At 41.8% G+C, this 122,463-nt stretch overlaps 12 protein-coding genes and 2 long non-coding RNA genes across 24 annotated transcripts; 7 read left to right on the forward strand and 7 right to left on the reverse strand.

Moving 5' to 3' along the window:
- Positions 1–1,127: 1,127 nt before the first annotated feature.
- On the reverse strand, positions 1,128–35,293 carry rasa3 (RAS p21 protein activator 3). 2 transcript variants are annotated; one of them, XM_035628272.2, is made up of 24 exons: positions 35,028–35,293; positions 24,187–24,304; positions 22,251–22,354; positions 21,065–21,159; positions 17,904–17,980; positions 14,026–14,106; positions 13,854–13,926; positions 12,399–12,472; positions 12,176–12,280; positions 11,757–11,919; positions 11,508–11,656; positions 10,946–11,060; positions 10,696–10,770; positions 10,494–10,617; positions 9,714–9,820; positions 8,878–8,955; positions 8,668–8,745; positions 8,316–8,389; positions 6,491–6,597; positions 5,940–6,022; positions 5,620–5,828; positions 5,431–5,534; positions 5,144–5,327; positions 1,128–4,735 (listed from the first exon to the last, which is right to left on the reverse strand). In XM_035628272.2, the coding sequence occupies exons 1-24, from the start codon at positions 35,080–35,082 to the stop codon at positions 4,564–4,566; spliced, it is 2,604 nt and encodes an 867-aa protein (XP_035484165.1). In that variant the 5' UTR covers positions 35,083–35,293; the 3' UTR covers positions 1,128–4,563. The 2 variants fall into 2 exon arrangements, with proteins under 2 accessions (XP_035484165.1, XP_035484166.1); XM_035628273.2 differs by having other exon boundaries at positions 1,128–4,715; positions 35,028–35,292.
- A 6,313-nt stretch (positions 35,294–41,606) lies between these two features.
- Positions 41,607–56,829, forward strand: tpp2 (tripeptidyl peptidase 2). Of its 2 annotated transcripts, XM_035628100.2 has the most exons (29): positions 41,607–41,924; positions 42,798–42,926; positions 43,077–43,172; positions 43,310–43,414; positions 43,536–43,660; positions 43,755–43,918; positions 44,036–44,190; positions 44,299–44,375; positions 44,477–44,604; positions 44,822–45,070; positions 45,196–45,311; positions 45,440–45,611; positions 45,748–45,905; positions 46,010–46,086; positions 46,188–46,294; positions 46,954–47,108; positions 47,280–47,396; positions 47,491–47,591; positions 47,685–47,781; positions 47,863–48,000; positions 48,495–48,739; positions 49,093–49,171; positions 50,832–50,870; positions 51,238–51,389; positions 51,507–51,603; positions 51,717–51,847; positions 52,155–52,452; positions 52,843–52,962; positions 53,057–56,829. In XM_035628100.2, the coding sequence occupies exons 1-29, from the start codon at positions 41,760–41,762 to the stop codon at positions 53,144–53,146; spliced, it is 3,882 nt and encodes a 1,293-aa protein (XP_035483993.2). In that variant the 5' UTR covers positions 41,607–41,759; the 3' UTR covers positions 53,147–56,829. The 2 variants fall into 2 exon arrangements, with proteins under 2 accessions (XP_035483993.2, XP_035483994.2); XM_035628101.2 differs by lacking the exon at positions 50,832–50,870 and having other exon boundaries at positions 41,614–41,924.
- A 372-nt stretch (positions 56,830–57,201) lies between these two features.
- LOC118302821 lies at positions 57,202–61,966 on the reverse strand. Of its 2 annotated transcripts, none has more exons than XM_035629284.2 (8): positions 61,833–61,966; positions 61,498–61,609; positions 61,256–61,407; positions 60,288–60,405; positions 59,209–59,793; positions 58,514–58,674; positions 58,298–58,415; positions 57,202–58,045 (listed from the first exon to the last, which is right to left on the reverse strand). In XM_035629284.2, the coding sequence occupies exons 2-8, from the start codon at positions 61,592–61,594 to the stop codon at positions 57,618–57,620; spliced, it is 1,659 nt and encodes a 552-aa protein (XP_035485177.2). In that variant the 5' UTR covers positions 61,595–61,609; positions 61,833–61,966; the 3' UTR covers positions 57,202–57,617. The 2 variants fall into 2 exon arrangements, with proteins under 2 accessions (XP_035485177.2, XP_035485176.2); XM_035629283.2 differs by having other exon boundaries at positions 61,486–61,609.
- A 1,579-nt stretch (positions 61,967–63,545) lies between these two features.
- mettl21e (methyltransferase like 21e) lies at positions 63,546–67,449 on the reverse strand. Of its 2 annotated transcripts, none has more exons than XM_035629302.2 (5): positions 66,974–67,449; positions 64,935–65,074; positions 64,716–64,833; positions 64,505–64,602; positions 63,546–64,274 (listed from the first exon to the last, which is right to left on the reverse strand). In XM_035629302.2, exons 1-5 carry the CDS (start codon positions 67,023–67,025, stop codon positions 63,948–63,950), a joined length of 735 nt encoding a protein of 244 aa, XP_035485195.1. In that variant the 5' UTR covers positions 67,026–67,449; the 3' UTR covers positions 63,546–63,947. The 2 variants fall into 2 exon arrangements, with proteins under 2 accessions (XP_035485195.1, XP_035485194.1); XM_035629301.2 differs by having other exon boundaries at positions 64,935–65,077.
- Positions 67,450–67,592: 143 nt separating this feature from the next.
- ercc5 (excision repair cross-complementation group 5) lies at positions 67,593–75,716 on the reverse strand. The gene is made up of 15 exons (XM_035629282.2): positions 75,381–75,716; positions 74,746–74,921; positions 74,529–74,644; positions 74,289–74,411; positions 74,095–74,152; positions 73,633–73,776; positions 73,349–73,553; positions 72,089–73,042; positions 71,730–72,004; positions 71,297–71,416; positions 70,423–70,636; positions 69,683–69,827; positions 69,293–69,493; positions 69,129–69,213; positions 67,593–68,429 (listed from the first exon to the last, which is right to left on the reverse strand). Exons 1-15 carry the CDS (start codon positions 75,466–75,468, stop codon positions 67,899–67,901), a joined length of 3,435 nt encoding a protein of 1,144 aa, XP_035485175.1. The 5' UTR covers positions 75,469–75,716; the 3' UTR covers positions 67,593–67,898.
- A 206-nt stretch (positions 75,717–75,922) lies between these two features.
- Positions 75,923–80,753, forward strand: blzf1 (basic leucine zipper nuclear factor 1). The gene is made up of 7 exons (XM_035629289.2): positions 75,923–76,075; positions 76,351–76,442; positions 77,548–77,999; positions 78,280–78,479; positions 78,583–78,711; positions 79,143–79,395; positions 79,497–80,753. The coding sequence occupies exons 2-7, from the start codon at positions 76,424–76,426 to the stop codon at positions 79,680–79,682; spliced, it is 1,239 nt and encodes a 412-aa protein (XP_035485182.2). The 5' UTR covers positions 75,923–76,075; positions 76,351–76,423; the 3' UTR covers positions 79,683–80,753.
- Positions 80,754–80,831: 78 nt separating this feature from the next.
- Positions 80,832–82,687, reverse strand: trmt10c (tRNA methyltransferase 10C, mitochondrial RNase P subunit). Its single transcript, XM_035629286.2, has one exon. It carries the CDS (start codon positions 82,431–82,433, stop codon positions 80,916–80,918), a length of 1,518 nt encoding a protein of 505 aa, XP_035485179.1. The 5' UTR covers positions 82,434–82,687; the 3' UTR covers positions 80,832–80,915.
- A 204-nt stretch (positions 82,688–82,891) lies between these two features.
- Positions 82,892–84,287, forward strand: txnl4b (thioredoxin-like 4B). The gene is made up of 3 exons (XM_035629303.1): positions 82,892–83,089; positions 83,187–83,338; positions 83,964–84,287. Exons 1-3 carry the CDS (start codon positions 82,958–82,960, stop codon positions 84,127–84,129), a joined length of 450 nt encoding a protein of 149 aa, XP_035485196.1. The 5' UTR covers positions 82,892–82,957; the 3' UTR covers positions 84,130–84,287.
- Positions 84,288–85,092: 805 nt separating this feature from the next.
- On the forward strand, positions 85,093–88,015 carry mrpl16 (mitochondrial ribosomal protein L16). Its single transcript, XM_035629300.2, has 5 exons — positions 85,093–85,336; positions 86,184–86,255; positions 86,558–86,706; positions 87,134–87,427; positions 87,608–88,015. Exons 1-5 carry the CDS (start codon positions 85,267–85,269, stop codon positions 87,797–87,799), a joined length of 777 nt encoding a protein of 258 aa, XP_035485193.1. The 5' UTR covers positions 85,093–85,266; the 3' UTR covers positions 87,800–88,015.
- Positions 88,016–88,761: 746 nt separating this feature from the next.
- On the forward strand, positions 88,762–95,053 carry LOC118302826 (centromere protein Q). 2 transcript variants are annotated; one of them, XM_035629298.2, is made up of 8 exons: positions 88,762–89,042; positions 90,100–90,148; positions 90,344–90,452; positions 91,172–91,240; positions 92,249–92,378; positions 92,961–93,080; positions 93,708–93,788; positions 94,099–95,053. In XM_035629298.2, exons 1-8 carry the CDS (start codon positions 88,938–88,940, stop codon positions 94,279–94,281), a joined length of 846 nt encoding a protein of 281 aa, XP_035485191.1. In that variant the 5' UTR covers positions 88,762–88,937; the 3' UTR covers positions 94,282–95,053. The 2 variants fall into 2 exon arrangements, with proteins under 2 accessions (XP_035485191.1, XP_035485192.1); XM_035629299.2 differs by having other exon boundaries at positions 88,763–89,042; positions 93,708–93,782.
- Positions 94,931–98,784, reverse strand: LOC118302823 (prostaglandin D2 receptor 2). Of its 2 annotated transcripts, none has more exons than XM_035629287.2 (3): positions 98,429–98,784; positions 97,518–97,681; positions 94,931–96,935 (listed from the first exon to the last, which is right to left on the reverse strand). In XM_035629287.2, the coding sequence occupies exons 1-3, from the start codon at positions 98,586–98,588 to the stop codon at positions 95,985–95,987; spliced, it is 1,275 nt and encodes a 424-aa protein (XP_035485180.2). In that variant the 5' UTR covers positions 98,589–98,784; the 3' UTR covers positions 94,931–95,984. The 2 variants fall into 2 exon arrangements, with proteins under 2 accessions (XP_035485180.2, XP_035485181.2); XM_035629288.2 differs by having other exon boundaries at positions 97,518–97,698; positions 98,429–98,782.
- Positions 96,490–104,560, forward strand: LOC118302832. Of its 2 annotated transcripts, XR_004790640.2 has the most exons (4): positions 96,490–96,925; positions 98,438–98,498; positions 99,770–99,840; positions 103,025–104,560. It is a non-coding gene; the product is annotated as an uncharacterized LOC118302832 (long non-coding RNA). The 2 variants fall into 2 exon arrangements; XR_004790638.2 differs by lacking the exon at positions 103,025–104,560 and having other exon boundaries at positions 99,770–100,258.
- LOC118302831 lies at positions 103,142–109,301 on the reverse strand. Its single transcript, XR_004790637.2, has 3 exons — positions 109,073–109,301; positions 105,599–105,705; positions 103,142–103,275 (listed from the first exon to the last, which is right to left on the reverse strand). It is a non-coding gene; the product is annotated as an uncharacterized LOC118302831 (long non-coding RNA).
- LOC118302825 (ephrin-B2a-like) lies at positions 108,662–116,425 on the forward strand. Of its 4 annotated transcripts, XM_035629296.2 has the most exons (6): positions 108,663–108,818; positions 109,104–109,186; positions 109,552–109,835; positions 111,467–111,559; positions 113,704–113,820; positions 114,982–116,425. In XM_035629296.2, the coding sequence occupies exons 3-6, from the start codon at positions 109,601–109,603 to the stop codon at positions 115,371–115,373; spliced, it is 837 nt and encodes a 278-aa protein (XP_035485189.1). In that variant the 5' UTR covers positions 108,663–108,818; positions 109,104–109,186; positions 109,552–109,600; the 3' UTR covers positions 115,374–116,425. The 4 variants fall into 4 exon arrangements, with proteins under 4 accessions (XP_035485183.1, XP_035485184.1, XP_035485189.1 ...); XM_035629290.2 differs by lacking the exon at positions 109,104–109,186 and having other exon boundaries at positions 108,662–108,818; XM_047331670.1 differs by lacking the exons at positions 108,663–108,818; positions 109,104–109,186 and adding an exon at positions 109,314–109,453.
- The last annotated feature ends 6,038 nt before the right edge of the window (positions 116,426–122,463 follow it).

Consider the following 122,463-nt stretch of genomic DNA (forward strand, 5'->3'; position numbering starts at 1 on the left):
ACACATCACATCAAATGGTTTTGTTCTACTTAATAGTAACTCGATTTAAAGTTGGAGCTGTAACAACAACTTCCTGCATCTGGTAAATCACTCCACATTAAAAAACCAGAGGTGACAGCGGAGTAAGGAAAATACGGAAGAGGATTAGGGCCAGGCATAAGAAAAGAAAAAAAAATATTAATGAGGGGGGAGGGGGGGGGGGTATTTTTTATTTATTTGGACAATAAAGATTCGAGTCAGGACACAAGTTGACACAAGTAAAAAAATAATAATAATAATCTTCCCCCTCATTTTTTTCTTCTTATGACTGGCCCTGATACTCTTCCTTAGGAAAATGGGTCTCTGGGCAGAGAAAGGTAAAATAACGCACCGAGACTTAAGAAGACATGACGAAATGTCATGACTAAAGATATGTATTAATATTTTTTTTTTAAGTGCAGGTGAGGTCACAATGGCTGAAGTTCAGGGCTCATGACATATAAAGCCATCTGTGATACTGTCAGGATAATGACGTTGCTTTTGCGTTTCCCAGTAGTATCTTAACTCAAAATTGGAGCTATATCAACTCCCTGCTTCTGGGATGAAGGCACCAGTGCCGTCCGCCCATGGACAGAGTAAGGAAAATGGGCCTTTAGCCACAGACAGGCAAAAGCCCCCCTGACCACCCCAGACTTTGTCTTTGGTCAGTATTTGTCGTTAAGTCATTTTGCACCGGTTCTGTTGCCGTTTTGCGTCTCTGTAGTCATTTGGTTTCTCTTTGTGGTTGTTTTGCGTCTCTGTGCCTTCGGCAGCTGTTCATACTTGGCACCAACGTGTGTCCTGTGTGATCAGATCACAAGCCGACAGCTTGAAGTCTTTCAGCTTTATGAATTTCAAACATGGATTACACAGAACATTAGATGTCCAAAGAAACCACATCATGAATGTGCACATTAATTAATGTCATGTGTGATGTTCCTGCTGTTATATTAAAATGTATGATGTGGAAAAACATCTGGATTCGTTGATTCATATAAGATACCTAAAAAACGTCATTATCCAATAATTTACACAACCTTCAGGAAATGCAGCAGTTGCCGATCATCTGACAGATTTTTTTTTTTTAACAAATGACAGACACAACAACATTTGCATTAATATTGGTTTCATTTAGTTACTCAGGAAAAACACATCACATTTTCACCATTCATTCAGCTTTTTTATGTACACAAATAACAGGCTTATTTTAATACTTTTAAAATATTTGTACAAAATACACTGTTCTCCCTTTATAATGTGTTTATCCGAAGAGACATTTCACTGCGAAAGGTCAGCAGATGTGCGCTGTTAATTTGTGATAATTTGATGAGGGGTTGTTAATATTATTGCATGCTGAAAGACAATTATTGCATAAGTCATTCCTGTGTAGGCTCCGGGGGGCTGGAGGAGTTCCTATTACTGTAACTGCCATTACACCCACCAACTCAGCTGATGTTTCTGGGAAGGTTTTGCTAAAAACGAAAATAAATATGATCATCGAGTTAGGTGATGAGAGACAGAGCCGTTTGGTGGTTAGCGAGTGGTGGAAATACACACTGACCATAGTTCAGAGGTTAAAGCAACGCTGCTCTCTTAATGTTTCATCAATGTTATTACTGTGTTACATGTATAAAATGTCCTGGGAGAATAAATTGGCAAATATTTCTTGAAACGGATCAGTGGTTCTATACAAGAGGAGAAACTTTAGGCCAAAGTAGAATGACAGGTTCCACAGTGCTACTAGAGTCTCTAGTAAAATTACAAGACCTGTAACACTGGGTTAATTCAATTGGCAATACAACCCTTCATATCAGTCACTCGTGTTCACGCACACACACATGCATATACCACACGCACGCACGCACACACACTTCAGTTATTAAATTCAGACACGCAGCAAGATTTTTGTATGACAAGACAAAGATAGAAAACAGAGTCAAATAGTTGCAAACTTTCCTTACAGTTCGTAGATCGACATAATCGACAAAGAAAAAGATGTCATCTGAATAATTGCTGTCCATTTTTAAAACAGTTATAGGTTTGGAGATATAAAAAAAAAAAACAATGATATATTTTTTTTGTTTGTTTTTCAAAAATAATTATTTTAGAAAAGTGATGACTGGCACTGTTTGGGCACCTGTGACCACCGCAACACCCATGGGGCTACATAACCAGGTAATTCGTTTTGGAAAATACAAAAAATTTGTCTGTGGTCTGTAGCCACCTGGTCGCACAGAAATGTCTGTGGAGGCCACCGACCCAGTGGCTGCAGCTGAACTTCTCATGCACAGGTTTGGCGAGAGTGAGTGCTCATGGATATGGACGCCAATGAGAGCGGTTGCCTTTGGGAAGCGTGAAACAACACAACACAACTGGTTAACAACAATAAATCCTGTACCGTCAACAGATCCTGGGCCGCTGACCAGTAAGATTCACAGCAGGCAGTTTCTCAGAGGAATGCATATAAATAGGTTTTGAACTACGGGGGGCAGCTTTTTCCAAAGTAAGACGGAGCTAACGCACTAAACAGAACTACATCATTAGGCAGCCAACTGGGCAACACAATCAGTAACACACTATCCATATCACCATCATAACTTGAGACAAGACTGGTTAAAAATCTTGGTATATGAATTAATTAGAAGTGAAGCTAAAAACCCACCAGTGTTAATAAGCTGGGCTATCACAGTTAGTTGTGATAGTTGAAGGGATCGTTTGGCTTTTTCTACTTACACAGAGGGAAACAAACACACGCCTTGATCACGTCTGCGTGCAGTTTTCAGGACGTGTTGAATATTATTATCTGAGCCTATTCACTGGATGTCAGGAAGCAAGTATCAGCACCTCTTAAAAGCAGCAAAATATAAAATCTTCTCCGTACATATGTACCTGTAATAGTTGCTTATATTACAGGTTGTGGAAAACGGGAAACTGCCCAAAGGCCTCAGACCTACAGGGGTCAAGAGACTCCTGGTTCAGCATGTGGCAGTTGGGCAATATTCAGGTGTTTCTTATATTCTACCTTGCTCATATTTGTAAATAAAAAGGACAAAAACGTTAGAAGCAACTCTCAATATAATGCAGTCCAGTACAACACCGTTAACTATATCCTCAACAATAAACATATCATTAAACTTATGGATTCCAGACGATGTCAAGAAAAACAGAACATTGTAACATTCGTAAAGGCAGAATTTGCTGCAGAACTGTCGTACTGAATTGCATTATACACTGAGTGTTTACTATAAACACATTATTATTTGGGTTTAAATTGTGGTTACATGGTTTAAGCACAAATTCACAAATTGTGGAAGTTAACGGGCCCACAACACATTTTTACCTGGTGGGGTAATATTCTCTGATATTAACAGAAACTGGTTTTAAACTTGGACATGATTACATTTTTTTTGTTCGTAGATGGAGTTCAGCTGATCAGTGTATTTTTCCGTACTTTAAAGTGAAGCTGCAACTTGACATCCATAAACCTATTACCTTCCTTTCAATCAGCACACAGTGATACAAAAAAAGGCAACCTTGGGTTTGCCATACTCAGTGTAAGCAGAAACAAACATCTCCAAAACAAAGCTATTCCATGAACCCGGGTACTGGTCAAACAGGGAACGATTTACAGTATAACCACAAAAAGAACGAGGCTTCAAATGAAACGTGATGTTTTCAACCTATACATCTGTTCGCACGTTGATGATGAGGATTAAAAATGAGGGATAAAATTGCCCGTGGAGTGATTTGTGATAGCCTAACATCAAGTCTTTTTCGGGCCGTGCTTGGTCCAGATAATCCCTTCTTGTGTTCTCTTGACCTTCACAGCCTTCCTGAGGAGCTTGGGGACAAAGTTAAAAGAAAATTCTAAAATAAAAAAAACAATAACAACAACAACAACAACAACAACAACAACAACAACAACAACCCCCAAAGGGATTTAAATCACAGTCCTTTCCTTCTAGAGTTTGGTCTGTCAGATGTGAAATACAATGGAACATTTCAACAACCTTTAAAATAACCAAAAACAAACCAAACAGATAAAATAAGCTTTTTGAAAGTGTGCTGCGAGGCTTGTTCATCCACACATTTGGAGACGATTAAAGTGCGTGTTGGTCACTGTCAAAACTGTCCAGTGAAAACGTTTGTTCGTTCTCTCGTCACATCACAGAGAGGAGACTCGAATAGCCGCACGGTGTGATTATCTTCCTCCGCCGTATACCTCCTTCCCTCCACAACTGTTCCACTCTTGCTGATCTGAGGTCTGGTTCTCCGAATTTGGAGTGATGCACCATGAGACGCTGCAAAAAAGTCCATCCACACAGCTGGTTCAGTCTGGCAGTGGGTCCTAAAACTCTCATTTTCTTGCACTCGAACAAATCAGGTGATACTTGTTTCCCAACCAGCTCATCATCTGCTTCTGGAAACATGATGACAATAAAAATATCGTTTCAAGCATGGATACTCTGCTTTGATGACTTTTTTTTATACCTTGTTTTAAGGAGAAATAAAAACTTTAAAATCAATGTCTGATCCGGAGCATTGTTACGGTGGATTTTCTTTGCAGTAATGAAAAATATGCTGGTTCTGGGCATCGTAGAAACAGTATACAGGGCCCTGGCTAGATCGAGTAGGTGGAGCTCTCAGACTGCTGGCGGATGTAGCACTGAAAACTTTTGTCTCCAATTGGGTGCTCCCTGTGGAAGCAAAGAGAAACCTGGCGTTTATTAGTTGGCAGAATAATCGTACGAGACAAAAAATCGAGCACAGGAGGAAAAAATATCCACACAGGTTCAAACCAATAGCTAATGTGTTTACCTGGAACATCCAGGAAACAGCTCACAGCAGTGGTTAAAGTTATAATTATGTTGTTATTTGAAATGTTAGCTGAGCTGAATTTAACATTCAAATTCACAACATACTCTACATGTGTTAAATTAATCAAAGGCCATTTCGGACTGTACCACTGCACCACCTGCTGGTTGCTCGGTGTTGAAATAGATCGTACAGTTAGACACCTACTGTAAAGCAGTGCTCAGCCCCGGTTGCATTATATATGTGGTATCAGTAGTTTATAACAAAGATAATCAGAGCAACAAGCAGAAATAAACAGCAAAGCACATACTGGCTGCCTATCTTTGTCTTCTTGAACTTGTCCCGTTTGTACTTGGTGTGCTGCTGCTCCAAAGTCTGCACAGCTGAAACGATCAGCTTCAGGGTTTTGTAGGTCTCCTGGGGGTCGTCGATGACGAAGCTGGAGTACTCCTCCTGTTCTGGCCCGTCGTACACAGACTTACTGCCACAGGCCTCTGCAGGGGAAAACAGGCAGTGGAGTCAGAGGCCGAACACAAAAGGGACACTGAGAGAACACGATCGCGCTCATGGAACATTTGTGATCAGCCACATGCACACCTTGCATCTTGATCAGTTTGGTCATGTACGTGCTGAACAGGGAATAAATCCTCTCAGTCTCTCTGTCTCCATCTACGTCCAGCTGGATGTTTGCCGGGAGGCCCCTGAAAATGCAGGGGGTACAGTTAAAAAATGAGAGCAAGAGAGCGGAAACAAAGGAAAAGAACCGATGTGAAGAAGCGCACGTACCCAGTGCATGGCGTACACCCAGGGGCTGCGTCTGCTGACAGCTTGCAGCAGAGCCAGTGGCCATTGAGGTAGGCTGAAGGATGGTAGGTGCTCAGGCGCTTGCGGTTGCACTGGCTGACTTTTGTCAGGATGTCGATCCAGTCGCGCGCCTCAACACAGTTGTTGGCCTGGATGTAGAGTGCCCGCTCTGGCTGAATAACCTGGAACATCTGGAGGAGGGAAATTGGAAAGTAGGTGAGGGAGGAATCTAAATACTTGTAGGAGAGATGGCCAAATATTCAACCCTACAAAAACTTGGACTTGGTGTGTGGGGTCCTTACATTTTTCATCTTGAAAGACTCCTCCTCCAGGCGCTCCACAGCCAGGATGTTTTCAATGGGAATGCTGCACAGAGCTCCCTCACCTGGAGTCAAAAAGGAAATACATCAGACATGGCAAATGTCAACTAAAGATGTTTTCAGGCAGAAAATTGGGTCCGGACATTTTGCGGAGTTGGTCTTTCACATATGAAGATGTCCCAGTCGGATGAGTTCACAACCGCAGGAACATTTCCAGAGCATTCCGGTGAGGGACGGCGCCTGAGTGTAGCACCCACACGCTCTCCTTGAATCTTTTCAAATTTTCCTGCTGTATTCTCACGGGGAAAAATTTGTGGATATTTTATTTCTCACATACACTGCAAAAATTCAGGAAAATGTCCGAACTTCAAGTGCATGTCTGGAAGCAGCTTAAATAACGGATGGAAGAATAATGCAGATGGTCTAAATGTACATTCAGCAGATTCTTCTTCCTGATTCTCATCTAAACACTTACATTGATATATACAGATGTGGAAACATTGAGGAGATCCTGGAGAAACTTTAAAACATACCTTTCGTTTTGTGGTAGGTAAACTCATGGTTGGTGAGGCGAAACCATCTCTTTTTGAAGTTCTTCATTCCAAACCGGTTTCTCCCCTGTGCCCTCTTGATCATAAATCTGAACAACAAGGGGTGAGAGAAATACCACTGAAAACTTTGACAGATGAGCTAATTTTTCATAAAATATTTGACAAAATATCTTAATAATTGCAGAAACTTGACACAGCCAATTAATAACACTAAACAACTTATGTCATGTGTATTTTTACATCAAGGTTATATTATCGTGTCATGTGGTTATGGTCCTGACCCTTTGAGTCCATGCAATTATTTTTGATGCAAGAGACAAGAGCTTAAAATAATCAGCCGTGTGTGTCACTATTTTCAAGCAAAATAATCAACAGATTATGGATGTTATGGACGCTATTGGTTTGCATAAATACATACAAACATAAATTAATACATGTGAAAGTCCACTATAAAGGTTTTGCTGTGTCAAGGAAGTTTCAGATGTCCGTTAGTTAATTTTATTTCAATATTTGGTACTAAAACATGTAAAACCACCAACATAGTCCTTCAAAGAAGAGTAAACACCAGGATGTCTTTGTTTTAGAGTTTGAGGGCCACCGTAAGTTCCAGGGATATAAAGACCAAAGTTACTACTCTCCCACAGATAAACTCTTACTCTTCACACACGACTGAGCCAAACAACGTGCTGGTTTCACAATCTGCCATAACGTCTGACTGCCGCTGTGCTGGAAACTCTCTTGTGTAGGGTAGTGATATGGTCACAGTCTGGACAGAGGGTATTGAGGGTCACGATGCGGGCACATATGAAATCCTAAAAATGTTTGTACAGTAACCAACCCCTGCTATCACTGTCACACCAAGCATGTCTGGCATTGCGAAGAGCAAGAAGGGCTACGAGCACTACTGACGCCCCCTACAGTAAGCAGGCTTAAAAGTTTACACTTTACTTTATACCATTCTAGTCACTGCATGCATCAGTCCACTGCCACAGTGTCACAGTGTAATAAAGTTGCTTATGTATGTATATAGGCCAGATATAAAGTGAAGTGCAGCAACATCTACAGTAGCGCATGATGTTGGTGGGGGAGAAAATGTCCGGTTTGGTTTGGAGGGGGGTTACAGTGCACACACAGGGGGTCACGAGGGCAAAGCCTTTATATAGAGAAGCTCTTACCTGCCCTTTGTGCCTTTTGACCCTTTCCCATCAACCCTCTTTATTGTGAGTTTTACACTCCTACGCCCGGTAGCAGAAACAAAAGAGGGTGGGGATGTACTGTCAACTGAAAGTTCTCCTCCACTTTACAGCCTCAGTAGAAATATAGCCAAAACAAGAGCCCATGGAAGAGCTCAGTATACATCCTCAGATGTATCTATGGAAATTGCCTGGACCATGAAGGGTCACGGATGCGAAGTTAAAGTCCAGCTTCACTTTCGTGACAACTTAAAGGACATGGGAATTTAGTAATTTCCTGAAGTCTCCACAGAATTGGAAGAACAGGAAAAACACTCTTCCTGTTCAGGTTATACCGTACAAACGTGTGCGGTATCAATCTTCTCATCTAACTCTGTTAGATATTAAACTATTCTGGACAGTTTTACAGAAAGCTTTAATAATCAACTCAGGTCTCTTGTCTAAAGCTAGAAACAAAAGCCAACCAGACAAAAACTATGTCATTAAGTGACTGACAGTACTCCACACTGTTTTATTATGATTACAAAATCTCAAATTAGTGTTCTAATTCTCTATTTGGGTTTGGCGGTATTTCCTCAATTTTGTTTCCACTATTTTAACATTTGGTTTCTTACCCTTCTTTGAGCATGATTGGTGTTTCAATACTCTTCTGATCCCATTTGCCAGAGGTGGAGATCAGGTCCAGAAACTGCAGAGGGAAGTGAAGAATTTCATTTATAAACATATTTCTTCTGGGAGCAAATTTGGTTTACACTTTGAGTACGGAGCTTTAACATCCCTCCACCCACAGAACTTCTTCGGTTCTTATCAAATGCCTGCAATCGTGTTCAAAAAACACATTTCATTACCCTTTTATCTGAGTTCATCTATATGCATTTGATACACAAGACAAAAAATATCTGATGGTGTGTCCACAAACTGCCCGAGATTTATTGAATGCAACAAGGTAAGAAGCCAAACACTCACATTCTTCACAGCGTCCGCATATTTCTGCTCGTTGAAGTAGTCATAAAACGCAGCCATGTAAGACTCTTTGAAATTGGCCTGAAAGGTATGGAAAGAAAGTGAAAGAGAAAGAAGAATCAATTTAACTGTTTGGATTGAAATACAAATGAAGCCTGGTTTTAATCACAAAAATGAAAATTCGAAAAATCCACTGTGAGCAGAGAAACTCACAGATTTAGACTTTGCGAGGCTTCCCAGGGTCTGGATCGTCTTGGAGATGAGGGTTAGGGTTCGTGAGGTGGCAGGATCCTGACGACACAAAGACATGAAGCAAATCAGAATAAATGTAATCTTGCGATGGAGATGTCAACTAACCCACCTGACCCATCAAAAAAGCTGGTTATTAGTTTGATGAAATAAGGTAAAGGATAAAGGGCATATGTGTATATTCAAGTCTGAAGTCCACAAACAATCGAACATATTGAAACAACGCAAAATTACAAGCATTAGAAAGCATCAAACTGTGGCCTGTTCATAGGTGGCAAAAAACAATTCAACACCACAAAGGCAAATATTATGTTAAAAAAGAGCACAAGTCAAAAGTGCAGGTACAGTTATGAGTCTATACACAAGGTAAACAGAACCGTTTCTTGTACCCCTGTTGTTAACTAAGTGTAAAGGCCTCTTGAATGAAAACAAACCTTCTGTTTGTTTTAGGTATAGGCAGTCTAAAACACATCCCTGATAGCATTAACTCAAAGTCTTATTATTACCTGGAGTTATAAATAATCTTATACACCTTTTTGTCCAATATTGAGGTTTTCTAGGGATTGTTTTTCTAATCATTTTAAACTTAGGGAAAAGAAATGAATAAAAAAGTAAAAATACTTTTGATAAAGGCAAAATAAAACATTGGCAACATCCTCTGATCTACTTTTCTTTTACGTTTGCATCTCTACTTTCTCGGTTCCCATTAACTTGCAGATCTGGACAATTTCAACACTCACGACATGAATGACATATTTGGTGGCACGTGTGTTTGTTTTAGTTTTAACAATGGGACTCACTGGATGGTGCGGCCGTAGATGGAACAAGTTGGGGGAGAGGATGGCTGGAGCAAAGAAACGCAGAAAGATGAAACTGCTCACTGCTGTGTACCGGACGTCCTGGTCAACTGGAGAGCAGAAACACACAAACGGGGATAGGTGCTTAAATTACACTTGACGTATTATGACATAGAGTCATTCTAGAACAATGTGCTGTCCGTTTGATACAGAAAATTAGTTACAATTAGTTTTCTATTGTCCTTTTTTTTTTTTTTACCAGAGATTGCCTAATGTTTAGCTTAGTCAGATAAAAATGAACAATTTTGTGAACATGGCTGATACACAGTGACTGAGTTGGCCGTTCACATACAAAACATTAAAATCAGTTACTTGATCAAATCCTGGGAGAGAAAAAATACCTTATCAGGACAAACTGTGGACTTGGAGCAGTTGCTTCAGATGTATACATGAGTGTTATTTGAAACCATACTTCTAATGCCGTAACCGCAGTAACTCCAGTGCCCTGGAATGGCCAACAGGAGGCAGTACAGTATACGACACTGTGTACACGTGATACTACACACATAACCATAATAAGTGTGCAGGAGGCTTAAGTGGTTTCAGGTTTGACACAAATAGCAGAGCACAAAAAAAAAAACCATGCTGCGATCCTGAGCGAACAGAAAAACGTGTCCTTGGACATCTTGCACATCCTGTTCTTTATTGTCTGTTTCCTTCTCCTTTTTGGCAGCTCGCCTTCCTTCTTCCACATCTTGTACTTTTGTTCAGGAGGTGAGTTACCTTGGAAGCGGGTGGCAGCAGACTCTCGCAGGGAGAAGAAGATATCGCACATGACGGTGGGACAGCGAACGCCGGAGGTGGTGATGACGTTGAAGATGCGGTCTACGTACTGACGAAGGTTTTCCTGGGAAGGGAAAGCAGGGCCGAGGTGTCAGACAGCACGGGGAGGAACCTCACACCAAACACACGGTCATCTTCTTACCCTGTTTGTGTCCAGGTTCTCCGACTCCTTGAGTTTGACTGGGTCGATTTCGCAGGGTTTGTGTTCCGTGCAGATCTGGGAAGATTTAGACAGGTGTTAAAAAAATCCATTGGCAGCGGATTTTCCAAAATATCCTAAGACGTGCCACATGTGGGATGAGTTAAAGCAAAAGATTTTTTTAAAAGAGTCTGAGATAGGGGAGAAAAATACTGTAAGTAAAGGAAAAGGCACTGGAGTTGCGGTGTCATACCTCATCTATGATGGGTTTAAGTGTGACTTGCAGGTAGTGCATGCCTGCCAGCTTCATGGTCTCATCAATGCACTTAGAAGTGAGTGAGTTTCCCCGGAAAATTGTGTTTGGATCCCTGCAACAAGGAGGCAGAGTATGTTTTCAAGTAGAAACTAAAACTACAGATTGTGTCTCAAAATGAGACGCTGAAGCCAAAATATGGAGAAAAAAAAATGTGACTTCAGACTGTGATTTAATCTCCAAAGTAAAAGGGAAAAATATAAAAAAAAATGTCCGATCAAAATAGCTGATGTTGGCATTCAACCTGATGACCTCATTTCTACAGTCACTTTAAGTAATAAAAAAATAATCATAGCCATAGATCTGCAACTGATTTACTAGCAAAATAAATTCTAAAATCCCAAATACACAGCGCTCACTTTGCTTATGATGAAGCAATCTGCTCATGTTATTGCTGACAAAGATAAAGCTGCACTCTGAAGTCAGACTGAATCACGGCAAGTATCAGCTGTGGCTTGTTTCAGGTGTTTTTCAAAGGGAAAGGATGCTACGAGACACTCACTGTGTGCGGTTGACTTCAGCGTGAGCGATGGCGCTGATGAAAGGCACGATCTTGCCGTAGTGAAGAAAGAGACGCACGAGGGGAATGGCGGCTTCTTGCTTCTCTCGACACACCTCGCCCAGGATATGAGCAGTGGACGCAGACACGGGCTGGACAGGGAGGACAGAGAGGTCGAGGAGTAAACAAGAAGCGTTCAAAACGGTGGCGTGTAAATGTCTGAGCAGATCTGAGACATCAGTTTGCACCTACATGAACCTCTACATTAGCAGAGTGCAGCAGTAGATCTCTGAGGGGGGTGTAATGTTCGGACGGGAAGACGTGGTCCTCCGTGTAAACGATGTTCAGACGTAGAGAGCCGAGCTCCTCTACCTTCACCGACTTCCCTCCGTTCTCCCTCGGCTGGAGAAAGTACCTGAAGAAGAAAAAGGGACGCAATAGTGTCACTACATTTTTTAAATTGTTGATTACGATTTTTGACATAGTGCGAGATCAGCTGTCAAGTAAAAGTGGACCTCATATTTCAGAAATATAGATAATCAAAAACTTAAAATACTTGAGCACATGTACCTAAAATTTGTACTCAAGTAGAGTTATAAATAAAATGTACTCAGTATATTTCCCACCCCTGGAAAGGAGATTACTGTATGTGTCAGAGATATTCCTCTCACCATGCGTCGTGAACCCCGACCTGACCCAGGACTCGCAGAGGAACCCGCACACCACCCAGGAACTCATCCCCGAACTTCAGGTTGCTGGCGTTCCACAGATCCACCCTGAACACAAACCACAGGGAAATACTTCAAACATTCGGGAGAAGCTTGAAACGACACAAAGGAGCAGCGCTGATCCTGACACCGTCTTCAAAGCCCCTCAAGACGGCTCCCGGCTCACCTGAGAGCCAGTTTGTCAACATCCTCCTCTTCCACATCAAACTGACGCTTTGTGTAGCTCAATGGCCGCGTCACCTAGAAATGGAGGCAGAGTAAACATTCAGGAGATGCAACAGAGGAGTCGGTATTTTCATCCTGGTACGCAGGGTCAAAAACAGTACAACCTGAAAATTGTCAATGAGGGACAAATGTATTATTTTGGTCTTTGCTTCTCTTGGCCATTTAAAACAAATAATCTGTGTATGCCCCCTAGGCTCTGAGAAACTATAATGGGCATTTTCACAATTTTGCATATTTAATATATACTGTATATTTAAAAAAATCTATAGAAAATTACAAGATTATTATATAATAAAAAAATAGTAGTTTTGTACATTGTAGTGTAGTTTTACTCTCTACTGACTGTAGTTATAGTATATACTGTGATATTGGGATACATAAATAAAATTGTCTTGGCTTGACAAAACCTGCTTTTCTTAAACCTATAATCCTTTTGAGGAAATGATCAACTGTTTTGTTTTTAATGTGAAATGTTCCGGATAAGAATGTTACATGGTCCAAATAGTTTTGTAGCAGCAAAAAAAAAAACAGGATGAACACATGACAGGAGCATGATAAACAGCCTGTGTTTGCATGTGGACGAGGAGCCGTGTGTGTGTCTTTGTGTGTGTGTGTGTGTGTGTGTGCGCGCGTGTGCGTGTGACACATCGGGGGAGCTGCAGGGCAGAAAGCTCCACATTGGGAAATAATGAGACGATCTTGTCGGGCAGAAATCAATGGGTCAGATTGTTTGGTGGTTTGTTGGAATCAATCATACTCTTGTCCTGCTGAGTTCTGGAGGCCAGAGGGAGGAGCCAAAACAAAAATGTCCGAGCAGAGCTGCCTGTGAGTGAGGGTTAACTGGGGCAGAGTGAAAGGGAAGTTGTGTGAATGAAAAATTTATAAAATATGAATAATTTAACAGTAACAGATTTTTAAAACATTACATTTATTCATCTGGTAGATGCTTTTATCCCAAGAGGCTGCAAACTTTTATGTTTCCACTTTGTGCAAAATTTTCTTTAATAACACCAAAGACAACTTTAATTTCTACCATTAGTTTGTGCTTTTATACCAGACCGCTGTCTTGTTTTGGATTTGTTATACTTTATGTCTACAGTGTATTTAGGGTGCCGCTTATTTTGATTGATAAAAGACAATTTTACTGCGCATAAACACTATGAAAATGTTGAATCTTCATATCTTGAAACAGTTCAGGCAGAAAAACTTTACAATCCCACACTCACAAAAGTGGAGGTACATGCGATTGATCCAGAAGAAATCAAACTGTGTGCGACTTTTTCATGTTGTAAAAAAACGACTGCTCTTTGTACAGCTCAGCTAGCAACTATTTTATGCAGTGTAATTTTAAACCTTCACTATCTACCTAAACACATAAAATACAGGAAACATTTACCTCAAAATAGAAAACCTCGTCAAACTGTGGATTGTTGGTTTTCCTCTTCACCTTGGTCTTTTTGGCATCTGACCTGTGGAGGCAGCAGGCAAAGGGAGGTTAATTCGCACGTTTAGCCAAAGTTAAACACGACGAAACAAAGTTTTTGGATGGTGACTGGTGAAATCCTGACCTCGAAGGGCCGAGTAGGGAAACAGCAGCGTAGGGATCACATTGGCCGTTGACGATTGGAAGACCTTGGCACTCTAACACTCTGCAGAAACACACATAAAGCAGACATTAATGAATAAGCATACTACTGTAAGTGCACACGTGCATGCACTCACACACATGCCCCTGTAACACATTAACGTGGTGCTCATTTTAATGCACCGTTACCACATCCATTGTTCTCCTCTCATTGCCTCAACCAGATGTCAGGGATCATAAAAGTAAAAGTTGAGTAGTGGAAAAAATAACAATTTTAATCAATACAGACAATTAAAATGATAAGATTGGGTTTTTAATTTGTATTTATATTTATACTTTCTCTCACAGTACTCATATTTCCTCAGTATTTATATCTTCATAACTGTTTGTCCTGTGTGTATTTTCTTTGTTGTTTCTTGCAGATCTTTCGCGTTTTCTTGTGCTGAACATAAACTAATTGTTTTAGCCTCATCAGCTCACACGGGCAGCGAGAATGTCACTCATCAGTGTTCCTGTTTAATATAAAACAATAGGAAGCAATTTCCAAGAGAACAAGAAGATACGCTGAGTCCGTGCAACCTGCTCAACATTAAGACAGCAGACACATTTGAGCTTCTAGCTTTTGTGTGGCTACAAGAAACTGATTGCTTCTATCCAGTAAATATTAGTTTAGGACGCAGGTGTAACTAAGGGCAGTGACAAAGGGCCTATTTAGCTTTTGCATTTGGCACCCAAATATCCACATAGCTGGTGGAAATTAAATGTTTTTTGATGTGTGAAACAGTGAAAAAAAATTATTTTTTAAAGCAAGTAACATGTGAACATACACCATATTATGTTTAACAGAAAGAGGCATATGAATATTATTTTTTTGCCAATGACCATAAAACGTCAGCATGGTATCAAGTAATTCAGTCAGCTTTCCCCCTTCCACAGACATAAAACATTCGGTCCCTTCATACAGTACTGCACTCCTGCACCGAGGAGCCCCTGCTCGTAAGTCAGGAGCTCTCAGAGAGTTTCCTCATTAAAAATGGCCTCTTGTGTAAAAAGTTGGGCGTGTATGTACAATATGTAAGTAAGGCATGCTAACAGGAACAGATAATAAGAAGTAGAGGGAAGTTATTCAATTTGAGCTGTTGGCAAAAAACCCGTCAGTTTTAAAAATGCTGAATGATCCATTAACTTTGGGCGGCTGTGGCCCAGGAGGTTGGCGGTTCGATCCCAGCTTCCGCCAGTCCACATGCCAACGTGTCCTTGGGCAAGACACTTAATCCTAAATTGCCTCTGGCGGCTCTTCCGACAGTGTATGAATGTGTATGAATGTGATAGAAAAAAGAGCGGTGAATAGCAGCGCTGTGTGAATTGGGGACTTTCCTGTGGAGCGCTTTGAGTGGTCCATATGACTAGAAAAGCTCTATAGAAATACAGTCCATTTACTATTTAACTACAGACTCTGCACAAAGTTCAGAGAAGAAAATATATATGTTGAGGAAAATGGACAAAATCACAACTCTACAGTAGAGAGATCAGATGGAGTGTTGGGATATATAGAAAACAAAAAATGGGTGAGATTTGACTTTAAACTTAGGTTAAAAAAGAGGACTGGCACTTCTCATCATCAAAGAAAGATATAATTTAACAGTAGTCTGAAAAATTGTGTATGTGGAAGAAAGTATGTCAACAGAAAACATAACTTCAACTATAATGTTGTCTTATTAGGCACTAAATACTTTTTACCTTGACATCATTTTTGAGTTGTATGCAGGTGACGCTTGTCATAGAGACAGTGAGTGTATGTGTGTGTGTTTGTGTGTATTCCACCATCCATTCATCCATCCATCCATAACCCAGCTCCCTGATGACATCATGTCTTAAGGGGATTAGCACCCAAACAGGACAGTACACCCAGCAGGACGAATCACTTCCTGTTTGTCACGGTGATGCACCACTAGTCACTGAACACAATGTATTACACAGCAAATCACAGTGCACACACGCACACACACACGCACACACACACACACACACACACACACACACACACACACACACACACACACACACACACACACACACACACACACACACACACACACACACACACACACACACACACACACACACACACACACACACACACACACACACACACACACACACACACACACACACACCGGTTCCTAATAAGGAATAAGGAGTGGGCTGGGTTAAGCATCACTAATGCCAGAGTACTTCCTGTCCAATAAGCTTGTTTATATAACCCCTGCTTGGCCTACTATTCAGCCCCCACTGTCCCTCTCCCTCATTGCCGCTGTAAGCTCCGGCATGACAGACAGTGGTGGTGAGAAGCAGACTTGTTATTTGTTTTAGTTGACATTACTCATACGACGAGGTTAATGGGCTTCTTCTCAGCACCCACGTATCCTGTCAAAAACTATTTCACTCAAACAGGAGGGAAGTGAAGCAAATCACATTCACACCCACATCCAATCAGTGGATGTGACTATGATTCACCTTCACTGACTGGTACACTATTCCAAATAAGAACAGGGACTTGAGTATTTTCCAAAAGTGAACTATTTCTTTTGTCATAGGATGGCTGTGTAATATTAAAAAAGTAATACTTGTTGTTTACACATCAAACTCTGTTCATGAGTTATGGGAAGACTTGGTATAGAGCCTTTTGTGGCTCTAGAGGGTAGCTGCATGACATCAGAAATTCAGTTTGCCTCAAGTGATGACACTTGAGTCAGCATCACTGGGGTCTGAAAAGAACAAGTTTGAAAATGGCCCAAAATCTCGAGGTGTGGCGTTTGAATTTTTTTTGTCTCTGACAGAACTGTCGGTGGTCGAGTTGCATTGTGGGTGATGAATGTGTTCTTTCAGTCTGTTTCAATCTGTGGAGCTGAATGGACACAGTTAGTCCCTCACACTCAGACCTTCCTAAAGAAATCTGACTTGATGACCTCCTGTTCGACGCTCGTAAGCTCCTTACCCACAACGTGCTCTGTGAGCAGAGCCACGCTGGCTCCTCGTCAGACTTTAGTGGGCAAGTTACGGAAGAAGAGCTGGAGTGCAAACAGGAAAAAACTTATATGCACAAAATATTCCATCCATAATCCAGCCACACACACGTAGATGCAGATTTATGAATTCATGACTTCCACATCCATAACAGCTTAATATACAAACGGATCTACAGTTGGCAGGAGTAGGGTGTCAACAATGGTAAGGGAGAAGGAGAAGACTGCAAGCAAGAAAACATGGAGGCATACTGTGCAGATTTAAAAAGAAATTCCCAACGTTGCTTTGCCAATATTTGGTGAGGAGGAAATATGTTAAACACATCAAGGATGCAGTGTACAACTCATGTTTTGGTTCTAACTTACATTTTTCAAACTTGGTCAGTTCATACCTTTTTTTTTACACAACCAAAACATTCCAACACTGCTGACTGAATAAGTGTGAGGGATCTGCAGTTCTTACGGTTATAATTAATCTTGAGCTAATTAAACTAGCCTCCCTTTACTGCAGACTTAATCACTCAGTCAAAATAGTCAGGTGACGCGTGCAGTTGAAAGACAATAAAACATAAAAATATACAGCTTGTTCTAATATTAAATACAACAACCCTTTTGTGATCTAGATGTTTTAAAGTGTTATTTATTAAATGAAAAATTTGTTCTGTGAAGTTCCTATTTAAATTCATATTTAGTTTTCTCTTAAAATCAATGTATTTTTGCTTTTGTAAAATAAAAACATAAAGCTTAGCATTATTATCTTTGAACAATGTTATTATCAGAAATATAGCTATAGAGTCCTGTGTGTGTGTGTGTGTGTGTGTGTGTGAAGCCTCACCGTGTGGCAAGTTTATGGCTGATGACGCCGCTGTCTGTGATGACTTCACTCAAACGCAGCTCCAGGTGCACTTTTCCCTGCACAGCACACACGGACACAAACAAACAGATCCTTTTTTATGCATCACATATTTTTCCATTGAGATTACAGAAAGGTCAAAGTTCTGGTTGTTTACGGTTACTTATGAACATTTCAGCACAGGTTTCCAGCACACAGTGACCAGCAGAAGGATGGTCCAGTGATAACCATGAATTTCCATTTGTTCAATGTGGACGTGAAATGAGAGTTGAATCTGACAACAATGTGCAACGTATTCCTAAACTAAAATGTCAGTTTTTCAGACTAACTCTCGGCTTGATGACAACGTCTCACCATGAATAATCAAATGGGCTCTCAACTGAAAAACTAGAAGTACCACCTCGCCGTTGTACGCCTCTGCCAATTAGTCTTCAAGCTTCAGTTTACATCCATGTCTGTCCAGACTCATATTATGTTAGTGAAAGAATGTATTGAGTGCATGTTGTCATAATTTCAGTTAAGTTAATTTGATCACCAAAATATAATCAGTTCATCTTTAGGTTTAAGTGACGACCCGAGATATCGTGTTCACGAGCCCCAAAATGTGTAGTGTGAGTTCATAGTGACCTAATTCTAATCAGTTCATTCTTGAGTCCAAGTGAACGTTAATGTCAAGTATGACATAAAAATAGTCCTGCAACTAACGATTTGTTTCATAATTAATTAATCTGTTGCTAATTTTCTTGATTAATCGATTAGTTGTTTGGTCCATAAGATGTCATAAAATGGTGAAAACGTCAATTGTGTTTCCCAAAACTCCAACATACCAAAGATATTCAGTTTACTGTCACAGAGGAGCAAAGAAACCAGACAATATTCACATTAAAGAATCTGAAATCAGGGAATTGTTTTTTTTCCGATTATCAAAATAGTTGCTAATTCATTTAGTAATCGATGACTAATCAATTAATCAATCAACTGTTGCAGCTCTACATAAAAAAGCGTAAACCTTCCGGCAGGCAGGTACGCAGGTAGGTAGGTAGGTCGATCTAATGTAGTGTATAAAACAGTTTTTCAAAGGCTGATCCACGGATGGGTTTCATAAGCCAAAACACATAAGCTTTGGTTATGAAAAATAAACAAAGAGGAAAGAAAAAAGTGTCATCCCTGTACCAACAGAGGCCGTAAGCAAATAGCTGTGAGCCTGAGCGTCATGCTGAAGTTATTTTCTCTCCGAAGTGATTGGATTAATGACATAATGACAGTGTGGTGGTGCAGCTGTCTAGAAAAGCTCCATTAATTAGCAGCATCAGTATGCAAACTCACAGGCGCAGCTCTTTCTGGCCGATCCGAGCCGAGGTAACAAACACACGCACTTATGCATGTGCACACAGGTCAAACAATGCGTCCTCTATTGAAAAGAGAAGAGAGACACTCTATCTTCCTACTTCATTTGATCCTTCTCCCCTCGCTTCTCTCTCTTCTCTGTCATTCTCTCACACATCCTTCCTCTCCCCGGCTCCTCGGATGAATGTGTCTCTGTTTCAGATCCCTGCTCCAGGGCTACACACACCCATCTGTCTGCAGATGTTACTGTGCACTGTTTACTGTGTCCCTCACTCTGTGCGTGTGCATGTGTGCGTGTGCGTGTGTGTGTGTGTGTGGTACCATGTGCTGGGTGTGTGCGTTCCTATCTGTGCCTGCATGTGTGTGGGTGAGTGAGACTGCTGAATAGTGAATAGTATAAAATATTTAATGTATTGAATAAGCATGTGGGACAAGTGCAAAGAAATGCTCTCCAAACTGATTACTGAAGACAAATGAATCTCTGAAAGCATTCATAATGTAAACACTAATACGGTTCTTTCTAATATTGTCTTTGGGGTATTTTACATAACTTGGGTCAAATGTTCAGCTGAAGTCTGAAAACGTTGGTATTCATTTTCCCAGCATTTGTGACGTCAATGTTAAGGACGCCGACGTATCGCGTGGCATCTTCTTTCAGTAACAACAACAAAGTAAAACGGTGTGCATCTCTGACCACAGGTGTGTGCAGCCAAGAAAAACAGCCACACAAAAGTATAATATGGAACTCTATTAGAGTGAGTGCATGCTGCAGGTGCAATTAGGGCGTGTCCTCATCTACTTTTACTGGTTTAACAGTTGGAAAAGAAAAGATTTCTGCACCAGGCACATGGTTATACTAGTCTCTTAACAAGTCATGGGTGTTATTTTGGCATCAATCTCCAACTCCCCTTAAATGAAAGGTACGCTTGCATCTTTCTAGAGAGATCGCTTCTCTGCCTTCTCTGCCATTGACTTTATCCATCACACAATCACTTTCCCCTGCCTCGAGATAACAATTCACCAACAATGCGCCTGCACCTTATCATGTTAAGACTCACACTGCCATGTGCACAGCTGCATCAGTCTGAAACTAAAAAAAGACACCTTGTCGGGCATGGTGCCGCTTTTCACCGGGTATAACGTCGGGCCCTGAGACTGAACAATCAGCATTTGAGATTAAAAGTTAACATTTCAGTCAGGACTGTCACCCAGTAATCCAGACACAATAGGGAATGATTTGCCTCGGCCTGCGTTTCCCTCCATGAAGATATTTCTGTAAATCGCAGTGATAAATATTCCTCACAGTAAATTCGAAACCACCTGCGACCAGCTGTAATTCATTCATGACAAATGAAAATGTAGAAATGATGGTGATTTTGACAAAAGCTGTGTGCTGTTGACAAACTGAGCTGCGACGGAGGTGAACACATGGTTTTTACCGGATATACAGAAGTCCCAGCCAGGTGACTTTGACCCTGCAGGCTCAGGTGTTTTGGGTGCACACATGCAGTGTTTGTTTGGGTTTTGACACGCTTCAAACATTACCATGAAAATGAACACTATAACAATTATGCATCTGTGCATGAACTGAATGCAACGGCAGGGTGTGGTCTCAAATGTTTTTGATAACCTTCCATTTAAAATACCTCAAATGTCAGTACCAATACTTAAAACAACCTTTTTTGGATCAAGAGAGAATGCATGTGCGTGTGTGTGTGTGTTCGTGTGCGTGTGTGTGTGTGTGTGTGTATTTGTGTGTGTGTGTGTGTGTGTGTGTATTTTCTGTCTGTACTGACCTGCACCTCTGAGTCAGCGCTGACAGGTTGTAGCTGGAACCAGGTGTCTTTGCCGTGATATTTCTGCAGGTCCTCTTTCTTCACTGCAACCTTGCCTACGCACACATTAGCACACAAAAGAGACGCACGATGAAAACATGATTTGCTCTACGTTTCCCTAAAAAGCAGACAAGTTCAGATGCCAGCTACAACAAACACTCGACAAACACCCACACATGCTCGCATGCCTGCTCACGTACTGTTATTCCATACGCCACTCTCTGTATGCACCTGGTGCAGAAACACTGACAGAGTGTGGCATCAGTGACCTGGAAATGACCGCGTCTTGTCTACCCTGACACTAGCGAGTTACACCCACAAGCCCCTGCACGCACACGCACCCACACACACACACACACACATATAAATACAAAACCATCAATATGAAACTACCTCACCCTATAATACCGATAAAAACATCCGTCCAAAGACAGAGACACATAATAATGTATCTATCTTCAACAATTTGAGACATATTTGCTTATGCCTGTCTTTTGTATATGAAGCTACAGCAAGCACCCACTTTACTTAGTATAATATATATAAGAAAGAATGTATAAGAAAACAGATTTGGCATATTTTCCAAAAATCTTAAACAATCCCTTTAATGATGTCCAGCAGGCAGCAACAAAAATTGACAAATGACAATTACTTTGGATATCAATATATCTTTAGATTTGTTTTTTATTACGGATAATAGATTTAGTTTAAAAATGGTCAGAAAACAGTGACAATTTCCAAGGTGACAAGAGTCCAAAACCTAAACAAATTCAATATTTGTCCTTGACAGTGATATTTAACAGTAAAACAGCCAAATCTCACATTTCAGGAAGTGGAGCCACCAATTAATTAATTACTTTAAATTGTTGCCAAGTTTCATCATTACAAATTATAGTTTGATATTAGTATAAAAGGATATTTTAAATCAAAATACATTTCAATGCCCCTTAAGTGTTCCAGAAGCTGTTTAGTAAAAGTAATAAGTCACCTGAAGTCCTTCAGCTGCTGTAAAATCACAGTGAAGCCTGTCGAGGCTCATGTCTCCTTCCAAGCACTTAATTAAGAAGTCTCTGTTCGTCTTCTGAGCTGGGTTGGGGCTCAGTGTAAAAACATATGTTTACAACAGACGGAGCAGATGTTTACTCACCGATGCTGGAGTCCCTCCTGAACACGTCCCTGTCGAAGATGTAGAAGGAGAGGTGTCTGAAGCTGCGGGGGATCTCACAGTAGAAGTCCTCCCCATAGAACGGACTGAAGGCGAGAGAAGACACGAGGTGAACTGTGATTAGATATTCCTCTTGTCCGATTTACCACGAAAGCAAATGTAGTTTCGCATTTTTTAGCTGTTACGACTTTAGAAGAGGAAACACCCGCAGAGCCACGTGGACTCCGCCTACACACCTGTCACATTCAGGTGTGTTTGATGAAGAGCCGCGTATTCGTAGTTTAGTTGATGACAGAATTCAAGTAAACATCTTCAAGCGATAAAAGGGGGAGGGACAAAATCCCCTAAAGAAATTAAGTCGCAAATTATGTGAAAAAATGAATGTCTAAAATAAAAACCGAAACTCTTTGAAGTCACATGTCTGATTACAGAAGTATGCAGATTGATATTACATTTCATTTGCATGTCCTTAAATCAAAAACATATGGAACCACATCACATTCACTAAAGACATAAAACCCGAGAACTTATTTTTAAAAAAATGACATATTGGTATGTAAAAATTATGACTCACTGCCTTAGTTTTTATGGTAACAAGAAAAATATTATAAATTGTTTTCTCGTAATCATAAGGTGCTCGTCTCAAAATTATGCAACTATTTTCAAATCCAGGAATCATAATTACAACAAAAGTTTTTTTTTCTAAAGTGAATAGAATGTGGTTCCATCTGAACATTCTTTAGTAAAAACATTATGGTTGTTCTGCATCACCTGCCATTCTTAAAGGGCAAAGGGCTATGGAGTCATTTATTATTCTTAAAATATTTGAATCAATACTTGTGTCTTTGTTTCAAAGTCGTTCTTATTTTTGTCCACATGTAATATGATGTGACATATTATAAACAAGTCCACATATTAGCCTGTCTATTGACACAGTTGTGTGGAGCAGTACACGGTGTGATAATTACATGTGAGTCATAATCAGTTAGGTAATTGTCCTCTTTTCTTCGTTCTCTCACTGATTGATCGGTTAATCTGTAAACATGTCCTGCCTCTGTCCAAGTGCTGTCTGAATCAGTGAATTTGGGTTATTCAAATATTCAGGGTGTGAGTTTACTTTCACTTCATGCAAACATCACAGACGGAAATCTTCCACTGTGTCAGACGTAAAATAGAGGCCTCATGTATCCACATCTTGCCATGAATCATGTGGACCCTACAGGCCGTTTGCCTACAACAATAGGCCCGTTTGTGTCCGATGGCGGGAGGGTCCATCCACTGCCCCGCTCTGCCTTTACCTAAACGACGACCATAGAAATCACAGCAATGAGAATCTCGTGAGCTGAGCCCTCGGGGCCGGCCGCTCACAATTACTGATTTCTTCTGTTGCTCAGCGGACATGAGGACAGACAGAGGCACGGATGCATTTGTGAACGATATCACAAATACAAGACCCTTAAGAAAATGTCGTTCATCAACCCGGCCAGAAAAAAATGAAAGCTATCACTTAAAGCCGACAGGGAACAGTGTACTATTCTGATTCAAATTGAGACTGTGAAAAAAAATTCTATGATTTCAGCCTCTTAAATGGATATTTAATTGAACATTTTTGGTTTTCTTTGCTCCTCTACGACAGTTACTAATTATCTTTGGTGTGTGGACCAAAAAAACCCATCATATCAGGGTTTGGAAAACACGATCGACATTTTTCAACGTTTTATGACATTTTAAGGACCGAACAACTTATCGATTAATCGAGAAAATAATGGACAGATTAATCGATAATGAAACTAATCGTTAGTTGCAGAACCTAGACTTATCCCTAAAGAAATGTTTACATGTTTATGCCATATCAGCCTTGAGTCCTGCTACATAAAAAAAGAGGCAGATAGGGATAGCGGACAGGCCCTCGGCGTACCAAAGTGACTTCTCGACAATCTTGGTCCTGAAGACCTCCTCTTGGTCCAGGTTGACGGTGCAGTAACAGTCCCTCATCCTGTTCGGCCCTGGGTATGGAGGGATGTTTTTTGCTTCACCTGTGAGAAAAAGAAAAGCCAGAGAGAACGAGCAGTTATTATTTAGGGACGCTGGTGTAAGCAATAGCAATGTGTTTATTCAGGTACACTGCTATAAATAATGAATTATTCAAGAACACTGAAAGCAGGCATATTTAAAAAGGGGAGAAAAAAGTGTTATGCAAGATCACACCTGTTATGTCTTTTAATATATCGTAGTAGGGGGGTGGCATCACTACCCTTTTTCCGCTGGACACATAAATATCAAGTCTCCTGCTCACTAAAATAACAAAAAGTGCCAAAGTGTGAAAACTGTTGTGTGAGTGTGTGTGTGTATCTCAATGTGTTTGTGTTGTCAGATCTATGAATGAAAGAATCTGCGTGGGACATTTCCTGAATCCTGCTGAAGCTCAATCTGTTCATCACACGTGTGACAGATAGCACTCCCTTTCACAAGAATGTCGTCCAACCACCCACCGAGACACACACACACACACACACACACACACACACACACACACACACACACACACACACACACACACACACACACACACACACACACACACACACACACACACACACACACACACACACACACACACACACACACACACACACACCACGCAGGTGGTGCTCAAGTCCCGCAGGAGCAATATATATATTATCCTTTGTGAAGCAGTGGATTCATGTTCAGTCAGTGCTCTGTCCCTTATTGTATTTTGCTTCACCCCAGGGACCCATTGGACTTTGTGGTTTAAAGTTACACGTGTGTTAACCCATTATTGTCATGTTTTTGTTCCAATAACGCTGCATTATCTGCACGGGAATGCGATGCTGCCTTTCAGCCAACACGCTGAGCTATTGCACACCATGCACTGTTATATTTGGCTTGAAATTAGTAACTTCTTCACAATGAAAGTACGAGACAGTGGGTGGGTGCTGCTGCTTGCCAAGAGACTCTTTCTCTTGAGTCTCTACAACACTGGCTCCCCCACATTTTTTTACTTTTGACTATTCCTTCATGAATTGTTTCAGTTTCAGGATTTTACGGGGCCCTGAGGTGGTAAAATGTCTTATATTTTACGAGAAGCAAGAACAAATCTGAGAAGTCTGGAGAGAGAATAAAAAGATGATGAAAATAACTTTTTCTTTTTCTTTTAATTGCTTTGTGACCCCTTATATTTTAACTGCTGTGTAGAACATTTGAAGAATTAAACTGGTTCTTCGATAAGATATAGTTCTTGGAAAACAAAATGTGTCGGAACAGGATTTATATATGAGATAGGCAGGTAGGTGGGTAGGTAAATCCCAAACTTTCCGGAATTTCCGCGGTTTTGGAAAGGGGACAGCTGAGTCGCGCCGCTGTGACGCAATCGGTCTTCAAACGCTCTTGAATTGGGACACAGCTATGACTGCTTTCCTGGAAGCTGATACATACACTCTGCGGATCATTACACAAAAAATCACAATATTCATTCATAATTTCAAAAGTCACCTGAGATGAAATACATGGCGCACTCACCACAGCTGCAGTTTGTTTTCACAGACTCTGTCTGTGTTTATGTGTGAAAGCAGACAAATTATCTTATCTATGTCTTTATCCCCAAACTTCCAACTGTTACTCCTGTCTCCACCTCCCTATCTTTTACTCTCCAACATTTACTTTATCTCCCTCCTGTAATCCTCCTCCTCATTCACCCTGCACTCCCGAATTCCCTCCAGGCTCCAGTGTTTTCCTCCCGCTCTCGTTCATGACCTGTGTGGTCCCTTGACTGAATCCCATCATCCAGATCCTCCTAGTAACCAAAACATCATGGGATTACCATTTCTCAGGTTCTGAGTGTTAAATGACTCCACTTGTAACGTAAAAACAGTTCTCTGTGCCAGAACCAGAGCCACTGGAGAGTGGAAAACATCTACAAAAAAGGATGTGACCACACAACTCATATAAAGTCTGTTCGTATTTTAAGACATCTACATAAATCACATACTGTTCCCGTGGTTTAGCTTGTGTTTTACTCAATTTACATGTTTTACATTACTCTCCTGACCCTTCACCAAACCTTCTTAGATTGACGAGTGCAAATAATCTGCATTCTTTCAAGCATAGAGGTTGCAATTCATGCTAACATGACATCAAAATCAACCTGCAGACACTTGAAACTTGCCAGAGACAGTGAACATATGGTTGTCTGCAAATTACTTGCAGTAATAGACGTGCAGAGTTGCAAGGAAAGTTTTCAGGCGTGAGGCTTGAGCGTCTGTGAATCACAAGCCAATATGTTGACCAATTTTTACCCAATCACAGATACATATAACGTTATCTGTGAGTTAGTTATCAGATAAGTAATCTTGCAGAGCAATACCTTTCTGCACAGCGCTGGTCTGTCTGCCCCATTATCAGTCTGCCACGAGCTTTATATTTCTTTACACCAATCTCAAAAACTCTTGGGCCGCGCTTAGCCCAGGATGCAGTAACGGTGCAAAGTTGTGGCATCTTCAGCATTTATGAATCACGTAGACACAGAAAAAAAATGAGACATTGCTGGTATCAAGTAGGCGGCTGTAAAGTTTGAAGGGATTTACTGAGCATCCAGCAGCTACCTTCACTACAGGGACTATAACACACGGCTCTCAAGGACACAGTTCATAAACTGAGTGACTCCTGAATGTACCTGTGGCTCAGGGCTGCAAGCCAGATAAAAATATATGATATATGACAGAGAAGAAAAGCCAATTTTCTCATGTGAGAACCTGGAACTACAAAACTTGGCATTGTTGTCATTTTTTTATGCTTGAAAAACTACAATAAATGTTGACTATACTGAAATACCTGCAGTAACTTCTTCTCTGCATACTGATTTGTATAGCACTCTTAACTGAAACAGGTTGTCCTCTGCAAGAAACCATATCTGTCATATCATTATGAAGCATTTTATCAGTCTAAAAATCCTTGAAAATGGTCAAATGAAAACTACGCAATAGGCCTTTTATATTGTTACTACGCTGAAAGAGGAAAAACCACCAGTAACATCCCCCGGGCAGCATCAGGCCAGTCGTTGCCACAGGGGTGACGTCTCGCAGCTTCCTGTTCAACAGAGAAGGAAGTGCTGGAGAGTTGTCTGATAGTTCTGGATGAGTTGATAAGAAGCAGCCACTGGAAAGTTTTTCAGTTCCGGGGGAAGTTTATAACGACAGCGTGGCTGGAGTTGCACAAGCTTTTGTTGTGCATATTTGTGTTTATGACTGATGGAGACTCATGAGTGCGTCCCGAGAGAAAGATTAGCCTTTCTGGTAACCTGCCATTCAACACTTTAATGACTTAACAGTCTGTGATCCTGCTGATCACTCTCTCTTCTTTTCATCCTGGTCCATGAGTTGTTGTTCTCATCTACGAAGCTCTCGTCTTGCATAGTCGCTGTGGTCTTCTTCTTCGTCAAAATAACCTTCAACCTGAATTCCCCTTCGTCTATTTCTAGTCGGTTCCCTTTTTTTTCATATCTCACTCTTTCACTTTCTCCAGAGGAGTGTTTTCACGCCTCAAGATTCAAAACAAGCAGGAAATAAAAACACAACAACAACAACAACAGCAGCAGCAGCAGCAGCAGCAGCAGCAGCCAGCAGTAGTAGTTTTCTCTTTTCATCGAGCATCACTGCAGCTGCCCTTGGAGAATATCGTGCCCTGGTATCCGAGCAAAACAACACGGTGCAAAGACACTGTGGGCACGTGTGTGAGCGCCGTGTGGTGTGCGCCGAGAAACACCGGGGGCGGTGAGCACGAATGCGGGGAAATAAATGATGACAGAAACACCCCAGAGAGGCCGGGAGTGAACATTAGCAGATGAACACGTTTAAAAAAAAAAATTCCAAAAAGGTTGACTCCTCATCTCATTTTTTGAAGATGGAAGTGACGAAAAGGGACGTGACAGCGGCAGCAGTGAGGAAACACAAAGTGATGGAAACAAAATAATGCTCCTCTTCCTCCTGCGTTTCACAGCTTACAGCTCGACGCGTAATCTTCCCTGACGTGAACACATTCGAGGATACGCGGCGTGAAGGCCCGCGGGGGGTTACATGCTCCGCGAGGAAGGCCTGTGAAACGGAGGCTTTAAGGAGAGGAAGAAATGCAATCAGAGTACTCAATCATGGGCGAGAGAGAAGGAGGAGGAGAGAGGGAGAGAGAGAGACATCAGCCAGATAGAAAGCTGGAGAGCGGTTAGCTTTGGCGAAGGCTTCGACAGGAAATGAGATGATGAGAAAGGAATTTCGACTGGATCCAAGATGTAGCTTAAAAGCAGCGAACAACCCAGTTACCCCTGACAATGTGTGTCAGTGTGTGTGTGTGTGCGTGTGTATGTGATACAGAGAGAGAGAGAGAGAGAGAGAGAGAGAGAGAGAGAGAGAGAGGGGAAAGGAAAGGAGTGAAACTTGTAAAGCACAATAAGCCACTAAAGACACAGGCTTCAGGCAGAGCGACTACTTTACATGGTAGAGGACAAAACTGCAAACATTTTACTGTCACCTTTCAAAGCCAACATGAGCTGAATGTTTGGGTGGAATATCAATGTAAGTATATCAAACAAAAACTTTGTTGGACATGACAAACTGACTGAAACACCGAATCACTTTGATTCCTTTTTTCACCGAGGCTTCATTTACATCTGGCATTTTAGTCCCGGAGGTAACCAATTTTTTTCATGGCTGTACCATAATTGGAAAATAATATGTGCATCATTTGGAAACGTCTCTCTAAATCTGAATTTACTGGCCTAGCTGGTCTCTTTAGGAAAGTTTGGGATTTTTTCCTTAATTTTTTTTATACTAATGTTCTCAACACTTAGTGTTCAAAACACTGAAGAACACTGACTATCAAACACAGGAGGAAGGACCCAGATGATGAAGGAAAACACCGGGAATTCATAATCTTCACGTTTCCTGACAGTGTCAGTGTCAATACTTCCCAGCAGCAGTATCCTCTGCTGACTGCACCGACCGTACGCGTTTCAATGCAGCGCCGCTTGTCCCAAATTGTCCACCAGGAATAACAAACCCACACTGAAACCAGCTGAGCTGCTGAGGTTTCCACACAACCACAACAGTTGCCTGAGTTTAATGTTACAGGCTGTCTATGCTGCACACCACAGTCTCTGCGATAAACCAGTGTTCAGTTACTGATCAAACTCACTCTGTCTAGTGAAGCCTGGAGCTAATGTTCACACAGATTCGTTAGTCCCGATGGAAAACTTGAGCAAAACTAAAATACACAACCACAAACATACACACGCAGGCACATGAAGGGAAGTTACACTGTACAGGAACAATCGACTTTATAATCTGCCCACTGGTTAGAAAATCAGGGTCTTAAAAACCGGTATGTCCATTCAAGATGTGGGTGTAATCTTCTAATCCAGAGGAGTGTCAACGTGGAGGGAAGGTAGAAGTACAAGGAGAGACTAAATGGACAGAGCTGGTTATATAGATTTATTTGGCCTGTACGTTATGTTGAGTTCAATGTTAGGCCTTTTCCACCAACACGGAACTGGTTCTTCAACAAGTTTTGTTCAGTGTTATTTGAACTTTGGTGCCGTATAGCGAAAACCGCCTGCGTTTCCACCAGTTTTGAGCGGAACCACTGTAATCACTGACATGTCACCAAAGGAGGAGACAATGAAAGGATGTATCCAACTTTTGCTCTGCTACAAGAACACAAGAAGACTGTCACGCACAAGACAATTGATAATGTAAAGCCTCGCAACGACACGCACATCATTGCCGTCACGGTTCGCACTGAAGAAGAACCAGCCAAGTTTTGGTACCAACTTTTCAGGTTCCGAGCTAGTTTTTATTTGGCTGAAATGGTCCGAACGGACATCTTGAAGAAAAAAAAACAATTAAAGATGTAAAAATAAGGTCAACTCTCCCCTATTCTCTGCTGCATACACATGCGCTCACAAACAGGCCTGGCACACACAATGGTGAGAAGATACGATATCTTTTGCAATCACAGGAAAGGGAGCTGGAGTCCTTGTAATGTGGCAAGCTGACATTGCTCATGTAGCCAGAGGTGAGTAACACTGTTGCAAAACCTGATTCAATCAGCATGTGTGGAGCCATTTCCTCCAGAGAGGAAGATTTGAACCACCGTCTATTGAGCTAATTTCACTTTTTTTTTCACAACACTGAAGAACTGATCTAAACTGCTTCTCACACTTCTTGACCCTTGAATTTCTCTGTGTACCGTCCAGCTCGGCGCATGTTTTCATGCTCTTGTATTTGCCAGCAGGTAGAGGTCATCCCAGGGAGGGATCAAGTCAACTTCTACCCACGGGGCATCTGAAGGACGTCCCGAAGGAGCGGCACTCTGGGCGAGCTCTCAAGCCCTTTATTTACGGCTGCTGACCCTGCATGCTGGGCCTACAGTGATACTTCCCCATTCTTCCTGGTACGGTGTTTTCATGGAGGGCACGTTGCTGAGTGCTGGAAGACTCAACCCTGATTATACCGCCGGCCTAAGCCTGCATGGGCCGAAACATGACCTGCGTCAACGCGGATGTTTACAGCAAACTACTTCCCGGAGAGCTGGCCTTCGAGGACAAAATGGAGAACGTGGCATATATGTAAACTACTGCCCCCCATACATAACCTATTACGAACATAATGTAATCATCATCATACCATATGAAGCTTGTTATTTTTCTTTAACAACCGAAACCTGAACCCTTTGCCTAAATAAGAGCGGGAGTCCTGCACACAGACGGAGCGTTTCAAAAACATTCCTCCCCTCCCTCCCCTTGTCACTCCATGTCTCCTATTCAGTCTGGACAAGAGGAAGTTTGGGAACCTCTGTTGGCCAGCTGTCAAGGGAAGGAGGGGGTGGGGGGGTCACTGTCACTACAAACCAACTTCTCCCACCCAGACTTACCCCGGCCTGAGTCATCCGTCCTGAGCTGCCTGAATTCAGCTGCCCACGCCTGTTTCCTGGATCCCCAATACTTGACCTCCTCTACACAATAAGCAATCTAAGTTGCATTTTAGTTTCTGTCCAAAATTACAGGAGGGGGGGGGGGGGGTTGTTGCTACTGCGTGGTGCCAGGCCAACACTATAAAGCTTGAGCAGGGCAGATCAAGTAGCTTACGAGGAGAGCTAGACGGTGCCATGTTTAGTGGAAATATACTCTGAGGCCAATCCAGTAACTTACCCTTGGCCATATCACCTGGTGCAAAGCACAGAGTGATCCCTCAAAGCATCTAAACCATTCACGTTGAATTTTTAAAAAAAATTGTGAATTATGATTTTATATGACTTTTATAATTTAATTGATCCACAGACACATCTGGTGTGTCATCTAGAATATCAGTCATTTTGACAAACCCATAGAGAAATATCACCCAGCTCAGCAGCTCCCCCTCATCTCTATGGAACTTTTTAGGAGGTTTAAACTTTACTGTTTTGGCTCATTGTCACCATCAAGATCATAATAGCTATTTTGTGATGTAAACAAAACTGGCGCTCACATAACTCCATAGTGATGGGGGCGGTCAAAGACTCTGCTTTTGAAGCAAAGTGTAGCTGCACAGAATGAGCTCGTGATCACTGACTGGCCGGCAGAGGATTATAAGATATCGACGTAAATTATTTGTATCCATTTCTTTGAAGGAGTGCAGATCAAACTCTGTTTCTAGCAGTGACGGGAGGTCCAGTGCACATATGTTGTCGTTAATCAGCGCCAAGTCCCGACTCCGGCCGTGCCACAGAGCAGGCAGCGTCTCCCCGAGCGCTGACAGACGAAGCCCAGCCTGCTCCTGCATGTGAGACACCACCTCTGTCCCTCACTCTTGTCTCGCTACATCTGCTTTGCATTATCTCGTTGCCATGCAGGAAAAAACACAATTCTTTTGTAGTCTATTCCAGCCAATCGGGAAGTGAATTGGGGGGTAGCTTCCTGTTTCCTGTGTTCCCCAGAAGGCACAGACTCGGGCCGTGTAGCTCCGTTCGGTTTCCAAAATGATGGTGTTCCTCCAGGAAACTGAGAGGAGTCATCACCTGGCAGAGCACAACAATAATAACCTCTTTCTTGCTTTCTCACTCTCTCTCTCTCTCTCTGCTACAAATATGTGGCAGGTCTTCAGCTCTGAGTCATCCGCCAACCGCAGCCTCATGCCAAAGGACAAGACTCTGATGAAAACAATGTGATGCAAGGGTTATGTAGACATTGCTGGGAGCAGAGCGCCATGGGAATCGGACTGACAGCAAGTACGCCTGCTGCTAGGTAACTACACAGTGTGAACTGGACTGTCATCGCCCAATGACATTACAGAAGATTCAGAGTCTGACAGAGGAAGTCACAATAACATAAATGTTCCTAATGAACATCAGTTAAATCATATAACGTAGGCCTACTGATAGAGTTTGTAAACCTTTCCTTTTGTAGCATTACTTGCAGGTACTAGAACTTGTGCTTGAGTATTTCTACTTGATTAGTTCTTTTAAATGTCCATTCCAGTCCAGGGTCACATCTACAGGTGTGGTGGTGTGTCCATCCATAAAATCATATATATTAGAGGCTGAAAACACCTATTTGTTAGCATTTGTGTACTACAACATTCAGAAAACCCTTGTTATTAATAAAGCATCTTGCACGTGAACTGGAAGACATGGTGATCGAACCGTCGACCTTCTGGTTAGACGATGACCCACTCCATCTCCTGAGCCACAGGTGCATTGCAGTAATATAGTATTTTCCTATGCAGTGTGATCATTGTACTTTTGCTTAGTATAGTAAGGAAAGAAGTTTGAGACAGACAATAGGTCCTCTGGTCGTTTGACTGAACATCCATTCAGAAAGTGCACTAAACCAATGATTCCTTTGTAGTTTAAATATTTCAACTTTCCCTGGAGTTACACGTCTCAGCGTATTATTTCACTGGGGATGTATTTGATTAACTCAGCTCGGGGTGGTAGTCTCCACGGCAGTTTTACAGGGACCTGCAGCAGGTAAGGAGCTTAAAAACAGAGCCTTACTTTGTACATCAGCTAAATAGAAGAAGAAAAAAAACTGGCCACCAGAGTGTTTCTTTCTAATGCTGGCTGGCATCACCAAGCAGTCCCACAGCTTGTGTGTGTGTGTGTGTGTGTGTGTATTTGTTGTCGTTTTTTTCCCCTCTGCTCATCCCTTCTGTCGCATGTTTGGAGTCAAAACAAACCAGACAGCACCGCCAGGATGAAATGGGTGCCAGATGTCAGTGAAAAAGAATGGAGACAGTCCCCAATGTCCCATTGTGACACAAGATAACAAATAGCTCAGAGAGGATATGATTGTTTGCTTTAAAAGTTAAGATATTTTTTAAAAAGCTGATAACAGGTCAGACAAACAGCATTTCAGACATATTAACCTCACAATGTTTTGTGAGGTTAATAAACAGTAATGTTTACTAAATAATCCATCACCTTAATGATCAACTGATTAAATAACCAATTGGCCAACTGACAGAATCATCTACAATTGTGATGGACAATTTATCATTTAAGCATATGTTTCAAATCAATCTATCTGATTCCAGCTCTACATTAGTTTCTCTGATTCTCAAATGTGAAGATTTGCACCTTTCGTTGGTTTTATATCACTGTGAATTTAAACTGTTGGGCTTTTTCGACTGTTGGTTGGACAAAAACAAAATTATCTAAAGACGTCGCCTTTGGCCAAAGCCAACGGTGATTTGTATCGTTCACATTTTTGGACCCCAAATGAGTCGACAAATTGGGAAAATAATCAATAGTCGATAATGAAAATAATAATTAGCCGTATAAACCTAACGTCAATGCAGTACATGATGTGTCCGTGTGACTTAAAGTGACCTTATTGCTCTTTCCTATGTTGTATGATTATAATCTATTACTTGTATAGTATTATCATTATTATCATAACCTATTCCAATCCATAAGATACATGTGATTATGCAGTTTACACTATGATGATCATTTAACTTAAAATCTTCTACAGGCAAAACCATTTCAGAAAACAACACCTCCCACCTTCGGCCTGCAGTTCAAACTGTACTAAGCCTCCTCATGGCTCCATTCACAAGATACGCATGCACCACATGCCTCCTACAAACCAGGGGTGCCCACTGGAGACCAGCTAGATATGTCTAAATATAGAAATCTAGGCTAACAATCAATAGCTAGACAGTCAAGCATGAAGCTGCGTGAAGAGGGGGAGGAGAGAGAGGAGAGGTTGCAATAACATGAATGGATGTCTCTCCAGCTGAGCTGTGATAATGGTTTATTTCATCTGAAGAGTAAAGAGAAGAAGAAGAAGAAAAAACGCATCTGGATATTTGCAGCTGTTGTGGAGCCTTTATGTCGCACGGCCTGTTCCCATTGGTCCAAGTCTCCATATGTACAGACCTCTCAACACACAGGATCTGGATCCCATAGTGCCCAGCTGCAAATAATCCCACAATTGCCCCGCGGGACAAACAAATCTCTCCTTTTTTTCTCGCTTTACATTTTCAGTGTTACAGTTTGCGGTTTTCACGGTCGGTGCCCGCGAGGCCGGCGTGTGCTCTGAATGACAAAACAACAGGCACAACGAGACACATCCGAGTCGCCTCCTGCCCCCAGCCCGCACCGCACCGCACCGCACCGCCCGCCCGGCCCGTTAGCGTGGACACATCCATTCAGGCGCTCGGACTGGGGGGAGGGATTTTTTTGTTTTTTCTTTTCGTTTTTTCTTCTTACCTATTTTTATTTTGACGCTCTGGAACACCCGGAGACCTTCCTCTTCTACGGCCATGCTTTCACCGCGGCTCTTGCCCTTTTCGGACGGCTATATGAAGACAGTCCTCCACGGCGGTCGGTTCCGGCCTCTCCAGCACACGGTAATTCCAGGGGTTTTGCACATCTATGCGCTCCGGACAGCGATCGTGCTCCGGTCCGACCACTGCCGCTGCTGGCTGCTGGAGAACGAGCGGCAGCGGCGTCAGTGCAGCGGCGGCGGCGGCAGCAGCGCCAGTGGAGGCGTGGCTGCGCACTACACCGCCCACACACGGTATGGCGGGTGATCAGTGCCGGAAATGTGATCGCGGAGAGAAAGTGGTGCCATTGAGGAAACTCAACAAAGTCCCGCCCAGTCTCCAAACAAGACAAACAGAATATAAAGAAAATAATTGGTTTCTTTACCGTTGGGTTTTGCATCACTTTTGCACCATTTAAAATTGATTTAATGTATATATTTCTTATCTATCTTTTTTTTTTACTTATTGCACCGTGGGTCGGGGATAATCTCAATTTTGATTCCTCTATATGGCACATATTGCGAAATTGATAATAAAGTTTGACTTGACTTGACTCGATTATTGTTTTTTATTATAATAATAATTATTAACTGTATTTTTGTTTTTATTATAGCATATTATTATTATTATTGTAATAATATAATATATTTATAATGGTAATACATATTCAAGTTACGTTAATGAAAAATAGTCTGGATAGGCTTACCGGCAGTTGAACAGCACCTTTTCTGTCTGTTATACAAATCACATTTCCCGTCTCTTTTGGTGAATAAAATTTGAAGCCTATCCATCCGTTAGCTATTCTGCTTATCTGTGAGGGTTGCAGGGCACAGGAATTAAATGTGAAGTGTAATTGTATAGCATTGTGGATAACACTGCTTCTACGCGTCCTGCTCATTTTTGGCATTAATCACCCCTCATACAGTTGGTTCCAAAACTTCCTGGATCTCTCTGGCATTAATCACCCCTCATAAGGTAGCTGCATAGTTCCTGCCCCTCTTTAATCTCCTTTCATGAATTGGTTGGCTAGACTCGGAAATGACAAGAACTGGCTAATAATGTTGAATGATTAAAAAATATAATGAAAACAAGCATTAGTACCGATAAAGCTAAGTCATGATACTCCTGAAATCAAGCATTTATTTGTTTATCTGTACCCCCACCCTCTCTGAGAACTGACAAAGCATCATCTGTGGCTGTTCAGTGAGTGTGAGCATTATCCCCCTGTATGGGCCCCACATGCTGCAGCATGAGCCTGACTCCACTGGATCACCCCTGTTCATTTCTTACGTTAAATACTGTAGATGGCAAATGCAAAAAGCAACAAAAAAACCTTTGCACTGCTATTTCTATGGAGCAAGTTAACTCATTATTTTTAACTAAGGTTCACAGGCAGTAAACTGCTGTGAATTAGTTGATCTGATTTGTTGCAATGCCATTACAGAAAAGTGAGACAAAATACACAAAGATTAAAAAAACAACTCCATATAAACATAAACCTGCCAATATAAAGTGTTTGTTGGTAACCTTAGATGATGCTTTAGTTGGTTATGTGTTCTTCTTCGTTGTCTGTTCAAAATATCATCAAGAGAAAGAGTCAAAGGAAGAAATCTTCACTAACTCAAGGAAGAACTCATCCTCAAACACTTTGCTTAGAGAGAGATCGTCTAAACTTTATTGTTAATACATATCTCATAAATACACTCGAGAGAGCCCCAGATATATTCAAAAGTGATATCACTTCATCTAAATCACCTCCAATGTCTTATCAGACTATGGTGACAGACATAAAAAGGCCATGACCAAGATAAATGTAGATAACAACCTTGATATTTACTAATTGCAGATATAATAAAGCTATAAGAGAAATGTTCTGCAAGGCAGTCACCAACCATGACAGTGACACTGATCCTGGGCCAAATCTAACAGATGGATGAATGGACAAGGAGCTGGCCTGCACGGCAGGAGTGAAGTCTGGACAGGATTTAAGACCCATTCAAGGTGAAAGGTGCAGGGTCATCATTATCATCATCATCAGCCCACGCCTGAGCCTATTGGGCCACACCTCTGTGATCACCATGAGCACATTCCTCAAAATAGCCTGAGTCTGGTCTGGAACACTCTACAAACCCAGCTGGCCAAGCCCAACCCAGCCGAGATGTGGGAGTTAAAGAACAGCCGCAGAGACTCTCTACCAAGAATGACAGTCAGCTGCAGTACTTCTGATGGCATCCAAGGTGTTGGGATTAGCCGTGACTCCTTTAGAATATAGCTCTAAATCTAATTAGGCTACATGTCTCATCAGTGCTGTTACTCTGTCAGAGCGTCCTCAAGAAGAGAAAACACACAGCAACAACCCTGCATACACCCAGGCTAACTGAGTGCAATAGTGAGAATTAACTAGAGACATATACTCAAGTACAGCCCTTGCAGTCTACATAATGTACTAACATTACAGCACGAACATAATTTAACCTTTAGTTTCTAATGACATTGTTCATTCAGATCAACTGTGGTGGACAGTAACTTACTAAATATTAAGAAGAACTGTTCTGTACTATAGTTTTGAGGCGCTTGTTTAGTTTTCCCAAAAGTTTTTCATCTTAACCACTCACAAGTGTGCAGTTTGGGGCCTCCTGCCACAGTGCAACAAAGACAGCATTTCCCATCATTCGAATAACTGCTTCGGGCAAAATAAATATTAGTGAAGAACAAAAAAGCCCTCTGATTTTTTGTGACCCTTTGGAAGGGGCAGACCCCTTGGTTAGGAACCACTGGACTTCCTAACTACCTGACTATATAAAATACTTAAAATTACTTCGATCTTGACAAGCTATAACAGAAAAATGCTGCTTACACATTGATGCATTAGTAAACTAATAATGTGATATATAATAGTTTAACAATTAGAAAGGTAATTTGTCAGCAGAATGCGTACTTTTGATACATGAAGTACATTCTGCCGTTATTACATCTGTACTTTTACTCAAGGAGGATTTGAATACAGGACCTTTACTTCTATGGGAGTATTTTTACATTGCAATTTGGGCTCCAATCCTAAAAAGAATTACTGGTGTATGTAATATATGGATGTATTACTGTTAACTGAATACTTATAACTCCTGTCAAATATGTTTTGATGCATACATATAGAATAAACTACCCAACAGCATCTATAGTCATGAAAATTAGCCCCACTCTTTAGCCACTGCAACATTACATTACAGGGACGTTTGCTCTTTGATGCATCAATAATTGTGGTATAATCCAAAAATATTATATATAATAATGAGGAATGGGTCATTTTAGTAGTACTTTAAGCACATGCTGATGCTATTTGTATTTGACTTTGATTTGATTAAAAAGACCTTAGCACCTTTTCCACCACTGGTTTCATGTGCATATTGTGCCTGTGCACGCATATCAGTTACGCAGTTTGTTTGCGTTCAAATATCTCTAAAAGATTTTCCTTGATAATAACCATGGCATTACCCATGTGGCATAAATAACCTATCAAGACAAGTTCATTTTGATGAAGAACTAGGTAATAGCAGGCGGGGAACAGCAATGATGTAGGTCCTTTATGTTGGCCACATCCTGTCAGTCGCATGTTTGTGCAGCATGTAGAAAGATGGGAGAGGCCTTTTCGCTCAAGTTGCTTTAGCACAACTGGTAAACCCAGAGCCCTCCTGTTAACGGTAACATTTCATGCACAAATCTGCAACCAGTCAAATCAACACGATGTAAGGCTACAATGCAAAAGTTAAGGGTTGCCAATCATAACATACAAACCAAAGAAGTATCATATTTGTAAGATCTGCAAAATATAGACACAGTTTCTTTAGCTGTGTGCACAACATCACATAGGAAAATAAAGCTTTAAAGATTCAGCTAAAGTGGCTACGCCCTGTGGTAAACCCAAAACCATAAGCCTGTGTGTGTGTGTGTGTGTGTGTGTGTGTGTGTGTGTGTGTGTGTGTGTGTGTCAAGTTATTACAGAAATGGATTTTAGTTAAGAGGTTAGGGTAAGGAAAGTAGTGGTTATTACAGTCATGTTTTAAGTTTCCAGGTAACAAATGTTTTGTGCCCAAATGTACCTAAAATTTACAACATGACACCTGTGTGTGTGTGTGTGTGCGTGTTTTATTGGTTCAAAACAGAAACAAAGAAGCCCCTTTCATTTTGAAGGTCTAATTTATCTAAAACAAAACAAAAACGAATAAAGAAATCAAAACGTGTCCTGTAAACAAAGCATCAAATAATCTGTGTATGTATGTGTATGTTTGTGTCGGAGTGATTATATAGAGCCATGATAAGACAGATGCCGACTTAAGTAGATTAGTGAAAAAGATGCTCACTATTGTTTTTATTACGCGCACGCCACCCACCGCAGCTGGGTTTGAGGGTGTTGGCACATTCAAAATAACTGTATTCTTAGAACTAAACCGCCCTTTTGTGCTTTGTGCTCTTTTTTTTAGTACTAGCACACTCTGTAACATAAAGGGTACATATGTGAATGGATATGGTAGAGACAGGCCAACCATTGAGTTGAACAGATGGGGATTGACATGTGGAAAGTTAATCCTGGTATTATGAGAGAGACAAAACAAAATCTCTTTGAAAAGAGCATGAATCAAATCTTAAGTGCATGTGAATTGGTCTGTGGATGCATTGTTATCTTTAATATATCCAACTCACATTCGCACAACCTCCATTGTGATCAGATGTGTTATTTTTGATTTGATTGTTTCCACCCTCATCAGTTCTCAACATTGCATCTGCAGACAATAAAAACAGAGAAAGCCGAAACCATGCTGTAGGCTGCTAGTGTGGCTACAGAAAAACATATGAACAACACATGCAGATATGCTGATAGTCCTTTCTCCGAGATTTCAGTTAAACCAGCAATGCAAACATTTACACAAGATTGTGATAGGACCATGTTTAATCAAGACTATTGTTGATCAAATTTGATCAAATTATTTAATTTGATCAACAATAGTCTTAGATAGATATAGAAAGAATGAAGCAAACCTGTGATTTATTCTTCAAAGGATACATTTTTGCATTATGACCGTTTTTGATAAACCTGCCTGAAGGTAAATATCTTTTGACAGCAGTGCCCATTAGATTGTCTCTAACTACGATACAACATCTACTCACATTCAAATACAGCAGCAGCACTGCCAACCCTTACTGTGACTGAGTGACATCAGATGGTTTAGTCACAGGGCACAGTGTGACTGCAGCAAACACACGACTATATGTGTTATAGCACCATCTAGAGTGCATTTATAATGCAGTGAACTACAAGACTTACAGAAAGGGAATAGTATTTCCTGGGGTTGGTTTTTGTAGACTGATCTGTAGTTTTATGCCTGTCTCCAATTTTCTCTCATATTGGTCTAAGACAAGAAAGACAGTTTCACTTATTTCAAGCCTTGATGGCTATCCTCCCGACCCCCAAGGGCCATGTTTTAATGGTAACAATCAGGTATACCATGGTGACCGGTGGCACCAAATAACATTAAAGAAGAAAACATGGCTCATTATTTGTGTTCTGACAATGTTGTGGAAAGAACAAGAAGAAGATTGAGCAGATTGACCTGTTGGAAACATACAGGATCTGAGGACATCATGAGATGTTTTTGTTTTATCCTGGGCCAGAGTTAACAGAAGTACAGAGTCCTGCATTTATAATCAACGGCATCTCAGCTCTGCGACATGTCTAAACTGAGCATTTTTTTTGTGTTTCAATGATAAATGTTGTATTTTCCTGGAGTGAAGGCCTCTGAGCCATTTGATGCAGTGTCAGTCGTGTGTTTTTGTTTGAAAAATCACTTAATGTAATCAAAATTCTGTCCATATTAGTCCAACATATATAGGTCAACAAGTAGACAGCTCTGCACAACAGATCAGTTAAGTGTAGACAACTATCAGGACCCATACTTTATACATACAAAATTGTATATATATATATATACATCCTCCAATTTACAGTGTAAAAGTAACTTTGAAGAGCAACTGAGATCGCATCTGCTCAGAGAAGGAATCAGATATAGACTGTATATTATACTGTTCTTTTCACCACCTTGTTTGCATTTAAATTTGTACTTTTTCTTTTACCAATGTCTTTCTTAAACCTGTTTTGTAATCTTGTTTTGACTCTGTGGCACTTTGAGATTGCTTTTAGCAATGTAAAGTGCTCTATAAATAAAATGTGTTATCATTATTAATGTAATGATGTAGACATTCAGTTGAAATGGTTAAGGTTAGGAGCATAAGGGGCTAAGCAATGCATGGATTAGTGGAGTTAACTCACTAAGATAGAAGTACAGGCTGCAGCTGATTGTCCCCTCTGCTCATTCTACTGGGAAATAAGGATGGAAACAAACTTTTTCAGCATCATCACAAACACACACACACACACACACACACACACACTCACACATAAAAACGTCTCCCAGAGTGAGTGAGAATAGCAACTGTGACCGGCATAATGAGAACATGGTGTCAGAGTTGATAAGACTAGTTCGAACACTGTACGTCGCGTGACCGCCGCCACGCGAGGCTCTGCCCCTTTAACCCCGCTCTCCTCCCCGCCTCTCGCACCAGCGCGGCTCCGTCCGTCTCTGCCCCATTTCGCTGCTTTGTTTTCGTCGTCGCTCGTCGGATCATGGCCGCCCACTCCACCGAAGAACCGTTCCCCTTCCACGGGCTGCTGCCCAAGAAGGAGACCGGCGCCGTGTCCTACCTCACCCGGTTTCCCGAGTACGATGGCCGAGGGGTGCTCATCGCCGTGCTCGACACCGGCGTGGACCCCGGGGCCCCCGGCATGCAGGTACATCTCGCCGGCTGCCGCACGTTAGATTAGCATCGAGCTAGCGAAGGCTAAAGGCCCCAGTCGGTCTCAGCAGTCGTACACAGCTACGTAGCTTGTTAGCATCGACCGATACACACGAGCCACTGTGTCAGTACGCGTTGACAGCTTCTGTGACAACCGAACCAACACGGTGTAATCGATAGTATTAATTTCATCGTGTTGCCAACAGGCGTTTAGGTGAAATATGAATTTAAATTTCACCAACACGCTGGTCGCTAGTCACCTGGCAACCGTGCTAGCTTGTTAGCCTAGCAGCTAATAGCCGCATTTGTGTGCTCCAGCTTCGCGTCAGTCGCCTCCTTCAGGACAGTTTGTCCCGTCAGGTGGTGGGAGGCGGCCTGCCCGTGGAGGCCAGGTTCACAGAACCGTGTTAAAGTAACCCCTCGGGGGGTTAGTTGTCACCGAATGAGACGTGACTAGCTTCATGTTAAGTGCCAAGTCACAGTGGAGTCTAGGTAGGTAGCCACATAGTGCTACATCAGTTGATAGGAACCTGCTAGCTTTCATAGACTTTGTCTTTGTTGTGTAGGTGGCACATTAATACAGTTCAAGTAAGGTCAACCTTTTCTTAATTTTCCATTACTTGCTTTAAAAGCCAGAGACCAGATCGAACCCCTTCCTTCACTGTGTTTTTGTTAACAATGTATTCTCTCCTCATGGAGGGTTTGTACGCTGCTCAGCTTGGATCATAGTCAAAGTGACAGGTTGAGATTGTGTCGTTGTTTACGATTGTATCTGTCCACAGTTCTCCCCAGTGTCAGTATAGGTGACTGCATCTGTGCTTTGCATCCCTTTCCGCCTGATGTTGCTAACTGATCACTGCTTCTTCAGGTCACGACCGAGGGGAAGCCAAAGATCGTGGATATCATCGACACGACAGGCAGCGGTGACGTGAACATGACCACAGTGGCGGAACCTAAAGACGGGACAATCACAGGCCTCTCTGGTAGAATCCTTCAGGTCAGTCGACACCTCTTGATATCTCATTTTTATATGAATGGTTACAGCTATTGTCCTACATGTTAAGTCATTTTGAGGTGATCATCAGACCCACACTTGATGTATCTTCCTTCGTATCTGTCTCACACTGTGTCTTTTTATGTCGTCCAGATCCCTCCTGCCTGGGTCAATCCATCAGGGACGTATCGCATCGGAGTTAAAAATGGCTATGAGTTCTTCCCTAAGGCTCTAAAAGAAAGAATACAGGTAAGAAAGACGGGACATTATTTCTGCACCAGCACTATCATGGCTTTAATTTTCAAACACTATGGTAGTGCATGTAAATATGAAGCTTGAAAACTCAAGAGACGGTCATTATTATTACTGTTTCTGTTGTCTAATAGAAAGAGCGAAAGGAGAAGACGTGGGACCCGCCACACAGAGCAGCACTTGCTGAGGTGTCCCGCAAAACAGAAGAGTTTGACCTCTCTCACCCAACACCCTCACAGGTAAGTCTTACAAAGTTGAGTTCTTGACTTCTCATCTTCTCATCAGTGTTTGCATAATGGGATGTTTTCTACTCTGACTGTTGCTCTTAAACACAACCTTCACCCTGCTGCCCCTCTCTAGATGGAGAAGCTGCAGAAAGAAGAGTTGCAGTGTCAGTCAGAGCTGCTGGCATCTCTAGAAAAGAAGTACAGTGATCCTGGTCCTGTATATGACTGCGTGCTGTGGCACGATGGCGTCACATGGAGGTACCCCCACACCCTTTTTTTCTCCTCATCATGAATGGTTTCCTCCCCACTTGCTACTCCTCTCACCTCTTTGTTATTTCTTTTGTATTCTCAGGGCTGTAGTGGACACTTCAGAGTGTGGAGAGCTGTCCCAGTGCACGGTGCTGTGCTCCTACAGAGAGACACAGGAGTATGCCACATTAGGAAACGCTGAGATGCTTAACTACTCTGTTAACATTTATGATGAGGGAAACACACTCTGCATTGTCACAAGTGGAGGTAAGGTTACCCCAGCACATGATGAATCTTTGTTTTTCAGTTGCTCTGAAACTAGTAAACTCAGAAAATGTCCACTACGCTATCTCCAGTCTCAACTTGCTTGTCTGCTTTGTAAAGGGGCTCATGGGACACATGTGGCAAGCATCGCAGCAGGTTACTTCCCAGAAGAACCAGAGCGTAATGGTGTTGCGCCCGGTGCTCAAATCCTGGCTCTGAAGATCGGAGACACTCGCCTCAGCACCATGGAAACAGGCACAGGACTCATCCGTGCGGTATATTGCCCTGACTCTGTCAAATATAGTTACATTTTAACAGTTGTTTTGAACCTTTTATCCATTGTTTTTACATTTTGATTCTTTCTTTATATTTGTCACTTAAAGATGATTGAAGTAATCAACTACAAGTGTGACCTGGTTAACTATAGCTATGGAGAAGCAACTCACTGGCCCAATTCAGGGTAAGTACTGCATAGTGGTTCCAACTGGGTGCTTCACTGTGTGGGTTAATTTGTGTTGAACTATTATTCTCACTTATTTTTGTCTATTTTTTTTCTTTCAGGAGGATTTGTGAGGTGATCACAGAGGCTGTCCAGAAGCACAATGTCATATTTGTTTCAAGTGCAGGAAACAATGGCCCTTGCCTCTCTACAGTCGGCTGCCCAGGGGGAACCACTAATAGTGTCATAGGTACACACACTGATAAACACATCTATTGATAAACTTATATATTAGTTTATCTAGGGAGACAACCGAAGTTCATAGTGTTTCTTCTTCTGTAGCACCTTAAGTCAATGAAGAAAAAATGTATCCATTGTCGAAACCCAAATATGTGTGTGATTGTTATTATTTTTTTTCCAAATGAAATTTGCATTAATTCCAGCTCCCAACTTTCTTTTCGCCGCAGGTGTTGGAGCTTATGTGACTCCAGACATGATGGTGGCTGAGTATTCCCTGAGGGAGAAGCTGCCTCCCAACCAGTACACCTGGTCGTCCAGGGGCCCCAGTGTCGATGGGGCCCTGGGGGTCAGCATCAGTGCCCCTGGTGGGGCCATTGCATCTGTACCCAACTGGACTCTTCGTGGTACCCAGCTGATGAACGGCACATCCATGTCATCCCCTAATGCCTGTGGTGGCATCGCACTCATCATCTCAGGTGTGTCCTGGGCCATGGACTGATACTGGATACTAATACTGCATGTCGGAATTAATGACATGTATGGAGGTGTGCATGAATGTAAATCTGATGCTTGTGTGTGTGTTTTTGTTTGTGTGAGAAAGGGCTGAAGCAGAACGGGATCCGTCCCTCTGTTCCTGCGGTGAGGAGAGCGCTAGAAAACACCGCTCTGAAGGTTGATGACATTGAGGTTTATGCACAGGGCCATGGAATAATCCAGGTAAATTAACTGTAGTGGTTTCATTTTCCTTTTCTGTCACTTGTAACAGGCTTGTCATGTTATTCTATGTTATTACTGTAAGTGTTTTGTTATTTCTCTCAGTAATTTCCCTCTTTCCTTCCTTTCAGGTTGACAGGGCATTAGACTACCTCACTCAAAACGCCTCTTTACCCACCAGCCACCTTGGCTTCTCAGTAAGCGTGGGCACACAGAGAGGCATCTACCTCAGGGACCCAGGCCAAGTACTTGCACCCTCAGATCATGGAGTTGGAATTGAACCCATCTTCCCAGAGAACACAGGTGCTGTTCATACTTTGCAGGACAATCATTACAGCCGTTTTTTTGTCTGATTTTCATGGTATTTTTAATGTAGATGTGTGTTTTTCTATAATTTTTTTTTTTAACACAATCTATCTTCATCTGATATCCATCACAGAAAACTCTGAGCGAATCTCCTTGCAGCTTCACTTGGCACTCACATGTTCCGCCCCATGGGTCCAGTGCCCCTCCCATCTAGAGCTGATGAACCAGTGTCGTCATGTCAATGTCCGCATCGATCCTGTCGGACTGAGAGAGGGAGTGCACTACACAGAGGTAGGGACAAGACAGAGAGGAGGAGGAAGTAAAAAATATATGAAGCCGTCTCTGCTGAGTCTGTATTAGTGTAAATCTGATCACTGTGAATGTGTTTTGTTTAGGTGTGTGGCTATGATACAGCAGCGCCGAGCTGTGGCCCACTGTTCAGAGTCCCCATCACGGTTATTATCCCTGCCAAGTGAGTTCTTATGTAAAACTGGCATTGATTTCTGTCACTTTTAGTGAGAAGTTTGCACAAATGTGTGTTTATGTGACTGACGGCTGTCTGTCTTCCATCAGAGTAACAGATAGTCGTAATCAGGAGGTGCGTTTCACAGACGTCCACTTCAGACCAGGCCAGATCAAACGCCACTTCATCACCGTCCCTCAGGGAGCCTCCTGGGCAGGTCAGTGTTATACACTTATCCGTTTTTTCTTCACTTTGTGCAGTTCCGGGTCACATTAATCAACTGATTGTATTATCAAGAATTATTATTATACTTGTGAAATACTGACAAAGATGCAATATTAATGTCCATAAATGTATGTACTCAGAAATAACTGTAGGTTGTATATCCCCTGCTGGTTTTCTGTTATTCTTTGTCTCGCGTGACTTTAAAGTAAGTAAGAAATTGCACTTTATGTGGCATTTAAATTGTCGCAAGAAGATCCGTGAACATTGGAGAAACCCCGTATCATTCAAGTCTCTTATCTTTTACTCAACATATCAAATGTCGAATTTTGTTATGTTTGATTCACAAATGAAAGATTTGATACATTTCTCCGTGGTTATGCCTGAATAATTGCCTTTCAATTCCGTTTTTATTTAATGCAACATTTAGATTTGTTTTACATTTCAAAATGAAACTGGTGTTTTTGTCTGACTGAAGTAGAGATATTAGTCGTGCGCAATGCAAATGTGGCCTTTTAATCTTTTAACTGTTCCTCTCTTTCCCTTTCCCTGTCTTCCTCCCCAACTTCCTGGTTCCACCTCTTGCTTTTACGCCCTCACCTGCATCTTCTCTTCCGCCCTCGTTGCTCTGTTTTTCACCTCTCTCCCCTGCAGAGATCACACTGACCTCTCACTCGGGAGACGTGTCGTCAAAGTTTGTTCTCCATGCAGTGCACCTGGTCAAACAGAAAGCGTACAGAGCAAATGAATTCTATAAGTTCTCTTCACTATTGGAAAAAGGCTCATTAACCGAGGCTTTTCCAGTGTTGGTAAGAAGATTATTATATTTTTAATGAATTTGTATTTAACTGAGACTTTGCTAGTAAAGTAAACATACCCGTATCAACTGGTCTAGTTGTGTGTAGTTTTCTAGTCACTCAATTTCTAAGATGCATGCTTAATAAAATTGTTAGGACTAATTTATGTGTTTTTGTCTCCAGTCGGGGAGGATAGTAGAGTTGTGCATTGCACGATGGTGGGCGAGCCTGGGTGACGTCATGGTGGACTACAGCATCTCGTTCCATGGACTCAACACTTCTCCTTCTCCCCTGCACATAGTAAGAAGAGTGTTCAGACACAGCGGAAACTAGGCTACAATTCAGATGGTATTTGTTCAGTTTTTTTTTTTTACTCTCATCTGTCTCTACCCAGCATGCCTCAGAAGGAGTGACGAGCTTTGATGTGTCGTCGCCTCTGAGGTATGAGGAAGTTTCCCCCACTATTACCCTCAAGTCATGGGTTCAGCCTCTCAGGTAAACATACACACACACACACACACACATTTATATATTTTTGTCTGATAAGAGTGCTGTACATTGTGACCCCTGTTGTTTCTGTGGTTGTAGACCTTTAAGTTCAAAGATAAAAGCCTTGGGAGTGAGGGATGTTCTCCCCAATAACCGACAACTCTACGAGATTGTCCTCACCTACAGCTTTCACCAGGTACAGCCATCACAACGTAATGAGAAAGTGACTTTTTTTCTTTTTCTTTGTGTGCATAATCTTATTCTGCTTTGTCCTCAGCCTAAGAGTGGAGAGGTTACCCCCAGCTGTCCCACGCTGTGTGAGCTGCTGTACGAGTCTGAGTTTGACAGTCAGCTCTGGATGCTGTTTGATCAGAACAAGAGACTGCTGGGCTCAGGGGACGCCTACCCACACCAGGTACACCCAGCCACAAGAAAGTGATTGTCCCTGAGATGACAGGTTTTCTGTCATCTTTGTTAGATGTTCCAATATCGTGTAAACAAGAAACTTTGCTTCCATAATCAAGGTAGCAGATTAGAGAATCCTGATTTCTCCTGCCAGATATACAAGTAACCAGGTTTCTGATTGGCTCGACAAAACATGTGCCCAACTAAAGACTGTAGACAGAGAAGTAAGAGCCAGGTCATGTTTTCCAGTCGCCCACACATTCCGACAGGGAGGTGCCTCTCTTCATACTACAATGGGGAGTGTGTGTATGTGGACATGTTCAACACGTGCGATGGAAAGATGACGGCGATCTCCAGACAACAAGTTATATTTGCCTGAATAAAATAAAATAACATGGTTAACTGTCAAATTGCACTGGTTATGGTTAAGAAGGAGAAAGAGAAGTTTCCTTTAATGAACTGAACTGACTAATAACTGACTCCCCTGTCTGTTTGACCTCCCAGTATTCCCTGAAGCTGGAAAAGGGCGACTACACTGTGCGTCTGCAGGTCCGTCACGAGCAGTCCAGCGAGCTCGAGCGCCTCAAGGACCTACCGTTCGTGGTGTCCCACCGTCTCTCCACCACACTCACTCTAGACGTCTATGAGACGCATCGGGCCGCCCTCATGGCCAAGAAGAAGGCAAACTCTCTCACCCTGTGCCCGGGTGCCACCCAGCCTTTTTACGTCACAGCCCTGCCAGACGACAAGTGAGTCAAACCGGCGAAACTTTCCTTTTGTATTACAAAACCTTAAAAAAGGAAAAGCCCTACTCGATGGTCCCAGATCATAGGAGGTCTTATACAGAAAAAAAGCTGTGACAGTGTACAGCAACTAAATTTGTCATTGATCAAATGTAAGGCAGTGATGTATTCAATCTGACAGTTTTCTTAGGCACGAAGAGAGTGGAAAACCTCAAGTATCCCAGTGTAGAGTGCTACTGGATAAGATATACTGCACTTAAGTTTAAAAAGCCCAACTTGAATTCTACTTAATTATGAATTTCTCAATGTTAACAACATTAGATGTGTGATATTTCCATCTTTCTTCCTTCTTCTCTCAGGATCCCTAAGGGGACGAGTCCAGGCTGTTATCTGTCAGGCTCTCTCGTTATCCCCAAGAGCGAGTATGGCAAGAAAGCAGTGAGTTACTCTGTTCTGTGTTAATCACGCACTTCAGAGCAGTGGTCAGTCCTACTCCTCAGGACCCACAGTCATTAGAGCTGGTTTAAATTTTTCCCAAACTCAAGGAGTTTTTACATCAATGTCAGGTGAATGCAGAACAAAACCACAGGGTGAGGCAGGTCACCCTGGCCACCCTGCCAATCCTGGTTAATGATGTAAAGTCTGAAATCCGGTGATTAAACATGTGAAGTACTTGTGGTTCTGATGATCAGGGTTAAAGACCAGTGCTCGAGTGCTTTCCCCCTCATTGTCAGTTATACTGTATCTCATCAGTTTCAGACTGGAGAGGTGATCGGTCTGCTTTGTCGCTTCTTCAATCAGTTGCCATCTTTTTTGATTAAAGGGGCAGTAAGAGATTTTGGAGAAAGCTTGTCTCTCTCTTTGTGTTGTTGAGGATTTTACTGCTCCTGCAAACCTGCAGCCTCGGGTATGTGAGAGCAACGCATTAACCACCGGTCCAAAACCCCTGAGTCGTAGAGTCATTCGCTAGCACGTCTCTTAACCTGTCGGGGAGTGATGTTCACAAACTGCATACGCAGTGTTGTCCGCACCTTTTTTTTTTTTCTTCTTCAATTTACAGAGACAGGGCTGAGCCGAAAACCCGCCTACACACAGAACCGACAGCTAGTGAGGAAACATTCGCTGATTTTTACAAAACGTGTATTGTTTTAAAATCGCTTACAGCTCCTTTAATTAATTTTTTTTTCTCTCACTCATTTGCCTTCGGCCATTCTTCCAGAAAAAAACCCAATGTTGATCATGCCAGGTTGAAAAACAGTTGATGCAGGTTTATTAAATCTGCACAACTGACTAATAATGGGCATCAGCTGCTTCTGAACCACCATATCTTCATTTCACCTAACCTGGAATGTGGGAAAATATTAGCTTTGGGGGGAAAAAACAGCAAAAAGAAACGATCGGTCTGATTCTAGCTTATATAATGTGTCTATGCCTATAAATACAAATAAAACGACATTGATAAGAGCTAATTGTAAACAAAAAAAAAAGAAGACTAATTATAAGGGCCACGCTGTGTTTGTGAAAAACCACAAATGAATAAAACTTGACAACAAGATTGGAACATCTACTTTTACACTCATTACTAAGACAAATGTTTTATCTCCAGAGCATTTCCTTCCTGTCTTCCTGGGCTGCAGGTTTTCACCTCCACTTCTTTTTTTAAGAGCTGTTTCATCCTGCACATCTGAATATTTTCCATCTTTTGGTGTGTTTGTGGTTGAACTTGCTTTACTCAAAGGTTCCAATGCAAAAAATGTTGTCTTGCTGAATACCTGTTTACTCTCAAAGCATTATACACACAGAGGAAGTTTACAAACCATGTCAAATATTAACTCAGAATTCACTGTGTTTTAAGTGTTTGGCACTGAGTGAAAATACGTAAGAACAACGAGTCAGTCAGATTTGTTAGCTGTGATCAGGAGATACAAAACCTGAGCAGCACACCACTTGTTTGCTCTATCGTATGTTTTAGGGCTGACAGGTGGGTGACACTCTGTTGAGTAATGATGAAAGATAAAATGAAGAAAGAGCGAAGAATCCTTTTTTTCTGGTGTGTTTGTGTTGTCTCTTCCTCATTGTGTGTTATTCTGACCACCAGGGGCAGGCCTCTGCAAAACGACAAGGAAAGTTTAAAAAGGTACTGGATGAGCTAGAAACACTGTACAACAGAGCTCCCACTGCTCTCCTAGCTTTTGGAAATGGCCTATTCTTCACCTTAAGATGGGATTTTGTTACATATGCATTTATCATGTCCAAGCACGTCAATATTGCTGTATAGAAATCTGCAACAGTCTTGTCAATATCACACATCTAATGTTGAGCAGTTAAACGTTTTCTGGTGGTCAGTGAAATTATTTGTATATCAGCAATTGATAAAGAGCACTACTTTAAAGTGGTCGGTAGGAAAAGGGTGAGAATCTGCCGAGTAGAAAAAGAGGTCATGGATTTTGTTGAATGAATCAGTTGTTGTGTTTTTGATTAAACTACATTTTGTGGTCACACAGGATATTGTACCCGTCGTCTACCATCTAGTTCCTGCCCCCAATAAAACAAAGAATGGAGGGAAGGAGAAGGACAAGGAAGGAGACAAGGAGAAAGACGTGAAGGAGGAGTTTGCAGAAGCCATGCGCGACTTGAAAATTCAGTGGATGACAAAGTGCGTGAAGTTCCTCGTGTTTTTTTTTTTTTTGGGGCTCAGTCACACATTACCTGCTTTGTCTTATTCCTTTATTTCTCACTGATCCACGTGTCCTGTCCATTCTTTGCCGTTCAGGTTGGACTCCAGCTCCATCTATGAAGAACTCATGGAAAACTACCCGGAATATCTTCCGCTGCATGTGCAAAGACTGCACCAGCTGGACTCTGAGAAGGTGAGAGAAAAGGAAGAAGCCCTGTTAGGGCAACTGAATCATTTACTTCGAGAAGTTTGAATGTTAACTATGCAATTATCTCTGCTCACAGTCATTTTGTGTTTTGTGTTTAGGAGCGTGTCAAACGTCTCAGGGAGGTGGTATCTGCAGCCGACATTGTCATCTCCCACATCGACCAGACAGCCCTGGCTGTCTACCTCACCATCAAGACAGACCCTCGGCCTGATGCCGCTTCTATCAAGACGTATGTCGCTCCAAAGATTCGTTAGAGATATTAATACTTCACCAACGTGTTCTTAATTGAAAGTAAAGCAACGAAATAACTCTTTGAATGCGTTGAATGTTACAGGCGCGTGATTAGATTTTCCTTAAAAAAGAAATCGAGCATTAAGTCATAGATAGAGTTGAAGGGTTTCTACCAGGAAATTTCCAACCACATCCTGGTACATCTCACTTCTTGATCAATTTAGTTATTATTTGACAACTTATACAGTCACCAAACTGGCCCTGTGTAACTTTTGAAAATGTCTTTTATTTTTATTTTTTTAAAGTGACATGGAGAAGCAGAAGTCGTCTCTGCTGGACGCTCTGTGCAGGAAGGGCTGCGCTCTGGCCGACCAACTCCTGCTGCCCCCTGTGCCACAGGAAGCTGCTGGTGCCCTCACCACGGATCAACAACAACAACAACAACAACAACAACAACAACAACAACTAGAAGCTGTCGCAGCAGAGGAGGAGGTCGTGGTGCAGGTGGCCAGCAGTTCTGACGACGCCCTGAACAACGCGGCGAAAGCTCTGACGGAGACATTTTGGGAGGTGCAGAAGTGGGTCGAGCTAACTGACTCAAAGGTGAGCAAAGTGTATTTTAGAAAACATGGTAAAGGCCGGAGCCGATCCCTTGTAATGGAGGACTTGACGCAATAGAAATAAAATTGAATTGAACTGAAGGTTAAGTAATTTAAGTTCCAAATAATCTTATGTGAATTTATTTTCCATGTGATGTTAAAGGATTAGGCTGATGATGATCTTTTTTTTCATATTGTCAAAGAATCCCATAAAAAGACAAAAAACTATGTGCTAGACCGTCTCTGAATGTTTTCTTTTCAGTGGTTCCTACCAAAGAGACATATCTTTATAAAATGATTCACAAATATGAATATATATATATATATAAAAATATATGTGTTAATTCAGTCAACTGATATACTGTGCTTGTCTTTGGACTTTTCCACTGTACAGGTGTTGATGTTTTCATACAAACACGCTCTGGTGAACAAGATGTACAGCCGAGCCTTAAAGTACGCCTCAAAGATGGTGGAGGAGAAGCCCAGCAAAGAGAACATGAAGAACTGTATCCAGGTATGAGAGAAGTGACGTCTGATTATCGGTTCAACACCACGTTTTATAGATAGTAGAATAACTGGAAATCATTTCCTGTTTCTTGTTTTTCCAGCTAATGCGACATCTACGATGGACACACTGCGCCAACTTCAGTGAGAACTGGCTTCCTGTCATGTACCCCACTGAATACACGCCTTTCTAGGCACAGACACACACAAATGCATGAGCACCATAACCATACAGGGTCCATTACATGGTAAGCTCAACATCGTGTCCCTCAGGGTCACATGGTCTATTCATCTGACCAACCAGCTGCCACCCGAGAATCTCCTTTTTTTTTGTGTTTTTAAATTCAGATGTAGGTGAACACCAAAATGAAGGATAACCTCTGTGTTTAAATGGTTTAAAGCACTCGACACCGTATAAGACACGGAATGATGTTCCTGTTTTGTTGATCACCACAGCTCTGTCAACCCTTATTATTTTGAATGCTCAAAACTCTTTGCCACGGCTTGGTGTCACTGTAGCTCAGTAATATCTTCGTTGAATGTTGTCTTTTGTTTTGGTGTTGTCTACGCATACAGAGGCTTTCAATCCCCCCCCACACCTGTCTGGGCTCCATATCACATTAATAACCTCACTCTCTCATGTAAATACTGTGAAAAGGCCAGTGTGGACTCCAAGGATGCTTCCTTAGTCTTCAAAAACAAAAAACTCTAGTCACAACAACAGAATGATATGTCAGCGGGAAAAGCGAGAGGACTCGCTGCAGCACATGTGCGGACATACAATGACACGCAGAGTCGGCCTGATCCAGGAATCAAGAGAAAGACTCGGACAGAACCTAACAGCTCGTTTCTTTAATCCTGTCTGTCTTTTTAGGCTCTGATTTGCGAACACAGTCACTCAGAACACACAACAGTGCTGAGGAGGTGCCTTTCTACTTGTACCTTACCTTTTCTGGTGGGACAAAAAGATGAAGTGCGAAGCGGCTTTGTCCACTGAAAGCTGCACAATCGGCAGCGTCAGTCAGCACTTGGCAACTTCAGTCGTTTCCCATCAGCCTTAGGTGTCAGATGGGGTTTTTGAGCTCATATCAGCAGTTTGATGTCCGTGCATTTCATGTTGGTTGTCTCGTCAGGAATCCACACACGCACACGTTCTTGACTTCCACTTACCTCCGGAGGTGTTGGCCGCCCACGTCACACCGCAGTCGACCTGAACGCCACATTTAACGGCCGTCACGCAGAGCTCACTCCCACAACAGATGCAGTTGTAGACAGCGGCAGGATGATCAGATCAGATCCGATTTCATTGTAAAATGTTCACACTGTCGTAGAGATGTTTCTCTGCGTCTTTCAACTCGCTGCATTTGTACACGGTGTCATAAAAATAATGTACAGACACATAACATAAAAAAGATTAAGATGCAATAGGTATATAATACAAATATTATTCTAATTGATGTATTTTGCATATATGCATGTCTTGTAGAGGTGTAAGGAAGAATAGTTTTAATTGGAGGCAGTTTTTAGTTTGCTTCAATTTGAAAGATTTTTAATCTGAAACAAGATTTTAGACAATATCCACTTTCTTTGAGTGTTTGTGAATGATTTTATGTGATGTGTGAGCATATTTTTGTGGACATGGGCAGAATTGAATAGATTTCCATTTAGAGGAGGTTGAGCAGAAGGATTTTCTTTTGTTTTTATTCACGTGACAGGACCAGGCCAGTGGTTTTGTATGTTTGATCAGATTTTTAACGAATCACACCACAGCTAACCATTGTGCTTAGTAAGTTATTTTAGATCTTTTTGGGAGGTTTTCTTCCAGACAATCTTTGATTTTCATTCATTTCTTTCCATGTGAACAATAAGTCTGAATTTATTCAGTCATCTTCTTACAATAATCTTTCTTTCAAACCCTTAGTAACCCTAACCTTGGTAACCAGTCCGTATTTAGGCATGAATATTGAACGAGGGGAAAAATACATTGTTTTCAGGTAATTTCAGTAATATTCAGCAGTTTTATGTTTGTTCACCATCATGGATGGTGTATGCCACCAGAGCTGCGTTCAGACTTGCACTGAAGTTCGTTTGAAACTGAAGTGTCCTGAACTTTTCTCTTCCGGAAAATGTCTGAGTGAGCTCATGTGAGAATACAGCAGGAAAAACTCTGGAAAATTCAGGAACACAAAATGTTCCTGCCTTTGTGAACGAGTCTGACTCAGACAATCTCCTGCTGCGTTCGTCATATGTGAACGTCAAAGTTCACGTCTGAACACAGCTCAGGTTTTCATCGCACTCCTGTTACATTGTCAGACTCACCATGCACATGCTGTTTTTGTAAGTAAGTTGATGTGGGAGAATCTGAGACATCGTCTTCCTTGTCAAAACCTTGTGCCTACATTACCCACAATGCTGGCAATTTCTATAACAGTACATATGCCTGAAACTGAGATGAGGAACAGGCTACAGAGTTTTGGTAAACTCACTTATTTCAATAAGCTCAATGTTATTTTTTTTCTTTTTCAGCTTTTATCATAGTTCTCCAACAAGACAATTAATCAGACTTTGTGTAGCTTCTCCTGAAGCCACAAAACTCAGTGGTGTTCCACCAATTGTTTTCAATGTCTTATGGAAATGAATGAATCAATGAAATAATTACAGAATGGTTGGAAAAATGCATCTAAAAAATATATGCACGCATTTGAAAACTTGCACAAACCCTGGTATGGTCCTTTAGAATATTTCACCTCACTACTCATGCGAGAGACGAGGACGCGCGGCTCTTTGTTTTCATAAAGCTGTGTAGAAGACGAACATGCTACACCTGCAAACTACATATTCAGTTGGAACCTGTTTATATTTGTGATTCTTGACCCCTTTTTTTATCCACTTCTGTAAAACAAACACATTTCCTGTCTCACACACTCATTAGTATTTTCAGTTCAACCCAAGACGGACTTTCATTTCAGTGTAACTCTCAAAGGAAGCTCGAAGCTGAAAAAGAAAAGGAAATTGGACATAACGTAGAATAGAAGAATAAAATGAAGAGAAGGAAGTAAAGGCTCTTTCCCTGATGTTTTGAGTCGTCTCACAAGTGGAAGGTTTATACTTCAGAATGTAGAAGCAGTTGCCCTCAAGCCGAGGCCTTTTGTCCTCATGAGAATAAATATCTTTTCTGGGGTGACCATTCATGCGAGGCAACATCGGTGGTCCCAACTTCTGTTTCCCCCCTGGGGGGTAGCAACGCCTTGTGTTTCTGTTTTTTATCTGTGATGCGTGTGCACTTTCTGTAGCAGCCGCAGCACAGGCCTCTCCACGTGCACAGGGGTTTACAGGAGTCATTTGGGTTTTGGTTTGTGTTCATCATTTTGACTTTTTTTTGCATCTTCTGTTTTATCCTGCTTCTTTGCATTAGTTTTTTTGTTTTATTTTTCTGGCCTTTTTCCTGTGTTTGGGTTTCGGTTGAGACAGACGTCACGTTCAGGGCTCAGCAGTCGTCGGGACTTGTTGCCACTGGCGGTCTCTCAGAGAATTTAGCCTTAACTCTCATCACAGGACCGAACCGTCCATTTCTGGCACCAGACAGACTTCTCATATCTGTCGCGCTCGCTCTGCTGGTGTCAGGAAAGATTTCAAAGATGCTTTCTCTGGATGTTGAGTGTTTATATTTATAGTCATAAAAATTGAGTCAATGCCAATGTTTTACAGAATGTCAATGAGATGAGGTTAAATGCTCTCAGTATTATTTTATACCCATTCTTCCTCGATAACATGTGGGAAAGAGCTGAGCTACCGTCACACCATTTTGTTCTCACATGAAATTAAAAGTCACAAACAAGGAAAATAACACTGAATAAAAATGATTTGGAAGAATGAATGTGTTCCCTGGTCATCACTTGTAGATTCTATATTTTTGTTGTGTTCTGTAATATGTTAAAATATTGCGTGAGAGTTGTAGAGAAATGACAAGTACAATGATACAAATATTTCCATTCAAAAAAATTTTATTAAACAAAATGTAAAACAGTAAAAAGGTAAGTAGTGCTGCAGACACTGCAAAACTTAAAAATGGTTGTATATGTTCAAAATGTCCATTGTATGACTAAAATAGCTTTAAAGTTATGAGATGGTTTATTATCATATTTACAAAGAAAAGCATTAAGTTTGAGCTGCTGGTTTTGGTTTTCCAAATGTCATTTACTGTAATTGATCATTTTAAGCTCCACACTAACAAATAATTTCTCTTCTCTTTCAGTATAATGGGAAACCAGGCCTGGATCAGTAAAACATTATGAAAATCATCAGCACTTGTATGAGGAACAATGCAGCTTAATGGTTCAATGCAAATTTCACATTACTGCAAAGTCAAAAAATGTAAACTTGCGTGCTGCCTTTCAAAATCTTTCAGCACTGGTCAATATTTTACAATTGATAGCCATAAGAAGTTTTGAATCTCAATGTATGAAGCAGGTGACCCCGGCCTACAACTAATCTCATGACATGCTGTTGTTTTGCATCTGCTACCAAACTGGAACAAGACATATGTTGTGTTTAGCAGAATCCTAAAAGCAGAGCCCCTTAGACTTTACAACTTTAAATGTTTAAGACATTCACTTCAGAGAGTCTGACATCTGACACCCTGCAGCCCATGGGGCTCAAGGGCGTTCACACAACTGCTGATGTTTTGTTAATCCAGCCTGTTCTGTCTCTCTCTCTGCTCGTTGCCATGAAGATCTTCATGTCTCCATCCTCAGCCAGTAAACTTGTGTGAAAGGCCTTTTGAAAGTTCTCAGTGAAAGTCAGATCGCTCTCCATCCTGACCTTGTTGGACCAGATCACAGTCGTTCCCGGTTGACAGAAATGCTTCATGGTGGCGAGGAGCTCGTCTAAGAAGTCGTGATGGTAGACCACATCCGCTGCCAGCACGTAGTCGTACCGGTGGACGGATGTGGGGTGGGTGCGCTCCAGATCGTAGCCCCAAGACAGAACCTCCACCTTGGGCAAGTGTCTGCACCGCCCCCTGGTGTTCCTCATCGTGTTGGCCCTGAGGTTACTCAGCACATCTGGTAAGTCTGTAGCCGTGACTGCAGCTCCTGAGGAGAACATTAAAAGAAAAATATTTTTAAAATATATTCTTCTATAATACAATCCAGTTTATTGTAGTAAATTAAAATATAAATAGAACATATGAGATAGAGAGACACCAATATAGTAAAAAGCTGATATAGAGAAAATGAATACAGTATAATATATAATAAATAATCAATGTAGTATTATGATGTAAAATAAATATTCAATCTTGACTTCATGTGTGTCATGTCATGGTGACCTTTGTGACGGCTCACCTAGCAGACTGGCCACGATGGCCACCAGTCCAGTTCCAGCTCCCAACTCCAGCACCTGCTTCCCCTGCAGGTTCACCGTCTCCCTGTTGTGGTCCAGGAAGGAGCACAGAGCCAACGCCTGCGTGGAACAGAAATGAACAACAGCTGTTCAAGTGAGATTTTGGCTTCTTTTTTGGGGGGGTTTCTCGCATTTTGTCATATATGAGAAATACTCACCCCTGGCCACATGACAGCTCCAAAGGAGTCCATGGATTCATAAATGAGGATGTCCTGCCCTGCGTAGTGGTAGATGTCTTTACTGAGGCTGCTAATGACGTGGGGAACCCAGACCGGTGCTCGGTAATGCTGGGCAGGTGTTTGTTTCGGTAGCTCCTGTCCTTGGGACAAAAGGCCAAAAATGTAAATTCCCTCTGACACTGACGCAAAACATGAAGAGAAATCTATAATTATGAGTCAATAGCCTGACATGGTTCAATAAGAAGATGAGCATCAGCAATTTGACGGGCACATCGCATCTTTTTTAATTGAAAAAAACAGTTTTTGTCTTTCTTCCTTTTTAATTCACACACTCTACACCAGTGGGCAGAGTAAATCAGACCTTTTGTTTTACTAAGGAGAATTGATAATTGATCTTGCCTCATACATTTCAGTCATTTTCATACATGCATATGTTTCAGATATATTTCATTTTGGACAAACGTGTAGTATAAACAGACCGTAAGACATGGTCAGCAGTTTTTAATTAGAATTACTTTCTGATATTGATATGGCAGCAGATTTTTCTAGAATAAAAACTATCTTGTCTACATCTAACTATGCCCTCAGGTGGAAATGTAAATTTAAAAAAAATCTTTTGTAATTTGGGTGAACTGTTCATTAAACAGAAGGTAATGGGGCTTGCGATTACTCACCTGTGATATCTTCATCACTGGCTGTGTGCTCATTTCTTTCTCCCTCCTCATCTCCCCTCTCGGCCTCTGTTACGTCACTACCATTTTCCTCATTGTGTTTTTCCTGCTCCTCCGTCTCCTCAGCCTCCTCCGTCCCTCCTTCCTCCTCCTCCTCTCTCAGCAGAGATTGGATTTCCAGCCCCTCTTCACCTTCTCCCTCTTCGTCTCTGCTCGTTGCCATGAAGATCTTCATGTCTCCATCCTCAGCCAGTAAACTTGTGTGAAAGGCCTTTTGAAAGTTCTCAGTGAAAGTCAGATCGCTCTCCATCCTGACCTTGTTGGCCCAGATCACGGTCGTTCCCGGTTGACAGAAATGCTTCATGGTGGCGAGGAGCTCGTCTGAGAAGTCGCGATGGTAGACCACATCCGCTGCCAGCACGTAGTCGTACCGGTGGACGGATGTGGGGTGGGTGCGCTCCAGGTCGTGGTCCCAGGACAGAGCTGCCACTTGGGGTGTGTGTCTGCAGCGCCCCCTGGTGTTCCTGCTCAAGTTGAGTCTCAGGTTGTTCAGGACCTCTGGACGGTCTGTAGCTGTCACCCATGCACCTGAGGATAGTGAATAAAAATATTCAACCTGAAATCACCTCTCAGAAGCTGCACGGTGGTGTGGAGGCTAGCAGCACTGTTGCCTCACAGCAAGAAGGTTCCTGGTTTACGTTCCAGGTTCGGACAAAAACCATCCAGGGCCTTTCTGCAGGTTCTCCCTGTGTCTGTGTAGGTTTTCTCCGGACCCACAGTCCAAAGACATGCAGATTGGGGTTTGGTGGATCAGAGACTCTAAATTGACCGTAGGTGTGAATGAGAGCGTGAATGGTTGTTTGTCTCTGTATGTTGACCCCGCGATATATATTGGCAACCTGTCCAGGGTGAAACCCGCCCCTCTCCCTGTGTCAGCTGGGATCGGCTCCAGCCCAGATAAAGTGGTATTGATAACGGATGGAAAACATCTCTGTATTTAAGAACGCAAACCTGACTTGGCCAGACCTTTTCCTGCCAGCCCCCAAGTCAAACTTCTGGGAAACACCCTTTTTTTTTCGTACCCAGGAAAGCTGCTACAACAGACACCAGGCCAGTCCCTGCTCCGATCGCCAGAACTTCTTTGTCCACAAGGTTCAACTGCTCACGATGAGTGTCAAGGTAGTGGCTGAGCGCCAAAGCCTGAGGGCAGACAAAATCACAATGGACATTAATACTCAACATTGTGACATTTAGTCTGTGTTCCTTTATGTATCAGATGCAAAGACCTGTCAGGACAACAGGGAGACAGACTACACTCATTACACCTCTGAAAGAGATTTCTGTCAGGACCACATTATAATAAAATGATTTCATTTCAATTATTGCAATAAGTTATATTTGGAAGTATGGCCCTGCCCGCCCTGTCCTTCCATGTACATATGTCTTGAGCCTGAGGTAGGGAGAGCTCACCTTCCTACCCTTTCATGAGCCTCAGTGGAAAGTGAGGCAGGAAGAGCGGCAGCTGAAGACCCAGCACAGCACAGAGCAGGCATCAATGACAACACAGGACATCGAACAAGTCGGATACAGCGTGAAAAGGAGGTGCCGGGGTGGAGGTGGAGTAAAAATAGGAAGAGTAGGCCGACTGAAGCAGCTTAAATAGAGCGCGCAATATGAGCTCTGCCAATCGAAGGGGATCCACTGAGCCATCAGCTGATGTGGACTGTCATGGAGTCAGAGTCGAGTAGAGGTCGACCCCATCATACCAGTAGATGGAGTCGTCATGGAGATTATTCTGTTGACGCTTGAGCTCAGTAGACCTTGTGATTAAATCGAAATAGCTCTAAGACTCGGTTGTGTTGGCTTGATAATGCGGGGAAAAAAAACGTCAACTCCATCTGACGTAGATGATGCTTGACCTGTGCTTGCAGCAACACATTCTAAATTTACATCTCCTCAATTGGCAGATGCTTTTATCCAAAGTGACTTTCAACTGAGGGAATAAGAGTTTCAATAAGTGCAATTTCAAATTTCAAACAGTGCTACTCACCTCTGGCCATATCATGCCTGCATATGAGTGCAAAGCTTCTTCGATGCAGATCTCCCGTCCTGTATAATTATACACCTCTTTATCTGTAGAAGAAACTCTGAAACTCTGTCTCTGTTGTGTCCGGAACGCTGACTCCTTAGTTTGTGAATCATCTGGAAGATATAGAAAATTCCGACACTCAGATCTGTGGGGTCCGAATCAAAATACTAACCTGGACTGGTTCATCTTACATTTTTCTTCACCTTCCTCCTCCTCCTTCTCCTCCTCCTCTTCTTCTTCTTCCTCCTTTCCTGACACACGATAGGTTTCCTCCACAAAACAAGTCGACACAGTATCCATGTAAAATGTTCTGTGCTGTTGAACAAACAGATCAGGAGAAAATAGAGATTTTTTAGATTCGGTCTTTCTTTCTTTTTTATAGTTTTGGCTTTGTTACTCTCTTAACTTCCTTTATTTCCACAATTTCTCCAATGTAACAATCACATTTCTCAGATAATTTCAAGTTTGAGAAAATGACATGACGCTCTTACAAACCAAACTCAGTATCCCAACGACCTACTCGTGGCCGTTGACCTACCTGCTGCTGCTTTCTTGTGCAAAATCCCGGGAGCAATGCGACTGCATCTGGAGACCTCTGACTGCGAGGTTATAGACTCAGCATCCCCTTGGACACACCCATCGTCATCACAAGGCCACGGGGGTATTTTTAGAGCCATGCCCATGAGAAATCAAGCAAAACAGGATCTGAGAAGGGAGCATACACACTGTAGATTCAAAGACCCACCCACAGACACACAGCAACAGCTAAGATGAGTCGGAGAGGGAGTCGTGTCATATCAACAGTTATAGATCTTTGTGTTGGTCATGGACGGCTCTGCTGCTGCTCTCAGGAACCTCATACTGAATGTGACCTGAATGGATATAATATGAAGAAATAGCAAACCGGTAAACCTGGCTTTATTAGTTAGAAATTCCAAATTACTTGTTATGATTTGGACACAGTTGGGGGTCAAATCATTCGAGGTGTTGCACGTTACGTTGAGAATGCATTCGCTTTTCTTGGTTGTCTACAAATAGTCACAGAGACAGGATAAGCCCTGGCGGGGGAAAAAAAAACAACGGTCAATACATGATTTGTGTTTGGCTTGAAGGCATCTTTGCAAGGTTTCCCTCTTGAATCTGTGTGTGTTTGAGTTTTGTCACCAAAACCTAAAAGCCTCATAAACTGATTTTTATTTCTTGTACGTTGGTGCCACTCTGTCCAGGTCTCATTAAGCCAAGAGTCTATTTAAAAATGTCATCTGGAACCCTTAACTTGCTTTTCCTGCAATGGCCTAAATGGCTTCAGCAGACATGGCAGGTAACAGGATCAGGCTGGCATGCATCGCTGCTGTATCAACCCCCACGCCACCCCACCCAAGAAGAGAAGGGAGCTACCTCAGTCACATTTTAAGAGCATTCGACCATGAAGTATCGCCCCAGTTTAAGTTTCAGGTATCATCCAGGATCGCTCTGAGTGCATTGACAAGTTAATGGGGGAGTGGGGTCGAGCACAGTGGTCAGGTCAGCGCCCAGCTATGTTGTTGGTGTGCTGCAGCCTTATTTGGGCAAATAAAGATAAAGAGTTTTGCAGCTTGATAAGTGGCAGCGTCTCAGCTCTGCCTCTCAGTGAAAGGATGTAACTGATCCTCCTGCAGGGCCACAGACTGTTTTCAACTGTTGTGTTTGTGGTGCTTCACTGCCAGCATGGATAATCTCCCTATCCCTCGTCGGTCCATCTCTTCACCACTCCTCTCTTTCTGCAGCCAAACAACACATATCATCACATGTTGGCGGGCTTGTCGCGGCCACATCGGGCCAGTGGGATCATATTGTGAAGGCAAGATATGTTGAACTTTGCACCCTATAAACGAAAAGTCACATATGCACTCTCTTGTATCTCTGCTTTTGGTCTCCACCAACCGTCTGTCTGGGTGCTCCACTACGTTAACTGTGTCACAGTCGAACAGTAAAACAATGCGCTCAAAAACTGTTAAATGAAGTAGAGTCTGACCTGGCGGTGGCGCTAGAGGAAGGGTTGTACTGTCAGAGCTCAGCTTTGCTCATCAACCTCTACGTTGTCAGATCAGACTAAACTTTGACCGGCTTCAGATTTACTTTAAAGCTCAGCTGTGCTTAACATGTTATTCAACAGTTGCTGTTATACTGAAATAAACATAACTATTCACCAGCAGTTGTGAAAACGAGTCCCACATCATCGTACAAATGATACCTTGAGAATATCCAGACATACGGAGCTGCAAGTTTTTTTTTAATTGTGAACTCCAATGAAATGCAAAGGAACAGTCGTACAATAAATTAGGTCACTGGTCATTTTGGCGGCGGATTTCTTCGTGAATGGTTTTGTATTATATGGAAACCTGTCTAGTGGACAAGGATAAATACGTCACTAAATACTTTACATAATGTAATACAATGTGAAAAAACATGATTCCAAATATGACAGCTTAAAAACGTTGGTGTGTCAAACTATGAACAGCATAAAGTCTCAGTGTAGAAAAAGAATTAAGACATTTACAAAAAATCCATGAAAACACTAGTGACCTAATAAATTGAATAATCAAAAGTAGCGAGACTTTAACATTCACAGACATGCTGACACGATTAAGAGTTCTCTGTCCGTCAGCACGGTTCAGGCAGCAGCCTCTCCTCGGCCTTTGGTCCCCTCGGCCTTCGTCCAGGCTCTGTACAGTTTGATCCTCAGACTCGGGAGGTCATACAGCTCCTCCAGGTGGAAACGCTGCCGGAAGCGCTCCACAAAGCTGTTCTCTGGGTCCAGGCGGAAACGCATGGCCCAGAGGATCTGTGTGTTTGCCTGGCACAGGTGGTCAAAGGTGTCCATCAGCTCTTCCAGGTAAGGGTGAGCGTAGACCACGTCAGCGGCCAGGATGTAGTCAAAGCAGTGTGTTGCGCGTGGGAAACGCTGCTCCGCCTCCGGACCCCAGAAGAGTTCTGTGACCTGGGGAGGATTTATGGTCGATTCACCCAATTGCACACCGACATATTCTATCCCGACTACCAAAAGATTGTTTCTTCTAAAAGGAAAAGTCCACTTTTATGTACTCACAGGGTTTTTATATCATCAACGTTGCCAGGGAAAACAGCGAAAACAAAACGCAATGAAACATATATTGCATGATAAAGTATGAAACATTAAAAATAGATGAATAGATACATATAAATAGCTACCAGAGGGATGTACTTGCATCGGTTCTTGGTATTGCGCATAACATTGTAACGGAGGTTCCCCAACACATCTGGTAGGTCAGTGGAGGTCACCTTAGCACCTGAAGAGAGACCGGACAGCTGAGCATTAAAGGGACTTGGACACGAACAGTCAAATTTGATAAGTCATAGAATCAATGCAGCTCCCAAATACCAAAGAGTTTTGTTCCTGTACCTAACAGGCTGGATACGATGGTGACGAGCCCAGTCCCAGCGCCCAGTTCAATCACATTTTTGTCCGTCAGGTTGTATTCGTCTCGGTTGGTCTCTAAGAAATGACACAACACCATTGCCTGTCGGGAGACACACGTTGATAGGTCACCGGGGGATGGCTCAGAATGAAAACGATACACTGCGGCTACGTGAATATTGGGATTAATAAGTTTGGGCGCACCGAGGGCCAGAGGACGGCTCCGTAGAGGTCTGTGGACTCTTTGATGCGGATCTCCAGATCAGAAAAGGTGTATCCCTCCCAGGCCTCGGAGCCGAGGACAGAGGGGTAGAAACGTCGAGCCATTATGGTTTCGGCCAATCCTGCTTCCAAAGGACAGACAGGTTCAGTGTGATTAAAGTAACACATTTTTAGGCATAGCTTTTGTCCAATACCAAATTTCACAAAGCTTCATAATATGAATGCAAAACTTGGCAAGAGACCTGTGCTGTTTTTTTAGCAACAGCACAGGTTTAATCATTCACATGAATAATTGTCAGATTACAGTTTTCCCCTCCCATATGGTGTAGAGGTTAGGATTCCTGTTTTTTTTTATTCAGGCAGCCTAGGTTCAATTCCCAGTATGGCAACTGGAGTTTTGTGACTATTTCTGGTATTTCCCAGTTTGGGATCGATAAGACGCATCTATCAGTCTTCAGGTGAGCCAGTTATGAGCCCTGATAATGTATATTCTGGGTCATTGGTACATGTAAATGGTATGAAACTATAATTAATTATATATCATTTGCACATGCTTTGTACTGGTCATAGCAGGGGATTCTATGACAATTGTACACTGTGAAAAGGGTTTTAAGGATCCAATGACCAAATGCCTCCAGAGAATATTAAGAATACATTTTTGTACTAGTCTTTTGTATTTGAGCTGTTATTGTGTAGAGGTGTTGAGTCAAGTCTATGTTCAGTGTTTGCAAATATTACAAATATCCTGCAGAATCTGAGTTGATGACGTTCCCTTATGAGTACGGTTCCATTTTCAGATTATTCATTTTTTAATTATTTTCTCTTTGCTGAATCATAGTAGTTTTAGGTGTCAGTCACTGATGCTGAAGAAACATGCAGCTTATTTTATCTCTAAACTCTTGTTTGCTCTGAATACCCACTTATAGCAGGCCAAGTCGAAACACACTGCTGATTTGATTTTCAGCTTAATAGAAATAGCAGTACTTATAATTATACTGTTCAGTATTGAATAGATGTTTTCTTTTACTTTGTCTTCCACTGCACATCACCTAAAGGAGTCACTGAAAACACGCCAGCCTTAAATCAAGCAGTTGAGTCATCATTGTTTTTCATCGTATCACATTGCAGGTTATCAGTGAACTCCCTGCTCTATAAATGAATCACATCTAGGCCAATAATGCCCCCACTGATCCTGTTGTGTTGGTCTGCAGCATCCTGCGAGTGTGCCAGACCCCAGCCATGTGTCAGTGGCGGCTACTCAGAGTCTGTGACACACAACTTCAGTTATGTAACGCTGGTTTGGAGAGGTCAGGGGAGCCCACTGCGCGTCAAGGCAACAGTTGAATGAGGACAGGGATTTTCTCAGGAGCTCAATTGATTTTGTGCTATTGTGTCTGTAAATATCTGTTATATCTGTCGTTAACAGGCATTCATTCATCATTCATTCATTCATTCATCGTCTACCGCTTTATCCATTTAAGGGTCGCGGGGGGGGGGGGGGGGGGGGGGGGGCGCCAGCCTATCACAGGGCCACATACAGAGACGGACAACCATTCACATTCACACCTACAATCAATTTAGATTGTAGGAACCTAACCCCATTCTGCATGTCTTTGGACTGTGGGAGGAAGCCGGAGAACCCGGAGAAAACCCATGCATACATGGGGAGAACATGCAAACTCCACACAGAAAGGCCCTGGTTGAACCGGGATTCAAACCCAGAACCTTCTTGCTGTGAGGCGAAGGTGCTAACCACTACACCACCGTGCAGAGATTTTTTATAATTTTTTACAGGGAATTGATATTCCAACACATCCCACATCTTCCAAGTTCTGACACTTTAGTCATATGCAGTTGGTTTAAAGGATTTAACTTTTAATTGTGCAGGGATTTAACCTTTGAAAGGTTTCAAAAAGAACAACCCTTCAAATAAAAAAAAAGTGGATTTCAGCGATAATTAATGCCGCTCAAATAACAGACAAATATTTTGGTTTATGTTATGTATGACTCTTAATTCTCACCTTCCTGTTCAGTCTCGGAGTCGTCCATGGCCTTGGACTGTTGAGTCTCCATGTCTGAAGAAGTCCAAGCAAGAGAGCAGGGAGGGAGGGTCACAAAAACAAAACCCAAACCGACTGCTGTTCTTTTGTTTGTAGTCCAAGATTAAGTCCTTTGGATCCAAGTCAACCTGGCCGTCACCTTCTTTGGTTTTGAGTTACACACAAATAAAGTGTTTCCCAACTTCTAGTCCTACCACCGCTCATTCCTAGCGCTCTCTGGACATGCTGAATCCCCCTTGCTCAGGCTGAACTGCTGACTGACAGCAACACCTGCCCCACAGGGCTGCCGAGCTGGAGAGGGGGGAGGAGGGTGAAGTGATTCAGATTAAGACAGATATTAAGAAAACTTTAGAAAGGAAATGTAACTAACAAGTTAAAGTACAAATTAATGTGAAAAATACCAGATTTTTTTTTCATATGCAAAAGTTTGTACATTTTTGTGTTGCAGGCACACTGTGTAGGAGTTGAGCAGAGATATAGGTTGGCTGAAACATACAGTAGTCTGAAAGAAATTCAAGTGTGGCACTGAAGCCTGGCACCGTCCCAGTCTCACTGTGACAACATCAGCACGACGAACGAGTCAAACTGTGGAAAACACTTTTACTTCAACAACATTCTGCCTCAAAAATTTCTTTCTTTAGACAAAATATTTTCATCCTCTCACAAATCTACCTCTAAACAGGTAAAAAAAATATTTCAGCCACATACATTTTTCACAAAATACATGTTCTATAATACAGAAAAAGCTCGATTCATAATAAATGTTCATGACATGATACATTTTTACATTCACATCTCCATCATGAAATATCACAGGCATTATTTGGGAGTGTGTGACAAGTTCTGTGATTACAATTCTTAAGATGATTAATGTTGAGTTGGAAGTTCAGTCCTTTCCTCTTAACTTCTTTCCCCTTCCCCTACCCCTCCCCCTTGTGCTTTTCGCTCTGTGGCCTCGTACGCTGCCTTCAAAGACAGATCGGGCAGTAACCATAGCGATTTCTCCAACACCATCGCTGTCCTCTCCAGAGCTGCTGCTGCCGTTGTTCCTGACCTTCTGAGGTAGAGACTTGGTAGACTGAGGGACAGGCTTTACTGGGACGGACTCCTGACTGATGCTGCTCACGTACTTGAGAGATGTAGGCGGAGATTCCACGGTCAGCTCCGTCCCCAGAAACCCTCCTCCTGCCACAGAAGTCTCCGTTTCATTCTCTCCTCCTCCATTCTTTTGATTTTTGCTTGCTGCCTTCCCTTTCTTAGATTTGAGTGGGGACCTCGTGTCCTCCTCACTCTCCTCCTCTCCTCCCTCCCTCTCCTTTCTCTTCAAGCAGGTGACTGCTCGGCGGAGTCGCTCGCTGCGGATCGCCTGCTTTTCCTGTTGCTCCATGCGGAAGAATGAGTCGATCCGCAGCTGAGTCTGAACCCAAACAATGAGAGATAACATATAGTATTAAGAGTTGTGAGATGACAACTCGCTGGATGCAAGCTCTGGGTGGAAGCCTGTGATTGTAGAGAAACCCAGGAAAGGCAGCCCGCCTTAAAAAAACACACTCATTATCATTTGTTAGCCGGGAGTCTGAGATAGCAACCTACGCACTGAAAATAACGAGTTTTGAGATCTGGATTGTGCCATCACACGGTCAAAACACATCTTTGACCTTTTTTTTTAGGTGTTGTTTTAGCAGGAAATTAGCCAGACAGTGAACTTTTGTTTTTAGAGTTCACTTCTAAGTGACATTTGGAAACTCAGCCTAACACTTACTAAAGACCCAAAGAAGGAGAAAGTCCTTCATAGCTACCACGTACAATGGAAGAAGCTGGACATTTAACCATTTATGAAATACTTTAACCTTATAGCTTTTGGCTCACAATTTAAACTGCTTACTGCTTATTTTTTTACTTAACAATTTATGGTAACTCACAGCTAACAGATGTTTATTCATACTTTAAGTTAGCCATTTAGCTGCTTATCCATTAGATACCTTTTGCTAAATATTTCAACTGCTAATGCATTGCATCTACTGTATATAACTATTCCAACAACAACCCCAAACATACAGCCAGAGTGGTGACAAGAGTTTTTTCTGTTTACTGATCTGAGATTTCTCTCAATTACCTGCTGGGTGTTGAGCTGCTTGATCACAGGCTGAAGAGTCTCCTCCGTCTTCCTACTGCTCCAGCCAAAACGACTAAGACAGAACGTGAATGAGCAGTTCAGGAATATTTATACATTCATAAAAACATGCCCACACAAACACTCACACGGTGATGAAAGGATATTCTTTGATCATGTCGAGGTGTGGGCGTCCCCAGCTGAAGGAGCTGTCGGACTGGTCCACAGCAGGTTCCAGGTAAGCCTGAGCCACTGCCGGGTTGGGAAACCCAGGCTGCAGTTTGAGGTCCCGCAATTTCTTTTTCACCTTTGTGTCCCGAGGATCAGACACCAGACGCTTTTTCTCCTGAGCCTCTGACCACCATTTACTAGAGGGAAGGGAAACAATAACCAGATAAATAAAACAGACAACCTGACAAAATGATGCCTTCAGTCACAGCTGTCGCCGTGTTTGTGACTGCACAGTATCCCGTGAAAATATACAACCAAAGATCTTTTGAAAATAATTATAAATAAATCCACCAACGTCCACCAAGCCCAGAATGAAAAACACATACCTGAACTGTGTTAGTGGTTCCATCCCTGGTCCTGGAAACTCATTGAGTATTTCCATGCCAGTCACATACCCGACTCCCGGCACGCCCTCTGTGTAGTCACTTCCAAGCAGGTAAGCCAGATTTATCAGCTTCGTCCTGTCCAGACCTGAGAGAGCCAGAGAGAGAGAGCGAGAGCGAGAGGAGTGAGTGCGGAGGAGAGCGAGATGAAAAGCCTTATGCACTCTTGCGGTCAATTTGTTGACAACCCCGTCACTCAGCACCAACATTAACACCCGTCTCTCACATGTCCAATATTAGCTTATCAGATTCCTGTTGTGATTTTGTCTTCACACCATTTCAACACCTTATTTTCCCATTTCAGGGGGGCCACAAAATAGCAAAATTATTTAATTTGATGGAGAATAAAACGGAATAAATGTGTAGCTCTGCAGTGACATATTACAATACTGCAGCATCAAGGTGTTTCTGCATTCAACTGGATACTGGAGTTACTAGATTTGATAAATTTGATTGGAAATAGGCTGGAATGTCCAACAACTAAGAAAGTCAAGAGAAAAAAACGTACCCCAAATACACCCAAATGCATTTTTGTAGATGTATTTGGTATAATTTGGTATTTGGTAAAAGAAAGAAAAGCAGACCAAATGCATTTTCCATTTCTTGGATCTAATTAAACTATCAAGTGGCAACATGATAAATAATAAGAAGACATTTGTTGGTGACTGATAGCAAGCACTGACCCAGTTGGTTCTGCAGATCACTGAACTGGTAGTGTTCGACGTATTTGTCCTGGCTGAAGAAGTTTTTGTACACGTGCCGCCCTCCGAACAGCCACACATCCGAGTCGTCTGTGATGGTCCCGTGAGTCTGGTCGGCACGGTCGAGTGCTGCACACTGAGCCTCGGCCTCCGTCGGAGCCATCAGGAACGGCACGCCAAACAGCCGCAGCAGCTCCTGGTTTCAAACAGGACAAAGTCACTTCTTATAAACAAAAAAAACAAAAAAAACCCAACTGTATCTCACAACACTTGACAAGTGTCTGGTGGCTTGTGTCTATCTGCAACCCTTATTGGCTATACTGTCATTATATCATGTTATTTTAGACGCCTATTCTTCTATTTTTATTCTTCTTTACTACTGATTTCAAGATTTCAATACTGGTGATTCCTTTCATTGGGGATTAATAAAGATTAGGCACTTAGGAGGTTTTATATGAGCGGTGATTTTATGACGGAGAAAATGCTAACAGCCTGTGACATTTCAGAGTGCGAGTGAGTACACGTACACACACACACGTACACACACACACACACGTGCACACACGTACTACACACACACACATCCAAAAGTTTGTGATGTAATACTAACTGCATGTCTTGGCTCTGTGTGGGAATGTGGGAATGTTTGGCAGTGAAATGTATCCCCCAGTTAGTCCTACACCTGCTCTGGGTTGTCATATCACAGTGACAGTGAGTGTATGCTTATGATTATTTACGTGTTCATTTTTACTTTATTTTAACAATCAATCCTTTCTAAAAAAAGCTCCTTCATCAGGCTTTTTCTTAAGGATGTGTCCATATGTGTTGATGTGATTCTATTGGGCCTTTGGCTCACCTGGCTCTCCAGGTACATCTGTCCGGTGACTGAGTTCGCCATCCTCTCCTGCTGCTGCCTCTGCTCCCTCAGGTTGCTCTGCTCAACCTGCAGAGAGCTCTCCAGAGCCTCCAGCTCCTCCTGCAGCACAACAAGTGCATTTCCTTTCATTAAACACTTGGGAGCGTACTAGATAAAATACACAGAATCACACACACAAACAACACCACGTGGAAACGAGATGTAAGCAGTTGGTGCTTCCTCACCTCTGGTCAATAAAATATCCGAAATTAGGGAACATTGATCTTCAAAGTTTCCGTAAGTCTGGGATAATATCTTCAAATTCCACACTGGGTAATGTCACGTAATTTAGCGAAGAAAATGACTTCATGGATTATCGAAATGGTTGAAGATTAATTTTCTTGCAATCGATTAAACTGACAGAAATACTCACCATATCCAAGTGTTGCCATTCATTGGCCGCTCGAGTTGAGCCAGACGCTGTCTCTGTTCCTTCCTTCAGCTCTTTCTCTTCCTTCTGTCTCTGTTTGTCCTCATCTTCCTCTAAGTTCAGAGGAGCAGCTGGAGCCTCCGTCAAACTTTCCTCTGGGTTTTCTTTCTTCTTGCTCTCACCTTCGTCGACTTCGCCCGAACATCCTTTCTCTCGAATTTTCGAACCATCTGCATCCTCCTCTATATTTTCTTCTCCTGAGACCTCGATGAAGCTCTCTGATGAAACACATAGCACAGCAACATTTTTAACATCTACTTTTTAAGAAAGGATGAATGAGTGTGATCTGACTGGCTTTTTACCTTCCGACTCGCTCTCCTCGCTGCCCCCCGACTCCACATCATCTCCCTTCCTTTCCTCCAGAAGCTCAGTGGACGTGTTACTCCTCTGCTCTACCAGTACAGGTTGACGTTCAGTCGCTGCACTGAGAGGTTTTACAAATAGCTGAGCAGAAAGGTTGATGGGTAGTGTGATTTGACTAGAAGCAGCAGCCTGTGGTTGAACCAAATCGTCTTTCTTTGTGATCAGTCCGTGCTCTGAATCTATTCTCTCCAGTTCAACTCGTTTCTCTGTCTGCCCACGACTTCCTGTCCTGATATCCTCTGTCAGCTTTGCAGGTTTCTGCAGCACTGCAAGGTGAAGAGCTTTATTTCTCTGACCAATCACTTCCTCCATCTCTTCTTCAGAAATGCTAACAAACAAACTGTCTTTCACATGCAGACTTTGACCTCTCGAGTTCCCTTTAGAGTCTGAATTTTCATTAGGTGAAGACTTTGCATCATCAGGTTCGGCCTCTTCGTCTGAGCTGCTGATGACCAACTGTGGCACAGGATGATGACTCTTTGCCTGCAGTTTGGTGGATGTGTTACTGAGTAAAGTTCTGTGTTCAGCTGCACCGTCTTCCTCCTCAGCCATAGCTTTTTGGATTGCGAGCAGAGTACGTGGAGACACACTACCATCCATCTTATCGCGGTCAACCGTCTCCTCATCTGAGCTGTCGTTCATTGCAGCCCGGATCGCCTTGAGTGTGCGAGGGGACGGCGGTGACGTGTCTCCCTGAGATGGTTTTGATGTTGAGCACTTGGCATCTTCTGAGGAGTGACTTGGCACTTCCTCCTCTCCCTCACAAACAGTATGCCACAGGGGCTCGGGTCTGTCTGCTGCTCGTCTTTTAGAGCCTGACAGGGAGCTGCCAGACCAGGCCGGTGCTGCAGGTTGGCTCTCGGTGGCTGTCGCGGTCTTACTTTTTGCGGAGCCTAGGTAGGGAAAAGTGTAGTGGTGTGTTAAATTTATAAATTAAGTCTTTTTTTTACCAAAGAAACCATTCCACAAATCATGCAACCTTTTCTGTACAACTTCTGTCTAAAACACCCCTGCTTTCCATCAATTTAGAAATGGCAACAAATCCAACGTGACTGTTTTAATACAGTGGAGAGCACATTGACCATACAGTTTTTTTAATGCGCTCAAGTAATGAGAGAACTAATTATTGACAATTATCCAGTGAAAAATTGAAAAAATACTTTGACCTTTGAGTGCACACATGATCGCCGCTGCCTCACCTTTAATCAGAATATAGTGGGAATTGTCTTCTGAAACCAGTCGACGAGCCTCCACGCTGTGATTCTGCCCATCCTGTTGGGAGAGCTGTGGGGCACTGCCGGCACTTTGCTCGCTCATCTCTTTCTCCACACCCTCCAGACGCTGGTTCAGGTGGTTCCTCTGCAGCAGGCCGGCCAACTGGTACTGGGAAAAGTCTCCTGACCGCTAAGTGGGGGTAGAGAGGAGTCCGCGTTGAGATGAGCCGACAGGTGAGCTTGAGAGTTTGAATGAGAACGAACTTTACCTCCGGAGGTTTGTGGTACATGGTCCGCCGTCTTTTGGAAAGGTCCTTCATGTCTTTGAGGATCTCATGTTTCATTTCAGGGGGCAGGCTGGCAAACTCCTCTGAGTTGATGTCCATCGAGTTGGGGTCTTCATACAGTTCTCCCTGAAACACAGTGAAGGAGGAGTCTGGCTTCAAAGATAAAGTATTATAGAGGGCGTTTCTCATAAAGACAGTGAGTGATAAAGTCAAACAACATAAGAACATATGTGACTAATTTGAGGATTTGTTTTGGAATGTGACTCGAAATACTTTCATAAGATTATGACGGTTAGTAGTTTTTTACTAATAAAATTAAATTACCAGATAATATGTTGTCCCTCTTAACATTATACTGATGTATCTCTCAAACACAAAGCATTTAGAGATTTATTATTAGGTGGTGGTGTTATATAATTTGATGCTCCTATGTGATCATTTTACCTGATACACGTGAGAACTGTCCGCTCCGTCCCACTCTTTTTCTTCCTCCTCCTCTGAACTGCAAGCAGATTAACAAGTGAAATAACAATGAATCTTTGCCTCCTTCCTATTTGACAAAAGATGGCTGTAAAACTCTGCAGATATTAGGACTGAATAACTTGCCACTTGATCCACAATAACTAGTGAATCATTACCTTTCCGAGGCCTGATCTGATCTGATTTCGTCCTTCTCCTCTGCAGGCGGTAGTGCTGGTAGAACATAAATATCGTCCACCTCATTTCTCTTCACACTGGAGAGGCTAGGTAGAGGATCATGACTGTGGCAGGAAAAAACAAACAAAACCCTCTGAGATTATGACGATTACAATGTTTATGTAGACTGATGTTTATTTTCTTTGCCATCCCTCCACTTGTACATCTCCACATTCCATTACCTGCGGTCTCCAAGGGCAGCTTTGATAGCTTGTCTCTTAAGGAAAGTCCTGAGGAGTTTTTCATTGGTCTGTTTGGACTCACGGCTCAACTCCTCCTTCCTCTGCCTCCTCAGAGTCTGCAGGGGAGCCATTAATAGCCTAAATCTGCTGTTTTCAAAAAACATTTACATGGAACGTTGGAACGAGACATGTGTCTCCAGCACATCGCTGGGCCTACCAGAGTCTGCTTCTTCAGCAGCGGCGCGTCCCCATCAAACACAAAGACTGGCCGGATGCGGAAGAACAGCAGCTTGCAGATTCGGTGGAAGAGAGTGAGGAGGTGGGCGTTCTGGACACTGTTGCCTTCTCGGTCCCTCACCCCCTTCACGGCCTGGTTCAGCCATATGCTGATGTCTGGAGGAGTCTGGTTAAGGTTAAAGCTCTGTCATAAGACTGTCAGCTATCTGACAGAGAGACAGCAGACCGTGGTGAAATAACTTTTTATTATTTAGTTTGTGTCTTAATACACAGTGTCACCTTGTGTGCTCCGTGCTCCATTAATATATAGACCATTAATAAATTACTGTTGAAATGACCACCATTGTTGTTTAAATACTACTACACAATTAAGGATTATTTTCATGTATAAAGGCTATTTCGAATGCTAATATGTGATTCATTCAATTTACATGTATGTTTTAATAGAGAATAATGACAAATAGCTTTCATGTGATGTGATGACTTCACATCAATACAAATAAGATAAACCCCATTCATATTGAGTTTTAGTTTTTTTTAAAAGTATATATATATATATATATAAATTAATGCTATTTTGTTTCAATAGCTCAGGCGATCAGCAGGTGAGGATACCGACAGCCAGGATCTTCCCCTCCAGAGTCTCCGGGTTGGTGGGTTTCCCTGTGCTCTCCAGCAGCCTCCACAGTCCGTGCACTCCCATGACGACTGCAACAACACTCTCCCAAAATATGGTGTATTTAAAAAACCCGCAACGCTTAAATAAATCGACAGTGTTCGACTAATTAGAGCATTTTATCAAATTGTTCTCTAACCACTAACGTTCCCCGGTGCGGCGCTTTAACATTCGCTGTAACAGTATTTTTTTGTCCGTAGAGAAAATATTTACAACGCGCTAAGGTTCCGCTTAGTTTCATGTCGGCTCGTATTTGGCTGTTACACCACCGGTTTGAGGCAGCATCCACTTTCCACGTTTGTGGGCTTTTCCCCCCCTGGATTAGTCTGTCAGGCGTTGTTGTAGAGCGCTGTTGCTTCGACAAATTAGACTTGTTATAGTTAATGTTAGAAATCGTTGGAAGGTTATAATCTTAATTTTGGCGTTTTGAGCTATATAGAAAATTCTGACCAGCAAGAAAGGCAGGGCGGGGGTCCCGGTCGGCTTTCGACAGGAAGTTTTGCCTGGGAGGAAAATCCGGGGCGAAAACAATCTCTCTCTGCTCTTCCGATGCCAACTGTGTCCGGTGACAAAACACAACATCGTTCTGCTGCTTACAGCGATTCAATCGAGGAAACTGGATCCATTCTACCCGGTATGATACCAAACAAATTATCTGAATTCAATATATATTCATATATATATATATATATATGTAGGCATATATATATGCCTACATCGTTTAATTTACCGCAACTTGAAGAGGGGAACTGTGTTTACGTTAGCCACGCTAGCCCCGGACACGGTGTAACGTTATAACCGCCGCCGTTAGCCCTGAACTCTGACCAGCCGCCCTCTGTGGTTACTGTCGTGATCACTGAATGGTACAACATGTTGACAACAAAACACCTTTTCTCTTTGTAAAACCAGCACAGGACGGAGTTTCCAGGGTTTCGGTGAAACTCCCCCGGCTTCTTCTCTGTCAGCCGCCGCCGCCTCCACCATGACTGCAGCTGTGAGAGGTTCGTATTGTTTTCTTACAATCTCCTGCGGTTTACGTTTCACCAACGAGTATTTACATGTTCTGCTTGATAAAACGTTCTGATTTCTCTGGGTTTGGGATCAGATCGTTCCAGATATACTCTCACCAAACCTCTTCCAGTCTCCCTTTGCTGGTTATTATTCAGGTTACATAGTGTAAAGGCCAATAAGCAGGCGACTGACTCCTTATCCAGCCTGTACAGTTATCCTCTTTAGACTGAGACTAATGGGTTCAAACGTATTGCTTATACCTATACACATTTGTAAACTTGTTTTCATTCACAATTAGAAAGGAAGGACAAGACATTCGTTATTCAAGACTATACAAGCTTCGAAGACACGGCTGATGAGGTTTAGTGTTCGTAAAATCAGATTTAAGAAACTTTCTTTTGGCTGTTTTCTACATTCTTTGGGGTGGTGCAGAAGAAGCCCATGCTTGACATGCAGGATGAGGAATGGGCTCGGGAAACAAAAAGTCTAATAAGTTTACTGATTATTATTCAGGTTACATACAGTGTGGCTTGTGTAAAGGCCAATAAGCAGGCGACTGACTTCTTTTCCAGTCTGTATGGTTATCCTCTTTAGACTGAGACTAATGTGTTTAAACTTATTTGCAGATAATAGAGAGTATATTAATAGGCAACTATTAATAATTTTTCAATAAAAAAAACAACTAGCAGAAACTTGCTGGTTTCACCCTCTCAGGGGTAACACCTTGCCGCTTTAGTCAGTAGTGATTGAAATGTGGCAAATGGAGAGAGAGTCCGCAATGTATATATGCATTGTCTGTCATGGCGTAGATGTGTCATAATACATGTGATCATACATGTCGGTCTATGTCGCTTTAAAAATGCATTTAGTTGTTTGTTGACTCAGGGTATTTAAGGAGTAAATTAAATATTCTATTCCTTACCATACATATGCCTGAGATACAGCATGTCCAACACTACACAATATATGACACATGCATCCCCTTAAATGTACACAACTGGACCCCATATAGTTAGAGCCGTCCTATTTTGAGAGGACCACTCAAGATTAACTTTAAGTGCAAAGTGTAAACATGGCCTCATTCCCTTCTTGTAGGTACTGCCATTGTGCCTGTCCGAGGGGCCGGCGATGGCATGGAAACTAAAAAAACACCGGCAATCCTGGAAGTCAACACGGATACACTGCCATCAGGTCCATCTGAAGTTCCACTCTTGAAGTTGGCTAGCCCAAAACACAGCCCAAAGTCTACCCACTCTGCTGCACCACGGCCGCCGGGGGTGCTCCACCTGGGCAAGGTGAGTCGGGAGGCCTGCACAGAGGTGGAGGCTGTGAGGATCATCGTCCCGCGTTCTGCTATTAGCCGCAGCAGCCGCACAGGACCTGCTGAGGGTAAAGGGGATTCAGGGCAACAGGCGGAGGAGCAGGGATCTCCTCCGCTGCCTCTGGTGGAGGACTGGAGAGGACAGATGGAGAAGCTGCAGAACTCTGAACGCAGGCTGCTGCAGGACAAAGAAGGGCTTTCTAATCAGCTCCGTGTGCAGACGGAGGTAAGACATCAATCAAAGTTTCATTTTATTTAGAAATGAGACATATTAAGCTCTGTAGAGCCAGGTGTATCGTTGTCTCATATCTTAAAGCGTGCAGGATATATATGGATAAGTTGAACACTATAGCGTAGTTGGTGCAGGGTAATCATGCTCCTTATTGTCAACAAGGCCGCTGTATTTCTTTTTCTCATCTTTTCAGTGAAGTGCTTTTAAATAAATATAAAAGAATCTGTTAATTTCTTCACCTATGTAAGTATTTCTGTATCTCCTTTCATTCCAGGTGAACCGTGAGCTAAAGAAACTCTTGGTGGCGTCGGTGGGTGATGACCTTCAGTACCACTTTGAGCGCCTGTCACGGGAGAAGAACCAGCTGATCCTGGAGAACGAAGCTCTAGGCCGAATTCTGGCGCACACTGCAGAGCAGCTGGAGCGAATGAGTATTCAGTGTGATGTTTGGAGGAGCAAGTTCCTGGCCAGCAGGTATGAATGGGACAAAGTTGCTGTTGGACAAATAGAAAAGGTCCGAAAATGAAAAGAGAATAAACATGCTAAATAAACACTTGAATCAATGCTGCCTCTTCAGAGTCATGGCAGAGGAGCTGACGAACGCCAGAGCGGCGCTACAGAGACAGACCAGAGAGGCACAAGGAGCAATTCAGGATCTGCTCCTCGAGAGAGAGGAGTTCTCCGGGGACATGGTTCTCACTCACAGGTAACATATCTACTGATCCATAACAGTTTACGTAAATTATTTCATCTAATAGCTCACAATTTAAAAAGTCCTAAAGATGTACTGAAACAACACAGTTAGAGACACCTATGTTAAAATAATATTTATTATTAATTGATGGAAATGAATATGAAACTGTCAAAAAATCTGTGCAGTAAGGATTCTGCTGGGAAAAATGTATTCCCCCTTGCACAACAATAGATGAGCTTTATTACACAAAACTGAGAGGGATCCATATGAACACTACTTGAATGTAAAGTTAATTAATCTACTGATACAAGTACAATTTCATCAGCGCTCCATTTCAGAATAATACGTTTGTTTGTCGGGTATAAATAAAGAGCCAGAGTTGACACCTTCAGTCATGACGACCGAGTCTAGGTGCTGATGTTGCTTTCTTTTCTTGTCGTCAGATCTCTGGAGCAGCTCCTGGTGTCTCTGCAGTGGGGCAGACAGCAGACCTATTACCCCAGCGCACAGCCCCTCAGCACAAGAGAGCTGGCGGCAGCCAATCACAAACTATCAGACGCAATCAACTGCCACTTGCTGGGCAACACCAGAAGCAACAGCAGCATCGGCAACAACAACAACAGCAGTGTGGTGAAGAGCGGCACTGCAACAGCCGAGGAGCTCTGCAGCACACCGGCCGAGAAGATGGCTGAGAAGGTTTGAACTCCATTATCCTTGTGCAAATCTGACCATTTTATAATATTTAGTCATAAAAGAATCAAGAGGTTCACAAATCTGTTGTCTCTTTTCTGTGTTAGGTGCTGAAGATTTTAGATCCAATTACCAGTTCAGAAAACATGACCGATCCTCCGCTTAGTGACTCCACCCCATCAAACTTCCTCGGCAACAAAAAGAGCATTGGCAGGTTTCACCCGTATACCCGCTATGAGAACATCACCTTCAACTGCTGCGAGCGCTGCACGGGAGACATCCTGGTGCTGTAGAGGTCAAGGAGCGGCCCTGTCTGATGCCAGTGCAGCATTGGAGCTTATTTCAACTGGTCTGAACAGGAAGGCACTCCGGAGGATGTTGCTGCTTTTTGGTTAGCCGATTGAAAAGTGCAACATCTGCGCCAGCAAACATTTTTGCTAGTACAACGCATTTCACTTTTTCAAAAAGTGGTTTTAAACCTGTATCAACTTGATGTTTTTTTGTTTGGTTTTTTTAAAGAAAATTTAGTAATTTTTGTTCAGATATCATATGACAGTTGCATTTCCAGAGCCTGGTTTAAACTATAGAAAATAATATTTATTGCTGGGTTGTGAGGTCAAGATTGAGTCAGTGTTACATGGTGAACAGACAGTTAAGGTGTCTGCTTATTTATATTTGACCACTTGGCTTGTGTTTTTTATGTTTTATTGACATATTCTTACATTCATTAGTTAGTGTGCACCTCAAATGGTATGTCATGCAGAAGTGAGTCTGAGGTTTTACCGGACAAGTTGTAAATGCACATGTGACTGTGCAATAACAAAAATAATGATTCCCAGTTACTCTATGATGGTGCTATCATGTTTCAAAAACACTGTATTAATGTATTTTGTATATTGCATGCTGAAAAGGCATTATAATATACATTAAAATGTTTTGGGAGTGTATTAACGGTACTAGAATTGATTATTATTGTGCAACAGTATCCTTAATAAAAAGGTCTTCTATTGTCAAATAGTAGCACACGTGCGAACAGACATTTTTTAAAGTTTGATTTTGTTTAAAAGAAAAATAAGAGGCAATATTTTTCTGATGTAGTATTGTTTGATTTGTTTTCTTTGCATCCTCATGTTTATTTGGGTGATATTTTGGTAATTTAATTAGAAAAACAGGACAGTTTTTTGCCTCAGAATACAGTACTATGAAATGACCTAATATATCGCACCGTTTTGTCACTTGTCATAATTCACCTGTATGTCAAGTGATGGACGATAAAAATCGCAGTGAAAGTGCATCATGAAAATATTAATCTATCATTTGTACATCAAATCCAAAATAAAGACCAAAGTAGTTTCTACCATTTTCAAAATGTCTTGTTCTTGACCCGTTATTAACCCTGTATTGGAGCTCAGTCAAAGCACTAAAAAGCATCAATTACAACATTTTATTCAACTTTTTATTTTTACATTTCCTCATACAAGATGTTAACACTTCATTATTATACCAGGTTACAATTTTTAATGACTTCAGTTGTCATCCCACCTCATTTTGTTTTTGTCTGCCTTTGTTCTTCCCTCCATATTGCTCTTAAACGATGTCCGTTCCCTGGTTGCAGCAGGTTTGCTCTCTCTGTCATCGGGCAGACCAGACATTCTGTCTCTGCCAGTGACCCGAGGATCTTTCTGTGACCTGTACAGACTTTGGTCCACATTTTTAAATGTCCTTTCTCCAAATCTTAACGGTCTGTCTCCTTCCTCTCTTGGTCTATGATTCGTCACTCCCCTGATTCTGTTATGGATTGTCTCTTTTTGCGTCTGATGTTGCTGGAAGCCGTCATGTTTCCTCTTTGGCACGAACTTCAACGCCTCCTCCCATTTACCTGTATCCTTGATAGTGAGCATGATGCGGATCATCTGGTCCAGAGTCAGATTTTTGGCTCCTATCTCCCATTGGAGGAACTCGTCCAGCGGTAAACGGGCTGTGGCCAAGTTCAGGCGCTTTGCGTTGGCCAGTGACAAGCCTGACTGGATGGACCGATCTACCATAGATCCAATGATGTAGACCTTGGAGGGGTCAAAGGTGCGGAGGACATTGCGGGAGTCTGCGGTGAGGTACACGAGCCGCTCACGAGGGAACAGGTCGACATGCTGGCGGTCGGTGCTGGTAATGAGCAGTCGGTCCCAGGTCTCTGCACCGTATCGTTTGAGCAGCTCCTTCTCGTAGGCCCCACCTGGCTGCAGGTTGCAAAAGTGGAGGTGGTAGGGCTCAGTGGCCCGCCGGTTCCACGCCTCCACCTCCATCAGCTGGGACACTGTGTTCTCCACCTCCCGTCTCGACATGTAGGAGTCATAGCTCATGTCGAACACCAGCGACTGATTGAACAGCATGGCCTGGGCGCTCCTCCAGGCCAGCAGCTTGTCCAGGGAGCGGTCCCAGAACCGGAGGAGGAACGTGTTTCCCATTTCCTCCTTATCTGTGACCTGTTCTCTCTTTTGCTCCAGGAAGGCCTCCCTCTCCACCTTCTTCCTCTGCTGCCTCTCCTTGTGGGTCCTTTTGAGGCCCTCCTTGATGGCCAGGAACTTCAAGTACTTCTTCCTGGACGACTTGGTGGTGAGCCCCGCCAGCGTCTCAACCTGCTCATCAGTCATCTCTTGAGGTACGAGCTTCCCAGCATGCCGCCACATCACAACCAGATCCCTGGTTGCCTCAAGTGAAGCAACTCCCGGTTCCGTGAGGTTTTCATCATCACTTACGTCCTCTTCCTCATCAGCTTGTTGTTTCCTTTCTGGTGCAGCTTTTGATCTCATCACAAGTTTCCATTTGTCCAAGTCTATTGTCTCTACTTCCTCGGACTTCTTTCCTTCGGGATGGAGCGCGTCTTTCCACACCGGGCTCCCGGCGCTGAAGTGGCGGCGGGAGGGGGTTGATCGGTGACTGCTGACTGGGAGAAAACCCACGAGCTGCCGCTTGGTGACACAAGATGCCACGAAGTGACTGCATCTGTAGAGTTCATGTAAACGCAGGGAGGCGAGGAGCCGCAACATCGCGATGATTGAACTGCAGCTGAACTAGGAAATGAAGACAGCCACTACGACTCGAAGAGACTTAAACGGCACACAGGGAGTTAGCGAAGAGGATATGGCTTCCATTTTATACAAAATACCATAAGTTGTAGCTGAACATCGTCTCATGTCGTAAATATTCCTTATCTTAACCTAACATGTCTCTGCGTCCATGCTTGTCAATATATGGGAGAAGGTCACGTTGCCACACGGCGTCTCACTATAATATGTCGTAGTGAAATGACGCTGCTTGTCTGTTTTTTCATTTTAATCTTGTTTACTATTTTAAACGTTTACACAGATTAAATGTCATACAGTTTTAAATTTCTTCTAAGAACCGATATTTAAAAAAAATGCTAATTACAATTCTAATAAATCTATACATATTTTACAATACCGTCAATTCCCTGTTGTTTCCGGGGGGATTCCTAACAGTGTTGCACACTGACAATGACATTTCCTTCCGGTAACAAAATAAGAGGAGCTAGTTTTGTTAGCCTGCGAAAATGAGTTTGTTTTTGCCTAAATTAACTTGCAAAAAAGACATAGATGAAGTGATCAAAGGTGTTGCAGAGAAGGTTGTAGTTCTGAGGTTCGGCAGAGACGAAGACTCAATTTGTCTGCAGCTCGATGAGATTGTAAGCAGGAGTATGAACGCGAATAAGCGAACAGCTGCTCGTTGTGCGTCAGTGTGTTTTTAACCTTTACTAACTTTGTCATTTGTGTCTTTTCTAGTTGTCAAAAACTGCCCACGACCTCAGCAACATGGCGTCGATCTACATCGTCGATGTGGATAAAGCTCCGATTTACACGAGATACTTTGACATCAGTTACATCCCCTCCACGGTTTTCTTCTTCAACGGGCAGCACATGAAAGTGGATTATGGGTGAGTGAACTTCTTGTATTTTGTATTTAAGATGAGGATGAAACGGACGCTTTTCATCATCGGTTGTGAACCTGATTATCAATCAATACTTTTTTTGACTGCCACAGCTTCTCAGAGCCCTATGGCATTTCAATAAAAGGTCCAAACCCCCAAATATTCTATTTTCTACAATAGAGAAGCTGAAACCAGGAAATCTTTACTTAGAAAATTACTTAAACATTAAACTGATTGATTTTCTGTTGATGCAAAATAAATAAATCTTCTCATAATTTTCTCTGATCAATCATCCAGTCAATGAAACATTAAAAAAAAGTCTCCTACAGCTTTGCGGAGCCGAGTGTGACACTTTTAACGTTTTTCGAAATATGAAAAAGAAAAGCCTGAAAAATTACTAAGACATTCAATCAAAAATAATTTCTGATCATTCTTCTTTCAGTCGACTAATCCATTTATCAACTAATCATCTGTATCTTGCCTTTAAAGTCACACTTTAACTATGAAGCCTCAATCTGGTCATTGAACATTAAGGATTCATATCTACAACCAAGTGTCCACAGATGTTCATTCTTTAATAACAAGTGATTGAAGTTTGGTTTGCATTTGTTTACATTTTTTTCCCTTTCAGCTCCCCAGATCACACCAAATTCATCGGCAGTTTTAAGACGAAGCAAGATTTCAAGGACCTGATTGAAGTCATATACAGAGGAGCCATGCGGGGAAAGATGATTGTCCAGAGTCCCATAGATCCTCAAAATATTCCCAAATTCGATCTCCTCTACCATGGAATTTAGACGCAACACGACCACTGTGTGGCCTTGTGAAACTCTTCATCGTCTTGTGGCATTTTGTTATTTCCCACGGAAATCAGCTGTGTATCAGCAGAGAGATGCAGTAAATTTATCCAATGTACATGCTCTGCTGTGAAAATAAACTTTTATATTTTATCATGCACCACAGCCTCATCACACAAGCCGGAAGAATATGTATATCACTGTTTTGTTAAGAATTATGTCAGATGTAAGCCATGTTATTTGAACAGATGACTAAATAATCTTTTTAAAATTGCTATGTTCCCCCTGTGTGTCTAGGGGGGAACTGGAGGCAGTAACACAATCCCAAAAAAAAATTCCAAAGCAGTTGAAAGTTTATTTATTTTGAACAAATTAAACAAAGGTTGTGAAAATATGGGGGTAGGAGAGGACAGAGGTGGTTGTGCCACATAATATTGATAAAAACAAAACTCGGCCTAACTGCTACCACTAACTGAGAATCAAAAGAGATGCACAAAAGGCCTGACTTTCTTATCTACAAAATAATCCTCACCAAAACAATACATCAGTGGCATGAGCCAAATACCCTAGTGTTTTTAACAGAGTTTCTCTAACAAATGTTTGACTCTTTTATTCATAGACTGAGCTGCTCAGGTGGAAACCAATCTACCACTTACTGGATCACCTGGAGAGAGAATACAGGGAGAGAGAAAAAAGCAGGATGGGAGAGAAAGGAAAAATAGCACTGCCCCTGCCTAGAGGGAATTTTGAAGTCCACGGCTGTTGTAGCACGCAGACTGAATGAGCCAGAGATCAAACGAATGACATTCTGGTTAGGGGACTGTGGATTTGGGGTCTTTCCCAGTTGGTAATCCAGCCTTGGCATTTGATCTCCAATCATTTAAGGTAAAGAAGAAGTTTGTGTGTGTGCGGTAGACTTGTAGAGATTGCGCTTTTATTGTGAAAAACCCTCGTACAGGAAGTGTCTCTACTTCCGACTAGCCACCGGAGGAAGCGGCGCTACTGCAAATGGCAGCGACCTTGTGCAGAGCGTGATGTTCACACCGACTCAGTCAATTAACAAACTAACATGCAAATCTAACGAAACCAGGGAAGTGACAGGTCGGTGATTAAAGCGTCTCCTTCCAGGTCGATATCATGTTCTCGTTCATCAAGGCCGCTGTCGGCGGATTAACCGGAATCTGTGGAGCCCCCGGTCACCGACAGGGTAACGTTAACGTTACAGTTCATGTCTTTTTTCAGTGTTAGATGTGTATATTTATTTGATTTTATTGCTTATGCAGCATAACACGAGTCGCCATAAAAAACCGACATGAAAATGAAAAGTGTTATGTTGGATGTAAGCGCGCAGAACAAGGGACTAATAGTATAATATCTTCTACACAGGAGATAAGTTGTCGAATACAACACGAGCAAATGTTACACAGAGTTAGCAACGCATAGATTAAGTCAAGAAGTAATTTATGGTACAATAGTTGTTAGGCATGCAAGAATAGTGGTAACAAGGAGGAACTGACTTTTATTGTTAATTTAGCTGAACATTGTATTGTGGAGGCACAAGAACCACAGTCTCAACCAAGTAAAAATAAAGCCTTAATTCTAACGAAGTGTCTAATTAAGGTAAAAAGAGACAACTGTTAAATAGACTAAATCAAATGAATCAGAAAATAACCCACAAAGTCATTTCAAAAACAAGATGCTAAAAAAGTGGCACTTGCTGAATTTTGTGGTTGGTCAGGCCAAATTGTCGATTCATAAAAGCAGGAAAGACAAGATAGGAAATGTGTCCGGACACGAGCTGACAAACATGTACGTGTCTCTGGTGAGAGCCAGAGTGAGAGTCTGGTAAATTTTGGTCTGGTAAATTTTAATAAACATTGTGTTTTCAAAATCAAAAAAAATCTCTCTCTCTCTCTCTCTCTCTCGCTCTGTGCTGTTGACCTCCAGAGACATTTGTTCACATTCAGAAATTTCAACTGAGCAGTTAACATCACATAACACGCGATCACTCTGCTTTTTGACAAACGTCGTGTCCTCTGTTGTTTGTTCCACAGGTCCTTTGTACAGCCACTTGAAAGTTCTGGCTTCTGGGCTGAAGACGCATGAAATCCCCCCAGACTACAGTGGTAATCCTTCATCATCGCATAATTTATATGATGTGAACGTTTTCCGAACCAATTTCCAAGATGTTTGTGTATATATTATTTGATTTAACATGAACATTTTTGTAAGCATGTATGCAGTGGAGGGGGAAGCACTCCTCAGGGAGTTCACACTTCCTCTGAGTTTGGTCCCGACTTTAGATTATTTAATTTTTTCTCAAGTCTTTGTGCAAGTTAGACATGTTTTATGAAACTGATGTTGTTATTGTTGTTCTCACGATTCCCTGTACTTTTTTTTCTTCTTTTTTTTTTTTTTACCTCTGAAGATGTGGTGCTGCCAGAGAAACCCAAACTGAAATTTTTGAACAAGGTGCCTAATTTAAAAAAGGCTAAGAAAGAGATGAAAAAGCTGAGTGATATCCAAGGCCCAGCCAAGGCAGCAAACACCTTCACTACAGGACAGTACGCAATCGTGGTGAGTCCATTTATTTTCTGTCAACACTCTTGTTAAGTGATAGACAACAGCTGCTTGATTGTATGTATATTCTATAAAGATTAGATTTAAAAAAAACGATTGTTAATATTTAAAACCTCCTATACAAGGTTGACCGTTGTTATATCCAGTACATAATTACACAGACACTTTCCCTTCAGTTTTACATTTACAAAAAATAGGAAATGAATCACACTCTGTAAGAGAATTGTTTCAACACATAAGACAACAAAAAATTATCCAGTCTTGGCTTAAGAACAATATTTATTAAAATGATCAACATTGTTTCAACTAGCAATTTCCCTTACACACATTCTGACTCTATACTCATGCCATGTGATAAAATACGAAATTGACTACTCAGAATATGACATTTTCCTCTTCCTCTGTCTCTCTCTCTGATGCTCAGGCCATGGGAGGGGGCTACCTACATTGGGGTCACATAGAGATGATTCGTCTAACCATCAACCGTAAGATGGATTCCCGGACCACGTTTGCCCGGTGGCGAATTAATAGCCCATATAAGCCCATCACACGTAAAGGTCTGGGTCAGCGCATGGGTGGGGGAAAGGGAGCCATTGACCACTATGTGACACCTGTTCGTTATGGTCGTTTAATTGTGGAGGTAGGAGGAAAGGTGGAGTTGGGAGAGGTTGGGCATATCTTGACTGAAATAGCAAAGAAGCTACCGTTCCCTGCCAAGGTGAGATGACATTCATTATAAACGTTGTAAGTTTTGTATTGATAAATGTAATGTATTCTGAATGAGTTTCACTAATGTTATTTGAGCACTAAGGTCTAGAATGTATAACTTCAATCAATTTGAACACTTTTTCCTCTTTATTATCTATATGTAACAATATTCTATTACTGTTTATTTCAGGTACTGAGCAGAGAGAGTTTAGTGGCAATGCAAAAGAAGCAGGCTGATATGGAGCAGGACAACCAGAATCCCTGGACCTTTAAGAAGATTGTGCAGGGCAACATGCTGGGCATCAGGAAGGTGCTCAGCCCCTTTGACCTGCACAACCATGGATGCTTCACAGGCAAATTTCACCTCCCGGGGAGGGTGTGACAGACCAGAGGGACTGACACCATCCAGGCAACGCTGTTGAAGAGGGAACCAAAGTTTCGGAAACCTCTGACTTTCGTTCATATTTGGAAATCTTTTCTTTCACATTGTTTGTTATTTTTTTGCAAACACATTCATTTCTTTGACATTTTGTTAAATGGACATTACTTTTCCCTTTTCTGCTTTAAAAAGAACCAATAAAATATATTATGTATTTCAGTTCCACATGGTGACTCAACTATTGGGATAATGTTGAATTTGACTAAACGGTCTTGTCATCTAATCAGAAATTCAGTACATAATAGAAATTTTAAAAAGTAAAAAACAAAATTGGTGTATATACCATTTATTTACTAATCATTTTTTCGCATTTGAAAAAAATTATACTATATATAGATATAAATAATTAACTGCAAAGAGGAGATAAACACAGAAGATAACGCATATGAGCTTCCCAGAATAAAATTACATGTTCAACTACAGCCAGAGATTACTCGCTTTATAGTTAGATTATGCCATTGACAAAGTCCAGTGTTTCAAACTTTACTAGTGACCAACATGAGTGGGTAAAACCCCATTTTCATCGTTCATGTATTCAGATAGACACAGCTGTTATATGAGATAGAGATTTGTCTGAGGCTGACAACCATAGTTCGAAAAGTGTTTTGATCACATTTCCCAAAATGGCTTCAAGCCACAACGTAATGAGAGTAGTTTGTGCCCTGCCGTGTTTCTCACAGGTAGTATTTTCGTCCTGGCGTAGAGTCCGGTGAGTCAGTTAATCTGTGCTATTTTAAAGACTTGTTTTTGCCAATAATTCAATATACTACTACATTTAAGTTCAGGGTAAACTATGCCGCGCCAATATCTGACGTTTAGCACCGGTGGTGAAATGAATTTAGCCTGAGAGCAACAGCTGCCTGACGTGCCCTGCTCCGGGTAAAACTTTACCAAGTTTGGCGCATGCGCGTTATTCGAAAATAACAGCGCGAAAAGCGTAGCTCGGCAGCTGAAGACCAGTGATCTGTCTAATGTACACAGTATGTACACAGCTGTAGTCTGACGTGAATGGCACTTGTTTTAGGACGAAGTTTTTCTTTGACACAAAGAAAGTCGCGGTATCGTTGACTAGCTAGCAGCTATGAAACCCGCGCGAGGGTCTAACCGAGCGGCATCAAATGTTCCTAAAGTGAAGAACAAGAGAAAAACGACAGATGTGACGACGAAACGTGCAACAGGGAAACAGGTAAGATATATGAACTCCAAAATGACGTGTTGTATTATTAGTAAAACTGTGGTGTTTCAACCACAGCTCAGTTTCTACTCCCACAGCAGTGTTCTACTGCAGTAACTTTGTTAGTAACATTGACTGGGTTAAAGTGTGGTCCCTTCCACAATAGTTTATTCTAACTAAGTAAAAGAAGTGTACGGTTTAGAAATGAAGATCATGTATATGTTTGTGTTAATATATTTAAAATACATTTACAATGTTCACAGTTATTATTTGCATGTTTGTGATGTATTATTTACATCGGCATCTTAAAGTGGATAAAATGATTTCCTGAATCTGCCTCTGTGCTTCAGGCACACGTTTACCTCAGTCGAAGGCCTTCTAGCTTCTGATTGGTTAGTTCAGACATATGATCAGGTGTAACCAGGAAGACGGTTGTTGTCGTGGGACCACACATCTAACCCTCATGTGACAGAAGTATCATTCAAGTCTCATAAATTACCATAGATTTGAACCCTGTTAAGATTTTTTTTTCACAAGACTAAGAGTGACATCAATGTGAATTGTTCTTTCCGTGAATCGTATCCAGAAACTTATTTCCCATTAATTTTTCGTCTTGTGAATATACATACAAACTGTGGAAAGATGTGAATACCTTTACTACTTTTTAGTATAGAGATCTATTATTTAGTTTTTATGATCACAATAATGAGGATGAAAGAGCTTTTTACCTTATCAATGTGATCCTACTTATTGCCAAATTCCACATCCACAAATGTAAATTCACAAACAAAAAAACTAATTTCTTTGTGTTCATGAAGGAAATGGACAGTGAAACTGAACAAAAAAGCCATCCATTTGTGCAATATATTTAATGTCTTTACGTGATAATTTCTGTACTCTTGCAGCCTTTTTTCTTTGCTTTATTTCTTTTCATGTAATTTCTTGCTTTATTATGTATTCTTTATTTGATAGTGATGTTTGACTCATTGAAGGCTCCGTTGACCTGCCAGTCTCCTGTTAACTTGTTAACAACTCTTAATGCTTTATTATGTGTTTACTATGGGGCCAGGAGCTCAGTGAGAAGAGCAGCCAGCCAAAACCAGCACAGAAGAGGAAAGGTACGAGCAGCTCTGTCTGCACCTTTGTGTCCAACTTCTTCAGTTGTAAACACATTCGATCATGTAGGGACAATGACACACTGTGGCACTGAATGGTTCACGACACAGTGGGTTTGCTCCACAAAGCCAAGCAATCGAACTGATGTTAGTCTTTTGTTTTTCTTCTGTTTTGCGTCTGTTTGTGTCCGTTGGTAGCTGTTGGTTCATCTTCGGTCCCCAAGAAAGTCAAAGAGCAGGAACACTGGCAGCTGTTACCAAGGTCCTCCATCACTGCTCTGGAGAACATCATGGATTTGTCAGTACTGTGAGTTTCTGTGACGCTCTTATTGGTACTCTGTAAACCATTACTTATTCTCACCTATCTATGTGCTGACACAGTTAGTTATATGCAAACGTTTGTGTAGATTACACATTTTGCTGATTATTGAAACAAAAGGAAATGAAAATTAGTCCTGCAGCAAACACACTTTGTTTCAAATGTAAATCTAGTATAATATTTTAAAATTTATCGATTTTAAAAATTAGGTGTTGGAAATACACGGTTAACTGAAAATAGTCTGCCTTCCAAAACTTCTCTGTGTACTTCCCTATCTAGTTTGATAGGTTGATTTTGCAGAGGCGACATTTTTGCGAAAACAGATGGCTCATTATAGAACCATCTCTCAAGAGAGACAGTGTGTTAGATTAAAGGTTTACTAGTAAAACAACATCTTGGATAGTCACAGACCGCCTTGATCAACTGGTCTTTGAAGTTCCCTGGGATGTACTTAATTGGGATTGTTCACCATTCCAAAAACACGTCTTTGTTATCCTGTCAAAACATCTGAAAAATTAAAGGTCAACATCCAGTGGAAGAGATAGAGAATGGATGAGGTAATTACATTTTTGTCACGCATCGTTCTGACACTAACCACCCCAGCCATTGACAAATTGGGACCCTTCCATCTGTTAATACCAAAAGTAATTTTGCGTAATATTCAAAATTAACATTGTAAGGACACTTTTTTCCTGCTGTGTTAACAGAGCTACTCTTGCTTTGAGGCGGACAGAGAAGAAAGAGAGCCAGGAACATCTGAACAGGATGAAAAACAGGTGAAAAAACTGAAGATGCAAATAAGAAGAAGATGAAGCCTCTTTCTAATGGTTATATATTTACTAACCCTAACTCCTCCAGTTACACTTTTAATGGTGGGGAGCAGGTGAGTTGCATTACACAGCAGAGCAGGTAGATTTTTCTGGAATTAATTATCTTCTAGTGTTGACTTACGAAGCATTACTGTGTTCAAGATAGTCATGGATTGGCTTTAACTTTTGATCTCAACAAAGGAATGTGTGTGATATTTTCATATCTTTCCTTTTATAATATAGTACATTTCTAAGTCGTTCCACAGCTATGCAGTGAGCTAAACACACTACCAGTAAAGGATACCACATCTGAATGGTAACGATAGTGATTACATATCTGTAAATGATCTGTAAACATTTCACAAACCAGAGTTGCTCCAAAAAAACAAATTAGTTCAGTAATACGAAAACTGGTTTTACAAAAGTTGATTAATGCTGTCGATGTAATAACATTGTGCTTCTTGTCGTGGATTTTGTCTATCCTTCCCTGAGAATCTTTTAAGACAAGTCTTCTCAGGCACCAAGCAAGGTCAATCTGTCTGTGGCAAGCCACAACAATGATGAAGTCTCTCTCGAGGTGTCATAGTGGCGGGGAGATGACGACATTACTCTGAACTAAATATACTACAGAGACCGGGAACAGGCAGATTGTCTTGGTGCGCCATACACTGACCATATTGTTGATGTGTAAACGAACCAGAAATCTCCTTGATATATATTGAGCTCTTATAATAAAAAGAAATGCATACAAGAACTGTAGTGAAACGAGTACAGTAATTTAACAGTAATTCTGTTGAGTAAATCAGCAGTTACTTACTATATAACATTTTTAATGCATTATCTCTAGACAGCAAAGCATAGCAGCTACTTTAATTAGCAGGGAACCAAATTCTACTGAACTAAAAATCAACAGTCAGTTTTGATCAATAGCGTCACAATTTGTGACATGATGATGTATTTTGCAAACTCTTTTAGGTTCCTTGATCAATGCACAGATCTCAGAGTTCCAGGGCAGAAACAAAAAGATTCGGAGCGTTCATCTCACCGCCAGCAGGAGGAGACCAAGAAGGCAGTGGCTGGAAAGAAGACACTGGAAACACTGGAGGTGAAGAACACTGTAGTCTGAGGAGGGAGGTACAGCTATGGTAGTTTCACAGTGATCTTGGTTTTACTTTGCAGTTAGTGCTGAAACAATTTGTTATTAATTGATTTGCCTTTGGACAGAAAAGCAATTAGGTAAATTTGTGTTAAATGTTATCAAATTTTAATAATTTCTTTAGCAAAACAAACATGTTGCTTTGTTACCTGAAAAAAAAGAAAGTCATATAGAGAAGAGATTGTTAATTGGTTTAAACCTTGTAGCATTTTCTTATCGGTTTTGCCTCAGCCTCCGGGACCTTACTCTTGGCATTTTCCACTATGTTGTGGCATTTTATTTACTATGAGCAGATTATTCAACTATGGAATTAATCGTTAGCTGTGGCCCCAAAAACAATAAACAGAAAGGTAATCCAATAAGTAATTACATACATATGTTTTTAATCTGCTACTCTAGCTGTCCTGTAGCACAACTATCTTGAAAATGGCATAAGGTATGGGTGGAAATCAGTGTATTAAAAGGGTATATAATATTTATAAGGAAATAGTGTCTGTGTTTTTATATTTTTCATGTTGTCTGAGTTTTCAGGAAGACCTGAGGGCTGTGGTCCGTGCTCTGGAGAATGTAGAGGAGCAGACTGTCTCTTTACAGCAGACATGCAGAGCACTGAGAGACGAGGTGGAGGAAGAGGAGGAGAAGTCTAAAGAGGTGCAATATAGTCACACTAACTTAAAAATAAAATAAAAGCACATCACGAAAATGTATATGTGGCCCATCATTCTTGCATCAGTATTTTTGCCCTATAAGAGATGTTTATTGGTTTAAACTTGGTAGAATTTTTATTTCTCAGCTCTAAGTTTGCATATATGTTTCCTGCCTGTTTCCAATGTCCAGGCAGGAAACACAAATGTTTAACAGGATAATTTAAATAGCAAATAATTGGTTTGGATTTCCATTTATTCATTCTTCTGCTGATCTACTGAATCTATTTAACAGATCACTTTCTCTACACTGTTTGTTCGATTTTGTTTGGATGAAAAAAGGTTATGTTGTTAAAAAAGAAGAGATAAAGGTTACCCAGAATCAGAATTCTTTCTTTTGGAGTGCATTTCTCCAAAAAAGGACGGAACACATTTTGTTGGTTCAGTTGAACAGCATGGTGAAATGGCTAATACATGGGGGATGATGTAACGTGTTACTTCTTGAGAAAACAACTCAACATAACATGCTCAGACCACATAAAAGCAGAACAGAGCAGTTATTCTCTATGTTTTTCACTTATCTTCACAATTATATGGAGAGATAAAGTGATTCTTCCTGTTTTTGTTCACACAGAGCCTACAGATATCTGAACAAGCAATACTTAGCCTTCCGCCTCACCCGCTGCAAAAAGATGAAACAACACCAGAGGTGAGTGTAAGTGGTGCTCAAAACTCTCTTTTCACAATATCTACAATGTGCTTGACTTGATTTTGCACAATAGCCATTTTTAGTTTCCGAGGCATTCATAATGTTCCCTTTTTTCTGAATAAGATGTGGTAATAACGTCTCGGTTGGCTCTTCCTTCCCACAATGTAACAGGAAAGTCTTCACATGTTCTCTGCAGTCATGATTACATGATATCTGGAGTCCTATATTGTGTCTGGGTTGATCTTATAAACTACAGGTCTATCGGGTCAAATCACATTTGCTAGAAATGTGCTGAATATTTTTTTCTGTTCCGCAGAGAAAGATGATACCTGACAGTGACTCTCAGGCTACTGCACGAAGACTGGGTGACATTCTGCAGAAATCTGAAGCCATCCAGAATGCACAGGTGCTGCTTCTACATGCATACAGACACGTTGATCAGCTGTTTAACACTGGCTTCACCACGACCAGCGGTGCACCGTGTTCAGGAGGAACCTAGCCAAGTCTTATTGTTTTTTTGTTTTTGTACACAGTTCTGAAAAAAATGTTTTGAACAGAGTAAGTTTACATGTGTCAGCAGTGTGCAGTGTTGATGTGTGGGGTAAATATTACTTAGTCCTAATGTTACTCTGTTCCACTTTGTGGGTTTGTCGAGCATGTGCAAATAAGAAAATTCAGCCTGACAAATTACAGAAAATTTCCAAAGCTGGTACCAATAGTAGTAGTACTAATAAAAGTTGTTGTGTAAACAATAAGATTTTGATTAAGTTTTGGGGGAAAACAGTAAAAAAAATTGTAAATTGGTAAATAATTGCTTGAAATGCAGTCAAGTGGCAGAAACTCAGTGTTGCTCCTCGTCTCTTCTCCAGTTTTTTTGCTTTCAGTTCAGCAAGTTAAATGTGAACATTATAACTCAATTGAAAGCATTTGTTTTGAGTGGAAAGAACATTCAGATGATCAACTTCTATCATCGTTTGAATCCAAATACTAAAATAATACATCTACATTAATTAATTATTGTTCTTGCAGAGAAGACTGATTGTTTATAATTTAAATTCTTCATACCTATATAAACTTCCATATCCATACTAACAAGCACGTCGTTTTTTTGACTGCATGATTTTCTGTAGCAAAATTACACAATTGAATATATTTGACTTTTGTTTATAAATGTTTTAATGTGAACAGTAAATTCATTTAAAGTGGTGCCATCAATTGGCTTTTTAACAATGAAAGAGTGGGGTGTGTTTTTAATAAACAACAAAACAATAGTGAAGCCGTCATTGCATAAATATAGTCCAGCCACGAATGCGATACATTCACAATAAAATAAAATAAAACCCTGCTAAATGTTTACTTCCTGCTCAGCATGTTGTGCCTTGTCATCTACAGACACCCATTCAATGGGTTATTCAGTAGGTACAGGTACCACCAGAAACGAGCATTTAAACATGGTGATCTCATGCATGCATGACCAATGGCACTATCTGTTCCCTGATACTGAAACACTACATGCGAACATAACGGTGTATAATCTCAGTGGAACACATATTACAACGGTTACCCTGGAGCCTTGAATCTGTGACACTGAAATATGTGGTCTTTGACGTCATACCTACCTAGAAGTTGTTTCCTGCCCACGAACCGAGAGGCAAGATGGTTCATGAATTCATTTTCATGCCAATTTTGACCCTGCCTTCAGCATGTAAAAACAAAAGCGGCATTTTTTTGGCGTCTTCAGTCATCTAGTTTAACTGACCATGAGTCGTCTTGTTCTCTTCTGATAGTAGAGAAAAAACAGTGCCATTTCACTGTTTGATGAGGTGTTTGTGGGTTTGTCCTTCAGCACATAACTGTGGTGCTGTAGTTTTCTCTGTCTGGAAAAACTCACTCTAAAATGTTCACTTTATGCTTGCTGCCACCATCAAACCAAGCCTTTAAATTAAACTTGTTTTGCCAATCTCTGGTCAGAAAGTGTTTGTTACATGGTAAAATGGCCGAAGCGGGTTCAGACAAACTGATTCAAACCAGGATCACTTCAAGTCACAGTCAGATCAGTCTCTGCATTTTTGGCGTTGGCGTATGCGAGCAATTTGCACTAATGGAGGAGTCCACCGATTAAAAGTAGTAGTTTGGACATTTTCCATTTTGCACAAATGATAATGTTTAAAAGACTGATTTAAAAAACATGGTTGACCTCCGTTACACGCGTGAGTTCTTCAGTGACTTTCTTCGTATGGACTCGGTGGAGTCGTCATTGAAAAGTCGTTCAATAGTGGAGACAACTGACGCTTTGATTGCGCGGCCCAAGCCTCTGGCAGCGAATACATAGAGCACAGGATTAAGAGCACTCTTGATGTAGACCAAGTACAGTGATATGTACGCGCCTTGTATGGCTCCTTTGTACATCTCTCTCCAATCAGGGCGTCCCTCGACCAAGGCCCGAAGGAAACGACAAACAAAATAGGGCACCCAGCAGGTGAGGAAGAAGAGCATGGTGAAAAACAGCACATGGTACATCCTGGTCATCCTGCGGGCAGTTAAAATGCTGGAGGAGGTGGGTGTTGGGGGCACTGTTTGCTGAATATGAATGGTGAGTAAGACAGCCATGTTACTTCCCAGGAACACCGTCAGGGGCAAAATGAAACCTCCTATTGTCTCTGTAAGAAACAGACCCTTGTCAAAAGTCCCACTCTCCAGGCACTGGTATGTCCCGTTCTCTTCCCACAGGACAGCGCTGTAGAAGTAAGGGGCAGACATGATGCCGGCTGCCAGCCATAAGATGCCACAGGCCAGAGGAACAGCCCAGGATGGCCGCCGCAGTCGAGCCCACACAGGCCTCAGCAGGCACAGGCATCGCTCCAAGGCCACAGCACAGAGGAGGAAGGCTGAGGCGTACAGCCCCAGGCCTCGCAAGAACATGATGAGGTGGCAGAAGACACGGCCAAACGGCCAGCTGTAATTGTGAGCGATGTAGCCCAACATGAGGGGGGTTCGCAGGAGCAGCACCAAGTCGGCCAGGGCCAGGTTCAGGACATAGACACGGAAACTGCTGGCAGCACGCGTCTCCCCACCGCTGCCTCTGCGCACCAGACGACTGTGACTCTGTATTCCAAGTGCCCAGACCACCACACCATTCAGAGGTATGCCCACCTTGAGGAGCCAAGAGAACCAGCTGGCTATTAGATCCAGATGACTGACTTTGAACAGAAATAGTTAGAATTTTGGGGGAGAAGATTGCTCGTTCTCTCATATCTGTTCAATAAATGTGAAAGTACAGCCAACAGGCAGTTAGCTTAGCGTAGCATAAAGACTGGAAAGAGAGCAAAACCACTAGCTTGGCTTTGTCTTAAGGTAAAAACATGTGTCTAACGTTCAGTAATGAAAATATATGTTGTCTTTAAAATCAGAACAACCAAAGTGTAAAAGTTTTGTTATTTTTTGACGATGTGTTCCCCAGACACCCGGGAAATCACTGCCCTTGGCCAAGAAATAGTCCCCGCGTATCTCCATAATGTGTAGCTGTTGATATATTTACCTGTTTAATATCAAAAAATAATTGTTCATGATTGTAAAAATGCTGTGCATAGGAGAATATATAAATAGTTTTGTCATTATGTTGCCCAAATCAAGGTAATGTTTGTGGCCCCCAAAATTCCATAATCCCAACTATTATTATATGTCATAATTAGGGCCAGTGTACAATATTTACTGGAGCCATAGGGCATTTCTCACCAGAAAGATGATCAGGGTCGCGGTGATTTGGACTCCCCTGACTGCCTCTAATTGCCAAGAGCTGCTGGAGATGTTTGTGCTGGACAGAGGCTGGTTCACTGCATAGACAGGAAACTGTGTCCCACTCATGTTGGCCATTGAGGTCAAATCAAACTGCAGATGAGCTGAAACACAGGAGACACTGATATGATGTCAAAGATGCATACATAAAATTCCACTACAAAATCAGAACCATTAAGCGTTTATAAAGGTGGAAAATGTGCAACATGCGCGATTGACCCACTGATGCCCACATCAAACGGCAACGTGACACCACAGACTTCCTTTTTTACATCTGATAAAAAAGGATTCGTTGCATCTCTGCCTACAAATGATTTTATCATTTAAGAGGACATTGCATTGCTTTTCTGTAAGCGTAAACATATGTTTATCCCAAGCTTTGACACCTGAGCTTTGACAGTTCAACGGTTAACCATACAAGGACCATCTTTTCCCCCCTCAACAGTTGACACCTCACATTGTCAAGACATACACACACTCACATAAGTACACAGCACTGTCAGGTGTGATATTTAAATATTAACAGTGATGATTAAAGAGAAAGGATTCTTGATTTTTCTTCTCCTGGAGCCATAGCTGCCCCGGGGCCCTGGATGAATCCACATCTAGACTGGGCCTGTTGGTGTGCAGCCGGCATGACATCAGCATTCATGCAAACACGCCCATGTTAATTAACACAACTCCACACGGTAGCAGCGCCCACCCGTGCCAAAGCTACTGATAGAATTTCTGGTTCCATGATTAAAAGCTTGTAAAATTCCCGATTTCTAGAATCAATGGTGACGAAGAAGTTTAGGAAAAGAGAATTTACATAATCTGTGTCTTGTCAATTAATGTTTTTTGCTTCTTACCTCTTTTAGATTCCTTGTGTTTGTGAAGCTGAGCAGGAGTTCCAGAGAAAAGGTGTGCCCACGGGCTGCTGTAAGCACTATCAGCTTCTCTCTCTCTTGCTCTCGTATTTCCTGTGTGCGATTGCAACACGCTGTTTCGTAAAAACATATCTACAATCATTTGATCATATTAGTTTTCAGCCAATGAAAAGCCATTTCCTGTGTCGAACTGTTTTGCCCAAGCACACATTAACCTTGCAAGCATAAACTGGCAAAGAGAGCAAAGTTATTAATGTATAACTTTGTTGTCCTTGGCAATTTAGGCTTATATAATCTTGCTGTGCTCCTATAAAAATATTTTTAACTGGGGTGGAAAGGCTTTTTTAACCATACAGAATTGAAAAAAGTAATAATGATTCTTATAAAATTTTCTCATCAGCAAGGAATCGTAATTCGCATTTGTACATTAATGTTCTCCAATGTATTGCTGTATTCCTCGGCTTGTTTCTGTTGACAAAACATTGACACCCACTGTGAATCAGCTGAAGAATCTTCATCTGACAATTTCCAAATTTGCCACCTTTTCCTCTGTAGATGATGAAACCATGTAGTAAGGAAACAGGAAGTAAGGGGAGGAGGAGTGAATGAAATTCAACAAATATCTCCCAGCTATCCTCTAACCGACAATGTTGCAATTTCACAGTCAGCATCTTTAGACTCCACGACACCAGTAAATATCATATTTGGGAGGGTTCCCCCCCCCCCCCACATATAAGCCTTTTTAATTTTCTAGGTCTGTGCTTTGCTTCATTCTAAGTCTGTACGGGAGCTTAGTTTTATGCAACAAAGAGCAGCAGATGGCATCATCATGTGTTTTTAAACTCCGTAAAAAATACTAGAAGTGCTTAAAATCTCTATCTATCATCTACAAATATATATTTTGTGTGCAAATCTTTACGATGACCATTGAAAAATCGTACAAATCACGTATCCCCATACGGTGTCTTCATTTATCTCTGCACCAAATTATGAAAGTTCTGCTGAATGGATTTTAAATTTGGGAATGTGTTGATCTCAGGTTCTTAGCTGCTGTGCAAGACATTATTAAATTTCACATGGCCTATGAATCCAATCAGGATCTTTTAAATGCTATAGAATCTTGACCTTAATTTGTCTTTTGGAATAATGGCAATGTTCAGGTTTTTCTGTTATCGCATGGAATTTATAATGGCAATAAGAATATGTTAAACATCACCAAACGTACTCAAAAGCTTTATTTAAACAAATATTTTTTGTCATTGTTTACTTCTGGCTTCCGCTGTGTTGTGATTTAAAAAAAAACGCCCCTTTTGACATTTATAGTGATGATGCCATAATTGATCTTCACCAGTAGATGGCAGTGCTGCTCATACGCTAAACAGAGGCAATGTACTGTAAGTAGTGATTTCTGATTTAATGTGTTTTGGGGAATTAGATGGGGTTTTGCTTTTTTTAAGGCCAAAGTTTTTTAGTGTGACTGGACCTAAACACAAATAAGTACATGAGCATCGTTAAATGATTTGGGTGTTTAGGATATAGAAGACTAATGGCATAAAACATCAACAACATTTGATTTGTACTGAAATGTCTTTCATGTTTGTCTACTGAGAAGTTTTAAGCAGTTTTTATGAAGAATATGTTAGTCAGTCACTTTTAAGCTAATTCAATTGCCATTAATACAAACATAATCAATATTATTAGAATGAATGTGGGTTAAAAATAATCTTTCTTTATTTTACTATTAGTTCATTTGTTTATTCACAAAAACAAAAATGCAATTTCTTTGTTATTTCTATTCATTTACAGTTGGCACCACCATTGACTATTAATCAGTTAGATATAAAGTGACCAAATACTGAACAACCTAATTTGATAGTCAGGCAATCGGAATTAAGTTTAAACACGTGTTTGTGTTGCTACAGACACTTTAGTTACACTGTGAAATGTGTTTATTTTTGTTTAATCACATAGCGATGCAGGCCATTCAACATTATCAATAGATTTACACATTTATTATGATTTCGAAGTGCATGTGACAATCCCAAACATTTTATCCTCATGAATAAAACATTCAGATGCAGGTCACTTAATGCTGCCTTTTCAGTCTCTCTTAGTATTTAAGTTGATAGATGCTATGATGTGGTGGTTGGTAGTCAAGAGCAAAATAACTTAAACGAGAATAAAACAACGAACTGGCTACTTACTTGTTTTGGGCTGATGTCTTTCAAACACAGAAATTAAGCTGTAAGCATAATCAGAAGCAGTTGAAAATTATTTTATGAATACTGACCCTAATTTATGTAATTTACAATACAAGTTTCACATTCATATAAACTGATGTTCTTTTGAAGGACGGCATTTCCAGTTGTAATGACACTAATCTGTGATGTGGGAACAACTTTACATATTTGCACTGTGTAATGTCACGACATTGAGCATGAAAAATATATATATAATATAATTGGACACCTCAAAATCTTTAAAAACCTGCATTCTTTCTTCCTACTTTGAAGACATTTACGTAAGTTTTTCCCTTTTTTTGGCCAGATACTCTTATACATACCCCGATTCACTGAGTATGGTGAGAATCCTGGACCTTCTGTTTACACTGATATTGTATTACAGTAATTATACCAAATGCAATGACACAGAAAATACATTTGAATACATAGACAAAATTAGTCCCTTCACACAGTCCAGATGACTCCTTATATTATAAATGTATTGGACTATTGGCTCTCAGTGCAAACTGTATTCTCTCAAGATTCATCATAGCCAGAGAAAGGACTTAGGTGTGGCTTGTCATTTCCAGTTTAATAAAATCCCTCTTCTTCTCAATAGTGATGCCAATGCTACAATATTCTTAGATTGAATGTTCAGTGAAAAATTTTAAGAAAGCTGTCCAAATAGTTGACCTCACACTTCTACCTGTGGCTTTGTATAGATGTTTGAAGCAACTTTTAATTAGGATATGTGATGGAGGACTTTAAAATTGAAGTTGAATTTAGCACAAGAGGTGCTGGTGTTTATTTCTTCCTCGGCAGCATGGCAAGTTGCCCCCAATTTCCACTCCCAGGCACGACGCTCTTTCTCCCTTGGGAGGCACATTAAAAGACACAATAATGTCAAAAACGCAGGATGTAAGACCCTTAAGGAAATAGATTCAAGCCCTACCTTTGGTGGTACATTTGGGAAATGTTAGATTCGGGAACAGAGCAAAGAGACAGACCTGATTGTAAGCGGGGGAAAAGGAGGTTGATTTTTGGTTTTTAGTATTTTACATCCACATGTTAGAACGACAAAAGACTAGAATAGAAAACCTATTATGTATGACATTTATTATAAATTGTATGGGTGTTACTGACAGGTCCTTAGAAACGCAAACAAGTTTAAACATAAAGAAGAGATATTTTGTTGTGCTTGCACTATTTAAGTTAACAATATGAATATATGAGTATACCAAACACTATTGAAATTTGAAAATCGAAAGTATATTCAAACCAGTTTGTGGAATTGAATCTTAATCAGCGTAGGTCTTTCCATGCACCTCTGAGGCTCGCCCACACTTCCTTTAAACCTTCTAATTTTAGACGACGGGGTTTTGATGGGGAAACCAAGCACTTATATGTCACTATGAAAGAAAAGCAATAAAAGAGAACTCTGCTTCGACCTTTGTGGCACCTAGTGTTTATCTACACCTTAGTTGTTAAATGTTGTTGTGGGGTAAAACAGTAGCTGGTTTGGGGTCTGAAACAAATGTTGGCAAGGATATGAAAATAAGACATGTCTTCAAAAGAAGGCAACAACAACAACAACAAAAAAAACTCAGTCTGTGTCATGTCTGTCTGAAAATGTCCCCGTGGTGCCACGTATGTCCCACTCTGAGGACACGCAGACGGTGGCAGGATGATGGCACAGAGAGATGGAAACGTTATCAGATCATATCAGCTGTGCGTCTGTCGGGCCTCTCGTACGTATCCCACATATGACAGGAAAACAGGGTGAAGTCAGGCCCCCGGGTTTCCCACGTGGAAACACTGAACCAGAGCTCAGCTCTGAAGAAGCAGACAGAAAAAGAAAAGAAAGTCCTTTCTTCTGCTTTTGACTCGACATAAATACAACACGCAAAGTCCCTCTGCTCTAATGAAAAAAACTTTCACGGTGGTTTTTCATTTTCTGGTTTCCTCTGTAGTAGACCGGCAAAGAATCAAAAGTAGGCGAGGTTATGAGTGAAGGTGACGGCGGTGATGAGTGCCCGCCTGGCGAAATGCAGCTCCTTGACCCTTCGAGAAGATCAAATCTGCTTTCCCCTGAACATCTAAATATGATGTCACTTTTCTCATTATCAGTGGAAACTTTTAAAGCGACTTCCTCCCTAAAATTTGTAATGCAGAGGTGACGGAGCCAGACAGCAGAACACATTTGAACCCTCGTCAGCTGGCATATTACACATTGTGAATTTCCAGTATGTGGAGGGGGGGTCCCCCCTGCCAGAGATGTGCTTCTTCCCCCACCTCCTCATGTACTTTCACATTTTCCCTCAAACTACTACATCATTGATCTGACTCTTTCTTTTAGGGGCTCTCACAGGAATGCAACACATACACTACCAAGTCCATGGCAGTGAGATGCATGAAGCCCGAGTGCCGCCGGCAGAGTCCCGCAGTGCCGCCGTCAGTGCTGGAGAACCGTGGGGGAGGGGATGGGTAGTGAGAATGGACGGGGAGGCACCTGGTCTTCTCAGAAGCCGAGTGGTATGACTTGGTTACTGGGTTACCACAAGCAAACACTGCAGGCAGTCAGATCCTGGGCCAGTTTGTTCGCGGCGCCTGAGATAGTTAACAAGGATAGTTTGCAGGTTTACAGTCATTTAGTGGAAAAGGGTCTCTGTCAAAATCCCCCACTGAGCACACTCCCATAACTGACAATCAGAAGTCGACTTCATTTAATTGCCCTGCACACTCATTATGTTGTGCAGGTGGTGGATTGGTATGAAATGGATGCTTCATATATTTGTGTAAAGATATGAAAATGATACCAGGGTGTTTTTAAGCATTCGGTTGACTTCAATGATGGCTTATACAGCAAACATGTTAGAATGTTGTCATGTTTAAACCCGGGGTTTAAATCCTGATCTGATCCAGAAAATCTGTTTAAATATTCACAAGAACTCTAATGACTTTTCCTCTAACGCCACCACGAGGTTGTCACTTTTTCTTTTTTTTTTTGAAGTGACATCTCAACAACTACAAGAGAGATTGTCATTCACTTTGGGACAGATCTAGTAAAAATTAATGATTAAACACCTGCAAAACTAATGACATTCAGCACACTGATACTAACTGAGAATAACTCGCTCGCATGGCTACAACCACCTACAGCGTGTCCCCACTTCAAACCAGATTAAATAGGGTTGATATTTGATTGATTGACGCGTAATATTCTCCAATGTAGGGTTGATATTTGAGTGATTGATGCGTAATATTCTCCAATGTTGAAATACACAAAGGAAATGGAGGAGGTGCTCACAGCTGGAAAGTATTTTTGACATAAAATTGTGGGTGCACGAAATGCCTCCGGAGAGAGAGACATCTCGAAGAACACAAAAACACCATGCATTCAATCTTGGGAAGGAATTCTCTTTCTATTTGTATATTTCAAATCAAAAATCAATCAGTCATTTTTCATAATAGTTGTTACAACAAAACTTAATGTGGCCACACTTGTTCAAGTCCTCTTTATCTGTTCGTCCACTTGAAGCAGCAGAAAGTGTGAGGACAGGAAATACTGAAGAAAAGCTTTTGATAATTTGATACAGAGACAGGTTTTATTTTCCACAGGTAGATCTCGGACAAGCCTTAATATCGAATTCTGTATCATTATCAGGTTCATTCGATGTACAATCATAATGGCTGCCCCTGTCACTCATCCTTTTTTATCATTTCTTTAAAATCCTTTAATGAGACTGAAGATGGGGACACTCCTTTTCTTTTTCTTTTTTACACATGTTGCTCAAATGCAGCCATGCATTGGGCTCATGTTTCTGTCAAGCCTTTGGCAGGTTACCTATTTGAGAAGATGGAGAAATAAAAGATTCATGATGTCAAACTGTCATTATCTGAGTGTAACCTCTTGCTGTCATCATCACAGTCCACACAACCGTAAATACTGTTTAAATCCAAGAAATGGATTCGTTTAGTCTTTTGTAGGCGTGATTTACATAAAAGAACCAAGGCCTCTTACTTCAAAATTGTTGTGTGATTTTCTTTTCAATAGTCATTCATTCAGAAGGGGATTTTGGCGTGACTCACACGAGTGTATAAAAGACTTGTGAGCCCGCATTTTGGTTTACTGTTGACTGGGAGACAACGAGAGAAATACAAGAGGGTGGAGAGATGACGAGAGAGAGAGAGAGAGAGAGAGAGAGAGAGAAGCACTGAGGGAAGACGGAGAGAAACACCAGTTGTTGAAAGAGGAAATGCTGTCAAAGTGGAGACAGGTCAGTACCTATAACTTTCATTGTAACACGCAGACCTACTTCCTGACATCTCATGTTAGATCAGGATCTTGACTCTAAACGCCCGGTGCATCCTGTTGTTTCTTCTAACCTCTCTGTCGGGACCCAATAGTAACCAAACTTTACTGAGAGCACCAGCCGCCCTGCACCTCCACTTTCTTTAGTCTTTTAAAAATGTGTCTGTGTTGTGGATTTACATCAAGATGTGAACTAGTTATATGTACTGTTACACTTCTGATTCTACCCGACACATCAGGGTGGGATGTGTCAAAAGAGCAGCCATTGGAAAAGGTCTAAATGAAGTCTTATAAATGTTGAAACAGAAGGGGTTTTTTTTACAGGAAAATATAGTTAGCCTACAGCTGTGACAGAATTTGGGTTCAATGTGTGAAGAGTGGTATTTCGGTCGTGTCTGCAAAGTACGACTTCAGACCGAGATGCATCATCATACAGTCTTTCCCTCTAAGAGCATGTTCTGTAAAACATAGAACATTATATCCTGAGCAGATTGATTCTTTTCCTTTCATGTTTTACTCAGCGAAATGAGAGGGCGGTTTTCTCCTAATCCGCTCCACAGCAATCTTTTGCTGCTGTTAACTGTCATCTAGGTTACCACAAATTCCCCAGTTACTGACCTTTATTCGTGGATATTTGTGAACTTCAGCTGACATGCATACGTGATCTCTCGACGCCCACCGGTAGTCATTGTGTCTGTCACCCCCTGCAGGAAATCCCCCGCAGCCTGAAAGACGGAACTGAGGTAAGCACAGGAGCGACGGGCCGCCCGTCAAAGTCTGGTCCCGGGTTGAGGTTAATGCTAATCGTGATAGGGGTTGTTCATGACCATACACCTAACATGTTAGCATTAGCTTCAATTTGGGAGATCTCAACAAAACAGAAGAAAAAAAATCGACAAGCTGCAGACTTTTGCTAGGATTTTGGAAGGGCAACTGAGCAATATGACGCAAGCAGAACTGTCGGGCCTCTGTCCTCCGCAAAGCTGTCAAGATGCTGATCTTAGCTGATAAGATCTCTTCGCAGGCATGTGCAGAGCCCGCTTGGTTGACCTTTCCCCTGACCTCTGTTGCGTTTCCACTCTGTATTTTTCAATTTGATGGTCTCGGTAACGTTGCAGCAGAGACATAAATACAGAGGTAGTCATGTGCGCGTCTAATCCTAAACCCGTGCCAGGGGCAGTACAGCTAGAATGAAGTCTTCGGTGAATGAAGAAAGAAGCAGTGTGCCGACACTGGGGGGCACTTCACAAAACAAACTACTGTCTGGATGGACACAAACTTAAGCACGATGCATCCCTCTATAATCACAGAACCTCTGAATTTCAAGCACATAATTCAGAATATATAAAATTTGCCAATTTTCCAACACCTGGATATTATACAGTTAGGAAATGTTCAAGGTTACTGAACAGAAGAAAACAAACCAAAAAACAAACCTGCAATATACAGAAACAATATAAACACAACATATTGTACATTCTACCCTTCACTCATATTTGGCTGCAGAACCTTTGGCAACAAGCACACGCTTTACACGTTTCTTGCCAGGAGCGTTTCGCAAGTTCGACAGAAACCCCGCCCCTTCGGCTCTGTTAGGTTTGCGCGAGTCCTTTTTCTGCAATGGCAGATTTCAGCCCTCTCCAAAGGTCTCCGATGGGATTTGGGTCAGGAATCACTGCTGGCCAGTTTTAGAACGGTCAGGTAATCTTCTGATTTCATAAATCCTACATATCCACTACCAGAGGCACCAAAGCTGCCCGGCACAATGACAGAGCGTCCACCATGTGCTCATATAGATAGGGTGGTGTCTTGCTTGTGAACCCAAAGAACATTATCGCAGAAAGATGGCGGTTTATCAACGATCAAGTATCTTTGCCTTTTTGTGCCTTTCGCTCATAGCGGTGTTCGGCCTTAGGCCATGGAGCCTGATTTGGTTGGGCGGGACAAAGAAAAAGAAAACAGTTCAGCTATTCGAAATAACCTCTGGTCAGCTCGTCACCAGAAAAAATGAAATCATCATTGTGAAACCAAGGAATTTGCAGAGATTCATTTTGTTGTCAAGCTCACTCTGTTTTATTTGTCCGCCTTTTGTTGGTTAATTGTTTCAGACAACATGCACGTTCCTGCTCCACTGATATCTGGATCTGTGTTCTGTTTGGAATCTGTCACGTGAATGAATGCTGGCGGCATGGCCGAGAAATAAAATCAATTCTAAACATCTGAGGTTTGTGTATCAGAAGTTTGTTTTAGTAAAACCAAGCGTCGGACTTGTATAATGTTGTGTTTACGTGAGAAAACATCTCTGCATCTGCTTTCTCTATGTTGTTCACGTCAAAAAAAAAGGAGTTTTAAATGAATTATAAATATGAAAGATGTTGCCTGCTCTTTGAACACATGCATCCCAGCCTGCTGTCGACAGGAAGGCCGACATGTCTGTGCAGTTCGCCTGTCATACATGGTGCTTTGGTCTTGTGACAGAAGCGCTGTGTAATCCTTTAAACCACTTTGTCCTTAGTTTTGAAATGAGCAGATTAAAGCCCTGGCTCCTTGGATGCTGAATATACCGCATTTTAAAGAAAAATCCCAACTCGTGTGCCCGGAAATCGATTTTAAATGTATTGATCCACATTGAAATAAAAATCACAACCGAGCCTCGGATGTAGTGGAGGATTTCTCAAACTCAGCTGCTGCTTACTCATCATCTCTAGGTCCTGATCACATTGAAGGACCCAAAGCGTTCGCTCTTCTGTCACCTACAATGTTTCAAACAACAAGCGAGATTTAGTAAAAAGCTTGACCCGTCAAATCTGTGCTCTCTTGTCCCCCACTTCTTTGTGTGGTAACATCACCGAGAGGACTCCGAGTTAAAGACAATCTTTTGCTCAGATTTTTTGACCTGATAAAATTGGCCTAAAATTCCATTGCCATGCGTGTTGGTGTGTGATTAAATGGAGAAGATCTAGGTTGACTTAATATGATAAAGAATAAACAGACCAAGCCCTGTACAGCTACAACAATAAAAATGACGTGATTAAAGACAACTCTGATTATAAAAAAGACGAAAAGTAGTCATCAATTCAAACAATCTGTTTTTCTGTTAAAATCTTAGGAAACTTAGTAAATTTAGTTTATATAACCCACGATCCTAAATGTGCCTTCTTTAGTCCTGTCCTAAGATATTCATAGGGAGAAAAAAAGCTTTTTTAATAGAAAAAAAGCCATAGCCATGTGGGTGGGGCGTGGTAGTGGTGTATATATTTTAAAATTCATTTTTAAAATTCAGTGTAAAAATATTTGAAACAACTTCTACAATTTGTACCAAACAAATAAAGGCTCTTATTGCTCCTGTCTTTTTTTTTTGTTGTATCAGTTAATATGGTACAAAATGTGAGAGGGCAAAAAAAAACGTGCCAACCAGCCCCGGTCTCCGTTACGCGCGAGCCTGAACGTGGGCGGACCGGCCAAGTCAGCTGACGGCTAAATACTCCACACAATCCCTGTCCTCGATACACGGGCTCCGTCACACGAACGCGTTTTTTCCAGCCAATTACGCACAATGTGGAACGTTTCCTGCAACTGCGGGAGGAAGAGCCGCGAGTCGGTGGCATCGCGCGCGGGGATGCGTCGTCTGCGCGCACCCGCGGCCAGTGGAGACGCGCACGCGCCGCACATCTCTGCGCCGCGTGCCTGTGTTGCGTGAGAGCGAGCCGCCGCCGCTGCAGCCGCCCGGGATGGGGAGACGCGCGTGGAGCTGCGGCGCCGCGGTGCTGCTGGCCGTCGCCTGCCGGTGTGGCGCCGCCACGCTGGACTCCGTCCGCTGGAGCGGCTCCGATGCGAAGTAGGTGGATGAACCAGGTTCACACGCAACTTTCTGCGGCCGCGCGGTGCGCGTACGCGTACGCGCGACCCCGTTGATCGATCGAAGCAAGCCAATTATAATGATCAGCAGATGAATCGTCCAGACTCCCCCCAAATGTGTATATTCCTGTTTTTCTGTTCTTTATCATTTGAAGTGAGTCAACTTTGTTCTTCTCGATTAGTTGATCAAGTATTCGATCTATAGACTGCTGGAAACTTGTGTCAAATACTCACACACTCCTAAATACCAAGGTGTTGCTTTCAGATTGCTTGATTTGTCCGATCCGCAGTGCCAAGATATTCCGTTTACTATCATTCGAGACAGAGGACACCAGCAAATCTGCACAAGTGAGAACTCTTTCAATTTTCACTCGAAAAATGATTCAAACATTCCATCACGCAATTATCAAAATACTGAACGAAATTGACCGAAACAGCGAATCTTCTCTGTTTTAGAACTGAACCTCTTTGGGATCGAGCTGTTCCAAAAACAGGAACCTGAAAACACACCCTGGGCTTCCTTTTCTTGTTTTTCTTCACTACTACCTGATTTTTAATTCTCGATTCGTTGGCCAACTCCTGGAGCTTTTAGAGCTAATAATAATTCATAATTAAGTAATGATCTTTCACTCTGTATTATTTAACAGGGCATTGGCAGTTTCACTTATCTTCTCTCCCCCCCCCCCCCCCCACTTTTAACCTCTTACACACAGATTTACCGCAGGACAGGGTCTGGTCCTGTATCCGCAGATAGGGGACAAGATGGACATTGTGTGTCCCCGGGCGGACGCCCCCGCGGGGGGGAAGGAGGAGTTCTTCAAAGTGTACCTGGTATCCCGAAGTCAGATTGAGAGCTGCAAAATCGACAAGACGGACACGCCCCTGCTGAACTGTGACAAGCCTTACCGGGATGTCAAGTTCACGTTCAAGTTCCAAGAGTTCAGTCCCAACCTGTGGGGCTTGGAGTTCCTCAAGGGGAGGGACTATTATATCACCTGTGAGTTAGTGTAGACCTGCCAGAGCTGCCATCTGTGTGTGTGTGTGTGTGTGTGTGTGTGTGTGTGTGTCCGTCTCAGTGCATATCAACATGTGCAACATCATCAAATCAGTGGCTGGTCGCCACAGGTGGAGCAGTGTTTCGAGTCAGTGCTACAGCAACTGTTTCTTGTTCCTTTCTCCCCTCTCGTGGGAGAAGAGGGAGCCATCACCGTTGGCTCCCTCTCAATTTGTCAGTGTGCATGAGAGTCAAGGACTCTGGCCTCGTTATTGGACCGCTGTCGGTTAAACCAGCATCTTAGTGGCAAGTGATGCATGATAAGGAGAGCAAGTCTGACAACGTGGCCCCATCCAGCGCGCCACACTCTGACAGCACACTTCGCTCTGGCAGGCCAGTGTGATTTCAAGGGCTTACATGCCCCAAATCACACAAGGCTTTTACAGCATCAGGCAGATTTGATGGGAGCTTTCATGGCAACGCGGCTTGTAGCCTCTGAGATGTTGTTATCTGACCTAAATGCTGCTAACAAGCCCATGTGTGTGTGTGTGGGAGTGACAGGGGGTGAACGAGAGTTCTTGGTGTGTGTGTGTGTGTGTGTGTGTGTATGTGTTGTGTGTGTTTTTTTTGAGCATGTTTCCTATATTATTATTTTTCCCAAGTTGCATCGAGAGCTGAAATAATCAGCCAATTCATCGATTAGTCGATTCAACAAGAGGACGACGTTCAGTTGGCGGAGTATTAGGCACACAAGCTAAAACCTTTGGGGTCTAATAAAAAAGTTGTCCAATAAATCCTGCATGAAGGTTATCATGTTCATTTTTTTCCGTTGGGACTGTTAAAGAGCTGTTGATCCAACGGTGTGGTCATTTTTGAAGCTGTTGTTTTAATCCGTTTGATTATTTTTTAACCCTAATGCCGTTAGACTCTATTGCAGGGCCGCTGTACTAGATTGAATTAGTTTTAGCTATCAATGTTCTTAATAACCACCAACTGAGCATAATCATCAAGAATTTCAGAATCGTGTTTATTGCCAAGTAGGTTTTCAAATACAAGGAATTTGCTTTGGTGTTTTAGATGCATAACAAAACAATGTTTAAAAACCAAGCACTGTAAGTACAAGGAGATGAGCAGTAATGAAAAACTATACAATTACATTAAATATGTAAAGATAAAAGTAAAAATATATATTAGAATACCTGCAAAATATATAAAGGTATGTGCAATTTTCATAATCGTTTAATCGCTGAAGTTATTTATGAAGGAAAAATGCAACATCCTCTGACTCAAACTTCTTAAATATGAGGGTTTATATGAGGATATTCTTTATTTGACTAAATATCACTGGACTGTTTGTTTGGACTGTTTGTGTCACATTGGGCTTCCTGACATTTTATAGAATGTAAAAAAAAGTGAGATAAGTTGGTGCAGCACTATAGTTGCATCGTTTGTTTTGATGAATACTATATGAAACATACAGTCACATACCTGCAATTACATATGATGCGACAGTTGGCAACCGAAACAGTCTGCAAATATGTTAAGCTATGCATTGATTAATCTTGTGTTATGCTGAAAGGTAAACGTGGAAACGTAACAATAATTCAACATTTGCCTCCGTCTCTGTCTACCAGCCACCTCTACAGGGGCTCTCCACGGTCTGGACAACACAAATGGAGGAGTGTGTAGAACCAAATCCATGAAGCTGGTGTTGAGAGTCGGCCAAAGTGAGTACTTTGTGTTAGTGTGTGTGTGTGCCAGCATGTGTATGTGATCCAAAGAGAGAGACGCACAGACACAGATACCTGACAAACAACGCTACAGGAACAATATTCTGGTAATTATACATGCAATTCAATAGTATCACCTCTGGACTTACTAAGTGGTCAGATAATCTTGATCATCTATTCATGTTTTTGAAGGGAGATTAAATAATGAATTATCTCCAATCCCTAATTCTAACCACTGGCAGCTTAAGGCCGTCAGTATTATCTTGCATGCGATCATTTGGATTGGCTGTTGCATTCAATAATCTTATTTTTCTACATTAACATCAGAATATCCGACAGAGTAGTCTTTAAAAAAAAAAAAAATGTCCTGCTCTTATCACATACATTAAAATTGAATTAAGCAGATTCCTAACATATCCACTGCCAGGATAGAGGATACATCGCTCGATAATATCGCACAGATGCATACTGAGGGAATTCATTTCTTGATCTTTTACTTCAATATTAAATCGGTGTCAAATATTCGTTTATAGGAAACTAACCTTCTATAATAAGATGCATATTCATATATAGGTTTGTAAATATTAGTGTTCTACATGTGATGTATTTTGGTGTACTATTGATCCCCACATGATCAGAGAAATCGACAGCAGCTTGTGTCTGTGTATGTTTCTAAGACTTTAAAAGCTAAATCTGTTCAGGCCCAAAATGGAACTTGTTTGACCTCGTAAATGTGGAGTATTATTCATAAATTATTCAGGAGTTGGAGTTAGAGATGAAAAACCAACAAATATGGGGCTGTTTTTCTACTGTGTTTATGCACTGTTCATGTAAAAACATTTAACACCATCAGAAAACATTAATAACTCAGATTTTAGTCAGGGTTAGGGTTAGGTCTGGTTTAGGTCCACATATTTAAAATCACTGCAGCTTCCAGTCTCGTGTTAAGGTTTTTAGTAGTTCCACGACCCCTCTGTGTATGTTTGGATTTACCGATGCTCGGAAAATCACATCATGTGCTTATTTTGTGTATTCAATTTGTAAACTTCAGTTTGCTGGTTGGCTGACAGATGGACCTCTATGCGAATTTTATTTTATTTCCATTTCATTTAATCTATAGTTTACTTAAAGGCCATATTAAATGTGGTTCTGCTGCAGTGCACTTCTGCTCAGTGTCATTTGCACACAGTAGATAGTATTAACCTGTCGTATTAAACGTGATTTGTGATGTGCTGTTCTTGCCTGTTTTTTGCAGGCCGCCATATTTTCCTTCAAACTGCCACCTTTCTCTCCTCAGAGAGTTACTCCTGCAGTTTAGTGTTGCACTCGAGGGACTTCTGAGAGACTTAGAAAGCAGATGAGGAAGAAGTACTCAGATGCTTTATTTAGTAAAAGTAGCAAGAAAGCAAGATGTGAAAATACTGCAGCACAAATTAAAGTCCTGCATGAGGTTTTCAACTAAATAAAAGTATTAACAGCAGAACATTCTCAAACTATCATAAATAAATAACTTGTTTCATCCCTGTGGCAAATGATGAATGATTACATATGATATTATGTGCTGCATATAAGTAACAAAATACTTGTATAGCTGTTCATGCTGGGGGTCCTTTTGAATACTTTACTGTATATATTTTACAGTTTAGGCCAGTTGGGCCCGTCCACATGGCCACAAGATAAATCAGAGGAATTGTGAGATGATTAATGGGGAAAGAAAAGAAACTTAACTGAGTTAAGTGCTACACACGTGTAGGTGTAGATAGTAAAAGCATTAGCGGTAGTTTTTCCAGTCAAGTGCCAGCTGTGACTCAAAACACAACTTTCTGTGGTGTAATTAGTCTAGAAAACCATTTCCCCACTTTCTCCCGTGATGCGTTTTCGCCTGAATGACTGTCAGTGCAAAAATAGTCAGCCCGGGAAGAAAGACGCTCTGCTCCCTTTGACTCCAAGGGACCGTCGGCAATTGCTAACAATTCGGCAAACATCATTCTAGTGTCAACAGGAGCATTTTGTCATGACAAAATTCCACAAAAACAGGTGATGATGAATGAAAATGGAGGAGATGTGAGGGGTGATCCAAGAAGCCATATGTTGGGATTGTATTCACGTCAGCTGTTGAACTGCCCTGCTTTACATTCCAGACTCCTCAGACCCAACTTCAGTTCTCCAGGAGTCTCCCACCAGGTTCCCCCCCACACGACCAAAGTCCAAGGACAAGGACCCCTCTGCGAAAGGACACGATAGGAAAAGCAAAACTGGTACAAAAAAAATATTACAGGTGTTTCCTTTTGCATTTTGACCATAATTATATTTTTTTAAATGTTTTAACCTGGGCATGTTCTTAAAGGGTAAAGCCGGTGATTAAATAATATACTTTTTGCTTTTGCTTTAATCAACAAATTCCATGAAAGAAAAATTGGAAACCCTGTTAGATTGAGAGACACACGTCCAGCCCCGAGCCCATTGGCTCTTACTGAAGATGTAAAACCTAACAAACAGGTCACAAATACATGCTCTACTTTTTATTTTTTTTACTTTTAAACACTCAATATCTTCCCCCCCGAAAAAGGGGGCTTCGGTAGTTTTTAGCATTTCAAGCGGGAATAAATATTGCATTGGTTAGGGACTATTTTCAGCAATGAGTTTGGTGCTTGAATGAGTAGCAGGACCGTCGTGGGTCAAGGGTCAACTCAAAATGAAACCATGTGATGCTGTGGATCATTGACGTGTTCTTCAATCTGTGACACAGAAGAAATTAACAATTTCAGGCTCTGGTTGCTTGTCAGTAAGATCATTTGCTGGTTTTAGTCTTTTTCCTGGAATGTGTTCACTGTAAGAACAATTCAGAATTTGTGTCGTCCTGTATTGGAGGTCAGGAATAATACATTGGAAAAAAAATCAAAGTCTAAGTAATTTGGGAGGTAAATTGGCACAAAGATGCAAGAAAGGTATAAGGCTTTAAAAGAGCCATTTCAGAGCCTGTTATGCTCCAGAAAAGTGAAATATTTTGACCTTCCTGTTACATCCAAGTCATCATGTGAATCTGCAAACAGAAACATTTTGAAAGGAATGAAAAACAGTATCCCTGCTGGTACACCAAGGATCAAGACGCAGTCTTTATTGTTTTGGATTTGTTTTCTCCACCATATTCCAGCTCATATACAAACCTTCCGTCTTCGTGACTCATTGGTCCATTACAGAAGAGGCTGTTTGCCAGTGTGACACTAACGATCGGAGCATATTCTCCAGTGTCCAGCTTTGACAGAGGTTGTTTTTTTTTCACGCTGACACAAAGTGATGCGACTGTACCAGAGCACAAACCGAGTGAAACTGTTTCTAAATCTCTATGTCACGTGTCCTCAGTTACTCTTCCATGTCTCGTTTCATCTCCCGCCTCTGTCCTCTGTTCCTCACGACAGACGCGGGATCCGATACGGGACAAACACGCCCGGGTGGCAGCGGGGACTCGGAGACACGGCTGTTCATTTGGGTCTCCTCCGGCTGTGCGGCCGTCTCCCTGGCCGTCGTAGTTCTGCTGGCGCTGCTGTGGAGGCACCGCCGCGGCCACTGTGTCCCCGAGAGCCAGCCGTCCGCCTCCGTGTCGCTCAACACCTTGGCCGTGCCGAAGCGGGACAGCATCAGCAGCGACAACAACGGCTCGGACCGCAGCGACGTGGTGTTTCCTCTGCGGCCCTCCGACAGCATGATCTGCCGTCACTACGAGCGCGTGAGCGGCGACTACGGCCCACCTGTGTACATAGTCCAGGAGATCACACCGCAGAGTCCGACCCACGTCTACTACAAAGTCTAGTGAATTGCTGCTCTAAAGCCACCCTTTTGCTTACGTGTTGATATTTATAGATTTCAGGAGACATGTTGGAGGCTACAGATTTATTACCCAAGGCTCTCAAGTCTCCAGACCGTTGACAGACAAACGTCAGTCTTTTACTCGCTCGGTTAACTCTGCACCGAGTGCACAAAAAGGCTGTTTAGCCACTTTGTTGTCTTGAATTGTTTTCAGACATGAACTCTGGAAAATGTCCGGGCCGTTTTTTTCGGAGTTTGCCATGCGAAGAGAGCGGCAGGAAAATCCGACGTGGTCACACTAACGCCAACATTTTCTGGAGCATTCAGGTGAAGAGGTGGCTTCTGGGTAAAGCGATCACCCGCTCGCTGTGAGTCTTCCGGACATTTTCCTGCCGTATTCTCACATGGACTCACCAGGAAAATCAAAATCAAATCAAAACATATGATTCAGTAGTTGTGTTCGGATACGTTATGTCCTGTAGTGATCAGCAAATGCCAGTTTGTTTTCGTTCTTATTTAACAAAGAAGTCTGTTGTTTCTCCCTGTCACTGTGGCAGCTCCGCTGTGTGTTTTTAATTTAATTTATTGATAAAATGGAATAAGAAATAATATTGATTTTGCACTCCAACAGACTAAATTTGTGAGCACTTAAATTTAGATCTTCTTTTGTAACTGAAGTGTGTTAACTTGGCTTGAAATGCTGTTCGGGGAAATGAAAAGGATTATGGGGGTTTTATTATTGTAAAAACAATGTCAAGGGATTTCACTCTCAATCTTTGTTTAAACAATGCAGCTTCCTTTCTATGGCTTTATTTAGTCAATTTAAATCATTTAAAAATGTGTTTGAATACACTTTAATATACGTCTTTGCGAAATGAAATTGCAAAAAACACTTTTTTGTTACTTACATTTAAAAAAGAAGAAGTCATCTTGTCTATAGTCTCATCTCACTGCAAACCAACAATGGTAAAAGGTTCAAGTGACGGACACGCGAGCAGACAATGATTAGAATGTGATGAAAGTTTGAATCTGAATAAATGGTGAGGTATCACAGTGCATTCCCTCAGGGATCTTCTGTGGGTCCAAAATTACTAAGCAGCACGTCATCGCGCACGCAAACACGAGCATCGGTACGTAACTGCAGCACCACTATTTGCATACGGCTGTTGTTAAGACCATTGTGGTGCGAATCCAGCAATCAATCACAGCTCGTGTTATATCTCGAGGACTTTCCAGCTGTGCGTTGATGTGGAAATATTTTAAAACTTAAAAAAACATTTGGAGGGTTGAAGGCACAAAATGAGGCCCGGCCCAGGGGGGCATGTCTCTTCATTACACCTCTAATGGAGCTCCTGGGATATCGTAACTGTCATTCTGTGGTTAACAGTAATCTTGCACCTGACACAAGATTTAAAACAAAACACTCAGTTGCAGTGTCATCTTCGCAGTGGTTTACCTAGAAGAGCTATGAAATGATCTGTAAAGGTGAAGGAAAGTATGTACTAACATAAAAACGCTCATCATTTGATTGTCCTTCGGTCTCTCGCGTGGCGCTGAACACAGCATCCGTGGGCGAACATGTTTCATGCTCCCTCGGCCACATCATGCACATTTTCAACCTGTCAGCTTCCATGAGCGTCCTCTCCACCAGGGACACTGTTGCCTCTGAATGCGAGAAGCCAGATTGAGGATCCACATGTGCTCTGTGCATCAAACAAGGAAACAAAAAAAAATCAAAATATGTGCTTCACAGAAACCCCAAATAAACTGACTGAAAAATAAAACTGTCTCTTTTGACAAAATGTTCAGTAAAACTTTTGTGTGAGCCGAGTTATTTTCTCCACAGTGAACCACTTTTTTTTTTTTTTTTGGCCTGTACCCTGATACAAAAAACTTAAGAGCTGCAGATGACAGGATTCAACGGCCTCATTCTTATCCTGCAGCGAAACACAATTTCCCCTCCAGCAAGAGGTGTATTTTAAAACATCTGAGGGAGAGTTAATAGAAAATGTTCCAAAGATAACTTCATTACTCCTCCATAATTGACTTCTTTAATAGACTTGATGTGTCTTAGCCAAACTAAACCACTCTCAACTTTTTTTTAATGCAGAAGCATATTACCCTAACTATACAGTGAACTTTAAAGTGCAATAAAACAATCTGCGTTTAATTGAAATTACATTTTAGTGTCTTGTGAAAACCCCCCAGAAATAACACATATTTGCTTTTGTCTCTGAAGCAGTGCAGAGCGTGTTCGTTGTCTGTGTGCATGTGCATGTGTGTGTGTGCGTGTGTGTGTGTGTGTGTGTCTGCGTCTTTCCTCCCCCTCGTTTGATATGATCCTTGCTCTTGTGAAATGTTTTTGTCCTGTGTGAAGCTTTGCAGCTGAATGGGTTGTGGTCAGGCGAGGTGAGTTCAGTTGACCCCGGGGTCACTCGGAGACAATGGTGGCCAGGCTTGTATGGGATGAACAAAACAGAGACCCCCAGAGTCATGGCCCCGGTCGTGGGAGGGGCCTGCATGTGGTTGGCCATTTCAAAAAAAGAAGGTTGCAGATGTGTTGCTGCGTAGAAAGGGATGTTTTGGATCCCAGGTACGGGCTTGAACACATATCGAGTGCTGCCAGCAAGTTGCTTTACATTCTGCATTTTAGCTGGGATGTGATTTCTCTGCTCCAGCATTACAGTGAAATAACAATGATTTTACATTCTTCGCATCTATGATGGCTTTGCCTTTATCCCTATCCCAAACTAGCACATGAACCTGTTCTAAAATCCTTTTATTTTTAATTCCTACCTGCTCTGACATCCTTTAGCTATCATTTGTGCAGAGAGCATAGAGCTTGAATGTGGGGGAGGGTGGTTCTAATGAGGAGAGCCTTAAGCTTTCATCTGACCCCATGGGACAATGTGAAGTCTGCAACCTCCCTATGTCCACCCACCCCCACTTCACTTCCATATGCAGAGGAACTAGCCCCACCACTGGCGACTGGTGTGGGGGGTTGGGGGTCACGACTGAGCACTCCCGTGCACCACACCGCAGCGTGCCCAGAGAAGTGGAGAAGAACAGACAATTCTGCTTTTACAGTAAAAGAGAAAACAGAATTAAAAATCTTCTCTCTGAGTTTTTACAGAAACACCAGCGTGCATCACAAAGGAGCTTTACAGGAAACCAGTTGAAATGTCAGACTTATTGTTTGGCTGCTTTCTTATGAATTCTTCCATCTTTTCTCTGAATCTCAGTCAGTTGCATCAAGATGATTTTTAAAAACAACAGGAACACAGTAATGGGGATGTTGTGATTGGCATTTCTCCTTACAGTTTAAAAACCATAATATAGTACAGTATTTAGTTTGCTAGTTCCCTCTGCTGGCCAGCTTCTATACTGTACTATGCTCACAGTGACAATCTTCAGGGTTAAACGCATTTCAACAGATAAAAGGTAAAAAAAACTGCTTCTCATCAAACCTGCATTATAATCACTCAGACTGGAAAGGTGGAAATGAATTCTGAAGTTTCAACCGTTGAATGGATCATCTCGTTTTTTATCGTCAAACTCCAAAAATGTATTTGATGTTTCTTCATTGTTACATTAAGTGTATTCATACATTTGTGTTGTTAACACAAACTTCACAGGAAAGACTGTTACGGGCCCGAGCGCCGACCAGCTGGAGGCCCTCTTGTTTTCGCTCTGTTTATTATTATTATTATTCTCTTTCCCGATTGAGGTAATTTCCCCCCAATTTCTCATTTATGAAAACCCACCACAATGTGCACACTTGCTGGACTGGTGTGTCATTCGTTGTTTTGACTTGTTCTTACAACTCGTGCCAGCTTCTGTCAGTAGTCGGGGAAGAACTCAAAACCTGAAAGTACCAATACAACTATGGAAAAAAAGAGGAAATATTGGATAATCCTGCGCCTTCTGAAACAATTATTCCATCGAAACTCTGTGAGAAGTTCAGAGAGGAAACGCTTGTTTGGTGGAACTGATGACAGCTGCTAATGACACATGACAAGTGTCCTAAAGTACAATGTTGTTGGTTTTTTTGTCCTTTAAGGAGTTTTGTATTGTGTTTTACACGCTCAACATGTGTTTTTTTAATCTTAATTTCAAAAGCTCAATTACTATTTCTAACTGAACATGCTGCAGGGATGAAGATCAGTGAGGTAAACCATCTCAGTTCATATGCTGTTTTCATCTTAAATTAAAGGAAAATGACCAAAATTAGGTCAACTGGTGAAATGATCTGTAGGTTTTCGTTAGGTAATGAATAACTGTAAATCATTTTCAGCAAAGTGCAAATCATCATAAACATATTTCAAAACACTGAAGTTTGGAAGCTTATGTTCACAATAGTCTTCCAAACTTTCAATGTGCACAAGTAATTGCAATTTTACAAATACAGAAAAGTCAAGCACCCATCTGAGTATTGGAGACTTGTGTTGATCTGCGCTTTGCATAAACATATTTGAACAACTCTTTAATTTCCCAGATCGAAATTAATCTACTGAGATTTTACTTATAACCAGATGCAGTCTCTTGTGGAGTGTTGAGCCCGGGCCCTACATCCTGCCCGAGGGCCCCGAATTTGTTGCAATGCTCCACTGCTCCTCTGTTGTGGTTTGTTGGCTTATGCCTTTAATCATAAAGTCTCCAAAACATCCAAACTAATTTGTTTCTAATCTGAGTTGAGGGTAAAACCAGGGCATGAGCTTATTTACTGTGACCATGAAATGTTACAGATATTTTTGATTTATTTCAGAGTGGAACTCAAAACACTAAAGACGGTCGTGATCTTTAACATTTTGTAATCCTGTTTTAATCACTATGGTTTTCCACATGACACATTCGACACATCTGTAGTTTTATATAGTTTGTGCTGTTGGCGCTTTTGCCTTTTGAACCATTCTGAAGTCAAAAAACAAAACTATTACTAACATACTAATGCTTAAAATGGATAACTAACTCAAAACAATTATTTAAAGTAGTTCTAAAAACTTCTTCATCTGTTCAACTTATTTTTTTCCTTATTTATTATCACATTTATGTTTCATTTAAAATGTGGTTCTCAGTGAATTGCTGGAGCTTATTTATGTAAAACTAGAATCAACAAATTGTGTGAATTTTTTGGAGGTAAGTTCAAAATAAAACCAACCGAAAATAGAAACATTGCTAAAGTCTACATTTAAAGAATCAACTGTAATCTGACATCACTCTTTATTCAGTATGATTTGATTACCTGAGTAGTGTTTCGTTGGATGTATAAAAGACTTATAAATAAAAAATACATATATTTAGTATCACCAATAAAACAAACATACATTTGATGGACATTCATTCTACTGCTTCCAAACCACATACCCCTGGATTTATGAATGAAATGAAGCTGCTGATTTTGTTTTTCGCAGTTTTACATGTATTTTAGTAGAAGTCACTTATTTATCGCACACACTTCCAGGGCAAACTGAAATTTGAGTATAACTGACAAAGTTCATTTCCTTTTGTCAACGCATCTTTTTACAAAAACTCTGTGCAACCACAATTTGTAAGTCTTTTTCAGTTTCCCCTCTCTTTCCAAAGAGGGGAAACAAATGTGTGAGCTACAGGTCCCTCCATGCATTATTTGACATTATTTGGATTTTATTCAAATGTTGTGGAGCAACAGGTTAATTAGTCCTTTTGTTGTTGTAGTTAAACGAGCGTGTAAATCCGGTCAGAACAGAGTACAGTAATTTGATTATTATTATTATTATTTATTTATTTTTTAAATAAAAACCGACACTGATTTTATTTCGATTAATTGTCTCGTCCATGTGCGATGTAAAAACGCGCGTGGACATTAAACTGTACGTGTCAGCAGGCTGCTCCTCTGTACACATTGCATATCATGTTCTCATATATACATATACATATATATACATACATATATATATATATATATATATATATATATATATATATATATATATATATATATATATATATATATATATAAATATATAAATATATATCCACATGTTGGAGGAAGGGGAAGCTGCAGTGGTCGCTCCCTCGCTGCTTCCTCGGGAGAGGCTGCTCGGAGGCTGGGTGTCGGAAGTACCGTAGTTTATGTATGCTAATGTGGAGAGTTGGGGGTTGTAGCTAGATATTTACGTTCAGCGGGAGCCGCCCTTCATTCACCCACATGGTTACCGACTGGTCGCCTTCGCGCCACTTTCCCAACCACCGCAATCGCTTCTTCACCAGCGGCGCCGGGCTGCGGATCCGCAGCGCGCTCGGGCGGCTCCCTGCGCGGGGCTCGGTACCAAAGTTCCCGGGGATAGTTAGGTATTTCATTCCTCCTCCTCTTCTTCTTCTGTTTTTTTTTCTCCCTTCTTTCTCTTATTTTCATGTCGGCGAGAGACCGCGGCAGCGCGAGCGAGCGAGCGAAGATGGTGGATGTCGGCTGGTGAGTGTCTGTCGAGCGCATGTTTATCGGCGGAGGAAGTCGGGTTTGGGCTCATTGCTTTTTTAAATTATTTTTCATTTCCACGGGTTTGTGTTTCAAAAGAAAAAGACCTCTCCGCGCCTCGTGATTCCACAGTGGATGACGGGGGCCCGAGATATCCCCGCGGTCGGGGCATTAAACGACGCGATGCAGGCGATGAAAACAGTGCACCGTGAGGCGCATGGCAGCGCCTCGGCTCCACCGTCGAGGGAATGAGGGAGATTTGAAAAGCTCGCCCGGAGCTCGCTGCGCCTCCGCGACCAGCGAGGGAGAAACTGCTCCTCAAAGAAAAAAACAAAACAAAAAAACCAGCCCCAGAGTTTAAATACGTTCTCCAAGGGGATATTTGAAAAAAAATAAAGTTAAGAAAACGTGCTTTATTCCGCCGCTCGGACTCGAGTGCAGTGGTGTGTGAGTTAAAGTGCCCCCCAGAACAAAGCAGCAGCACATGGGGCAGTTGTAGGCCGCGCGTTTTAGCTTAGCTTAGCCTAGCCTAGCCTAGCTGCGTAAACTTAACACTGTACTTTAGCGGGCGGGGGGCAGACACAGACGCAGCGTTTATAAATGTGCATAACGTAGAACCCCCAATGAAGATGCGAGTAGT

This window comes from Scophthalmus maximus, chromosome 4, assembly GCF_022379125.1.
Source record: "Scophthalmus maximus strain ysfricsl-2021 chromosome 4, ASM2237912v1, whole genome shotgun sequence".
In the NCBI taxonomy this organism is placed as follows: domain Eukaryota; kingdom Metazoa; phylum Chordata; class Actinopteri; order Pleuronectiformes; family Scophthalmidae; genus Scophthalmus; species Scophthalmus maximus.

Excerpts from the sequence above, each read along its gene's own strand:
- rasa3 (XM_035628272.2), bottom strand. The coding sequence starts at position 35,082 with ATGGCCGTAGAAGAGGAAGGTCTCCGGGTGTTCCAGAGCGTCAAAATA. Across the intron at positions 12,473-13,853 it reads ACGAGGTTTTCTATTTTGAG|GTGACGCGGCCATTGAGCTA; the intron begins GTAAATGTTTCC and ends CTCCATTTCTAG. Across the intron at positions 4,736-5,143 it reads AAGACAAAGATAGGCAGCCA|GTTTCTCTTTGCTTCCACAG; the intron begins GTATGTGCTTTG and ends AATAAACGCCAG.
- tpp2 (XM_035628100.2), top strand. The coding sequence starts at position 41,760 with ATGGCCGCCCACTCCACCGAAGAACCGTTCCCCTTCCACGGGCTGCTG. Across the intron at positions 43,919-44,035 it reads CTGCATTGTCACAAGTGGAG|GGGCTCATGGGACACATGTG; the intron begins GTAAGGTTACCC and ends TGCTTTGTAAAG. Across the intron at positions 46,295-46,953 it reads TCAGGGAGCCTCCTGGGCAG|AGATCACACTGACCTCTCAC; the intron begins GTCAGTGTTATA and ends TCTCCCCTGCAG.
- LOC118302821 (XM_035629283.2), bottom strand. The coding sequence starts at position 61,594 with ATGGATACTGTGTCGACTTGTTTTGTGGAGGAAACCTATCGTGTGTCA. Across the intron at positions 59,794-60,287 it reads TGTTGTAGCAGCTTTCCTGG|GTGCATGGGTGACAGCTACA; the intron begins GTACGAAAAAAA and ends CACTATCCTCAG. Across the intron at positions 58,046-58,297 it reads CATCGTGGCCAGTCTGCTAG|GAGCTGCAGTCACGGCTACA; the intron begins GTGAGCCGTCAC and ends TGTTCTCCTCAG.
- mettl21e (XM_035629301.2), bottom strand. The coding sequence starts at position 67,025 with ATGGAGACTCAACAGTCCAAGGCCATGGACGACTCCGAGACTGAACAG. Across the intron at positions 64,603-64,715 it reads CATCGTATCCAGCCTGTTAG|GTGCTAAGGTGACCTCCACT; the intron begins GTACAGGAACAA and ends GTCTCTCTTCAG. Across the intron at positions 64,275-64,504 it reads GATGCAAGTACATCCCTCTG|GTCACAGAACTCTTCTGGGG; the intron begins GTAGCTATTTAT and ends AATCCTCCCCAG.
- ercc5 (XM_035629282.2), bottom strand. The coding sequence starts at position 75,468 with ATGGGAGTGCACGGACTGTGGAGGCTGCTGGAGAGCACAGGGAAACCC. Across the intron at positions 74,922-75,380 it reads GGGGAAGATCCTGGCTGTCG|ACATCAGCATATGGCTGAAC; the intron begins GTATCCTCACCT and ends AGACTCCTCCAG. Across the intron at positions 68,430-69,128 it reads AGCAGCTCAACACCCAGCAG|ACTCAGCTGCGGATCGACTC; the intron begins GTAATTGAGAGA and ends GTTTGGGTTCAG.
- blzf1 (XM_035629289.2), top strand. Across the intron at positions 78,712-79,142 it reads GACATGGTTCTCACTCACAG|ATCTCTGGAGCAGCTCCTGG; the intron begins GTAACATATCTA and ends TCTTGTCGTCAG. Across the intron at positions 79,396-79,496 it reads CCGAGAAGATGGCTGAGAAG|GTGCTGAAGATTTTAGATCC; the intron begins GTTTGAACTCCA and ends TTTCTGTGTTAG.
- trmt10c (XM_035629286.2), bottom strand. The coding sequence starts at position 82,433 with ATGTTGCGGCTCCTCGCCTCCCTGCGTTTACATGAACTCTACAGATGC.
- txnl4b (XM_035629303.1), top strand. The coding sequence starts at position 82,958 with ATGAGTTTGTTTTTGCCTAAATTAACTTGCAAAAAAGACATAGATGAA. Across the intron at positions 83,090-83,186 it reads GTCTGCAGCTCGATGAGATT|TTGTCAAAAACTGCCCACGA; the intron begins GTAAGCAGGAGT and ends TGTCTTTTCTAG. Across the intron at positions 83,339-83,963 it reads CACATGAAAGTGGATTATGG|CTCCCCAGATCACACCAAAT; the intron begins GTGAGTGAACTT and ends TTTCCCTTTCAG.
- mrpl16 (XM_035629300.2), top strand. The coding sequence starts at position 85,267 with ATGTTCTCGTTCATCAAGGCCGCTGTCGGCGGATTAACCGGAATCTGT. Across the intron at positions 86,256-86,557 it reads AATCCCCCCAGACTACAGTG|ATGTGGTGCTGCCAGAGAAA; the intron begins GTAATCCTTCAT and ends TTACCTCTGAAG. Across the intron at positions 86,707-87,133 it reads CAGGACAGTACGCAATCGTG|GCCATGGGAGGGGGCTACCT; the intron begins GTGAGTCCATTT and ends TCTGATGCTCAG.
- LOC118302826 (XM_035629298.2), top strand. The coding sequence starts at position 88,938 with ATGAAACCCGCGCGAGGGTCTAACCGAGCGGCATCAAATGTTCCTAAA. Across the intron at positions 91,241-92,248 it reads CTGAACAGGATGAAAAACAG|GTTCCTTGATCAATGCACAG; the intron begins GTGAAAAAACTG and ends AAACTCTTTTAG. Across the intron at positions 92,379-92,960 it reads AGACACTGGAAACACTGGAG|GAAGACCTGAGGGCTGTGGT; the intron begins GTGAAGAACACT and ends CTGAGTTTTCAG.
- LOC118302823 (XM_035629287.2), bottom strand. The coding sequence starts at position 98,588 with ATGATTGTAGATATGTTTTTACGAAACAGCGTGTTGCAATCGCACACA. Across the intron at positions 97,682-98,428 it reads ACACAAGGAATCTAAAAGAG|CTCATCTGCAGTTTGATTTG; the intron begins GTAAGAAGCAAA and ends CCTGTGTTTCAG. Across the intron at positions 96,936-97,517 it reads CGACCCTGATCATCTTTCTG|GTGGGCATACCTCTGAATGG; the intron begins GTGAGAAATGCC and ends TGGCTCCTCAAG.
- LOC118302825 (XM_035629290.2), top strand. The coding sequence starts at position 108,712 with ATGGGGAGACGCGCGTGGAGCTGCGGCGCCGCGGTGCTGCTGGCCGTC. Across the intron at positions 109,836-111,466 it reads GAGGGACTATTATATCACCT|CCACCTCTACAGGGGCTCTC; the intron begins GTGAGTTAGTGT and ends TCTGTCTACCAG. Across the intron at positions 111,560-113,703 it reads GGTGTTGAGAGTCGGCCAAA|ACTCCTCAGACCCAACTTCA; the intron begins GTGAGTACTTTG and ends TTTACATTCCAG.